General features: G+C 56.8%; 1 pseudogene; it reads left to right on the forward strand.

The window, feature by feature from the left end:
- Positions 1-10,387: 10,387 nt before the first annotated feature.
- LOC125440600 lies at positions 10,388-119,379 on the forward strand (annotated as a pseudogene).
- The last annotated feature ends 22,479 nt before the right edge of the window (positions 119,380-141,858 follow it).

A 141,858-nucleotide genomic window follows, 5' to 3' on the forward strand; every position in this document is an offset into this window, starting at 1 on the left:
CCATTAAAGGTTTTGTATTTGTATTTGTATTGAGTAAACCCAAAATTATCACAGAGAATCAAAGTTTCTTCAAATAACCCACAAAAGGAGGGAAAAAATACCCTCACAACAGCCATGAATAATTTGGAAAAAATGAGTGCAAACGAACTTCGTGGTAAAAGGAGTGGGGAATCGAAAACATTCTGCAAACGTTCATGCAGAAAGGACCTCTACGGTCTAGCGAACAGTAGCAAGGTGATTTGGGTTGCCAATGTCCAGATTAAAAAGAAAGAAGTTTCTCACGCTGAAAATGAAAACAAAAACAAAATATTACCCCTTTCAGGTCAGCCCGAATGCCTCATAAGCCGGACCACATTGCTTTACATCTGAATTGATTATGGAACCATAGGAAGAGTACTGTAATGGTTCATAAAGGAAATAAAATGGGAATCTAATGGTATCTCAAAGCTGACATAATTTATTCCAATAGAAGTACTCACTTCCTCAGATGTGTGAAGTTCTGTCTTATGAAAGTTTACACCGGAACAAATTTTGTTGGTATTCAAGGTGCTACTGGACTCCTGTTTTATTTTGCTGCTACCGACTAATATGGCTACTGGTTTTCTTATGCGGGGCAGAGGGGACTTCGAATGCAGAGATGAAACGGTAACATAGAAAAGCATGAGCTGGCAATTAGGTGGTTAAAATTTCCTCAAATTGAATGCCACCCATTTTGTAATATGGCAATCATGGTATCAAGCTACCTTGAATCATTGAGTCTGTCATCTGCACCTCTATAACTGTGTGGTTTGGTTCTGCAACCCAACAAGATCGACACAGACTTCAGAGAATAATCAGAACTGCAGAAAAAACAATTGCTGCTAACCTGCCTTCCATTGAGGACCTGTATACTGCACGGGTCAAAAAAAGGGCTGTGAAAATATTTACTGACCCCTCGCATCCTGGACATAAACTGTTTCAACTCTTACCCTCTAAACGTCGCTACAGAGCACTGCACACCAAGACAACTAGACATAAGAACAGTTTTTCCCCGAATGCCATCACTCTGTTAAACAAATAATTCCCTCGATAATGTTAAACTATTTATTATATACTTATTATATAATTACTGCACTACTTTTTTCATCATTCCTATTACCCATCTCCTCCCACTTATGACTGTATGACTATAGCCTGTGCTGACATTTTATTTTATTTTATTTTATTTTATTTTATGATTTTACATTTTATGTTTTCATTACTACTGATTGTTTCCTGATTGCTTACTAGACCTATATGACAATCATTAAGTGCTGTACCTTATGATTCTTGACAAATGTATTTTTCTTTTATGTACACTGAGAGCATATGCACCGGAGACAAATTCCTTGTGTGTCCAATCACACTTGGCCAATAAAGATTCTATTCTATTCTATTCTATTCTATTCTATTCTATTCTATTCTATTCTATTCTATTCTATTCTATTCTATTCTATTCCTTGCAAGGGAAGGAAGGCAGCATGGTAAAGCCCAACCTTGCCCGATCTCAGAAGCTAAACAGGGTCCATACTTGGAAGGGAGATCTCCAAGGACAACTCTGCATAAGATGGAAAACCACGGCTGCTTAATCACCTGCACTGAAAGCCCCTTGTGGGGTCACCATAAGTCAGTTGCGATTTGGCAGCACTTTACACACAAGAATTGAAAGAGTTGTTGAGTCTAGGGCCCCTTCTGCACACGCAAAATAATGTGTTTTCAAACCACTTTCACAACTGTTTGCAAGTGGGTTTTGCCATTCTGCACAGCTTCAAAGAGCACTGAAAGCAGTTTGAAAGTGCATTATTCTGCATGTGCGGAATGAGCCTAGGGTTATTAACAATCAGGAGGGAGTTGGAATTCTTTCAGAATTGCAGCTGATACCCACATTACTGGGATCAATTTCTCTAGAGGAAATGGCATCTTCAGCAGGCGGACTGTATAGTTAGCTGGATATGTTTAGTTTGGAAGAGAAGGTTAAGAGGTGACATGATAGCCATGTTTAGATATTTGAAGCGATGTTATGTTGGTGAGGGAGCAAGCGTGTTTTCTGCTGATCCAGAGACTAGGACAAGGAGTAATGGGTCCAAGGTGAAGGAAAATAGATTCCACTGAAACATCAGGAAAAACTTCCTGACAGTAAGGGCTGTTCGACAGTGGAATGCACTGCCTTGGAGTGTGGTAGAGTCTCCTTCTTTGATGGTTTTTAAAGAGAGGCTGGATGGCCATCTGTCAGGAATGCTTTGATTGTGTGTTCCTGTATTGCAGGGAGTTGGCCTTGATGGCCCTTGGGGTCTCTTCCAACTATGATTCTATGACTCAATGACATAACACATTTGCTCTGTTCCCTCTCCTTTCCAAACTCTGCTATTCCCAGGCACGGTCCCAAAATCTCCAGGAATTTCTCAAGCTGAAGTTGGCAACCCTACCTAATTGCCAGCACAATACTAGCCAGAGGTGAGACTATCTGAAGAAGAGTTTGGATTTATACCCTGTCTTTCTCTTCTGTAAGGAGACTCAAGGTGGCTTACAAACTTCCTTCCCTTCCTCTCCCCACAACAAACACCTTGTGAGGTAGGTAAGGCTGAGAGAATTCCAAAGGACTCTGGATTACAACTCCATGATCTCTATGCTATTGAGCAAAGATTGGAGTTTGCCTTGAACCCTGACTGAATCTTAACCTAGCTGCTGAGCCAGGGAAACTCTGCTTTTACTGATATCTGCTCCTTGAATATTTGGTTGTTTTTAAAACCCCATGAGGTCTTGGCCTTGGCAGTCTTTTGGAACAATGAACTTCCTAGCTTTAATTGTGTCTGTGTAAAAGTAACAATGCATATCAGCTTGAAAGTATTTTTTTCCCTTTTTTTCACTGGAAGATATCGCATACTATTGATTTTGGTCAAGTTAATTTTGTGTGGGATGTTCTTGTTGTTCTTGTTTGTTGTTTTTAAATAGAGATAAGGCCAGCAGACCATAATCCGGAGATGGATGAATGTGTCTACAGTTAATTAGGCACAGTATTGATTTTCCTGGATTTTTTTTTAATTAACTGCTGGTCCGGTGGATGTGAACTTGTCATTAGCTGGGACTCAAAGAACAATCTTTGGTACACTTTCAAAAGATACACATTGGAAGCTGAAGAGAGATTAGTTGGCAGATATGGCATCGCAGAAGAAAAAGTCAGAAAGAGAAAAATGAGGTGAAAACTTTGGACCTCCCTGCCCTTGCTAGAATAAAACCAGTTTGAATCTTGATGTTCATATCATTTATAAAGTATGAACAGTGACAAAAGCAGTTTGCATAAATTATAACAGATGCTTGACTCTTATGGATATGTGTGCATACTATATAAAGTAGAGGGCTCTTTTTAATATGAGTAATTTATAGCTGGCTTCCATGCATAATTTATACACATGAGTTATTTTTACCCTCACGGTGCTGGAAATGTACCTGGAAAATCCAGGATGAAACGAAGCCATTTTTAAAAATTTATTAATAGCCAGCTGAAAAATTCAGACAATGTTCCAGATGCTAAATGGAAAAACACTGCCCTTCCCTGAGATTTGAGAACCCTAGAGAGATGTTCCCATCCTTCCTGCTCCTACTATGTTAATGTTACTTACCATTTGACATAGTAAATAAGACTTGGTTCTCCACAGAGACGCTGTTACCCAAACTGAACCCAAAGAAGTGGAGAGTAGCTTTAAAAGGGTTCCGGAAAAGAATCATATGAGATCTTGTAGCCTTTGAATTCCAGGGTGGGTCTCTATAGAGTAGGCTGACCAGACGTCCCGCTTTTAGCGGGACAGTCCTGCCCTAAAACAATTTGTCCCGCATACCGTGGGTTTTTTCAAGTGTCCCGATTTTTGGAAGGCTGCCGCACTGCCTTCTGGGGCGCAAGGCAGTGCGGCAGCCTCCCGTGCACGCGGCCGCAGGAGCGCACGGCCTTCTGGGGCGCTCCCGTTTCCCGCCCTGTCGCGCCCGTCCCGGTTCACAAAGGTGACCTTCTGGTCACCTTACTACAGAGGTACCCCAAAGTAAAATTATGACTCAACAAAATGTGTGTGAGAGAGTAATTGTAACCACAAACAAATAACTTTATACAAAATAAAATAAAAAAGAATAAAAATATTAAGAACCTACACTAAGCACCTGAGAACTGATTCCCTAAACAGTCACACACGTACATGCAAACACCAGCACTGTATAAAAGGGACAATTAAGAAAAAGTTTTAAGGAGTGAGGGAGGCCAATCTTAAAGTTGGGGCTTGAGGCCTGGAAAGGTCTGGGATAGATGCAGTGGAGATCCAAGGAGCACAGTGAGAAGAAAAAAGCCTACAGACTGCAACAGGGGTTCTCAGAAGGAAGCCAAAGTTCTGACCAGCAGAGATTCCATACCAGAGATCTAAGGAACTGACTGCTGGATCTGGGGGTCCTTCTTTCAGGACAGGAGATCTCCAGTTTAAGTGGGGGTTTGACCTTTCTAACTTTGGCTAGTTTAAAGTTAACTGCTGTCAAGCTTTGGCAGGCAAAAATGGGGAAAATACCTTGGTTGGGCGATTGTGAGCCAAATCTGCATAGGCACCATGAGCCTGGATGAGGCAGCAGGATTGTTCTTTAATTAGGTTGAAGCAAGCTAGATTTGCATGGACTCAAATGTCTGGCTAAGGTCACATATCTCCTGAAACAGGAAGGAAGGCAAATTATCGTCTTGAGTTCTCTTCTTGATTAAATGAGAAAAGGAAGAGGAAGTGGCACATGGTTAATGAAACAGCAACATCCTTGAGCTGGGCAGACACCTCTGGAGCACGACAGGATATTGGGTGATGTCTCCCGTATTGAAAAGTCTTGTTAATGATAATGATATGCCACTGAGCTGGGGGAGATGGCACATATTCAGCTTTCCTTGCAGCAACACCTTCTTCATTTCTGGGTATTTCCAATATTATGGCTTGACCCAAGTGCCTTCTTGAGATTTTCCACGTTTCACATCCCTTGACATTTAGGCTATACAAGTGGGTGTCTATTAAAACAACTAAATCCAAAATAAGAGGGAAACCCTACTATCTAAGGGGTCTCAGCTGGAGGAGGGGAAGAGATCCTGATAACATCTCTTGCCCCTTTTTTACTGACATACATTGAATAACAATGAAGTGATTATTTCACCACAATATTCTAGGGCCTTTCCATCAATTTGGCCTTTTGTTTTGACATGTAAGGATTAGTTCCCATTTGCTTCATCTTGCTGCAACACAACTTGTTGTTTTTCTGTTTATGGAGTCATGGACATAGAGGAACCAAATCTATTGAGAAGCTCCACTGTATGCATTCCGCTGAAATGAATGGAAACTACACAAGCGTGCAGCAGCATTCATAAACATGGTCCTACATAGCCTGGAGATTTTCTGAGTCAAACTTGATTGAAAAGACTAGGGGTGTGTGCGTGTGTGTTGTGAGAACATAGCATAAGGTTCCAGAAAACAGCAACATTAAAATGTATGAGGGCTGTATAAGAGCACCACCATAGCCACACGCTGATATAGTTTATATTAAACTCAGGGGAAGTGAAATTCATTGAAAAGAAGACTCAATCTGAGTTGGATTGATTCAATCAAAGGAGCCACAGTCTTCAGCCACAACTTACAAGACCTGAGAAAAGCTGTTAATGATAGGACGCTTTTAGAGTCATTAATTCATAGGGTTGCATAAGTAGGAAGTGACTTGATGACGCTTAACATACATACACAAATTCAGTGGGACATGAAGGAGAATTTTGCAGTAGATTGTGTCCTGCTGTTGTGCAACTACAGTTCATCTAGATAAAATGTGTTTGTGCCCAGCTCCCATTTACCTCAATGGGTTCTGCATAGAAGAACAGGTAGACTATGTCCCACAAGAATACTTAGATTAGCTTGTCTTGTGCTCGGGATTTGCCTCGTCACATCTAATTTAAACCCTGAGAATCAAGAGGTTCTTAATCAAATGTCTTTCCCTATCAACTTTAAAGTGCTTCTTCTAAATGCTACAAAATGCAACCTGACCGATGTTAAACACCCAAACAGAGCATGTCAGATTGAGAACACAGAAAGACTTGATGGAAGCATAATAACAGCATTAAATCTCCATCTTCTCAGAAGCGACTTTCTCTCCTCAATTTTCCATTAGGGTTTGTGTAAAAGATAAGAAAACGTTTAGATCAAAGTTCGTGCTGTGATACGGGTTTCTTGTTTGGGTACACAAAAGCATTACTTCAATGCCATTTTCTTGCTACTCACTGCTTAGCAAACAGTAATTAAATCGAACTTGCTTCCATATCTCTTCTGTGCTGTCCTGTGCTGGAAATTGTAAATAAAATGTTTATAAAATATGGATTGGAAACAAATAGACAGCTATGTTATTTTATCACAGAAACGGACAAAATGATTCAAATAAATAGTGCACCCCTATGGACGTGTATTCAGATGTAAGTCCAGTTTTGGGCAATTCTCTTCAAGTTTCTAGGCAAAAATATTAATAATCTTAACTATATATATACTCAACTGCATCCCAGTCACTGAAACAGCGAATCAGCAAAGACGAATATCCTTGTCCAATGTAGAGTTACTTCAAACTAAGGCCCTTCCCGCACAAGCCATTTACATCATTTCCAGTTCACTAATGGAACATTTTCTCCATGGAGTTGTGTACATTTTTCCTCCTGTTTAGTTTTGAAAATGTTTCCAAACAACTTTTTCTCTTTGTTTCTGAAAACAATTTTAATGCATTATTTTTCCGGAAACATTTCTGACCTAGCTTCAGTCACAGTGCGAACATACTTGGACCGATTTTTCCCCCTGCCAAAATAGCAAGCCATGATCCATGCTCCTATCAATATTTATTATTTTAACGCTCTGCCTAACGCTATGACTCTTGGCAGGTACAATAACACTCCATACGAGAACAGGTTATGCCAATGTAATATGGCCGTTGTAGAGACTGTTCAACATGTACTATTGGAATGTCCAATGTACGAGTCGTTACGCTCTATATACATCTGTCCATTGATAGAGAGCTCAAACGATGTTAGGCTACCATCTGTTATGAATTTTCTACTCAACGGTTCCTGTGATCTTGTTTGTGAGAATGTTGCAAGTTTTTTGAGGAACTACTTGGTCAGGCGCAATCATTGCCTACATAGTAGTAACGGCTAAATTATTTTATGTGTGCGTGAATGTTATTATTATTATTTATAATTTTTTATTCAATTTCTAGACCGCCCGATCCCCAAAGGGCACCGGGCGGTGAACAACATAATATATAAACAATAAAAAGGAGCAAATCCGGTAAAATGCAAACATAGGCTCCGTCAATAAAACATCTTAAAATACATAAAAACAGCGGCTAACAATTAGCAAATTAAACAAGAGGCGTCCAGGCTCAATTTAAAAACCCACCCCAAGAAGGGGGGGACGGCAGGCCCCTCAATATGAGGAGCTCTGTTGTACCAGTGCCAAAGCAGGAGCGGCTGGACACTCCAAAGGCCCGGTGGAACAACACAGTCTTACAGGCCCTGCGGAACTCACCAAGGTCCCGCAGGGCCCGGACAGTTGGTGGGAGGGTGTTCCACCAGGCCGGGGCCAGGGCTGTGAAAGTCCTGGCCCGTGTGGAGGCCAGCCGCATCATTGAGGGGCCGGGGACCACCAGCAAATTGGCCTCTGCTGAACGCAGAGGCCGAGTAGGGACATATGGGGTGATGCGGTCCCGAAGGTACCTTGATGTTGTGAATGTTCAACGCTGTTTTAATGTATTTTAATATTTTAATGTCTCAGTTAGTAGATAAACGCCCCTTTTTACTAACTCTGTAATTTATAATGCCAATAAAGGCTTTGGATTGGATTGGAATATTTATTGTTTATTGAGTTTTCTTTTTTTGGGGGGGTTGGGGAATTGAATCAGTGAAGCTATGGAGGATTGCTGCAGTGCTAGTGTGGAAAAAACAAAAAAAATTATGCCAGCCGGGAAACAAGTTTCTGAGGAAACTTTATAGGAGACTTTGAGGTTAATGATGGGATTAAAAACACTTTCAAAATGGGGTAAGTGTGGTATGCAGAAAAGCCCAAGGTCCATTGAAACCAGTGGTCTAGACTGTAGTAGTTTCATTCAGGGATGCACTGTCTACTGAATCTTATCTTGGCATCCATTTGATGACCATAAAATATAGTGCTACAATATAGCATGATTGTATTGACGATCAGTCAGATTAATTTCATTCAGTTGTCATTTATATGACAACATGGCCTGGAAGAACAAAACACATGCACAATTCTTGGACCCATTATTACTATTTCCGGCCTGTGGTTCAGGGGGTGGGATGGAGTGGAGTTCATAGACAGTAATCAGATATGGATTTATTCTCTTCAAGACTATTCTTGTAGTGGGAACCTGCTCCATATTGGGGGGGAGGGGAAAGAGGGTTAAAATGTTTTATTCGTTTCTGGAACCAGCTTGATGGTTTTTAAATTAGAGGCCTTGGAAAAGTACTCTCTGACTCAGTCACTCAGGGTCCAAATTATATATAATTGCATGTACACTTAGAGAGAAAATCTGAAGTCCAAAGATGCTCAAGGCAATGGATTAAATGAGTGCTTTATCATCTCATTCTCATGTTAGATAGACAGACAGTAATAACAATACTTATAGCTACCTTAGCATACACTTGATGATTCCTTGGGCCTATCAAAAAACAATTGTCCATGTAAGCAGTCATTCTCTCTGTTTCAGTCTCTATGGAGCACAAAATTAGAAAGCGGTGCCCTAAAGTGCAGTGGTGCCCTAAATTGCCTGAGCCCTGCCTCCCGTGATTGGGGAGGGGATGTGTGTGATGTCTAGCATGGGAACCTGGAAACGCTCTGCCAGCAGGCCAAAATCCTTGCCTGCGTTAAGCCCCAAACTGCTGGCCAGAAGGAAGGGGGAATGACCTAAGGAATTTTCCCCACATGCCCCCTGCAGGACAGTAATGAATGTAGGGTAGGAGGGGGGATTGCTAGCCCCCGTGCCCCTATTCCCAGGGACCTCCATTACGGCTCCAAGCAGCCAGTACTGGGTTCAGTTTGCCTCACCCCTCCCGGCAAAGCCCCGCCAAGTCCACAGCTGCTGCCACCAAACTCCACTCCCCCCTACCAATAGACAATCTAGCGACGATCCTCCACGCTGGCTGTCCGGGTGCAGAGTGGGCCCTGGGCTTTATATAAGCCCTGCTGGGCCCACTCTGATGACGTACTCTCCCGCATATCGTGAGAGAACGTCACCCAATCAGGGCCCTGACCCTTGTGCCCGCACAAAACCAGGCCTGAAACTGCCTGGTCTTTTGCACATGCTCGATCAGGGCCCGGGCTGCCCAGAGGCTGGATCACCTCCCCATGCTGCACCATTTTGCTTTCCTGTGCCTTCTGTCAATAAACTCTTTGGCTATGGCCAATTTTCTTATCCACACAAAATGTTGTCTGGTGTCTTTTTTCATCTGATGGGGGTTTATGTGAGTTGAGCAGGAAGGGCTGCACCTCTGCCTGCAATGCATATTTTTTTTATTTGCACCAGTGGGATGCATATGATAGAAATGATATGGTCTTACTGTACCAGTCAGTCTAGCTGGGCCCTCATCAGCTGTATTGGAACAACTCCTCCCCCTCAACGTTATGGACAGACAGTTGGAGGCAGCAAATCTCTGAATACCAGTGCTGGAATGCAAAATCAGGGGAAGACCTCTGCCTCTATGTTTTCTTGCTGGCCCTATGTTTTCTTGCTGGTTACTGTGTGAACAGGATGCTGTACTAGATGGACCATTGGTCTGAACAAGCAGAGCTCTCCTTATGTTCTTGGATCTGTGGAGAACTGGGCAACGAAACTTTTTCCAGTCCTCATGTATTGGAAGATTTTCTATTGAGTACCCAGTAGCCTCCTAATAATCCTAGCCCTCATTCTCCTCCTCCCAGATAGGTATGGAAGAATATCATTATTGCTTTCGTATGACCTGTTAACTTCTCTCTCCTGAAACCTGTATCGATGAATCATACGATTAAAATTGCCTAAGAGGAAGGTATTTATGGTTTATTTACTTAGAAATTGTGTACACTGCCCTTTCAGAACTGGTCTGAGGTAGCTCACAACATAACAATTTTGATAAGTCAATAAAATAATAAAACGGACAAGACAACAAAAACATTAAAATAGGCATGTTAATAAAACCAGGTCAATAACAATCTTACAAAACATAAAAGCAGTATAAACTGAACCCAACAATCTAAAATTGTATCATGACAGTCCTTAGTGAAAGGAATTGGTTCCCCTGAGTTGTAAGCCTGGGTAAATGTAAATGTTTTGGACTGCTGCCTAAATGAAAAGTGGCAAGCATCAAGGAACAGGGCATGCCAAAGATGCCACCAGTGAACAAGCTCTACCGACGGTCACCACCTTCTTCACTATTGGAGGCAGGACAGCAGAGAGCAGGACTTCAGAAAAGACTTTTAACTAGTGGGTTGAACAATGTGGGAATCGGTGACCCTTCAAATGTTTTGCCAAGTGAAATCTGTATTTTTTTATTTATGTATTGATGCTCCAGTACCTCTGAATGCTTTAAAAATCTGCACATAGTATTTCATCATAGCATGGCAATACAGAAGCAGACCTCAAGCTCACGTATCCTTCTCCTTCTATATCCAGCAATTCCTGCCTGCCTTCTCCTCATAACTCCCTATTACTTCTGAAGAAGCAACCAGCAATGTGCTAACGACTGTGTAGTAGTAAGTGAACTAGGTTTACTAACTACTTTCTCCATAATTTCTGGTTGTGACCACCAGAGGAAAGTACCCTGTGGTGGCTGTCTTGAACTATACAGAGAAGGGGAAGTGTAACAGAGTACATTAGAACAGAATCATATTAATAATGCATTGTGAGTTTAAAATTAAAGCTGTCTGCCTGCCTTTGGCTTTTAATACTTTAATTACTATCTTTTCCAAAGTCTAGCCTAGAGTCAGATCAACATAAGGAGTCAGATCAACCAGTACTTTCACATCAAGTACGTTTATTGCATTGACTCAAAGTAGTAGGAAACAACAAACACAAACACTGTAAAATCACAACACAAACAGTTACATTGCCAGTTGTAGTACAAAGTTCACAACCATAATAACAAAGATGAAATTAGTAGCATATTTCATAACAATAAACTACATTAATAGAGGTCAACTTTATCCTAGGCCGTTTCCGCACGGGCATTTAATGGCGGCCTGGAGACGGCAAAAACGCCATCTCCAGGCCACCATTCACACAGGGGGCGCAGCTGCATCGCAGCCGTGCCGCCCTCACGCCGCCTAATGGAGCAGGCGCGCAGGGCCGGGGGGGCGTGTCCCCAGGCCTCGGCAACGTGCCGGAGGCCCGGAGACACGCCGGGTCAGCCGGGCACCAGCGCTCGCGCCGCCGCCGTCCCGGCTCTTTCCAGGACCGTCCATGCGGACGGTCCCAGGGTCGTCGGGTCGGCGCGAAATGCGCCGACCTAGCCGCTTCCGCCTCCGTGCGGAAACGGCCTTAGTCTAAGCAACTGTGGCTACAAACTTTGCCATTTGCAATGTAATCGGTTCATTTCCAATGTTATCCTTTTATTTCTATCCACCAATAATTTCAATGGAAGGGGTTTTCATCTGCAGAGTGTGGTTTCTTCCTGCAGCTCCACTGCAGCCCCAAATGTTGCTCAGGGAGACAGCGGGTCCCCAGGAACAGCATGAAGGGGATCTGGAGAAGGAATCTGCTGAAGGAAGTTGGAGTGAGCCAAACCCCCCTCCCATCTGTCTGTGGAAATCTTCTGTGGGATTGTGCTGGGGATATGACCAATACAGTGTCTTCCATCCAGAGTACTTAAAATCAATAAAAGGGGATTCTATCTTTATGTAGCATTTATGGACCTTTGTACAGCATTTCATTCAGTGCCACAAAAGTGCCTCTGGGCAAAATTGGTTTAACATCAATAGGTAAAAGTCTTCTAGCATTAATTTATAAACTATATGAGAATACAATTGCACAGATCTGTTATGGATCAGAAGGGCAGCTCTCTGACCATATATTTCTTTTGCAAGGTGTCAAACAAGGATATCATTTAGCCCCTCTGCTATCTTTATGTGAACGATATGATGCCTCATCTGCAAAAAACAGTGCTCAGTGCTCCTGCACTGCTAACCATGATATTGTTGTTCTGCTTTATGCAGACGATACTGTGTTATTATCCCAGTCAGAAGTTGGGATATATAAGTTACTGCATACATTTACCAAACCCTATTCCTGGGAAGGACAATCAGTGAATGATGAAAAATCTAAAATTATCATCTTTTTTTAAAAAAAACCCTACATTAAATGGAAACTATGAATGATTAATGAGGAAAAACTTGAACAGGTAGCACATTTTAAATACTTGAGTGTAATGTTTAGTAGCAACCTCACTTGGAAAAGCTATTTTTTATTCTGCTAAAAGAACTGCTGGGGTAAATATAAATGCTGTCATACAGTTCATTTATTCCAAAGGGGGACAGAATGCTCCTGCAGCAATTGAGGTCTTTAATGTTAAGGTTATCCCACAGGTTTTATTTGGGGTAGACATTTAGATTAATAGTGTCAGTGAGTCTATTGACCGTCCACTTCTATTTTTCTCTGGATAGCAGGAACTGTGCTCCAACTGGGGTTCATGAGGACACATTGGAGTCCAGGGCCGGATAAGTGTCTTCAGCTTAAGACTGAAGGTCTTCTTTTCAGTGTTCTATTCCCAAGAGGTCTTTTACATTTACTGAGATTCCTTTAGAAGTGTATGGGAGAAATGTATGGATGATTGGTTAGATTTTTTTGTGGTTTCTCTCCTGTTGAGGTTATGGATAAGGTTATTCTGAAGTTATAAGATTGGTTCGGAAAAGGGTTTTGGAGTTTGATCACACCAGCCCAAAGGCCTATGCAAGGCATGCATGCTCTGTTTTTGCAGTGGGTATTTCCTCCTCTTTGATTCTCACCTGTATCTAAGGCCATTTCCGCATGGCCAAAAAACACCACCCCAGAGACAGGGAAAAAACGGTTCCTGGGGTGCTGTTCGCACAGGAGGCGCTGCTGCATCACAGAAGCGCCGTCCTGGCTCCCCCCAAGCTGTGCAAAGGTGCCATTTTTTTAAAGTGCCATCTTCAAGCTGGCACGGTGCGAAATGCATGGGAAGACATCACTTTTCCCCTCCCTTCCACTCACCTCTTCTTCCAAGGTCGCTCTGGAGGGCTGGAGGGACATGCCCATGCTGCCCTCCAACCCCTGGAGGTCCCTCCAGCCCTCCAGAGTGACGCTGGAAGAAGAGGTGAGTGGAGGAGACTGAAGGAGCTGCCTCTCTGGCTGGGGAGACAGTTGGGGCTGCTCGCATGCTACAGTGCGAACAGTCCCCGAACCTCCACAGGCATAATTTATGACAGTGGAGGTTCATTTCCACCGCTGTGTGGAAACAGCCTAAACCTCCTTACAACACGTGGACATAGGTGTGCTTTAGTGTTAGACAGACTAAATGTCTTGCCAACTGCAGAGCTCAGGGACACTTCACCAAAACTCCATATTCCGACTGCTACTGCTGCAAGGCAACTGGAGTAACAGAGACCATAGATCACTTCATCTTCATCTTATTCTGTGATCAAGGGACACCACTGTGGGCACTTTTGCACATGCAGAATAATGCACTTTCAATCCACTTTCACAATTGTTTGCAAGTGGATTTTGCTATTTTGCACAGTAAAATCCAGCTGCAAAGTGCACTGAAAGTGGATTGAAAGTGCATTATTCACACACACACACACACAAAGCCTTTATTGGCATCATACAGTAAAACAATTTGTAACCAGAAACGTTTTACAACCAGAATAACATAGTTACAACTCAAATAACCATCATTTAATATAAAAATCTCCCTTAGCAGATGTGCCAATTATATCCAACAGAAACTTGGCAACTAATTCAGAAAAATCCTGATTTGATCCATCCAGGAAATACTTTATCCTTTGATCATCTGTCATATCTACATTAAAAGATGTAAACAATGGTCGATACTTATACCTTAAGCATTCCCTATTTGGACAGTGAAACATGATATGCTCTAGTGTTTCTACTTGTATGCTGTTGCAAGGGCATAATCTTTCGGTCTTTGGTATTTTTTGGAATCGACCCTCGAGTAGAGCAGATGGCAAAATATTGAATCTTGCTAAAGAGAATGCACGTCTCAATCTAAAATTAATCATATAAAGTAAATAATGAGACATACAACCCTTTGCTTCAACTAGTGATTGATTTAGAGGTGAGCAAGTTGAATTTGCTGCTATTAAAGATCTTTGATAATCCCATTCAAGGAATTGTTCTTTTAACAATTTTTTTGCCTCTAAATAAGATAACATTGATATTTCATCCATAGATATGCCAATTTCTGTAATCTTATCAACTATTTTATCATGCCAGCTTGAAGTGTTAAGTTCAGAGAGCAGTAAGCATGTGAAACTGCCTGGCTTGGAATGACGGTGGATTTTTAACCAGTATATAGTTGCTCTAATCCAAGCCAAGGTAGTTAAGGAACATAGGCCTAGTTCAATGCGTAAGGCTGCATAAGACACGCAGTTGGGGAAACCCATAATCCTATGCAGAAATTTAGAGTGTAGAGTGTTGAGACTGGTGTTTTGGGCTAAGAAAAGGACTGGAAAGCCATAGAGTAGCTGCGGAACTACTTTTGCATTGAATGCCTTGATTACTAAGTGCATTCTTCTGCATGTGTGAAGGTGCCCTCAGAGACCTCTGGATTGCACCTGTCCTGAGTAAATGTCAACTTCCTATCAAATCCCACGTGAACTCTTTTTCCGCTAGCAGACACCTACCTGGAAATAATAGGTTGCCAAATTTCTATCACTTGTTGTTTCCCTGTGCTGTTGCAGAGATGAGTTTTAATTTGCCACGTTGTCTCTTTATGTTTACTGTTTTGTATTCTGTCTGGTATTTGCTTTTGATATTGCTCAAGGCCTTTGGTCAGAAGAACATGACAATAAAAGGAAAGGAAAAATCAATAAAAGGTCTGGAATGTAGCAAATTAATATCTGTAGTGTTATAATGTTTAGAACAGTGGTTGGAAATAGGCAGATTTTGGTCTTCTGGGTAGATCAATATCCAGAAGCCTACAAGCCAAATGCTGGGGTATCACATAGTGCCAGTCGGTTCCATGGATTCTCACAGATATTTTATCTGCTATAGACTTGGTCTTTCCTAGTAAGACATTTTACCTAATCAGGAGACTATATCAGAATAATTTAACTTAAATTAGTTATGAGTAAACTCCTGAATGTGCTGGAAGGGAAGGGTCTCCTGCTTCAATGACAGAGGAGGTCTTGATAAGTGAGTCAGACAGCTAGAGGGGTCAAAACACTGGACATTCTTTCTCTACTGCTCTGACACTATCCCTTGAATATATAAATTGATACTCTCAGGGAACTTCCTTTCTTCCGGCTTCTCCTCCACCTCTCCACCATTCGTGCACACACACTTCTTCATCACTCATCAAGTGGAGAGAGTTGCAGACAGCATCTCTCTCCATCCAGCTAGTTAGAATAGATAACCCATCTCTTTTCCAGCTCTAGAATGGCATTCTCTAATAAGGACTCCTTATATTACTTTGAAACTACGAACTAGCTCTGACTTGCTTTTGTTCTCAGCTCACATGCATACCTGGGTAAGCTCCGCTGTGTTTGGCCTCTGTGTTCTCTGCTGTAATGAAAAGGTATCTCTAATCAGAAAGAAATACCAGCTGATTGTGCAGTGCTTCTGCTTTGTAAATTTAAAACACATCACTGAATCTCAAGGATTCTGATTTTTAAAAAAGCAAACTGCACATATTTCTAGCATAAAAAGCATTGGAAGGAATGGAATGTGTAATGTTGCTTAAAGGTAGCACAGACTTTGGTGTCTCAGGGGAGGGCAGTAGAGCATTAGTACTGGGATAGAAAAGGTGTTCTCTGAACTTTCCTTTCTTCACTCTTGGTGCTGTCCCTTTATTACCCAGAGTGCTGCTTTCAGATGTTCCTTCCTTCTGGTGACTTCCCTTCTCTCTTTGGTCGAATCCCCACTTGAAAATTGCATGCAGATCAAAACCCGTTCGTTGTGAAACCGTGTCCTCCTCATCGGAGTTTCTCCCTCCCCACCGCAGCAAGCACACCGCAGACACACCTGGTTACCGAACTCTGTCTCTTAGCAATCCCCACTACCAGGCTATCTTGCTTTGCCGGTCTCCCCTGATTGGCTGGCGTGCCTTGATGGGGCGGGACCTTCCCCCCCCCCCACGGAAATGTACCTTGTAGGAGCGTGATCAAAAAACCCAACGTGTAAAAGTTTAACGTTTATTTTTTTACGAACAGTGTGAACAGTTAATTGTTTACCTTTGTAAACCGTTAACGATTCAAAGTTACACATTTGACTGTTTAATGTTTTTCTGCATCCCCTTCTGCTGGCTGATCGCAAAAGCAAAAATGAAACTGAAGACAAGGAAAGGCTGTGTGCGCATAGCAACAGCGCTGGCAGTGCTGATTGGTTGCCTGAATTCCACGTCACACTCCACAGCGGGAAACGAGTCAGGGTTTCAACCCTTGTCCCTCCCCTCAGATCAGCTCTGAACCGTGTCAATGGGGTCCATGCCACTTGCAACCAGGTTCTGCCGAGACACGGGAGAATGGGGAGAACGAGTGCCAGAAACGAAATCTGCTGCAGAAGCAATGGGGAAGTCATCCCCGAAACCTGGTTAGTTTGCGTTCAGAAACCTGGGTAAGAAGATAGTGGGGATTCGACCTTTCTCTCCCTTTGTCCATCAGGAGGGCTGGACATGCCTTCTACAATCTGTCTCCACCCTAGCTAGAAGCCTTTACTCTGCCTTTCCTATCCAGTAAGAAGTTCTCTTACAATCAGGAACTTCTATTTCTTTTCTAAGTAGCAAGCCCAAGTGTGGACTTATTCTTCAAGCAGCCAGTCTATAGAATTGGGCAGTTCAGAGACTCAGCTCTGCTTTCAAAAGGGAGCTAACTTGGAAGAGGGGAAAGGGGAGAGAGGAAGAACATTCTGTGAATTACTACACAATCTTATGCAGAGATACTCTGATCTAAGACTACTGACTTCTGTCAGCTGACTGGAATTATTCTGCCCAGGATTACTCTGTTAAGGGCCTTGAATGTAAATGCCCCCTGTTTCAGAAATTACACAAGAGTGCCAGAGTATACCTTCTAAGGTCGTGGTGGTGAACCTATGGGACTCCAGAAGTTTATGGACTACAATTCCCATCAGCCCCTGTCAGCATGGCCATGGGAATTGTAGTCCATGAACATCTGGAGTGCCATAGGTTCACCACCACTGTTCTAAGATCACTAAAGGCAATTGGCTTCCAAGGTCATACAGTAGATTTATTAAGTTGAAGCCATAGGCCATAACATTGCAAGCATGTACACACAATTAAAACAAATCAATTAATTTTTTTTAATTGCAATACAAAATTATACCTTTACAGTAACACTCAGCCAAAAAAAGAAAATGCATAATATAAATGCTTAGGTATCCTAATAAGGTCTGATGAAAAGATAAACATATATTATTAATGTACTGTTCCCTCTGGGTTAGCACAAATAAATTTCCTCCTTATCCTAGTTGACAGAAATGTAAAAGTAGCAACCATATGGGTAATAGTTGGATTAACATCAGTGATAAGAAAATCAATACAATCTTTATCAGATCCAGAAAAGTTTATTAAGACATGATTCATCTTGATCTGGAAGGCTGCGTATATTGGGCAACATAACAAATAATGAATAAGGTCTTCCATCTTGCCAAGGACACAGGGACAAAGGCATAGGTCCAGAAAGATTTTATCAAAATCTGCCCCAACGAACAGCTGTAGGCATAGAGTGGAAATGTGCCTCAGTAAAAACTTTGCTTAAAGAAAGACTGGAAAAATCTGATAGATACCCGAAGTAAATTTTCTCAACCTTATAGTAAGAGTACCACATACAGTATTTAGAATTTCGAACTAGGCCAATATCACATAATACCTCTTTTTCAGTCAGCTTTTATGGATTCTAAAAGGATTTCAGGATGTAACTGACTTGAAAGTATACAGTATAATTGCTGGATAGAAGACAATAACTCAGTCCACTGCTTCTCCATCATGTAAAAATGAAATCCAGATTAAACCCAATGAGTATCAGGAGCATTAAAGAGTATAATTGCTTTTTGGACTGTATTGTTACAGTGCAATGTGATCCTACAAGTTGCTTCAGTTTAAGCCCATTGATTTCATCTGGTTTAGCATCTGGAGTAACTCTGCATAGATGTGCTATAATAGTTGCTAGGATGAAGATCTGGACCATCCTCAGAATGGAAGCGTCATTTTAACTATATAACCAGCCCAATTTTTCAAAGACATGAAAAGTCATTCCAAGTTAATATGTAAGATGTCCCTGAGCATTTGGAGTAGAAAAAAAAATCTTCACAGACAGCAAGGCCTAAATTCTATTCAGGAGAACTAATTACTAGTAGGAAAATCTAATTAGGACAGAGCATTTAGGGCATAGAAACAAACGACTGAAATGATTGGGTGTATCCTTGCCTAAGGAAAATACTCCACTCAGTAACGTTATAGTTCATGACATTCTCTCCCCTACACTCTGCAGTCCTTCAGTTCACTGCAATATTGCCTAATTACTCTCTTGTCGGCAGCTATTTGCAGTAGCAAATTGTACTAATTTTGAAAAAAAGCCCCACCAAATATAAACTTTGTGTTGTTTTGTTTGGCATGCAGACGCTTATATACTTTTGATTAATGACAGTACTAAAGCATTGTAAAATAAGTTCCCTTGGGCCTTGGAAGTGGACAGTTCCAGGCACTGCACTGCTTTCTGAGCTCTCCTGAGATAAGAAGAAGAAGAAGAAGAGTTTGGATTTATATCCCCCCTTTCTCTCCTGCAGGAGACTCAGAGGGGCTGACAATCTCCTTGCTCTTCCCCTCTCACAACAAAGACCCTGTGAGGTGGTTGGGGCTGAGAGAGCTCCGAGAAGCTGTGACTAGCCCAAGGTCACCCAGTTGGCGTGTGTGGGAGTGTACAGGCTAATCTGAATTCCCCAGATAAACATCCACAGCTCAGGCGGCAGAGTGGAGAATCAAACCTGGTTCCTCCAGATTAGATACACGAGCTCTTAACCTCCTACGCCACTGCTGCTCCTTGTGGAGCCAGCTAGCTAAGTGAGTGAGTACACGGCAACTTTCAGTTTGTTATTAGACATTTGCCATGAACTGCTCTGCTTTTTAGCTGAGGCTGCGGAGAGTCTATAAGTTTGTCCTTTTAGGACTTGCCCACAGATTCCATATTGCGAAGAAAAATTAATAAAAATGTTCAGGTATGCATATGCCACATTGAGCAAATTAGGAGTAAAGCCTGTATATTTTGCAAAAGTGAAAACAAAACTGTATACATTATTTTGGCTAAGTAACTGAAAAACATTTGGACACACAGATTTTGCACATTGAAGTTAAGAGCATGGCCACATTTCCCCAGGTTTCTTGTATAATTACCACTTACTGGTTACCAATTAAGTATAATTGTACCACATAAAGATTATGGGACTATATTCAGTTTTAAAAGATTATCCGTGCATGTTTACACCTCATTTTCTTTGGGTTAGTTAAATCATCCCCATTTTACAAACTGACTTTCAGAATGTGCTTCTTTGCTTGCATAGTACCATATACTAACAGCAACAATACCTATTTTAAGAGTCAATCTGTCACAGTAGCTACAGTGTTGATTTTGTCATTGGTAGCCTCTGGACAAATCATTCCCATCCAGCCTCAGGCCTTTAAAACCAGAATAAGTCCACCTTGCTAGCATTATTTATTAATATTATAACCTGCCTTCCCATTGCTCCATTGGTTAATATTCAAGATAATTAATACAATTATAATAGTTTTATGAAATTGCAGGCCATTATTACAAGATTGTATTGAAAACGCCCTTCCCCTCCAATGCTTGCAATTCAGTGGTTACAGCAGGGTTTTGAGGACTGTTCATTATTTTATATTATCAACAGATGAATCCAAGAATCTTCCTCATTTGGAATCAGATCACTGACTGGCTACAGTTCTCCAGTCATAGCCCCCCCCCCCCCACACACACATGCAGAATAATGCACTTTCAATCCACTTTCAATGCACTTTGCAGCGGGATTTTCCTGTGGAATAGCAAAATCCACTTGCAAACAATTGTGAAAGTGGATTGAAAGTGCATTATTCTGCATGTGCGGAAGGGGCCTTAGGTAGTCTTTCATCTCACTGCTTCCTGACCCTTTTAACTGACGAAGATGAGAACTGAGCTCAGGATTGTGTGCCTGAACAGCTGATCTGTCAGACTTTTTGTGCCTAGTTATTGGTTTGCCAAGGTTGCCCTTATCTACACTGGCTGTCATCATCTCAGGTAGAGAACTTTCACAGCATCATCCTTTGGCTGGAGACACTAGGGACTGAATCAAAGACCTTTTGTATGCAAAACTGGATGCTCTACCACTGAGCCTCCTCCCCCCCCTCTCCGCAACAAATATTAAGTTATTGCCAATGACTAGTAGCTACTAGTATTCATTAGACCAAAGAAAGCAGACAGGCTCCCCTCTATCATAGGGGAGAGCTGCTCCTTCCCGGTTATAAACTAGCATTCCCGAGGCCAGAGACAGAAATAGAAGAAGCTAGGTACCAGTCCTCCATGTACAACTAGGAATTATTTCCCTAATAACTTTTCATTGTAATTGTATTGCCAGTTGAGAGTTGGTGGAGCTCTTTTGTGGTTCTCTGTTGTGAAAGGAAAGAGAAAAGCAAAGGCTTTAATCTAAGAGGGTTGTTTATCTAGAATATTTCTATCCTTCTTCCAAAAAGTTTAATGTAAAAGGCTGCATGGCTCTCCTTCTCCTTTTATCCTCACAACAACACTGTAATGTAGGTTAGGCTGACAGAAAGTGACTGGAACAGGGTAACTCAGGAATATAGTAGAAGTGGTTTGAAATTTGAATCTGGGGCTGCTTCCGCACGGAGGCGGAAGGGCTTGGGTCGGCGTACTTGGGACGCCGACCCGACGCCGTTCGTGCGAACGGTCCCAGAAAGAGCCGGGAAGACGGTGCCGCGGAGCGCCGTTGCCCGGCTGACCAGGCGTGTTCCTGGCCCTCCGGCATGTCGCCGAGGCCTGGAGACACGTCCCCCCGGCCCTGCATGCCTGCTTGAGCGTCGCAGGGCAGGGGGGCATGTCCCCAGGCCTCGGCGACGCGCCGGAGGGCCGGGGACCAGGTAAGTAAAGGGTGGGAGTGGGAGGGGGAGGGCACCTTGGAGCCGCTGCCATTCGCACGGCAGCGGCTCCAAGGCGGCATTTCCCAACAACCTCGCTCCCCGAGCGAGGTTGGGAAATGCCGGCTTCGCGCCGGTCGGGCGGCGCGAGGGCGGCGCAGCTGCCCAACAGCTGCGCCCCCTGTGCGAATGGCTCCCTGGGGATGGTGTTTTTGCTGTCCCCAGGCCGCCTTTTAACGCCCGTGCGGAAAGGGCCTGGGTTTCCTAGATCCTAGTTCAACTTTCTAACTACTGCACTATACTGGCTTTGAGACAGCAAGAAATGTAGGGAATGACAAATAAGTAAACTTACAAAAGTTGTTAAGATGATATAGTAAGAGCTGTAACACAATCTATACACTGAAAAAAATTGATGGCTAGAAAGTTTATTGTTTGTTGGCATTCAATGGCTGTTATTTTGGAGTGGGAGAGGCACACACATTATGCACTAATTTTTTTAAATGAAAAGCTCAATTCTCAAGCGTTTTTGTTTGTATTGGCTCCATTGAGATGACTGAGGGTTATGCTTAAAACTTAAATGACCTTAATAAACATGTAAAAACAGGAGCAGAATTGCAAAACAGCATTGTACAAATAACGCAAAAGGTCATTTTTTTTGCCTTCATTTTTCTTTACAAAGCATAAACTTAGACAGGTTTGTTTGGGTCAGTTCTATATACAGCTTTGCAGAATTTTATTTCCTGGGAAAACATGTTTATGCAAGGCATGTGAGGTAAGACATTTAAAACAGAAGAGGAATAAGGAAAATAAGAGATGTATGATCAATGTGGCCATCCAGTGCTTGACTGTTCAGATCAAATGAATATTTTTGCCTCCACTAGATGTTTCATAGACAGGAAATGTCTAGAAAGCCATTGAGGTCATGGAATAGGAACATTTAGGGGTCAATATGGCTGCCTTTCATGATTAGATATCCTGAGATCAGTACTGCTACTACTGCTAGCACTACAATTTCTACTACTACTGTTAGGAGCCAGTGTGGTGTAGTGGTTAAGAACAGTGGACTCTAATATGGAGAACTGGGTTGGATTCCCCACTCCTCCAAATGAGCAGCAGACTGTTATCTGGTGAACTGGATTTGTTTCCCTGCTCCTACACATGAAGCCTGCTGGGCTAGTCACAGTTCTCTCACAACTGTCTCAGCCCCACTTAACTGCGATGAGGAAAGGAAGGGAAAGGAGTTTGTAAGCTGCCTTGAGATTTCTTACAGGAGAGAAAGATGGGGTACAAATCCAAACTCTCCTTCTTCTTCAACTACTACTAAAAACAACAACCAAAAGTTAGATGCAGCAAGAACTAGAGGCAAGTGGAACTAGCAACAGCAATTCTTGATCTATTACATTTTATCCAAACTTTCTCCCTGGTGATCAGGGTAGTATAAATTAATTTTTCATCCTTCATTTTGTCCTCACCGCAGTCTTACCAGCTCAAGGTGACTAAATGAGCTTCATGGCATAAGGGATTTGAATGGGTATCTTGAATCTTAAAACCCATGAGTAATCTCCAGGCAACCTGGTTCAGGGGGTGGGGGGAATTCCATAATATAGGTGCCATAATAGAAGAATCCACAATAGAAGGAGCCATCCAACCCACCAATAGAATAGGTCTTCTGACATGGATCTCAGGGACTGGGCAGGTTTATATGGAAGTGAGAAGTCCTTAAGAGTTCTTGACCCCAGATTTTTAAGTCTGTGGAAGTAAGAACCCGTAATTTGAATGGTGCCCAGAAAATGAGTTGTAAGGCCATGAAGTTATTTCAAAAAACTGGCAAGTTGTATTCCCAAATTAGGATTGCCAACTCCATTTTGAGAAGTTCTTGGAGATTTGGAAGTGGAGTCTGGAGAACAAAAATTCCAACCCTCAGCTGGTAATCTTTGAGTGCACTTGGAGGGCAGAGAGTTCTTAGAAGTCACTTCCTGTGTTGAAACAAAAACTAATATCATGACACTGTAGGAATTTCAAAAGTTCAGTAGCAAAATTCCTAGCAAATTCCTGGTCTGAGACTTCATGATACTTCATTTTACTGTTTTGGCCATGCTCTATTGCAGGAGATCAGGAATTTTTGTAAGATTGATAAAGACAACAAATATTTCTGTTACATTCCAAGCATTTGTTATCAAACCGGGGGGGGGGGGGGGTTATTACTGTTGGGTTTAGGTTTCCTCGTGGAGGGCTTCAGCAAAAAAATCAACAATATGGTTAACTAATGAGTCAAAGTTGGAAATTGTCTCATGTGGTGAGTCAATATTAACAACAAGAGAAACACGACTACTATGACTATGAGACCTAAGCAAGTCCTGGAGCAAAGCAGCCAAGTTGGAGGACCAAGTCAGTCTGGGTAGATACCCATCTGATGGCATACAGACTCCACAAGCTTCTCTACACTTGGATAGAACCAGACAGAGAGGGAGCTGATCCCCTAACAGGAAATCCCTGATTTGGAAGGTTTGAACCATGGATTTCAAACATGGAGAAACCTAACAGTAGTCAATAACACTACAGCCGGGAGAGGAGATGAATGTAAAGTCCTGGGAATGATCATAACATATTAGGTCATTTAGCCACAGTTTGTTGTGGTTAATAGCCAATTGAATTAGTTTTTTGCCGGTTGCATTGATATGATGGTCCTTAGAATTGTGAACGGAGGGTAGTAGAAGAGAGGGGGAATAGTCATCATCAAGCCCCTCATGTTCGAGAAAAGATAAATCAGCACAGATTCTTGAATTAAAGTCCCCCAGTAGTAGGATTTCACTAGAAGGATAGTTAGATTCAAGTTCCTCCAAAAAGGAGGATAGACTATCCCATAAATCATCTAGGGGTCCTTTAGGTAAACCAGACATACATTGATGAAGATCAATGAATTATTCTCCCATTGAATCAGGATAGCCTGAGCAATCTGAGAATGAGAGGCAAGTACTCTGGAATTGAGAGAGGTAGCAACCAGAGTGTAAAGACCTCCAGAAGGGGGACCAGGTCTACATGTTTCAGTTGCTGGGAGACAAAAGGATTAAAAACCTTTCATCCGTATAGTATGGAAGGACCAGGTCTCCTGAAGAAGGATTAAATCAGCATTTGTAAGGAAATCACAAAAATAAGAGTTCTGTGATTTATTTCTCTATCCTGAGATATTCCAAGAAAGGATGGAGAGCTTTGTCAAATCCTGGCATCACTTGGTTAGATTTGAGGCCATAATTTCAGAAGAATCATATTGGCGGCATCCATTGCCAAGTGTCCTTGCCAACATAGTCAAGGGTGCATGTGACTCTGAGTCCATAATAGAGCACTCGTCTGAAATGATATACGTTGTCTGGTTGAGTTGTTCAAGGGACTGCTAGGTTGGTGTATTTCAACTGGTACTTGAACAGAGGTGCCGGAGGATCGAGTGGTACCAGGAGTGTTGTCAAAATTTGAGGGGGGGCAACATCCGCAAAACCAAGGGTGGTAAAATCCGAAGGGTCACCTGTAAGTATGGGAAGTGCCAGCCCCAATTCTTCGAGCTCCTTGGCCCACGATTTACCCATAGATGTAGAAGAATGACCACTGCTCAATATTTTTTCAGACCTGAGATATACATCCATGTTCAAAGGAATTAAAGGGGGTTTGTGGCAGAATTTTAATATTGGAATTGGAGGCCCTTGAATTGGAATTGGAGTAGAGATTTGAATAGGCTGATATTGAATTTGTGAGCCTATTTTGCCTTCAAAGTTTTACTGTCACTTTTAAAAGTTTGTCAACTATGACAAAGGATCCAAGTCTCTTCAAGAATACTATATGACTCAAAATGGCATCTACCCACAATTTTGAGAATAGAACACAATTAGTATTTCATCAAATGTGTTTTCTCTCCCTGCTTTTTAATTCAGACTCTCTTCCTTTCGCTGCTCTTGTTTCTCCTATTAATGTAGGTATCCTTCCCTATATTTTTTATTAGTTTTATGGCAGTATCTTATATAAGTTAGCTTGTACTCTTCAGAGAATAGTAGGCAGACCTAAAATAGGTAGAATTTAAATCCTGATCCTAAAGACATTCATTCAAAAGTTAATTCTATTGATTTCAATTGCCCTTAATTCCAAGTAACTGTTTAAGAATATAAATGTAAGCTCTTAATTGTGTGCTTAAATCCAAATAATGTGTTTAAATCAAGAGGCTTTCAGTAGGAGGTCTTTGCAATGATCACTAAGCTTCATTGGAAGTGCTTTACTAAAACTCAATTAAATTAATGAGTAATTATTGACTGTGAAGACAAATATCTAAATTGTGGCTTGAAGACTAATATAACTGATACAGAAAGGTAGCAGTGAATGGACAGCCACTCAGTCCAAATAATACATATCATGCAGGTTTCAAAAAATACGTCACAAGGGGAACTTTTTTGTACTTATGCATTATTACAGCTCTCTTGTACTTATGCATTATTACAACACAAATTCATCCAATGAGATTGAAACCCAGTGTTCAGGGGCACTTAGAATTGCCAACTTTGGCTTATTTTTTTAAATGAACTGATAGAAATGTTTTAGTTGCATGGAGCAAACACAGTTTTTTGAAATAAAACTAAAACTAAGGTTATCAAAATATATGAAAGCCTTCGACAATATGAAAGCCTTCGACAACGTGAAAGCCTTCGACAATATATCAAAATATAGTTTGTCACTGAGATTGTCTGGAATATAGTTATCTGGGGAACAGAAAATGATAGAGTACAGAGTTTGCACAAGAAAGCAAAAGGACAATAAATACAAAAAGATTAATGTAATTTCCCCAAAGGATGTTTTGGAGTAACTTCATCGATTCAATTGTGCAAAGTATCTTGCAATATTTCAGTTAGGTGGCCGAAGGCTTCCAGATTATTTGATTCTAGCACAAAAGGCTCATTTATGTGAGCTATTACTTGGGTGCTGGCAATGTGTTTTTCCAGAGCAACTCAGTCATGTGACTGGCTTATCATGTACACATCCAACCAGGTCAGCCTGTATCGACTGAGGTAAAAAGAGGTCATCCCACTGCTGTGTGAATTCAGCTTGACTTTGTGAACACAACATGGGTCATAGGAGATAAAGTCGAACTGTGTCTTTCCTGAGATAGAGCTATTCAAATCCTGCATCATGAACAATCAAGATGTTTGCAGTAGGAAGAAACTATGCAAATACAGGAAATATTTCTACATATTGATGTGTTAACATTTCATGTTTTTGGAATCTTGGAGTGAACAACAGAAGTGTGATGCAGCATTGAGAAACATCAGATTTGACCTCATGACCATTGTGGTATTGTCTGGCATTGTTACATGCCCATAATATTAAAACAATGGACATGATGTGCAATTTGTCTGGTGGATACTGATAAGCGACTGGAGTCAGTTCAGCAAAGGATTGGATTGATTGGCAGTTCATTGAACATAGTCTGGGAAGAATCCTGGCATCACCTCTGCATGAAATTGGCCAGTCAACCTTGTAGCCCTTTTCTTTAGCATGCAGGGTAGTGAGAAAAATAGGATTCAAGGACCCTAAAGACAAGGTCAGACAAGATAGATCTGTGCTAAATAAAACCTTGGCACAAACAGTTTTATTGATTCTTCCATTCTAACAAACAATCTTCATTTACTGTGTGCATACTTTCTTGTTTTAGGCAAAGACTGTAAGTATCCTATTAGGAACTCAATACATGCTTATATTAATTTTATTCAGAAATTATACATAGAAGTCAAAGGTTTTCTTATTCTCATTAAACCTAATGTTGATGTTAAGAATTGACCCATGTGAAAATAAGCCTTTTCAGAGAACTACAAAATGGAATCCAAACCAGGTCTAAACTGAATCCTTTCAATGGGTCTGACCAGGATGGCCCAGGTTATACTGATCTCATCAGCTCCCAGAAGCTAAACAGGATTGCCCTTGGTTAATACTTGGACCACCATGGAATTCTAGGGTGTAGGGAAAGGCAAACCACTTCTTGCCTTGAAAGCTGTATGAGGGGGTTACCATAAGTTGTGACTTGATGGTACTTCCGACCACCACTTAGGATTACTTCCAGGAAAATATTTTTAGGACATCACTGTTAGAAGACCCAGATTTGGGAACACTAGCCAAGCATGAGGAGATGATTAATAGAATGGATTCCGTCCAAACTGAAATGTATGTAAGTGCTGAAATGTTATGCAATATATAGACTCCTTATGGCCAGTGCTCGGCTGACTTAGAACCAGTGTGATATAGTGGTTAGATTTGGACTCAGGTTCAAATCCCTACTGGTTCAGTCATTCTTTCAACCTAACTTACCTCTATAGGGCTGTTATGAAGGGGAAATGGAGGAAGAGAGAATCCTGTGCAGGAACAGTAGAATACTAATATAACATATAAACCTGTAGAATTCTTGGTCCAAAGGAAGCCATGGAATAAAATCCCAATTGCAGCCAGAAATAAGGAAGTTGTATTTGTAGACAATTTCATTAGCGCTTTTAAACAGTAAATGATAATGTCTGGCAGCCACCTTTTGGATTTCAAAGAATTCAGGAATACCGGTTTACATGAAGCAAATTTGCCAATATGTGCTGGGCATCATAAGATCACTGGTGCCATGCCCCCATTCCCCAAATCTGCAAATTTTGTACAGTGCAACAGTTTTGGAGCAAAATGTTTCTTCTGCATTGGAAACTGTACAAAAGTATAGTTTGAAGATTTGGGGAAGGGAATACCTTGGTTTACCGTTGAAGCGGATACATTGTGAATCAAATTGTATGCTTCTATTTTTAACTATATCAGTTTAAAATTAAAGCCAGAGGAAGAGGGGGAAGAGAAGCTACCAAAATTATACCTTTCGGAAAACCTTCTTGTACTTATTAAGCATAATCCACCCCTGACTTGGATGGTCAAAGCTAGCCTCATCAGATCTCAGAAGCTAAGCAAGGTCAGCCTTAGTTAGTACTTGGATGAGAGGTCATCAAAGAATGCCAGAGTTGCTATGCTATTACCTTGAAAACCTTACTAGATTGCTACTAGTCAGCTGTGACTTAACAGCACTTTACACACACACACATAACATATACAAAGGATAACCTACCTGGTAAGGTGCGTTTGTTTTTCTTCAGTGTATTTTTCTCCAGCAGTAAACCAGCAATTACAAAAATACAATTAAAATACACATGAATGGATTTTTTTTTACTTCAGCAGAATTTTTATCTGTTCTATGTACTATTCTACTGTATGGATACAATATGGTTCAATTTGGTTATGAGTGATAGAATGTACAATCTATGGACATTTCCCTGTTTCCAGAGTGTTAGGGGGTCTGTTGACTTGCAGACTTGCCCTAAAATCACACAACTTTTTTGGGGGGGTGGGTGGGAGAAGGCTTAGAAACTGTGGTACAAGATGTTGCTGCTGTCTGTACCAAAGCTGTTTTAACCCATTCCTCATCCTGGTGATCTTATCCATGGACTCAGAAATATTACACTATCTCCTTGGATTTAACACATTCTTTAAAAGGAAAGTGTTCGCCATTTCAGTCTCAGCAGATGCTGTCCGTCAAACTGAGGAACTATACCTTCTGTGTGGAGGCATTGCAGAATACAGTGAAGGATTTCCATTATTTTTCTTTTAGTGGTGGTGGGGAAACAGATTTCTAACCTCATTATAGGTGAATAATGAGGATAGACATCTGTACTTTCTTCCTTCAGCTCCCACACATTTTAACTTTGAATCAGTCAACAGAAAATGGATACTTGTTGGCAAACAAATGTGGGATGACAGATGAAAAAGATAGCTTCATTTGAACATATTAAACTATCTTACACTAAGTCAGTCCGTTGGTTCCTGTAGCATAATATTGGCAGCAGCAACAGAAAGACAAAGGTCTTGCTCAAAACCTACTTGAGATCCTTTAACAGGAGATCCTAGAGACCAAATCTGGTAAATTCTGCAATGGGGGCAGAATTCACTGTCCTCCTGCAGAACCGGTTGTTAAAAGGGTGCTTGTAAACAGCCAGTTGTTAAATTATTTGAATCCCACCATCAGAACCAGTTCTTAAATTATTTGCATCCCACCGCTGGTCTTGAGTTTGTGCATGCTACAATATGTTTAGCTAAAAACAAAATGATGCCTTCAATGAGAATGCAGATTTGCTTCCTTGCCATTTGAATTTTTGCCATTTGACTTCACTTGCCATTTCCTTGCCTTTGACTTCCTTGCTATTCCTTGCCATTTTTTAAAACCAGAGACACCACCAACATGGAGAATTGAAGAGACTGAATGGCTTGAGCCAGCCTCAATAAGAATAGACAGCTTTTCAGCACAATGTGGGTATCTGTAAAAGCAGGAAGACAAAAGAAAAAGACCGAAGGCTGGACTGATTAAACCAATTGAAAAATTAAGTATGATCAAACAAAACATCGAGGTTATAGCATTCACTCCTCTGAATATGCAAGTCTGTTTTCAGCTCGGACTCTTTTTGTTATTCAGCCCGAGCCTATTTTCTCCAGCAGAAGAGCAGAATAACAATCCACCTTTTTATCTTGATTGTTCTTGTCTCTCAAAATAGAAGCCTACCTAGTCACTCCCTAAAGACAGGATGTTATACACCGGATACACTCAGCTCGACAAAAGAGATTACGTAATTTGACTACCTGTGTCTTTGATGACTCTGCAAAGCCAGCTGCTCTCGATTGTGTGTTAAATGGACCAGTGACTCATATCAACGCTAAAGCTCAACTACTGGAAGTGGTGCGGATAGTATTTCACTGCAACTGAAAAGAATATATTTAAAAGGGAAGACTAATGTCTTTTAACCAGGTCGGGAGATCAATATGGGGCTTCATATCTAATGAGTCATGTTTTACCCAATAAAATATTATTCACAAATAAACTAATTTATTGTTAATCTACAGTTGCAAATTATTACAAGCTTAACAGGCTCAATGTCCCTTGTGAAGACTGTCTAGACATCAAGAGAGACACTGTAGGTAACAGCTCTGCTTCAGTAACAGTGTTTACTTTCTCTGAGTGCAATAGAGAAATAGGTTTCTAACCAGATATGCAGTCTTGTAGCCTAAAATGTTATGGTGAGATTAGGCCTATAGATGTACTGGATGTGGGGAACATCACAGATAATGGCAAAAATATAAATCTAAAGAAAGGACAAAGCAGGAATGCAGCTGGCAGGTGTTACTGAGCAGGGGGCACCCCTGGCATCCTGGCCTCTGACAGTGGCTCTCCCATTTTCTTTGTCTCCACGCATAATACCTCTGCACTTTAGCTGTTATGTATGACATGAAGAATTTCCATGGGTGGAGCAGGTAGGAGAAGATTGGAGTGGGTGGAGCCAAGGGAAACAGTGGGAGGAATCTTGGCAAGGTGAATGAAACTCAATTGCCCCAATGGTTTTGCCAGCACTATTGTTCACTTTGCTGTTGTTATTGTTACTGGCATCGGCTAGCATGCATTGTATCTGGGAAGATTTCAGGTTATAGCCAGACTGACATGACACAGCAAGGATGAAATAGTTTCCATTCTGGAAAATGCAGAAGATACTATACTGAAAGGTCAAGGGGTCAGCAAATACCACAGCAGATCTATGCTTTAATGTTGCTTCTTTCCTACTCCCTCTGCCCAAGTTGGCATAATCAAGTGAAGACCTTTGAGCACATTTTATGAGTTGCATACAAATGCTACTGTGATCCTAGCTTTCCAGAAATTGCTACTGTTCTTTCTGAAATTCCCAGGTGGGTGACCATAAAAAAGGAACAAGGCAAATCTGATGGGCTCCGACTGCAAGAAAACTCTCCAGAAGCATTTGGTTAGCTGAAATGTTATCTATTGATCTGATCTATCAAGCCGCTTTTGTGCTTCTAATCTGCAATAAACAGATGTGTAACTTAATGGTAATTTATTGGTGGATATTTTTTGCTCTGCTTTCCCTCACAGTCACTTCAACCTTTTGTCCAGCTGACTCCATATTTTTCCTCTTCTCAGAAAATTAGAGTTAGAGCAATACTAAGCACTTCAAAATAAAACAACAGTATTTTATTTATTTAAAAGATTTATCTGCTGTTGTTCCACCCAGTTCAGGGTCCCCAACTTAATAAATGTTAAAACATTTTTGATATTAGAAAGCATGTAAAACAGGAATATATTCAAATTATTTAAAATAATTAAATAAAACATTATCTAAACACAAAAATATGAACACAGTCAAGTAGGGCAGTTAATCAGTTAGTGAGGGAATGCCAAACAAACAAAAGCCTTCACCTGTTTATATAAGAACATAAGAAATATATATGTTAGAATATGCAGAATTCCTTTAATTCCCACTCTTCATCTGTACATAATTGTTCTTAAATATTTTAGAAAAATATTTTAGAAAATATTTTTTAAATATTTTCTTAAATATTTAAATTTAAACATTTTTATTTTTCTTAAATAGGATGGCTTTAAAAAAAACAAAAATATTGGCAATGGCAGTAGTAAATAGAGCAGTCCCAAAAACCTTTAGAAGAAGTTTTTTAATAAAACGTATAAAACTATCGATGATGAGCCTAGAACTGTGGTGGCAAACCTTTGGCACTCCATGCTGGCAGGGCTGATGGGAATTGTAGTTCACAACATTTGGAGTGCCAAAGGTTCGCCACAACTGGCCTAGAACCTAACACAATTAATTCAAACTCATTTTTCCCCTTTCCAAAATCTGAATACACTTGAAAGCCTGAGGACATCCATCATGCAAGGATCTGTAGAATGGAGCATTCATTCAGGCTGCATCAGGCCTTTCTTGGTTTGTCTTGATGTGACAAGGCCTCAGTTCTTTCTCCGTTCCATGCCTGGCAAACAACAGGAGACCAAGGGTGGGATGATGGGGATAGTTAACAGCAATGGTGTGACACCACACTTCTCTAGGAAAGTAACATCATGCCTCTCTAGGAATCACTGGAACCCCTATGGTAAAACTTTAGAATTTTTGGAGCTCCCTAGAGATGACTGATATAACATCCAGGTTTCCCCCCAAAGTGACATTACACTGTCTGCCTGATGGTCTTTTGAAGACAATTTCTCTCACTGTCATTTGCAAATAATTATAGGGCAATGATAGAGCAATATTCATTGATGTGTGGATCCAGACACAAATAAATAGTCACACGTATAGCCCAAACAAAGATTAACCAGCACTGGCGGAGTACGGTCCTGTTTGGAGACCTTGTCCTTTTTGTTTCAAAGCAGAGGGAAGGAAAGTCTTGATTGGTAGAGCCTTTGAACTGTGAGAAGGAATTGCAGGTTTTATATGTCGCAGTAAAGTTGATTGTCACATAGGGATCCTAAACTTTGCTGAAGCAGAGATTTGGAGGTTGTTCCTGGAGAGGGCAGAATTTGAGGATGATGTGATGTCACTTACAGATAATACTCTAGGCTGCTTCCTGTAGCCTCTCTCACAATGTGGAAGCCATTTTTGTTCCACCCCTCAATTCCTTGGGGGCAGGAAATTGGGGTTGGGGGTGATAATATCCCACCCTGGGTGGGTAAATGGTAAACCTATTTTCACTGTGTTATCTTCAGAAGCAACCAGGTTCACTGGAGCCCAGGAAGCTTTGCAATATGTGTGATATGGCAGCTTACCAGGTATACCTAGATAACACTTTTTGAACTGCAGACTCACTGGCTTTATAGAAAAAAAGTTGGAATGTGGGAGCAGAATCACTTACGGGTATATGTTGTAAAATGAATTGTAAGATGAAACTATATTATCTGCCCCCAGCCTTATTTTTTCCAGAGTGTTAGAGGCAGTGGGGAAATTGCTGTTTCCCTCATAATTAGAATCGTGCAAGAACTGAAGAGATGATTTTGTGAAGAATTTCAAAATTACTTTCTCATGAGAAAGAAACATCCATCAATAAAAGTAAAAACATAATAGCATTCCATCTCATTAAGGCATTGGACAGAAATCACCCCCCTCCATATAAGTAGTGTCATAGGGTTTTCTAATTTTCATCTTTTCCCTGCGTTGGGAATGCCAATTAAATATCTGAAAAATTGAAAGTGGATAAAGTTTTATTAGTGTGCTGAGTTTTTCAAGTGACTGGACTTAATGAAGAATGATTGCATAGTTCACTGTAAGCCTGAATGATTACATTTTAGTACCCTGAATGTGGTTTAAGTTTAGATTACAGTCCTTCTGGAATAATTTGCCTGGTTGTAAATAATGTTTTGTAAAACACATGTCAGACATGTTTTCATTCAAGGTTACTTTGAATTTTGTCCTTGCATCATATTTTTAAACCCTTTTGGGCCATACAGAAAATATAAGTACATCTTCAAACTCAAATGAATGGCCCTTTCCGCATGGGCCAAATACAGTGCCCTGGGGATGGCAAAAACACCGTCCCCAGGGAGCTGTTCGCATGGGGGAAGCAGCTGCTTCGTAGCCGCGCTGCCCTCGCTCCTCCCCACACAGAATTCTGTGTGAAAAGCCGCCATTTTCCCACCTCACTCCCTGAGCAAGGTTTTCAGAAAATGGCTGCTTCTAGCCGCTGCCGTGCTAGTGGCAGCGGCTGGAAGGCACCATCCCTCCCTGCTTTGCCCGATCGACCTACCTTCTCTGTGACCATCCTGCGTGTCACCGAGGCCTGGGGACATGCCCCCCTGCCCTGCGACTCCGGAGCGGTTGCGCAGGGCAGGGGGGGTGTCCCCTGGCCTCGGTGACATGCCAGACAGTCGCAAAAAAGGTAGGTCGATTGGATGACGGCACTCCGCGGCGCCATCTTCTCGTTCGTTACCGCGGAGGGGGGGGGTTGGGGTCGGTGTCATGTACGCCGACCCAACCCCCAGCGTGACCGTGCGGAAACGGCTTTAGTCTCATATGAATATGTGAGATGTCTTGAACCACTGGCACATTAGCAATGTCTGTTCTGACTGACAGAAACTCTCCAGAGTGTCAGACATTTCCCAGCTCCTGCTGTCTTAGAATCTTGGACAAGAGAGGCCAGATTTGATCCTGGGACCTCTGAGTCAACGGGACCTGGGATCTCTCCCACAGAGAAGGGACCAGGAACCTCTGCCACTGACCAGTATCACCTTGACCATGGTGTTTATCTTTTTTTGTACCCCACATATTCAAGGTCTGTGTAACAGGGAGAATTAGAATATATATACATGACCCCCCCACTTTTATTTTAAAAACCTGACAGAAATACAGCATGAGATGGATGGTGTGAGCTCAGAAAATAGCGCCAAATGAAGAAGTCTGGGGACAGCAGAAAGAGATCCACGCAGCAAGTGGAAACGGTTCCACAAAAGAAATGCTTCCAGAAAACTGTTTTCAAAAAAGAATCACTTTGGAACAGCATGCAAAATGTTCAGGCAGGAAATACAACGTTTGGGGCTAAAAACCATGTGGAACTCCATGGAGGAAAATTTCCTACCTCAAAACATTTTATTTGGTTTGTGCGGAAATACCCGTGATCTCCTTTTGGAGAGACTGGCTGGGTTGGAAATGATGCCAACATTCATTGTTGCACTGTGCTCTTGTACATCTTGCACTCACTTCAGTGAGACTTGCATGAATGTTGTGCAAAGAGAACTTATTGGTGAAGTAAATTAAAACTTCTGTTAAATCAGCAGAATTTTTTAACAAATCCCTCATAAAGAGTCATAAATGGTAAGTATTTGACCACATAGGAAGGAAAAAAATACATTTATTTTGCTGCATGGCATTTATGGTGGGAGAAACTTTTTGGAGGTTTACATTTTGAGACCACATTAACCATCAGTTAGAAACTGGCCTCAGAGATTTCCACAAGAAAGGACTAATGAATCATCTTCCAGGAAGCAACAGTGGACTGAAAGCTGTCTCAAACCTTTTGTTCCTTCAATCACAATGTACTTCCTTCTACACAGATAAGTAAGTGCCAGTAAGTGGCAATCTTATGGAAATCTCTGACTTGACTGGCAGTTATTCCTTTCTCTCCCATTTGTCTTTAGGAATTAACACTGCTTCAGAAAAGGACAGATTCCAGGCTCACTTTCCTACCAGTTAGCCACAAATTTTCCTACCAGTTAGCCACTTTCCTACCAGTTAGCCACTTTCCTACCAGTTAGCCACAAACTTCCTCTCATATTACAACACTGGAAAGATAAAAGCCCACCTCTGGTAAGTCAATGGACTGAGGACCTTAGAACTCTAGCAATATTTGAATGAATGGCATACAGAGGGCAATTGTGCCTGGACTTATTTTTAGATATTTGGAAATGGTTTATGGTAACTTATGTGTAGTTTTGCCACCACAATTGTTATATTTTTGTCTTGTTTTATGTATATCTATTTTTAAAAGTTTTTTCCATTTGTTTTTATATTTTTAAAGGAAATTTTAAAAAGCTTAGAAAAAGCCCAAAATACCCCCTCACACATATTCTATATCTAAAAGCATCATCTTAAAAAAAAAGATAGGTGTTTCCTTTAGGTGGGTGGATCAAAAATGGCCTGCTAGAGAAATTTCTGTGAGTCATGGTTCATAACTGAGAACCGGGATGCTGACTTTTAGCCTAGTAATTGCCTAGTTCTCGCTGAGGAGAGACACCTAAATTTGGAATATATAAATTCAGTCTGCAGGTGAGAGTTTATTTAAGTGAATGGTCTTTCATATAAATTTTTTGCACAATTTGGAAAATTAAGTCTTGGTATTCTGTTCTTCTCCTGACACGCCAATTCATGATGGACAATTCAATAATGTGAAATCCTCACCTTCATCTAAAGTACATAGTTTAGACACAGGCTACTTCATTGAGAACTAGTCCAAATCTTTTATGGCTAGTCATTGTTTTTGCTGGATTCCAACCTCAATCCCCGCAACTGTTTTTCTATGGCTGTTTCCTCATGGCCAAGGGAGAGAGCCTGCATTGGCGTTGATCATGCCGATGCAGGCTCTGGGGCCGTTTGGCAACAGGTGGAAGCCAGCGTATTCCCCTCCCCAGCCCCCAAACCCCTCCTTACCTCCTGCTGGCAGCCGTCGCTCTGCTGTCACTCTGAGGAGGCCAGGGGACACGCCCCCATAACCAGAGTGACAGCTGCAGCTACAGAGGCCAGGGGGTGTGTCTCCTGGCCTCCTTGGAGCAACAGCAGAGCGATGGCTGCCAGCAAGTGGTAAGGAGGTGTTTGGGGCTGGGGAGGGGAATATGCCGGCTTCCACCCGCTGCTGTTTGCATGGCAGCGGATGGAAGCCGGCGTTTGCAGGAAAACTCGCTCCCCTAGCGAGTTTTGAAAACACCATTTTGGTGGCACAGAGCGCTGCTGCATCAATTTGGCAGTGGTGCTTGTGCAAAGGGTCCCTGCCAAAACGATGTTTTACCGGGCTGAAGCCGTTGCTTTCAGCCTGTGCAGAAACCGCCTTTGTTTTCTGTGTTCAAGGGGATTATCTGCTCCCCCTCATTGGGGTTAAACTGTAAGTTGCAGGGTAGGTGAAGGTTCTGGGCTGGATGATCCTTGTTATTTTAGAAACAAGTTGGAGTTGTTGTATCACCAAATAAATGTGGTGGATTAGCTCTCACTCCTTTTAGATATGGATGCTCTAGGTGTGGATCGTTGCTTTTGTAACATCACCTTTGATTTGCAGTAAGATGCTTTACGTGGGGTTATCCTTAAAGACAACTCAAAAATTACAATTAGAGCAAAATGTGTTAGCAGGCAGGGGGTTTGTTGGCAGGGGGTTTGTTGGCAGGGGGTTGTGTAAGTGCCATCAAGTCAAAACTGACTTATGGTGATATCACCAATAGAGGTGGTTTGTCACTACTCTCCTCTACAGATTCTGGTCTTCCATCCAAATACGCACCCTGCTTAGCTTAGCTTCTAAGATATGATAAGATGAGGCTATACCATCTCCCTCTCATGCTGACATGGATTAGTCCATACAAATCATTTAAACCTGTGTTGAAATGGCTACACATATTGCTAGTGTTTCTCTGATCTCAATTCAAGATTCTGGTTCTTACCATGAAAGTCCTTCATGACCTCAGATCCCTAATATCTGGACTGTCTTTTCCCATATGAGCTCACGGACCCATGCTCCAGGTTAAGCCATTAAATTAGCTGCTTTTGGATAACCTACCAACCAGGGGGTTGCATTCTTTGACTGTTTGAAGCTGGGCTTTCTTGATCATTACTCCTACTCTATGGAACAGATAATCAGACAAGGGAGGCTTCCTTTATTCAAACTTTTAGAAGCGCGTGCTGTTAATTGACTGTCAGGAACAACTGATCTCAATCAAAAGAACAAAAAGCGCTTCCACAGCTCACCCCTCCCTCTTCCACCTCCAAAACTCCCCCTTCCCTTCCCTACCGCCACTGTCCAACATCCAAAATAAATAATATAAAATAGATAAAATATAAATAAATAACATAAGCGGTGTGCTCACACTGGGGAAGTGCCTGTCTGCATTCTAACCGGAAAACTCAGAAACACATACTCCCAACCAAGAACTTAAAATTGATGTCTAGGTTTACAGTACTTGGACATGTTATTGTTGGACTTGGACATGTTAATCTGAACATGTTTTTTGGAGTTTTATTTGGTTTGGGATGTTATTTTATTTTTGTTCATTTGCCCTCTACAATATAAGCCATCTTAATTCAACTGCTGTGTAAAAAGGGTGGATGTAGAGTTGGTGAATTTAGAAACAGCTTGTTCACAGAGTGGTGTGTGTGTTACAAAATTACAAAAAAATTACCTCTGCTTTAGAGGTGAAATGGCTTTAGAGGTGAAATGGCTATCTGAAGGTTTGGTAAAAGTGAACAGACTGCAGTAAACCCAAGAGGATTAATTTTTTAGCCAGAAGTGGTAAACGTCCTGTGTGAGAGGGGTTGCTGAACCTCCTCAGATGAGCAGCACCATGGCAGAAGAGCTCAGCTATGTCTGATGCAAGTGAAATGAAAGTGCAGGCAGGCTAGTTAGGTGAAGATTTTGTAAGATGTTCTGAACAGTTACTCACAGGTGTCAAATTCGCAGCCCTCCAGATGTTATGGACTACAGTTCATGATGCTGGCAGGGGATGATGGGAACTGTAGTCCATAACATCTGGAGGGCTGCGAGTTTGACACCTATGCGTGACAGTAATACCTCTAAAATTGCCTCTAAAATACCTCCAAAATAATGTGTAAAGGCAATAATTTATAACTGAGGATGTGTATGATGCTCTACTCTTATGAATATCTCTCTGAATTGGCGGGGGTGGGGGTGTTATTCAGTACAGAACATTGGTGTGACTCAGTCTGTCAAAGAGGCCAAAATGTCCAATAAAATGGAAAAATAAGTGGTTGGTACCCCCCACTTCCAAATTTCTATGGGTGGAAATAAAAGGCATGAATGATAACTTTGTTTAGGGAATGAACTATGTCCCACAAAGCCAGAGCTCTTAGAGTTGTCTTAAAACAGAGACATTTTTTTAAAGGCAGCCAGAGGAGAAACTTGTGTGATAATGGTTGACTTCACACACTGATGGTTTAAAATGTCATAGTATATCACACTGGCTAAGGAAACAAAATGTCTCACTGTGGTTCCAAGTAATTCTGTGTGAAAAGTATAACAGAATCACTATGTATTATTGCTAAGTTGATGTGAGAGGAAATTCAGGTTTGCTTTTAGAAGAAGAAGAATTTGGATTTATATCCCTCCTTTCTCTCCTGTAAGGAGACACAAATGCACACACAAATTTTACACACACAAGTGCACCCTCTTGCAGAACTTGTCAGAGTTGCTAACCTTTGGAGAGAGAAAAAATGACATTGTAGTTCTATTTGCAATCATGGTTGGTTTACACTAAGCAGAGCATTCCTTAACAATAGATAATGGCGCTGTTCCACCAAAAGAAGCTATACTCTGTCGAAAAAGTTGTTAGTAAGGTCAGTTGAGGTACAGCGGTCAAGAATATTGTATGCTTCTACACTAGAATATAGTCCCGAATGAATATGAGAATTATCATTCATTTTTATGTCAAATTATCATTCATTTTTATGCCTTTGTCAAAACCATTCTTTTGTGCATTATTGAACTTAGTACTTTAATACAAGAGCATTTATAGTTCATTGAACGACCATCACTAATAACCAAATGGATGGGAAAACAGGGCTATTTAGGCACTAGGACCCAGGTGGGGCATTCTACAACAAAGAAGGTCTGGCGGGGGGAATATACAACTCCACGGGGATAGAATGGGATATAACTCCAATAAAATAAATAAATAAAACGAAAAACCCTACTAGCATCTTTTTCAGAGGCAGAGTATAGTCATATAAACAGTATAGGGCAGTGATGGCGAACCTTTTCGAGACCGAGTGCCCAAATTGCAACCCAAAACCCACTTATTTATCGCAAAGTGCCAACATGGTAATTTACCCTGAATACTGAGGTTTTCGTTTAGAAAAAATGGTTGGCTCCGAGGCGTGCGTTACTCAGGAGTAAGCTTGGTAGTGGTCGGTGGCTTTGCTTTGAAGCAACCGTGCAACTCTACCAACGGGTGAATCACGACCCTAGGAGGGTTTACTCAGAAGCAAGCCCCATTGCCAGCAACCGAGCTTACTCCCGGGTAAAGGATTGCGCTTTAGTTTAACGGCGCTTAACAGGATTACCTATACTGCTTCCCCAAAACTAGGTCTAGTAATCGAGTCCAACAGTCCAGGCCAGCCTAGATGTTGGGGGGGGACTCTGTTTGCGCGTGCCCACAGAGAGGGCTCTGAGTGCCACCTCTGGCACCCGTGCCAAAGGTTTGCCATCACTCGTATAGGGTAATGGCCAAAGTACTGGACTTAGATCTGAGAGGCCTGGGTTCACATCCCCCATTTGCTATGAAGCTTACTTTGGCCAGTTGCATTTTCTCAGCCTACATCCTGGAATTGTTGTAAGGAGAAAGCAGGGAAGAGAGAATTCTGTATGCTGCCCTGAGCTTGCTGGAGGAACGGCAGGATAGAATATACTAGATGGATAAGTGAACAGGTGTTCAAGTCATGACTGAGAAAATCATAATCAAATAGGGTAATTTATTAATTTCCTTCATGGAGGAGGTGGGGCCACGGCCTTATATGTGAACCATCCCATGCCTCTGCTCACCCAAGCGCCAATGGCTTCTCCTGCCCTCCCTTCATCATGGATCTGAGTTTTTGTTGTTGTTGGCATTCTGATGGTGAGTGTTGTTCTCTGCATTTCATCTGTCACAGCCTGGTGGATTGTGCATGGGGACTTATCCTGCATGCCGGCCCTCCCAATTAGGTGGGGGCCTCCATAAAAGGCCTGGGGGGTAATGGTAGTGAGCCTGTGAACTGCCCTGCATTCCCAGGTGGGGGCTGCAGGTGGCTTGTGCCCCCTGGCAGCAAGAGGAGTTCATCCAGAGGCCAGCGTCCAAATAGCTCCCAATATCTTGCTGCTCCAGGCATTGGTATTTTCCCCCATGCATCAGGCTGAGGGAAAGTTATTACTGAGGGACAGCAGACATACTGCCCAGTAGTCACTGGTGGACAGCAGACGTGCTGCCCAGTGCTGGATCCGTCCCCTGTGCTGTGCCTCTACTTCCTATCATCAGCACACCAATAAAACGGCTGTGGCCAATTTTTTCCCACATAATGGGTTTTCTGTGTCTCCTTCTGCACCCTTGGATGGCTTCCTCCCCTTCGCAGGAGGCAAAAGATTCTTGGACCAAAATTTGCTCACACAGTTCAATTTAGGTTGCTCCAAACCTCCTCCAAGATTCCTCATGCTTCCACATTGGTTGTTTTAATATTTAAAATCTTGTTTTCACTAATTGAAACTTGGCTAATGAAGCTTATACTGGTGAGTTAAATGAATCAGGGAATTGTGATCAGATGCTTGAAACGTTCAGTGATACAAAGCAGCTACAGAGGAAGGACAATGCAGATAGACTTGGCGGATCTGGTAGCATGGGGTAGAAATTGTCCCTGAGCTGTTCTTCTCTCAATAGGGAAAAAGACAGGTTCCCATTTTGAAATATGTTTTTAGAAGGTCAAAGCACACCCCAATACAGTCGTTTTCTTCTGCAGAAAATGAAAGATAAGACTTCTTGCATGAAGATGCTACACTTTAAGAGTTATGCCAAATGAAACATCCACTTAGATTTTGCAAGTCTTCAAACACGAGACTTTAAAAACGAAAAGGAAACAGCTTTCTTGTGGCATAAGCTTTTTGTTGATTGGAATCATGATATTTGATAAATTGGTAAAGCTAGAGTATCTTTCACATGGCGTGACTACCTTTCTGGAAACCGTCACTGGAACAAGGCACTCCTGATCTGGTGCCTCCAATGAAAATGCGTACGAAATATTCTAACGCCTGCTTTGCCATATATACTGTATATACCTATATGGCATAAGTCTTGCATCCCTACCTTTGAATACCTAAGCCTTTGTGCTTAGGCAGTTTATAGTGGGTTGGATCAGAGGGATTCAAATTTGTTTGACACTTTTGAAAGCCTGAATGTCCCTGAAAACATTATTTGTTGCAAATTACTCGCTCAGCTGTAATGATGAAGGTAACCTTTCAGAACTTTTCTAATGCAAATACAATTGAGACTGACACCAGCGGTGGTGAGGAGCTTGCGTCCAAAAGGTTAATCTGTTTCCTGGGTAGGAAACCTCATTAGCGAGGAGCTGTCATTCTAAATCTCTCCTCTCCCCCAAAGTTGAGCAAATCACTAAGTGGCACATAGTCTTATAGCCGGTAGTCACTTTTCATTCACTGGCTTGCCTTCCCTTCCACGCTGGAGCTGAGGTCTTGCATAAGCTCCACTAATACCTAATGCTTGTAGCTTATCCAGCTATTTTAAAACTCAATCTCTTAACCGCCCCCCTTTATCGGAGGTCTAATTTACCATCAATATATATCGACTGATCTGTAATCCAGGTTTGGCAGTTTGACTCACCTTTGCAAATATTCATCGCTCTCCTAAAAAAAGAATTCTAATGAGAGGGAGCCTGACTACAAGCTCATGAGAGAGAGCCTGACTACAAGAGAACAAGCTTTGGAATTACGTGTGGATTTTTAGTTGAATGGGCATTCATTATCTGCTAAAATGCTGATGGTTTAATGTGCTGGTACCAAAATATGGTTTTTCGTCTGCAATGGAATGCAGGAAAAGTCCATTAACAAGACCAGGTGAGAATCCAGTTCCATAAGCTTTCAGATGCATGAAGTGTGTCCTCTGCTGGCAAATATATACATAAGCATCCGGACAGATTTCTAAGCCCTAGCATGGCAAAATGTAAGAGTAATAGTGGGTGAGCTGTGCTCAGCTTCACTTGCTGACTTGCTTTGCAGGCTTTATGATCCTGACACATCATAGGAAATGCAGCATGGCAATTTCTGTACTGTTTATTGGTTGTTTCATGCATTTTAAGGATACAGCACATGGTGGCTGCGGGAAAACGTGCTTTTTCTCTTTCTCCTGTTTCTACCTGATGCCAGGGGATTCTGAGCCAATCTGGAGTCACTAAGGGTCTGGATAGGAGCAAGCAAAGTAAACATTAATCCAGACAAGAGTTGTATCAGTAGTAGTAATAGTACTAGTAGTTTATTGTCAGGCATAGGCCATCGAAATCACAAAAAATAGCGTGAACCATAGAGTCCCCTCAATACACTGGGACAATATTTATAACTGTTGGCTAGTAATCATGGAGCAGGTATACAACCTATTTGGGAGTGGGTGGCGGCGGTAGTATTCTAAAATACTAAACCAAGTTAAGATCCTAGGCTTTTTCTTGGACTCTTTTACAAATCAAGGTGAGACTCAAACCCTCCATACTATATAAGGCCGTTTCCGCACGGCCCATTAACGACGGCCTGGGGGCGCTAAAAACGCCGCCCCAGGCCGCCGTTCGCACAGGCGCCGCTGCTGCAACGCAGCAGCGGCGACCTGACTCCGCTTCCCTCCCCCCAGGGCGGCCTCAGGCCGCCCTAAACAACAACCCTTTAAAGGGTTGTTGTTGGGGAGGAAGCCGCCTTCAGCGAAGCGCGCAGCGAACCGCCGCCGGAAGATGCTGTCTAAGTTTGCCCACTCACGATTGCCTCGTCAATTCGTTGGCTGCCGCAGCCCCGCCCACACTGTCCTCCGACCTCCAGGGGTTGGAGGGCAGCGCGGGTGGGGACTTCGACCAGCAGGCGACGACGCAGGACATCGCGAGTGGGCGCAGAGTAGAGAAGAGGCGGCTCCGCACGGAGCCGCCTGCCGTCTGTCGGCCTCTGCTTGGCCCGTTCGCATGCTTGCATGCGAACGGGCTTCCGCCCCCACACCGCCAGAACTCTTGGCGGCGTGGGGGCGAATGGAGGCCGTGCGGAAACGGCCTAACAAAGAATGCTAGACACTGAAAAACAAACCTTGTCTTCTCACACCAACAGACCCTGTTCACCCTTGACCTATGTGATTCTGCAGTCATTTCACTGATCTTTACCAGACTATTTCCTCAGCTTCACATCCCCAACCTTAAGATGTGCCTTCATGCAGGCCTGTTTTAATATACTCCCAACAGAGATAACTCTGAGAAGATATCTCCAAATCCTGTTAAATGAAAGGACTTGCTCATGCTCCTCAACTCTGGCTGAAATGACGGAACACATTTTACTGCATTGTGCCTGCCACTAGGCTTGGTCAATACCCTAGAAATTCAGTAAAATTCTGATTCGGATTTATTCGGGCATAAAATTATCTGTATGCCTGAATAAGACAAATAACATATTCGGATATACCCGAATATTCGGGTATACCAAAAATTCAAGTCCATCAGATTTTTGGGGGGGTATTTTTGGTGGTTTTTTTGTGTTTTGGCCTTCAGGGGGTGCATTTTTAAAGCTAGCGGCACCAAAATTTCAGGGTATCATCTGGAGATCTCATGATTGCCTTTTGCTAAGCTGGATTCTACGACCTTCCTCAGCTAAGTCTTCCTTCAGAGAGAATGATTCCTTCCAATGGACAATGACTTGTTTCCCAGTGAAGCAAGATTTTCCCTATCAGAGGAAGATATGATGGAAGTCAGTTATAGGATCCAATTTATTGAAAGGGAACTCCCCTAAAGGTTCCACTAGTAATAAATTTATTTTGAGTCCATAAGCTTCAGTGACCAAAATCTCAATTCTTCACCTCAGCATGTCAACAGAGCAGGTTAGGTTAGTGGCAAAGATACTGTGCTATAAATCAAAAAGAACCAAACACTGCCTTGGTGCCACCAAGGAGGACAGAAAGGGCTGTGTGTATAATTTTTTTTGGTAAATAAATACATCTCTATGGGGTATAAATCCAAACTTTATCTTTGTGAAGATTCTTGCAGAATCATTGTGAGGAGTACAATAAGATAATGTAGTTTGGATTTATACCCCGTCTCTCTCTCCTGTAAGGAGTATCAAACAGCTTACAAACTCATTCCCTTTCTTTCCCCACAACAGACACCTTTTGATGTAGATGGGACTGAGAGAGTTCTGAAAGTTCAAGATCATGTGAGGGAATGGGAAAACAAATCCAGTTCACCAGATGAGAGTCTGCTGCTTGTGTGGAGGAGTGGGGAGTCAAACCTGGTTCTCCAGATTAGAGTCTGCTGCTCTTCACCACTACACCAGGCTGGCTCTTAGTAGGTGAAACACTTGAACACTTGAAAGTGCCAAAGAAAACCTCTCCAGTCCAGAATTTGCATGTGCCCGCCTTCACTTTGTTTTTCTCTTTCTTCTTCCTGTAGATGCAGCAAGATACTGTACTTGAAACTAGTTCATATCATTTGTCTGTTTCGTTTATGTAATTAGCAATGACAGGACCATTAGTGGTTAACGTTCATGTTTCTTGTTTCATAAGAGGCCACAGAGGCTTAATTGAAAATATGCTAATTTAAAAATGAATGTTATTTTTAGAGAGGCCATGTATTTAGACCAGTCGATTCATTAAAGTGAGTTGTGTGAGTTTTTGAAGATAAGCCTGGTTGGCGGTTGAGTTGGGCTGACCCTATCTCTTGTCAGCTTATCTTGGCAAACAAGCACCTTCCATTCTTATGGTGACAACCTACTGCCAGAATTTGTTCTCAGATATGATCACATTTTAAAATGTAATTTATGTCTGTGTTGTCCTGCTTACATTGTCTGTTCAGGTTGTGTATAGGGAAGAACTCTGCATCTGTTCTCTACATTGATCAGACATTCTGGTAAATCTTTCCAGCGGGTCTCTGAGCTACTCAACAGAGTCCTATTCAGAGATGTTATAATGTGCGATGAACAACACTGAATCAAGTGATGGGCTTTCACACAGATAAAAATAAACAGACAATATTGCCACACATCAATTGAAGCCAAAGACAGTTCAGTGGAGTTCACTTGCCAGTCATCAAAGACCAAGAAATCAAGCGATGTGCCGGATATGAGAGACAGTCTTCAATCAATGGCAGCTAAATGTTGGAGCTGTCACTGTATTCCATTGGAATAGGGATGAGAAACCAAGTTATAGTGTTTTTCTGTGATGGGCCATGCACACGTTTAAACCATTGTTTGATACTGGAGACATCTAATGTTGAGCATGCATATCTGAATAGTTCCTAGATATTACAGAAATGAAATTCATTGACTTTTTATGGTCAATGATGAAGGTAAGATTTATTCATTTGAACAACTCTGGGAGAAGTAGGTGAACAAGGAAGTCTCTAGCAGTACCTTAATTTTTTAAAGAAAATGTATCACAATAATTCATTTTATCATATAAACTGAATTCTTCTTTCTGGATAGTGTTCAAAAAGGTGCTGCATGATGAAAATCCTAACATCCAGCACCTGGTAATTTTGCTTCCACAAAGTAGGTACTATCAAACACCATCAATGCTGTCCATTCAGACTGTGAAGACATATAATAATTACCTCTGAGATGCAAATAAAATAAAACAATAATAACACCACATCAAATAACCTCATCCTATAAAATGATTGTAAAAATACCATAAAACCAACATACAGAATATTATCCACCCACATACCCTCCCCTACCCCAGACTGGAAGTTTCCAGAAGAGACATTGAGGGGGTCAGAGATCAAAGTGATTGAAGAGGAAAGTTTTTGCCAGACATCAGAACCCATAAAGGATTGGTGCCTGGCAAATTTCCATGGGGAGGCTATTCCAAAAACTGGGGCCAGCCATGAAGAAAGCCCTCCTGTGTACTCCTCCCCCCCTGCATCTGTTTGTCTATTAATTTCTAAACTTCCTAATTAACTGATTGTAATACGTACTTAAGTCTCCAGGGCAATGAAATATTGTTAAACATGCATTTGATTACCAATTAATCAAGAGTCTTCTCCTCTTCGATGCATGAAGACCATGTCTGTTACTGTTGGTGGATCACTCACAGCTCATTTCACACATCATCTCCTCTACTCTTCAACCCTCCAAGCAGGTAATCAAGACTCCCTTTGGTGGGAGAGATCCTCAGACATGTGGTGTAGATCAAGTTCCAAGTGTTCATATCACAGACTGATAGTTTTAAACTAATTTTTGAACCAAACCTTTCCAGAAAGTTAGCTCCTTGATTAGGTGGGAGACTGATGGTGAAATCCTGAGAAGTGTTATGCCCTGCCAAGTCCACTGAAGTCTATTGATGTCTATCAGTAAACAGCAGTGTGCTTTGATAAGGAATTGAAATGAAGACTGGCCAACCATTTGACTGATTTCATGCTTTTGGTGCAGAGTGGGGAAAAGTGACTTATTATTTGTAAATAGGTGGGGAAAAGCCTGTAAGTGGCGGCATCCCTCCTTATCTTCCTGGGATGCCATTAACTTCACTGCCTGAAAGCAAAGCTGTACTTTTATGCCATCAAATTGGCAGACTATGCTTCTGGAAACAAATGCACGGTGAGAAATATCCAAGAAGCAGAATGTTCCTATTTTAGAGCTATGGCTATTGATTAGCATAGGATAGGTAAACACTCCTGTGTCAGAAGTAATAAAATGGTATAATGCTGCTGTCAGCAGACATCAAATGGTGTAATGCTATTGTCGGCAGGGGGAGGGGTCAGGGAGTAGTAGGGAGTGTAGGGAGCTCAGCTTTGGGTGTAGGGAGCTCAGCTTTGTATTGTCATTCTTTTGTTGTTCGTATTAGCCAACAAAAAAGTAAAAAGATTTCCAGTGGTGTCAACGGATCAACTAAAATGTTATCTCTCCACATTATCCCAACTTTCAAGACATATTTGGTGGACACAGAATTACAAGTAACTGTAGCTAATTGCAAAGCATCTGCCAGTTGGGATTGTGTTCTGCTCATTGGATGCAAGCAGAGAGTCAATCTTTCAACAGCTGTTTGGCTGTGAGCAGCTCAGGCTGTTTAGTGTACTCCTTTTTCAACACGCTCGAACAGAACTGTACAGTGCAATCAGCAATGTTTTGCCCACAGATGTTTTGGTAAAGTATAATGGAAGTTGTAGTTCTCTACTTCTATACACTCAATGTATTCTGCAGTCAACTGCTGAAATGAAGAGTGAGCCCAGTAATAATTAAAATTATAAATATGAACTTTAAAAAAATTCTTAATGCTTGGTGTTTGTCTTAGTTCATATATTTAGCAATGTTGATGGCTGCTAATCTGTTTGGATTGGCAGTGTTTGATGCACGCATCTTTTTTCAGGGCCTGATAGGAGTTGTGGTTTTTAGTGCTCCTTTGTGTCTGTAAAATTATTTCCCAAATTGCTATGTAATTGATTGATTGCATGATGAAAAACAGGAAAAAGTACAGTTATGGGACAAAATCTGCCATGTAATTAAATCAGATTAAATCAGAAAAAGTAAAATTAGATAGTGTGGTGCCAGCACAGCTGCACAGCTGTTCATCAGCTGCTCAAGTCAGATCTGAAGGCGAGGAGAACGAATGTTTGACTCACATCCCACAGTCAAAAATGCTATGTTCACCTCCTAAACATGGTTGGAGCAAAATTTTTAGCATCTTTAATAGAACCAAGGTAGTGGAATACAACTTATATGTTAAACACTGGTATGGGGTGACTTAACTTCATCCCCACATCTGTTGAATTGGGAGGACTTGCATGATGGGGAAAAGGGGTGTGCAAATAAAATTCAGATTTAGGAATATTAGACCTGAAAATGTTTCCCCAAATATTCCCAAATTCCCACATCAGTATTTTTTTCCAGAGTGCCCCTTCATCTCCCCTGACCCAATATTTACCAAAATTGGAGGTGCCTGTACTTTAAAAAACAGTCCCCCCCCCCCCCCAGCCCCAGAAAGATTCCCCTTGGGCTATAATGGAGTTGAAGGGGGAGGGGAATTAAACTTTAAAGCCCTGCAACCTGGCTCAAATGTGCCAAAGCATTTCTTTTCTCTATTCCCCTTCTTCCAGGTTGTAGCAAGGAATCCTGAAAAGGTCCTTTAAAAGGCTGATTTTTGGGGTGGGGATTGCTGACTAGTAAGGCATCTTTCAGCTTTTCTTTTGGCTTGGCTTTACTGAATGCACATTCTTAACTGTTATATTTATTACTTTGCTATACAGGTCGATTCCCCACGGTCAATTTGTTGAAAAAAACATAGTTTAAGCAAGAACTCCCCATCGCTTAAATGCTGAACACGGATTCATCACTGTTCTGGCACGCGCTACCCCCTATTCCGCGTTTTTTCCGAACCTTCATTGAAGTGCACCTTTTTTCCCAATCCGAAAAGTTCCCACCCCAACACAACAGCCAATCAGGACGAGGAAGAACAGACCTCCTGAGCAGATTGCGTGTTCGTGGGGAGTGTTACATTGCTTGAATCTGCGAAAGACATCACCAGACACACGCTGCAGTGGGGAGGGAGAAGTCGTGATGAAAAGGTGCTGTTTCTTTTAAAACCTGGTGGTATCCAGCTTTAATTTCTCAGAGGGGAGATGGCCACAGATTAGTCTAAGCCACTTCCTGGGGGAGGGGGCATGAGCATATAGGTACTAAATAAATAAAACCAATTGTATTATTTGTGACCAGCTGTTTTCTTGGGTTTCTGGAATCCGTCTACGCCTGATGAACAAGTGTGAATAGTAATTGCTTTTATGAAAGCCATCCTTGTCTCTTATTGGCCTGAAATTTGTCTGAGAGGGTATCTTGGTCTAGGAGTATGATCCCAGAACATTTAATCTCAATTAAAAAGTCAGTACTGGAAATGTGTTTCTTATAGACCTCCCCCCGCCCTCAAACCAAACCATAGAATAGAAGAAATAAAACTGTTGTGCTTAATCATTATAATGAAAACTATAATGAACCACAAGATGCAAATGGAAAAATGTGACCGCCTGACTACCAATTAGAATTTTGCCCTTTAAAGATCTGTTGTAACAAATATACATTCTGGGAGAGTTAGAACAGTTGCCCTATTTAAAAGGGCTAAAACAGCAGAGACTTGGAATAATTAGTGCCACCCATAGGATTATCATAACCTGATTAATCTTGATTAATGTCAAAAAGAGAGAGAGGAGAAATGTCAAGGCATTTGCAGGAACCTGTTCTTGAGGGTGATTAAAAGAATTGGTCGAACATAGGAAATCTTTCCCTGAGTGGATTGTGATAACTATAGTTTTGCTAACATGTTCCTTCCTCATCTTGATCTGTCAGCTCCTCCTCCTGGTAATTCCGGTAATTCTACAGCCACAATTTTGGAAGTCATTGCTGTTTAACATAAAACCTGGGTTGACTCTGGTCGGCTTCCTGGCAATTAATCCCATCTGTAGGAGGCTGTTTTAGGAGCAATTACAAAGTCTTTACTTAAAGAGATTGATAGGAAAGGAAGGAGTATTCTGGCAGCAACAGGACAATTACCTCTGTGTTTGTGCTGAGAACAGAATGCAACCAAGTCAGAAGAGGGTTTTATAAATATGTCTTTCCTGGTTCCCATTTGAATTGATCACCAGAACATGCAGTGGGAATGCTAAATGAAAAGGATAAGGCCAGGAGGGGCAAAGCTGCAAAGGTTCTAATTAGGCAATAGGCCAATGAGGTTCTGAATGGAGCCTGCTCAGACCTTAATGGCAATTAGTTTCTCATCTCATACAATGGCAGATGAGATCGTCCTGATTATACTGGGAAATGCTGAACGGGTTGGACACCCGTGACATATCCTCATCCATTCTTGTCTCACTCCTTTCCTGCACTGACCGCACAGGTCTTATCTAGTCAGAAAATGTATATGCTGGTTCTCCAGAGAGCTCACCCAAGGTAGCTCTCAAAGAAAAACATGATAAAATCATAAAACAGCATTTAGTTGTTTAATCAAATTGCATGTGTAGTATAAAAACATATTTTTGATGATCCATGCACATTTCAGCTTTTGGTAATCCTAGTCCTAGTACATTACTCATTTTATGTCTCCTCACAGACATTGTATTGACCTTTACTGTGCTCGTAGATGTATCTTTGTATGGGCTGTTATTGATTTACACTGTATAATCCACTTTGAAAAGTGGATAACTACGATAATTTTTTTTAATTTCTGGGAAATTTTTGCTTGAGTTGATGTGCACACAATATGCAGCTCGATATAGACTTCATATGCATTTTTTCAGAACTCTCTCAGCCCCTCCTTCCTCACAAGTGATCTGTTGTGGGGAAAAGAGGGGAAAGGAGTTTGTAGGCTGCTTTGAGACTCCTTACAGGACAGAAAGGCAGGGTGTAAATTCAAAGTCTTCTTTTTCTACTCATCAGCCAGCCATATATTACCAGTCTGTACCACAGAGGTGCTTCTTTGGCCTGCTCCACAGGGTAGAGCGCAGTCAAAATGGAAACCCTGACAGCTTCCCTCACAATTCTGTTTGCCTCAGCAGTAGCAGTTAATCGCTAGAATAAATAGTTGCCAGTTCAGACTCAATCCTACAATGGTGGAGTGTAAAAAATTTCCTAATATTATTGATTTTATGGTATTTTAACATAACATTGTTTTAAACAAATAAGGGGTGGATTACACAAAAGTGTAAACACTCTCCTTCCAAACCTGGATTCTGTAGTTCTGTTTCATGGCATGAACAACTCTAATCAGAACACAGTGTTCTGAAGAGAATTTCTGTAGGGAAGGAATGAGCCATAGATTTCAGCTGTAATCAAACAAATGCAAAACAAGGACAAATAAGGGGAGAATAGTGTGAAAAGCCACTTTGAGTCTTAATCAATGAGTAAAGTAGGGCGATATATAAACAATATATAAATAAGCCTGAGTATCCAAATCGGGTAGTCATTATAGAAAGTCATGCAATCTGGTCAGTAGTGGGATTCAAATAATTTAACAACTGGTTCCGGTGGTGGGGTTCAAATAATTTAACAACCAGTTCCGGTGGTGGGATTCAAATAATTTAACAACTGGTTGTTTACAAGCACCATTTCAACAACTGGTTCTGCTGAAGTTGTGTGAATCTGCTGAATCCTACCACTGAATCTGGTCTATCTGATGAAAATGTAGACACCTTGAATTCATTTGGTCTTCAACAAAGCCTTGAGTTAGGGGCCACCCATGATCCATTCTCCAAAGAAAACAGTGCACAACTTAGGAAGAGTTCACTTGCTTAGCATTAATAAGAACTGGTCTTTTAAAAGTTTTTGTGTTGATTTTATGAATCTGCCCTTCCAGTTCAATACATGTGTGTCAAATACCATATATTTTAAGTGATTTCCTCTGAGGCAATAATGTTAAATAGTTAAAGCATAGAAACTCATTGAATGTGCTGCACAGAGAAGGATTTCCATTGGCTGTTTCTCTATATCTATGACTGGCCACATCTAAAAATTTGCAGTTTGAAACTATTGGAAGGCAGGTTGAGGGTATTATTTGCATACCAAGAGTTTGGCTCTAAAAAGAAGAAAGGGAGTTTGGCTCTTTGATTCTATTCCACCATCATGAAAGTCCAAAAGTATAGAGTTGTGGTCTTTCTCTCCTTTCATCTATCTCTCCTTTCTTTTTCATCTCTCCTTTTTCTCTTTTTATCTTTCCTTTCTCCTCAACTTTCTCCTGTTCTTTTCAATTTATCTCTCCATCTAGCTCCATCTTTCTTTCTTTCTTTCTTTCTTTCTTTCTTTCTTTCTTTCTTTCTTTCTTTCTTTCTTTCTTTCTTTCTTTCTTTCTTTCTTTCTTTCTTTCTTTCTTTCTTTCTTTCTTTCTTTCTTTCTTTCTTTCTTTCTTTCTTTCTTTCTTTCTTTCCCTTCCCAGAACTGCAGATCTGATTGTTCCCAAAACATCAAATCTTTATTACCAACATCATTAGTTCTCAAGAGTTCAAAAGAAAGTTCCTCCTTCATAAAGAATTGTAGTCTTCACAAGTTTTTCTTTACCAATATTGGAGATAATTATGACAACTATTTTATTTTTGAGGCAGTGGGGAAGAATTATGACAGGGAGATCATCAATAATTGAAAAAAATCCTTGGAGTAGAGATGTCTACTGTAGAGATGGCCTTTATTTTATACCCATGCTGCATATGAATGGAGACACATGTGTGTGTGGAAGTATTTCAGCAAATGGGGAGTGTTGCTTTGATAGGGTTATCTAAAAAACAGTTGTCTAATGTGGGGGGGGGTGGCGTCACAATTTTAGTTCTTTCCCTGGGCACCATTTTATGTAGCTATACCCCTACATGGGGCTGGGCCAACTGTGTGAATACGACATCTTCTGGAGCATAGGAGAGGCACCCTTAGTGACAGAATATGAGGGGTGTCCCCTAAGAATTTCTCTATAGAACCTTGCTCTTCTTGATAACTCCCCCATACATGGAATGAGAGGACCTACAGTGAGATAAACCTTTGGACAGGGAAGATACCTTGCTTATGAAGGTCTCTGGAAGGCCCAAGACTTGAGGCCTGTGCTGAACCTTTGGAGGCTCTCTTTCTGTCATCAGTGTCATGTTTTTGTGATGCACACTGAGGATACAGTGGGAAGGACGGAAGAGAGACACCCAAAGATTGAAGTCCTAAAACGATACCTATGTCAAGACTGATTTGCCTTCTTTTTAAAAAAGACTAGAAGTTCAAAAACTTCTTAGCCACTATTATTCTTTTTTCAAATACTGCTATACTGAAGAAAACTTTTTACTGCATCGTTAAGCATTTCTCATTATAAAATATAGACCTATTCAAAAGTAGATGTAACTTCTAAAACATTTATGAAGCAATGCATTTTGTTTAAAACGATTAGACACTGGGTGCTATGCTCTGGATTAATAAAACATATGATGTTGAGAGAAATTAAGACTTCTCTGCTTCTCTTTAAGTATATACCTTCCCCCAAGGAGAAGGCTGGGATCATCAGCGACTTCAAAGCAATTTACAGTTATTGTTGGTAGAGGTTTATGATTTGATTCATATCCGTTTCTTTTCTTATATTTAATCCTGCTTTATGTTGGCCTCTTCTGCCCAACATAAATGCTATTTACAAAGCAATGACTATCCACAGGATAGTCAATGTTTGCTGAATTTACTTTTGTTGCTTGAATGAGATCCACATAAAAAATAAACTTGGACAGAATCATCTACTCCAGAAATGTATGCTAAGGCTTCTTTGGTGGAATACATGTTTTGCAAGCAGAAAATTCCAGGTTCAATCCCAGTTGGACAAGATTCCAAGGTGCAAGAGAAAGCATTTTGACTTCATAAAATGGGTGGTGCATGTCAGATTGGAGGTTCCCTAAATCAACTTTCAGCTACATGTGTAATTGAGACTGACCTTCAAAAGTGCAGTGGGGACCAGTTTTGTTCTGAAGCATGGCATGAAGGATCAGAAACAACCAGGATAATACCGTTTGCCCTGCCGTCAGCCCCACATGTTGTGAGCTCATGTAATTAATGTAATTCAGGGGCATGTAGACATGACAGTGGGGCAAATAGTGGCACTGTGATCTTTTGCTTGCATTTTTTTTTGCATTTTTGCCTCCCCTCATCTTGTGCTGAGCTTTGGTACAGAATTTAGCCCCAAAGTGTTTTTGCGTGCAGATGGTGAGACCCTTCTCCGCCAAAATAAAGACACAACTACGACAGGCTTGGAAAAATGGATTGGGCTGCAGCCCAATTTATTAATATAAACATGAATATATATCATAACTATATACAAAGAAGCTAGGGCAGCAAACGGGTCGCAACATCAATCGTTCCCCAATCTCCATTGGGGCCACCAGCGGGAAGGGGAGCCCCAGAGGTAACACTCCGGCTTCCACCCTTCCTGCTCCTGCTGAGGAGCCGGGCACCGGCTAAGCCCATGGCCGCCTATCGGCCCGCCATCCTTCCCAAGCTTGCTGGGGTGTCGGGCACCGGCTAAGCCTACTGGCCGCCTACCGGCCCGCCCTGCCCCACTCCCTGGGGTGTCGGGCAACGGCCAAGCCTACCGGCCTGCCAGCCGGCCTGCCACACACCCCTGGCCCTTCCGCAGGGCACAAGCCTGCCAGATGGCTCATTTTCTCCCCAGATGTTGCGACTCCCGTTGCCAACACTGTGGTAAGATAACTGAGATGAAGTGAGCCACCTAGGGCTTAGGGCCTAGCTGAACAGAGATCACCCACAGTATCAGTATCATGGATAGTTATTTCAATGAATCTCACCCAATTCTCCTACCTCCTACAGATCCTGTCACCCATGTGATTAATCAGCATTATTACTGGTGCCAGCTACGGCTATAAATAAAAATTAACAAATAACTAAGCAAAGTTTATACAAATGAACTTAAGCAAAAGAAGATTTTTAAAAATCTTAATTTCTTTTTTAAAAAAAGAATGGCATATAGAAATACAAAGTAATGTAATTGTACTGTTAGCAGGCATCAGCTACGGCATAGTCCAGTGTCAGGGCAGGCGGCAGGTACAGGTATAATCACACAGTCCAAGGTCAAAACAGATGAGGAGTTCAAGCAGACAGGCAGGCTAGGAATCAAGGTTCAGAGGAAACCTGTGAAACATACTCATTGCACCCAGACAAAGCCAAGCCCAAGACAAGGCGTATATAAGATGCCCTTGCTAGTGAGGCCAGAATCCTGCAAAAACTCCTCTGATGCTGATGTGTTCAGCTCACAAAGCCTTCTGCCATATTGAGTTGCAATGTGGGCATTTCATTATTTACTACTTAGCTGTTGTCTCAGTCTTTGCCTTCTCCATGCAGTTGGCTCATTACTTAGCTCATCTGGGGCTGCTGATGGCTCTCCCAGCTGTACAGCATCTGGCTCTGTTGCTAGTTCTGCCTTAGCTGGCAGGGAGGGGCTTGGAGTCGGTTCTGTTGCTTGCATTTCCTCTCAAGGAGCCAATTCCTGATCCTTGGCATCTTCAAGATCTGCGTCTTGTTCCTTGTCTCCTGGGGGCTAACTAACTAAAAATAATGAAAATACAAACTAGCATCAACTCTCACAGGTTGCGTTTGGTTAGATGGCCCAATATTTTGGTGTAGAACTGATCACCCAACATCAGTCCAAAACAGAAATAAAATGATTTGGAAAAGCTTTCAACCATAGATTTGGAGCATCAGCACTCTGGACAGTTCCACCATTCCAAGCTTGGCAGAGGTATAAAGAAATGAATTTAACCAGAAAAAATGGTTTGGGAAGGAAATTCCAAGCAGAGAGCAGTATGTTTACCTGTCTTTTTAATCCCATGCAGAGATGGGGAATGCATCTTGGGAACAATTTGGGACACAGAAGCTGCAGGTTATCACACACACACCCCATGCCACATCTCTGATTTACATCAAGCTAATTTTTGCTTTATGCTAAGCAGAATGGCTATTGGGGCTTTTGCTAGCCCTAGGCAGAGGGAAAAAAACATGTTAACATCTTTTAAGCAGTAACCTGTAATTATAAACCATCACTTGCTTGACAATTAATCCCAACCATAGTCCCACAGGTTCAGAGGCTTAATTACTTAAGGAGATTTTGATCCCAGTCAATTAGTCTCTTAAATTCTACATTCTCAGAGGTGCTGCACTTAGTAAAAGTCTAGGAAATTGGAAAGCTATTCATGTTGGACCTCACCTGGAGTCAGGAATTTACAGGAAGCCTTGCTTCCTGACACATAATTTTTTTTTTACCATAATTTGTCCTGGATAGCAGGATATTTAGTGATGGTATCTGGTTTAGTCAAAGAGGAAATATATTCCACTAATACCAGTCATATAGGCGGGGGTCGTTTTGAGCATCAAGATACCAGTACATTCCAGATACTGTCATGGCCTTTGCTCCAAACTGGAATTCTGCCGGTGCAGGGGCGGGGGCCATTCGCACAGAAGCATGCGAGCAGCCCCCGCAGAGGCCGGCGCAGGAGATGAGGCTCTGCACTGAGCCACCTCTTCCCTGTCCCTCTCCCACTCACCTCGTTGCCGTCGTCGCCCTGCTGGTCTCCGTAGACCCGCCCACGCTCCGTAAACCCGCCCACAGCGAGGGAGGGTCTTCGGAGGCCAGCAGGGTGACGAAGGCGATGAGGTGAGTGGGAGAGGGCCGGGGAAAACAGTGCGTTCCCGGCGGTGCCATTCGCCTGAGGCCGCCCTGGGGGAGGGGAGCCAGGTCGGCGCTGCTGTGTTTTCGCAGCGCCGCCTGTGCGGACGGCTCCCTGGGGATGGCGTTTTTGCCGTCTTCAGGGCGCCGTTTATGGCCAGTGCGGAAAGGGCCTCAGCTCCACCGACCTCAAAAGATGTCTGTTGTGGGGAGAGGAGGGGAAAGAGGTTTTTAAGCCATCTTGAGTCTCCTTATAGCAGAGAAAAGCAGGAAATAAATCCAAACTCTTCTTCTCCCAATGTAAAAACACTTCAAGAAGATAAGTTAAAACCATGTAATAATGTTCAATAATAAAAACAAGACACAAGAAAAGCTGGGAAGGGGTAGAGCATGATGACATTCGGCAAATTAAAGTGGTATTCATAAAACAGCCTTTGGGCATAAAGACAACTTTAAAATAGTCCATTTTGAACCTCTCAGTTAAAAGCTTGGGTTAAAATAAGAGTTTAAGCTTGGCTCCCAAAAGACAGTAAGTTTGGCACTAGGTGAGCTTCAAATGTTGCCTTGGCAAAGTGTCACCACTGAAAAAGCCCTGTTTCTATTTGCTACCTGTCTTTTTTCTGCAACCCTGGGGACTGTGCAGGACTTGTGGCAGGAAGAAGAGATATTTTTCTGATGTGCTGCCAGCAAGCCAGCAGCAATTGAGTGCCATTTTGATTCAGTTTGCCTTCCTCCTCTAGCAAGTAATATTCAGTTTGGGCATGGCCATATGGCTGTCCTTGTTCATTTGGATCTGGGCTCATTTATATTGTAGTAGTACCTGTAAGTTGCTTTGGTTCCCTGCTGGGAGAATAGCTGGATACAAATGCCTAAACAAATAATTGCTTATGTGAGAGAGAACTGTTCAAGTACTGTTAGTTTTGTATTGTAATACCTACCTGGTTGCTTTCCTTGTGCATGTGCTTGGTTTGTAGGCTATGGCCAATGTAGTGATTAGTAGAGTAGCTGGGGGCTTGACCTTGTCTCTGTGTTTATGGCAAGCCATAATTGTTGCATTTATCACTATTTGGAATTATACAGTCTGAGTAGTCTGGGTAACTTGAATAGCCCACTTTACCCTGAACTCATCAGAGCTTGAAAGCAAAGTGTGGTTGGTCATGATTAGTATTTGAATTGGAGATCACACAAAACAAAGACTGGGGACGCTGCATGGAGGAAGGTAATGGCAAACTGGTTCTGCTTCTCTGTTGCTTGTGGATGGCTTTGCCATGAGTTGGTTGTGATTGGATGGTGTGTTTTTCTTCATATGTTGCCAAGCTAGAAGGGCAGCTCCATCTAATGGGTCAGGTGGCCAGCTGTGGCACCATGGCGCACTGACTCACTGCCCCCCCCAAGCGGCTTCCTGGTGGCTTGGGAAGGCTTAACATGAAAAAAGTCTCTCTGCCACTGGAAAACCCCCATTGGGCTTAATGGACTCATACCACCTTTTTGGTGACATAGGTCAGAAGTCCTGAGTGTGTCCATTGGCACAAGGGGGGCAATGGACAGGAGGAAGCCAACTAACATTGGCGTAGGAGCAGCAGTGGCGTAGGAGGTTAAGAGCAGGTACACTCTGATTTGGAGGAACCAGGTTTGATTCCCAGCTCTGCCGCTTGAGTTGTGGAGGCTTATCTGGGGAATTCAGATTAGCCTGTGCACTCCCGCACATGCCAGCTCGGTGTCCTTGGGCTAGTCACAGCTTTTCGGAGCTCTCTCAGCCCCACCCACCTCACAGGGTGTTTGTTTTGAGGGGGGAAGGGCAAGGAGGTTGTAAGCCCCTTTGAGTCTCCTATAGGAGAGAAAGGGGGGATATAAATCTAAACTCTTCTTCATCTTCTTCTTCCTCCCCTGGCTATGCTCCTAGACCACCCCTGCTACAGTGGCAGGAACACAGAGATGCTGATGCAGCATCCCACACTGAGTCCCACTGCCAGGGAGGGCTGCAGTGGCTGGGCACCAGTGGAGTCACCCATCTGCCAAGGCAAATGGCCTGGGGAGGGCAAATCCACCAGCGCAGCCCCTCACCACTCCCTCTGGCAGATTCGGCCCCTTCCCACCCCTGGTCTGAATGGGGCTGTAAGACATTAAGAATGCAATTCTTAGAACTTACGTTGCAGTAGACCTATTTAGTATTTCTCTCTGACTTCTCACAGAAAGACAAGCTGTACAGTGTACAGTAATGAGGCCATGTTAGCAAATGCATGGAACTGCCTACATAGTAAACCCCACCATTGGAGGCTATATTTCAAGGTGTTCGTAACACTGCAGCAGAGTAGATCAGACCTACTCTTTGATATGGCTGAGAATAATTCAATATATTGAGTTTAGACGAAAGAATTAAAGAAGATGGAAAGTCAAGGCAACATAAAAGAGCAAATCTAACATCCCATTTTAACGGCTTCATTTTCTGGGTTCTGCTTTTCTGCTTAAATAAGTGCAGACAATCATTTAGAAAAGCAGCTGCTGGATCATAATAGAAAGTCATGAATGGAAAACTGGCAGAGTTATTGTTCAGTATGGGATTAATTTAATTACCACTATGGTGAGTAATGATTGCCCAGACACCCAATTTGCATGCTTAAATCCACACAAGTACACATTGCAGATCTACAGATTTTATGTTGCAACCTGTTCAATCCATTAATTTTTGCCCTACCGCTTTACAGTTGTGGCATTTTAAAGAAGGCTCTTAATTACAAGACGTCACTTCCTTATGACTCAAAACAATTCGTTTTACTAGTGTGTTAGAAATGCATCCCCAACTTCCTGAAAAAAAATAACCTAAAGTTGGTAATATCAGGAACTCAACTTGAGGGGGGCTTGCTTTCACCAACCACTAGGGTTTGGCATGTTCCAAAGTTACATTATAAGGAATTTTATTTTGGATGGTGACCAGACTCCAATGTTTGGATCCAATCCATAATTTGTACTTCAAGCTCAACCATGAAGAAGTACTTTTGCATGGACCAGTGCTCACTAGGGGTCAACTCTAAGTTATGCTTTCCCAATGCATTCTCAGTTTTTTTAAAAAAACAAATACTGTCTTGGGGACAAGTTGACCCCTTCTCCCCACACCAGGATGGCCAGTTTCATCAGATCTTGGATGCTAAGCAGGGATGAGAGACCACCATGCAAGCCCAGTGTTGGTATGAAAAAGCAGCCAATGGCAAACACTTCTTTTCTTCTCTTGTCTTGAAAGTCCTCAGGGGGTTGCACTAAGTCAACTGCAACTTGATAGCACTTTCCACCAATTCTTCCTCGTTCAATTTCCTGAAAAATTAAGATCCGTTTAGTAAATACAGAAGGAGATACACAGCTGCATGCCATGTCAAACAGCTGGATAGGTAAGTATCCCTATCATTGGGATGTTCCAACATAGAAAACTAAGCCACAAGCTTTTGCCCCTTATCAAGGATTTTCAGAACTGTAGTTATTTTCATTAGCTGCATTCGATTTAGGAGAACATTCAAACTATGGGGATATTTGTGTTACATGGAAATGTGGCAAAAATGGAAATCAAATGAACAAACCATGTCCAGCCCAACAGGGACATATTTTTGCATGAGTTGATCAATGGATCTGACCTCCAAAATCTTGTAGCTTCACAATTACTACCTGGTTGCAAACCACACAGTTCTGGAGTCATAATGCCACTCAAGTCTTTGGAGGTGGAAGTTAATTCCACTGATTCCTCCTTCCTAATGCAGATCCCATTTTGTTCTGATACTGTTCATGGGGTTTCTCGGCCTCCAGGAGCTCAGTGGACTGACGGCAGGAACAGGAGGAAATGGGAAAGCCTCACGCTGCAAATTTGTGGTTGGTTGTGTACAAACCCTCCAGGTTAGATCCAAACAGATTTTCTGCTGGCAAAAAAAAGGAAACATCCATTTTGACCATCCCAACAAGCTATGCTGAAAATTATGGGGGTTGTGAGATGGAGGCGGTCATATGGAGCAAATTTGAGTTAAATTGAGTAAAAAAAGTTGGGTGGATCCAACCCACCATATTTACATTTTCCTATAAATGTGAGCACATCCTTTATGATTGTAAACGGGCATACATTATTCATACTAGTCCTTTGTCGTAACCATGTTCCAAAACATAGTAAATAATCATTCTACAAATCTGCACACATGCATGGCTTAGGTCATATGGCAGGTCAATATAATCCTCTATGGTGAAAAAACAAAAATGTGTAAAGACTGAATCTGGCTCTCTAAAGGATGGCTTTCTAAAGGATGGCTTTCTGAAAAAGTGGCAATTCGTTCTGTTTACCTCTCTGGTACTGAGCCATGAGTGTGGTAAGCTTCGAGTGGTTGAGAAACTTACAAATTAGAAGCTGCGGTGAAGCGACATTTCCATTGAGAAGTCATGCACAGCTTAGGGTTGTCGATTTAGCGAAAAATATAGGCAACAGTAACAACAAACTGCATGGGCTGGAGACCACAGAGGATTCTCAGTGGGAAGAAAAGGCAGGAAAAGGTAAAAAATAATGAGTGTGTCTCATTGGGAGAAAAGTTTAAAATTAAGAAGATAAAGTGGACATCACAAAGTGGCCTTATAAGAAAACAGTGCAGTTGAGTGTACTGGCAATGCACTTCCAATATGCTGCTGTTGATATTTAGATAAGAAGACTGTGCATAAAATACTGTCAAGTTGCAGTTGACTTATGGTGACCCAAGCAAGGGGCTTTCAAGGCGAATGAGAAGCAGAGGTAGTTTGCAATTGCCTTCCTGTGCAGAGTCTTCCTTTTCTCTAACGGAGAGAAAAAAATAGCCAAAGATCACCCAGCATGCTTTCATGGCAGAATGGGATTTGAACACAAGTCTTCTAGGTCCTAGTCTAACAATATACCTGTTACACCATGTGATCTCTTCAGCTGTATAAGAAGGATGGCATACACCAGTGGTGGCGAACCTTTGGCACTCCAGATGTTATGGACTACAATTCCCATCAGCCCCTTGGGGGGGGGGTGGGGGGGGGGGGGGGTGGGGGGGGGGGGGGGTGGGGGGGGGGGGGGGTGGGGGGGGGGGGGGGTGGGGGGGGGGGGGGGTGGGGGGGGGGGGGGGTGGGGGGGGGGGGGGGTGGGGGGGGGGGGGGGTGGGGGGGGGGGGGGGTGGGGGGGGGGGGGGGTGGGGGGGGGGGGGGGTGGGGGGGGGGGGGGGTGGGGGGGGGGGGGGGTGGGGGGGGGGGGGGGTGGGGGGGGGGGGGGGTGGGGGGGGGGGGGGGTGGGGGGGGGGGGGGGTGGGGGGGGGGGGGGGTGGGGGGGGGGGGGGGTGGGGGGGGGGGGGGGTGGGGGGGGGGGGGGGTGGGGGGGGGGGGGGGTGGGGGGGGGGGGGGGTGGGGGGGGGGGGGGGTGGGGGGGGGGGGGGGTGGGGGGGGGGGGGGGTGGGGGGGGGGGGGGGTGGGGGGGGGGGGGGGTGGGGGGGGGGGGGGGTGGGGGGGGGGGGGGGTGGGGGGGGGGGGGGGTGGGGGGGGGGGGGGGTGGGGGGGGGGGGGGGTGGGGGGGGGGGGGGGTGGGGGGGGGGGGGGGTGGGGGGGGGGGGGGGTGGGGGGGGGGGGGGGTGGGGGGGGGGGGGGGTGGGGGGGGGGGGGGGTGGGGGGGGGGGGGGGTGGGGGGGGGGGGGGGTGGGGGGGGGGGGGGGTGGGGGGGGGGGGGGGTGGGGGGGGGGGGGGGTGGGGGGGGGGGGGGGTGGGGGGGGGGGGGGGTGGGGGGGGGGGGGGGTGGGGGGGGGGGGGGGTGGGGGGGGGGGGGGGTGGGGGGGGGGGGGGGTGGGGGGGGGGGGGGGTGGGGGGGGGGGGGGGTGGGGGGGGGGGGGGGTGGGGGGGGGGGGGGGTGGGGGGGGGGGGGGGTGGGGGGGGGGGGGGGTGGGGGGGGGGGGGGGTGGGGGGGGGGGGGGGTGGGGGGGGGGGGGGGTGGGGGGGGGGGGGGGTGGGGGGGGGGGGGGGTGGGGGGGGGGGGGGGTGGGGGGGGGGGGGGGTGGGGGGGGGGGGGGGTGGGGGGGGGGGGGGGTGGGGGGGGGGGGGGGTGGGGGGGGGGGGGGGTGGGGGGGGGGGGGGGTGGGGGGGGGGGGGGGTGGGGGGGGGGGGGGGTGGGGGGGGGGGGGGGTGGGGGGGGGGGGGGGTGGGGGGGGGGGGGGGTGGGGGGGGGGGGGGGTGGGGGGGGGGGGGGGTGGGGGGGGGGGGGGGTGGGGGGGGGGGGGGGTGGGGGGGGGGGGGGGTGGGGGGGGGGGGGGGTGGGGGGGGGGGGGGGTGGGGGGGGGGGGGGGTGGGGGGGGGGGGGGGTGGGGGGGGGGGGGGGTGGGGGGGGGGGGGGGTGGGGGGGGGGGGGGGTGGGGGGGGGGGGGGGTGGGGGGGGGGGGGGGTGGGGGGGGGGGGGGGTGGGGGGGGGGGGGGGTGGGGGGGGGGGGGGGTGGGGGGGGGGGGGGGTGGGGGGGGGGGGGGGTGGGGGGGGGGGGGGGTGGGGGGGGGGGGGGGTGGGGGGGGGGGGGGGTGGGGGGGGGGGGGGGTGGGGGGGGGGGGGGGTGGGGGGGGGGGGGGGTGGGGGGGGGGGGGGGTGGGGGGGGGGGGGGGTGGGGGGGGGGGGGGGTGGGGGGGGGGGGGGGTGGGGGGGGGGGGGGGTGGGGGGGGGGGGGGGTGGGGGGGGGGGGGGGTGGGGGGGGGGGGGGGTGGGGGGGGGGGGGGGTGGGGGGGGGGGGGGGTGGGGGGGGGGGGGGGTGGGGGGGGGGGGGGGTGGGGGGGGGGGGGGGTGGGGGGGGGGGGGGGTGGGGGGGGGGGGGGGTGGGGGGGGGGGGGGGTGGGGGGGGGGGGGGGTGGGGGGGGGGGGGGGTGGGGGGGGGGGGGGGTGGGGGGGGGGGGGGGTGGGGGGGGGGGGGGGTGGGGGGGGGGGGGGGTGGGGGGGGGGGGGGGTGGGGGGGGGGGGGGGTGGGGGGGGGGGGGGGTGGGGGGGGGGGGGGGTGGGGGGGGGGGGGGGTGGGGGGGGGGGGGGGTGGGGGGGGGGGGGGGTGGGGGGGGGGGGGGGTGGGGGGGGGGGGGGGTGGGGGGGGGGGGGGGTGGGGGGGGGGGGGGGTGGGGGGGGGGGGGGGTGGGGGGGGGGGGGGGTGGGGGGGGGGGGGGGTGGGGGGGGGGGGGGGTGGGGGGGGGGGGGGGTGGGGGGGGGGGGGGGTGGGGGGGGGGGGGGGTGGGGGGGGGGGGGGGTGGGGGGGGGGGGGGGTGGGGGGGGGGGGGGGTGGGGGGGGGGGGGGGTGGGGGGGGGGGGGGGTGGGGGGGGGGGGGGGTGGGGGGGGGGGGGGGTGGGGGGGGGGGGGGGTGGGGGGGGGGGGGGGTGGGGGGGGGGGGGGGTGGGGGGGGGGGGGGGTGGGGGGGGGGGGGGGTGGGGGGGGGGGGGGGTGGGGGGGGGGGGGGGTGGGGGGGGGGGGGGGTGGGGGGGGGGGGGGGTGGGGGGGGGGGGGGGTGGGGGGGGGGGGGGGTGGGGGGGGGGGGGGGTGGGGGGGGGGGGGGGTGGGGGGGGGGGGGGGTGGGGGGGGGGGGGGGTGGGGGGGGGGGGGGGTGGGGGGGGGGGGGGGTGGGGGGGGGGGGGGGTGGGGGGGGGGGGGGGTGGGGGGGGGGGGGGGTGGGGGGGGGGGGGGGTGGGGGGGGGGGGGGGTGGGGGGGGGGGGGGGTGGGGGGGGGGGGGGGTGGGGGGGGGGGGGGGTGGGGGGGGGGGGGGGTGGGGGGGGGGGGGGGTGGGGGGGGGGGGGGGTGGGGGGGGGGGGGGGTGGGGGGGGGGGGGGGTGGGGGGGGGGGGGGGTGGGGGGGGGGGGGGGTGGGGGGGGGGGGGGGTGGGGGGGGGGGGGGGTGGGGGGGGGGGGGGGTGGGGGGGGGGGGGGGTGGGGGGGGGGGGGGGTGGGGGGGGGGGGGGGTGGGGGGGGGGGGGGGTGGGGGGGGGGGGGGGTGGGGGGGGGGGGGGGTGGGGGGGGGGGGGGGTGGGGGGGGGGGGGGGTGGGGGGGGGGGGGGGTGGGGGGGGGGGGGGGTGGGGGGGGGGGGGGGTGGGGGGGGGGGGGGGTGGGGGGGGGGGGGGGTGGGGGGGGGGGGGGGTGGGGGGGGGGGGGGGTGGGGGGGGGGGGGGGTGGGGGGGGGGGGGGGTGGGGGGGGGGGGGGGTGGGGGGGGGGGGGGGTGGGGGGGGGGGGGGGTGGGGGGGGGGGGGGGTGGGGGGGGGGGGGGGTGGGGGGGGGGGGGGGTGGGGGGGGGGGGGGGTGGGGGGGGGGGGGGGTGGGGGGGGGGGGGGGTGGGGGGGGGGGGGGGTGGGGGGGGGGGGGGGTGGGGGGGGGGGGGGGTGGGGGGGGGGGGGGGTGGGGGGGGGGGGGGGTGGGGGGGGGGGGGGGTGGGGGGGGGGGGGGGTGGGGGGGGGGGGGGGTGGGGGGGGGGGGGGGTGGGGGGGGGGGGGGGTGGGGGGGGGGGGGGGTGGGGGGGGGGGGGGGTGGGGGGGGGGGGGGGTGGGGGGGGGGGGGGGTGGGGGGGGGGGGGGGTGGGGGGGGGGGGGGGTGGGGGGGGGGGGGGGTGGGGGGGGGGGGGGGTGGGGGGGGGGGGGGGTGGGGGGGGGGGGGGGTGGGGGGGGGGGGGGGTGGGGGGGGGGGGGGGTGGGGGGGGGGGGGGGTGGGGGGGGGGGGGGGTGGGGGGGGGGGGGGGTGGGGGGGGGGGGGGGTGGGGGGGGGGGGGGGTGGGGGGGGGGGGGGGTGGGGGGGGGGGGGGGTGGGGGGGGGGGGGGGTGGGGGGGGGGGGGGGTGGGGGGGGGGGGGGGTGGGGGGGGGGGGGGGTGGGGGGGGGGGGGGGTGGGGGGGGGGGGGGGTGGGGGGGGGGGGGGGTGGGGGGGGGGGGGGGTGGGGGGGGGGGGGGGTGGGGGGGGGGGGGGGTGGGGGGGGGGGGGGGTGGGGGGGGGGGGGGGTGGGGGGGGGGGGGGGTGGGGGGGGGGGGGGGTGGGGGGGGGGGGGGGTGGGGGGGGGGGGGGGTGGGGGGGGGGGGGGGTGGGGGGGGGGGGGGGTGGGGGGGGGGGGGGGTGGGGGGGGGGGGGGGTGGGGGGGGGGGGGGGTGGGGGGGGGGGGGGGTGGGGGGGGGGGGGGGTGGGGGGGGGGGGGGGTGGGGGGGGGGGGGGGTGGGGGGGGGGGGGGGTGGGGGGGGGGGGGGGTGGGGGGGGGGGGGGGTGGGGGGGGGGGGGGGTGGGGGGGGGGGGGGGTGGGGGGGGGGGGGGGTGGGGGGGGGGGGGGGTGGGGGGGGGGGGGGGTGGGGGGGGGGGGGGGTGGGGGGGGGGGGGGGTGGGGGGGGGGGGGGGTGGGGGGGGGGGGGGGTGGGGGGGGGGGGGGGTGGGGGGGGGGGGGGGTGGGGGGGGGGGGGGGTGGGGGGGGGGGGGGGTGGGGGGGGGGGGGGGTGGGGGGGGGGGGGGGTGGGGGGGGGGGGGGGTGGGGGGGGGGGGGGGTGGGGGGGGGGGGGGGTGGGGGGGGGGGGGGGTGGGGGGGGGGGGGGGTGGGGGGGGGGGGGGGTGGGGGGGGGGGGGGGTGGGGGGGGGGGGGGGTGGGGGGGGGGGGGGGTGGGGGGGGGGGGGGGTGGGGGGGGGGGGGGGTGGGGGGGGGGGGGGGTGGGGGGGGGGGGGGGTGGGGGGGGGGGGGGGTGGGGGGGGGGGGGGGTGGGGGGGGGGGGGGGTGGGGGGGGGGGGGGGTGGGGGGGGGGGGGGGTGGGGGGGGGGGGGGGTGGGGGGGGGGGGGGGTGGGGGGGGGGGGGGGTGGGGGGGGGGGGGGGTGGGGGGGGGGGGGGGTGGGGGGGGGGGGGGGTGGGGGGGGGGGGGGGTGGGGGGGGGGGGGGGTGGGGGGGGGGGGGGGTGGGGGGGGGGGGGGGTGGGGGGGGGGGGGGGTGGGGGGGGGGGGGGGTGGGGGGGGGGGGGGGTGGGGGGGGGGGGGGGTGGGGGGGGGGGGGGGTGGGGGGGGGGGGGGGTGGGGGGGGGGGGGGGTGGGGGGGGGGGGGGGTGGGGGGGGGGGGGGGTGGGGGGGGGGGGGGGTGGGGGGGGGGGGGGGTGGGGGGGGGGGGGGGTGGGGGGGGGGGGGGGTGGGGGGGGGGGGGGGTGGGGGGGGGGGGGGGTGGGGGGGGGGGGGGGTGGGGGGGGGGGGGGGTGGGGGGGGGGGGGGGTGGGGGGGGGGGGGGGTGGGGGGGGGGGGGGGTGGGGGGGGGGGGGGGTGGGGGGGGGGGGGGGTGGGGGGGGGGGGGGGTGGGGGGGGGGGGGGGTGGGGGGGGGGGGGGGTGGGGGGGGGGGGGGGTGGGGGGGGGGGGGGGTGGGGGGGGGGGGGGGTGGGGGGGGGGGGGGGTGGGGGGGGGGGGGGGTGGGGGGGGGGGGGGGTGGGGGGGGGGGGGGGTGGGGGGGGGGGGGGGTGGGGGGGGGGGGGGGTGGGGGGGGGGGGGGGTGGGGGGGGGGGGGGGTGGGGGGGGGGGGGGGTGGGGGGGGGGGGGGGTGGGGGGGGGGGGGGGTGGGGGGGGGGGGGGGTGGGGGGGGGGGGGGGTGGGGGGGGGGGGGGGTGGGGGGGGGGGGGGGTGGGGGGGGGGGGGGGTGGGGGGGGGGGGGGGTGGGGGGGGGGGGGGGTGGGGGGGGGGGGGGGTGGGGGGGGGGGGGGGTGGGGGGGGGGGGGGGTGGGGGGGGGGGGGGGTGGGGGGGGGGGGGGGTGGGGGGGGGGGGGGGTGGGGGGGGGGGGGGGTGGGGGGGGGGGGGGGTGGGGGGGGGGGGGGGTGGGGGGGGGGGGGGGTGGGGGGGGGGGGGGGTGGGGGGGGGGGGGGGTGGGGGGGGGGGGGGGTGGGGGGGGGGGGGGGTGGGGGGGGGGGGGGGTGGGGGGGGGGGGGGGTGGGGGGGGGGGGGGGTGGGGGGGGGGGGGGGTGGGGGGGGGGGGGGGTGGGGGGGGGGGGGGGTGGGGGGGGGGGGGGGTGGGGGGGGGGGGGGGTGGGGGGGGGGGGGGGTGGGGGGGGGGGGGGGTGGGGGGGGGGGGGGGTGGGGGGGGGGGGGGGTGGGGGGGGGGGGGGGTGGGGGGGGGGGGGGGTGGGGGGGGGGGGGGGTGGGGGGGGGGGGGGGTGGGGGGGGGGGGGGGTGGGGGGGGGGGGGGGTGGGGGGGGGGGGGGGTGGGGGGGGGGGGGGGTGGGGGGGGGGGGGGGTGGGGGGGGGGGGGGGTGGGGGGGGGGGGGGGTGGGGGGGGGGGGGGGTGGGGGGGGGGGGGGGTGGGGGGGGGGGGGGGTGGGGGGGGGGGGGGGTGGGGGGGGGGGGGGGTGGGGGGGGGGGGGGGTGGGGGGGGGGGGGGGTGGGGGGGGGGGGGGGTGGGGGGGGGGGGGGGTGGGGGGGGGGGGGGGTGGGGGGGGGGGGGGGTGGGGGGGGGGGGGGGTGGGGGGGGGGGGGGGTGGGGGGGGGGGGGGGTGGGGGGGGGGGGGGGTGGGGGGGGGGGGGGGTGGGGGGGGGGGGGGGTGGGGGGGGGGGGGGGTGGGGGGGGGGGGGGGTGGGGGGGGGGGGGGGTGGGGGGGGGGGGGGGTGGGGGGGGGGGGGGGTGGGGGGGGGGGGGGGTGGGGGGGGGGGGGGGTGGGGGGGGGGGGGGGTGGGGGGGGGGGGGGGTGGGGGGGGGGGGGGGTGGGGGGGGGGGGGGGTGGGGGGGGGGGGGGGTGGGGGGGGGGGGGGGTGGGGGGGGGGGGGGGTGGGGGGGGGGGGGGGTGGGGGGGGGGGGGGGTGGGGGGGGGGGGGGGTGGGGGGGGGGGGGGGTGGGGGGGGGGGGGGGTGGGGGGGGGGGGGGGTGGGGGGGGGGGGGGGTGGGGGGGGGGGGGGGTGGGGGGGGGGGGGGGTGGGGGGGGGGGGGGGTGGGGGGGGGGGGGGGTGGGGGGGGGGGGGGGTGGGGGGGGGGGGGGGTGGGGGGGGGGGGGGGTGGGGGGGGGGGGGGGTGGGGGGGGGGGGGGGTGGGGGGGGGGGGGGGTGGGGGGGGGGGGGGGTGGGGGGGGGGGGGGGTGGGGGGGGGGGGGGGTGGGGGGGGGGGGGGGTGGGGGGGGGGGGGGGTGGGGGGGGGGGGGGGTGGGGGGGGGGGGGGGTGGGGGGGGGGGGGGGTGGGGGGGGGGGGGGGTGGGGGGGGGGGGGGGTGGGGGGGGGGGGGGGTGGGGGGGGGGGGGGGTGGGGGGGGGGGGGGGTGGGGGGGGGGGGGGGTGGGGGGGGGGGGGGGTGGGGGGGGGGGGGGGTGGGGGGGGGGGGGGGTGGGGGGGGGGGGGGGTGGGGGGGGGGGGGGGTGGGGGGGGGGGGGGGTGGGGGGGGGGGGGGGTGGGGGGGGGGGGGGGTGGGGGGGGGGGGGGGTGGGGGGGGGGGGGGGTGGGGGGGGGGGGGGGTGGGGGGGGGGGGGGGTGGGGGGGGGGGGGGGTGGGGGGGGGGGGGGGTGGGGGGGGGGGGGGGTGGGGGGGGGGGGGGGTGGGGGGGGGGGGGGGTGGGGGGGGGGGGGGGTGGGGGGGGGGGGGGGTGGGGGGGGGGGGGGGTGGGGGGGGGGGGGGGTGGGGGGGGGGGGGGGTGGGGGGGGGGGGGGGTGGGGGGGGGGGGGGGTGGGGGGGGGGGGGGGTGGGGGGGGGGGGGGGTGGGGGGGGGGGGGGGTGGGGGGGGGGGGGGGTGGGGGGGGGGGGGGGTGGGGGGGGGGGGGGGTGGGGGGGGGGGGGGGTGGGGGGGGGGGGGGGTGGGGGGGGGGGGGGGTGGGGGGGGGGGGGGGTGGGGGGGGGGGGGGGTGGGGGGGGGGGGGGGTGGGGGGGGGGGGGGGTGGGGGGGGGGGGGGGTGGGGGGGGGGGGGGGTGGGGGGGGGGGGGGGTGGGGGGGGGGGGGGGTGGGGGGGGGGGGGGGTGGGGGGGGGGGGGGGTGGGGGGGGGGGGGGGTGGGGGGGGGGGGGGGTGGGGGGGGGGGGGGGTGGGGGGGGGGGGGGGTGGGGGGGGGGGGGGGTGGGGGGGGGGGGGGGTGGGGGGGGGGGGGGGTGGGGGGGGGGGGGGGTGGGGGGGGGGGGGGGTGGGGGGGGGGGGGGGTGGGGGGGGGGGGGGGTGGGGGGGGGGGGGGGTGGGGGGGGGGGGGGGTGGGGGGGGGGGGGGGTGGGGGGGGGGGGGGGTGGGGGGGGGGGGGGGTGGGGGGGGGGGGGGGTGGGGGGGGGGGGGGGTGGGGGGGGGGGGGGGTGGGGGGGGGGGGGGGTGGGGGGGGGGGGGGGTGGGGGGGGGGGGGGGTGGGGGGGGGGGGGGGTGGGGGGGGGGGGGGGTGGGGGGGGGGGGGGGTGGGGGGGGGGGGGGGTGGGGGGGGGGGGGGGTGGGGGGGGGGGGGGGTGGGGGGGGGGGGGGGTGGGGGGGGGGGGGGGTGGGGGGGGGGGGGGGTGGGGGGGGGGGGGGGTGGGGGGGGGGGGGGGTGGGGGGGGGGGGGGGTGGGGGGGGGGGGGGGTGGGGGGGGGGGGGGGTGGGGGGGGGGGGGGGTGGGGGGGGGGGGGGGTGGGGGGGGGGGGGGGTGGGGGGGGGGGGGGGTGGGGGGGGGGGGGGGTGGGGGGGGGGGGGGGTGGGGGGGGGGGGGGGTGGGGGGGGGGGGGGGTGGGGGGGGGGGGGGGTGGGGGGGGGGGGGGGTGGGGGGGGGGGGGGGTGGGGGGGGGGGGGGGTGGGGGGGGGGGGGGGTGGGGGGGGGGGGGGGTGGGGGGGGGGGGGGGTGGGGGGGGGGGGGGGTGGGGGGGGGGGGGGGTGGGGGGGGGGGGGGGTGGGGGGGGGGGGGGGTGGGGGGGGGGGGGGGTGGGGGGGGGGGGGGGTGGGGGGGGGGGGGGGTGGGGGGGGGGGGGGGTGGGGGGGGGGGGGGGTGGGGGGGGGGGGGGGTGGGGGGGGGGGGGGGTGGGGGGGGGGGGGGGTGGGGGGGGGGGGGGGTGGGGGGGGGGGGGGGTGGGGGGGGGGGGGGGTGGGGGGGGGGGGGGGTGGGGGGGGGGGGGGGTGGGGGGGGGGGGGGGTGGGGGGGGGGGGGGGTGGGGGGGGGGGGGGGTGGGGGGGGGGGGGGGTGGGGGGGGGGGGGGGTGGGGGGGGGGGGGGGTGGGGGGGGGGGGGGGTGGGGGGGGGGGGGGGTGGGGGGGGGGGGGGGTGGGGGGGGGGGGGGGTGGGGGGGGGGGGGGGTGGGGGGGGGGGGGGGTGGGGGGGGGGGGGGGTGGGGGGGGGGGGGGGTGGGGGGGGGGGGGGGTGGGGGGGGGGGGGGGTGGGGGGGGGGGGGGGTGGGGGGGGGGGGGGGTGGGGGGGGGGGGGGGTGGGGGGGGGGGGGGGTGGGGGGGGGGGGGGGTGGGGGGGGGGGGGGGTGGGGGGGGGGGGGGGTGGGGGGGGGGGGGGGTGGGGGGGGGGGGGGGTGGGGGGGGGGGGGGGTGGGGGGGGGGGGGGGTGGGGGGGGGGGGGGGTGGGGGGGGGGGGGGGTGGGGGGGGGGGGGGGTGGGGGGGGGGGGGGGTGGGGGGGGGGGGGGGTGGGGGGGGGGGGGGGTGGGGGGGGGGGGGGGTGGGGGGGGGGGGGGGTGGGGGGGGGGGGGGGTGGGGGGGGGGGGGGGTGGGGGGGGGGGGGGGTGGGGGGGGGGGGGGGTGGGGGGGGGGGGGGGTGGGGGGGGGGGGGGGTGGGGGGGGGGGGGGGTGGGGGGGGGGGGGGGTGGGGGGGGGGGGGGGTGGGGGGGGGGGGGGGTGGGGGGGGGGGGGGGTGGGGGGGGGGGGGGGTGGGGGGGGGGGGGGGTGGGGGGGGGGGGGGGTGGGGGGGGGGGGGGGTGGGGGGGGGGGGGGGTGGGGGGGGGGGGGGGTGGGGGGGGGGGGGGGTGGGGGGGGGGGGGGGTGGGGGGGGGGGGGGGTGGGGGGGGGGGGGGGTGGGGGGGGGGGGGGGTGGGGGGGGGGGGGGGTGGGGGGGGGGGGGGGTGGGGGGGGGGGGGGGTGGGGGGGGGGGGGGGTGGGGGGGGGGGGGGGTGGGGGGGGGGGGGGGTGGGGGGGGGGGGGGGTGGGGGGGGGGGGGGGTGGGGGGGGGGGGGGGTGGGGGGGGGGGGGGGTGGGGGGGGGGGGGGGTGGGGGGGGGGGGGGGTGGGGGGGGGGGGGGGTGGGGGGGGGGGGGGGTGGGGGGGGGGGGGGGTGGGGGGGGGGGGGGGTGGGGGGGGGGGGGGGTGGGGGGGGGGGGGGGTGGGGGGGGGGGGGGGTGGGGGGGGGGGGGGGTGGGGGGGGGGGGGGGTGGGGGGGGGGGGGGGTGGGGGGGGGGGGGGGTGGGGGGGGGGGGGGGTGGGGGGGGGGGGGGGTGGGGGGGGGGGGGGGTGGGGGGGGGGGGGGGTGGGGGGGGGGGGGGGTGGGGGGGGGGGGGGGTGGGGGGGGGGGGGGGTGGGGGGGGGGGGGGGTGGGGGGGGGGGGGGGTGGGGGGGGGGGGGGGTGGGGGGGGGGGGGGGTGGGGGGGGGGGGGGGTGGGGGGGGGGGGGGGTGGGGGGGGGGGGGGGTGGGGGGGGGGGGGGGTGGGGGGGGGGGGGGGTGGGGGGGGGGGGGGGTGGGGGGGGGGGGGGGTGGGGGGGGGGGGGGGTGGGGGGGGGGGGGGGTGGGGGGGGGGGGGGGTGGGGGGGGGGGGGGGTGGGGGGGGGGGGGGGTGGGGGGGGGGGGGGGTGGGGGGGGGGGGGGGTGGGGGGGGGGGGGGGTGGGGGGGGGGGGGGGTGGGGGGGGGGGGGGGTGGGGGGGGGGGGGGGTGGGGGGGGGGGGGGGTGGGGGGGGGGGGGGGTGGGGGGGGGGGGGGGTGGGGGGGGGGGGGGGTGGGGGGGGGGGGGGGTGGGGGGGGGGGGGGGTGGGGGGGGGGGGGGGTGGGGGGGGGGGGGGGTGGGGGGGGGGGGGGGTGGGGGGGGGGGGGGGTGGGGGGGGGGGGGGGTGGGGGGGGGGGGGGGTGGGGGGGGGGGGGGGTGGGGGGGGGGGGGGGTGGGGGGGGGGGGGGGTGGGGGGGGGGGGGGGTGGGGGGGGGGGGGGGTGGGGGGGGGGGGGGGTGGGGGGGGGGGGGGGTGGGGGGGGGGGGGGGTGGGGGGGGGGGGGGGTGGGGGGGGGGGGGGGTGGGGGGGGGGGGGGGTGGGGGGGGGGGGGGGTGGGGGGGGGGGGGGGTGGGGGGGGGGGGGGGTGGGGGGGGGGGGGGGTGGGGGGGGGGGGGGGTGGGGGGGGGGGGGGGTGGGGGGGGGGGGGGGTGGGGGGGGGGGGGGGTGGGGGGGGGGGGGGGTGGGGGGGGGGGGGGGTGGGGGGGGGGGGGGGTGGGGGGGGGGGGGGGTGGGGGGGGGGGGGGGTGGGGGGGGGGGGGGGTGGGGGGGGGGGGGGGTGGGGGGGGGGGGGGGTGGGGGGGGGGGGGGGTGGGGGGGGGGGGGGGTGGGGGGGGGGGGGGGTGGGGGGGGGGGGGGGTGGGGGGGGGGGGGGGTGGGGGGGGGGGGGGGTGGGGGGGGGGGGGGGTGGGGGGGGGGGGGGGTGGGGGGGGGGGGGGGTGGGGGGGGGGGGGGGTGGGGGGGGGGGGGGGTGGGGGGGGGGGGGGGTGGGGGGGGGGGGGGGTGGGGGGGGGGGGGGGTGGGGGGGGGGGGGGGTGGGGGGGGGGGGGGGTGGGGGGGGGGGGGGGTGGGGGGGGGGGGGGGTGGGGGGGGGGGGGGGTGGGGGGGGGGGGGGGTGGGGGGGGGGGGGGGTGGGGGGGGGGGGGGGTGGGGGGGGGGGGGGGTGGGGGGGGGGGGGGGTGGGGGGGGGGGGGGGTGGGGGGGGGGGGGGGTGGGGGGGGGGGGGGGTGGGGGGGGGGGGGGGTGGGGGGGGGGGGGGGTGGGGGGGGGGGGGGGTGGGGGGGGGGGGGGGTGGGGGGGGGGGGGGGTGGGGGGGGGGGGGGGTGGGGGGGGGGGGGGGTGGGGGGGGGGGGGGGTGGGGGGGGGGGGGGGTGGGGGGGGGGGGGGGTGGGGGGGGGGGGGGGTGGGGGGGGGGGGGGGTGGGGGGGGGGGGGGGTGGGGGGGGGGGGGGGTGGGGGGGGGGGGGGGTGGGGGGGGGGGGGGGTGGGGGGGGGGGGGGGTGGGGGGGGGGGGGGGTGGGGGGGGGGGGGGGTGGGGGGGGGGGGGGGTGGGGGGGGGGGGGGGTGGGGGGGGGGGGGGGTGGGGGGGGGGGGGGGTGGGGGGGGGGGGGGGTGGGGGGGGGGGGGGGTGGGGGGGGGGGGGGGTGGGGGGGGGGGGGGGTGGGGGGGGGGGGGGGTGGGGGGGGGGGGGGGTGGGGGGGGGGGGGGGTGGGGGGGGGGGGGGGTGGGGGGGGGGGGGGGTGGGGGGGGGGGGGGGTGGGGGGGGGGGGGGGTGGGGGGGGGGGGGGGTGGGGGGGGGGGGGGGTGGGGGGGGGGGGGGGTGGGGGGGGGGGGGGGTGGGGGGGGGGGGGGGTGGGGGGGGGGGGGGGTGGGGGGGGGGGGGGGTGGGGGGGGGGGGGGGTGGGGGGGGGGGGGGGTGGGGGGGGGGGGGGGTGGGGGGGGGGGGGGGTGGGGGGGGGGGGGGGTGGGGGGGGGGGGGGGTGGGGGGGGGGGGGGGTGGGGGGGGGGGGGGGTGGGGGGGGGGGGGGGTGGGGGGGGGGGGGGGTGGGGGGGGGGGGGGGTGGGGGGGGGGGGGGGTGGGGGGGGGGGGGGGTGGGGGGGGGGGGGGGTGGGGGGGGGGGGGGGTGGGGGGGGGGGGGGGTGGGGGGGGGGGGGGGTGGGGGGGGGGGGGGGTGGGGGGGGGGGGGGGTGGGGGGGGGGGGGGGTGGGGGGGGGGGGGGGTGGGGGGGGGGGGGGGTGGGGGGGGGGGGGGGTGGGGGGGGGGGGGGGTGGGGGGGGGGGGGGGTGGGGGGGGGGGGGGGTGGGGGGGGGGGGGGGTGGGGGGGGGGGGGGGTGGGGGGGGGGGGGGGTGGGGGGGGGGGGGGGTGGGGGGGGGGGGGGGTGGGGGGGGGGGGGGGTGGGGGGGGGGGGGGGTGGGGGGGGGGGGGGGTGGGGGGGGGGGGGGGTGGGGGGGGGGGGGGGTGGGGGGGGGGGGGGGTGGGGGGGGGGGGGGGTGGGGGGGGGGGGGGGTGGGGGGGGGGGGGGGTGGGGGGGGGGGGGGGTGGGGGGGGGGGGGGGTGGGGGGGGGGGGGGGTGGGGGGGGGGGGGGGTGGGGGGGGGGGGGGGTGGGGGGGGGGGGGGGTGGGGGGGGGGGGGGGTGGGGGGGGGGGGGGGTGGGGGGGGGGGGGGGTGGGGGGGGGGGGGGGTGGGGGGGGGGGGGGGTGGGGGGGGGGGGGGGTGGGGGGGGGGGGGGGTGGGGGGGGGGGGGGGTGGGGGGGGGGGGGGGTGGGGGGGGGGGGGGGTGGGGGGGGGGGGGGGTGGGGGGGGGGGGGGGTGGGGGGGGGGGGGGGTGGGGGGGGGGGGGGGTGGGGGGGGGGGGGGGTGGGGGGGGGGGGGGGTGGGGGGGGGGGGGGGTGGGGGGGGGGGGGGGTGGGGGGGGGGGGGGGTGGGGGGGGGGGGGGGTGGGGGGGGGGGGGGGTGGGGGGGGGGGGGGGTGGGGGGGGGGGGGGGTGGGGGGGGGGGGGGGTGGGGGGGGGGGGGGGTGGGGGGGGGGGGGGGTGGGGGGGGGGGGGGGTGGGGGGGGGGGGGGGTGGGGGGGGGGGGGGGTGGGGGGGGGGGGGGGTGGGGGGGGGGGGGGGTGGGGGGGGGGGGGGGTGGGGGGGGGGGGGGGTGGGGGGGGGGGGGGGTGGGGGGGGGGGGGGGTGGGGGGGGGGGGGGGTGGGGGGGGGGGGGGGTGGGGGGGGGGGGGGGTGGGGGGGGGGGGGGGTGGGGGGGGGGGGGGGTGGGGGGGGGGGGGGGTGGGGGGGGGGGGGGGTGGGGGGGGGGGGGGGTGGGGGGGGGGGGGGGTGGGGGGGGGGGGGGGTGGGGGGGGGGGGGGGTGGGGGGGGGGGGGGGTGGGGGGGGGGGGGGGTGGGGGGGGGGGGGGGTGGGGGGGGGGGGGGGTGGGGGGGGGGGGGGGTGGGGGGGGGGGGGGGTGGGGGGGGGGGGGGGTGGGGGGGGGGGGGGGTGGGGGGGGGGGGGGGTGGGGGGGGGGGGGGGTGGGGGGGGGGGGGGGTGGGGGGGGGGGGGGGTGGGGGGGGGGGGGGGTGGGGGGGGGGGGGGGTGGGGGGGGGGGGGGGTGGGGGGGGGGGGGGGTGGGGGGGGGGGGGGGTGGGGGGGGGGGGGGGTGGGGGGGGGGGGGGGTGGGGGGGGGGGGGGGTGGGGGGGGGGGGGGGTGGGGGGGGGGGGGGGTGGGGGGGGGGGGGGGTGGGGGGGGGGGGGGGTGGGGGGGGGGGGGGGTGGGGGGGGGGGGGGGTGGGGGGGGGGGGGGGTGGGGGGGGGGGGGGGTGGGGGGGGGGGGGGGTGGGGGGGGGGGGGGGTGGGGGGGGGGGGGGGTGGGGGGGGGGGGGGGTGGGGGGGGGGGGGGGTGGGGGGGGGGGGGGGTGGGGGGGGGGGGGGGTGGGGGGGGGGGGGGGTGGGGGGGGGGGGGGGTGGGGGGGGGGGGGGGTGGGGGGGGGGGGGGGTGGGGGGGGGGGGGGGTGGGGGGGGGGGGGGGTGGGGGGGGGGGGGGGTGGGGGGGGGGGGGGGTGGGGGGGGGGGGGGGTGGGGGGGGGGGGGGGTGGGGGGGGGGGGGGGTGGGGGGGGGGGGGGGTGGGGGGGGGGGGGGGTGGGGGGGGGGGGGGGTGGGGGGGGGGGGGGGTGGGGGGGGGGGGGGGTGGGGGGGGGGGGGGGTGGGGGGGGGGGGGGGTGGGGGGGGGGGGGGGTGGGGGGGGGGGGGGGTGGGGGGGGGGGGGGGTGGGGGGGGGGGGGGGTGGGGGGGGGGGGGGGTGGGGGGGGGGGGGGGTGGGGGGGGGGGGGGGTGGGGGGGGGGGGGGGTGGGGGGGGGGGGGGGTGGGGGGGGGGGGGGGTGGGGGGGGGGGGGGGTGGGGGGGGGGGGGGGTGGGGGGGGGGGGGGGTGGGGGGGGGGGGGGGTGGGGGGGGGGGGGGGTGGGGGGGGGGGGGGGTGGGGGGGGGGGGGGGTGGGGGGGGGGGGGGGTGGGGGGGGGGGGGGGTGGGGGGGGGGGGGGGTGGGGGGGGGGGGGGGTGGGGGGGGGGGGGGGTGGGGGGGGGGGGGGGTGGGGGGGGGGGGGGGTGGGGGGGGGGGGGGGTGGGGGGGGGGGGGGGTGGGGGGGGGGGGGGGTGGGGGGGGGGGGGGGTGGGGGGGGGGGGGGGTGGGGGGGGGGGGGGGTGGGGGGGGGGGGGGGTGGGGGGGGGGGGGGGTGGGGGGGGGGGGGGGTGGGGGGGGGGGGGGGTGGGGGGGGGGGGGGGTGGGGGGGGGGGGGGGTGGGGGGGGGGGGGGGTGGGGGGGGGGGGGGGTGGGGGGGGGGGGGGGTGGGGGGGGGGGGGGGTGGGGGGGGGGGGGGGTGGGGGGGGGGGGGGGTGGGGGGGGGGGGGGGTGGGGGGGGGGGGGGGTGGGGGGGGGGGGGGGTGGGGGGGGGGGGGGGTGGGGGGGGGGGGGGGTGGGGGGGGGGGGGGGTGGGGGGGGGGGGGGGTGGGGGGGGGGGGGGGTGGGGGGGGGGGGGGGTGGGGGGGGGGGGGGGTGGGGGGGGGGGGGGGTGGGGGGGGGGGGGGGTGGGGGGGGGGGGGGGTGGGGGGGGGGGGGGGTGGGGGGGGGGGGGGGTGGGGGGGGGGGGGGGTGGGGGGGGGGGGGGGTGGGGGGGGGGGGGGGTGGGGGGGGGGGGGGGTGGGGGGGGGGGGGGGTGGGGGGGGGGGGGGGTGGGGGGGGGGGGGGGTGGGGGGGGGGGGGGGTGGGGGGGGGGGGGGGTGGGGGGGGGGGGGGGTGGGGGGGGGGGGGGGTGGGGGGGGGGGGGGGTGGGGGGGGGGGGGGGTGGGGGGGGGGGGGGGTGGGGGGGGGGGGGGGTGGGGGGGGGGGGGGGTGGGGGGGGGGGGGGGTGGGGGGGGGGGGGGGTGGGGGGGGGGGGGGGTGGGGGGGGGGGGGGGTGGGGGGGGGGGGGGGTGGGGGGGGGGGGGGGTGGGGGGGGGGGGGGGTGGGGGGGGGGGGGGGTGGGGGGGGGGGGGGGTGGGGGGGGGGGGGGGTGGGGGGGGGGGGGGGTGGGGGGGGGGGGGGGTGGGGGGGGGGGGGGGTGGGGGGGGGGGGGGGTGGGGGGGGGGGGGGGTGGGGGGGGGGGGGGGTGGGGGGGGGGGGGGGTGGGGGGGGGGGGGGGTGGGGGGGGGGGGGGGTGGGGGGGGGGGGGGGTGGGGGGGGGGGGGGGTGGGGGGGGGGGGGGGTGGGGGGGGGGGGGGGTGGGGGGGGGGGGGGGTGGGGGGGGGGGGGGGTGGGGGGGGGGGGGGGTGGGGGGGGGGGGGGGTGGGGGGGGGGGGGGGTGGGGGGGGGGGGGGGTGGGGGGGGGGGGGGGTGGGGGGGGGGGGGGGTGGGGGGGGGGGGGGGTGGGGGGGGGGGGGGGTGGGGGGGGGGGGGGGTGGGGGGGGGGGGGGGTGGGGGGGGGGGGGGGTGGGGGGGGGGGGGGGTGGGGGGGGGGGGGGGTGGGGGGGGGGGGGGGTGGGGGGGGGGGGGGGTGGGGGGGGGGGGGGGTGGGGGGGGGGGGGGGTGGGGGGGGGGGGGGGTGGGGGGGGGGGGGGGTGGGGGGGGGGGGGGGTGGGGGGGGGGGGGGGTGGGGGGGGGGGGGGGTGGGGGGGGGGGGGGGTGGGGGGGGGGGGGGGTGGGGGGGGGGGGGGGTGGGGGGGGGGGGGGGTGGGGGGGGGGGGGGGTGGGGGGGGGGGGGGGTGGGGGGGGGGGGGGGTGGGGGGGGGGGGGGGTGGGGGGGGGGGGGGGTGGGGGGGGGGGGGGGTGGGGGGGGGGGGGGGTGGGGGGGGGGGGGGGTGGGGGGGGGGGGGGGTGGGGGGGGGGGGGGGTGGGGGGGGGGGGGGGTGGGGGGGGGGGGGGGTGGGGGGGGGGGGGGGTGGGGGGGGGGGGGGGTGGGGGGGGGGGGGGGTGGGGGGGGGGGGGGGTGGGGGGGGGGGGGGGTGGGGGGGGGGGGGGGTGGGGGGGGGGGGGGGTGGGGGGGGGGGGGGGTGGGGGGGGGGGGGGGTGGGGGGGGGGGGGGGTGGGGGGGGGGGGGGGTGGGGGGGGGGGGGGGTGGGGGGGGGGGGGGGTGGGGGGGGGGGGGGGTGGGGGGGGGGGGGGGTGGGGGGGGGGGGGGGTGGGGGGGGGGGGGGGTGGGGGGGGGGGGGGGTGGGGGGGGGGGGGGGTGGGGGGGGGGGGGGGTGGGGGGGGGGGGGGGTGGGGGGGGGGGGGGGTGGGGGGGGGGGGGGGTGGGGGGGGGGGGGGGTGGGGGGGGGGGGGGGTGGGGGGGGGGGGGGGTGGGGGGGGGGGGGGGTGGGGGGGGGGGGGGGTGGGGGGGGGGGGGGGTGGGGGGGGGGGGGGGTGGGGGGGGGGGGGGGTGGGGGGGGGGGGGGGTGGGGGGGGGGGGGGGTGGGGGGGGGGGGGGGTGGGGGGGGGGGGGGGTGGGGGGGGGGGGGGGTGGGGGGGGGGGGGGGTGGGGGGGGGGGGGGGTGGGGGGGGGGGGGGGTGGGGGGGGGGGGGGGTGGGGGGGGGGGGGGGTGGGGGGGGGGGGGGGTGGGGGGGGGGGGGGGTGGGGGGGGGGGGGGGTGGGGGGGGGGGGGGGTGGGGGGGGGGGGGGGTGGGGGGGGGGGGGGGTGGGGGGGGGGGGGGGTGGGGGGGGGGGGGGGTGGGGGGGGGGGGGGGTGGGGGGGGGGGGGGGTGGGGGGGGGGGGGGGTGGGGGGGGGGGGGGGTGGGGGGGGGGGGGGGTGGGGGGGGGGGGGGGTGGGGGGGGGGGGGGGTGGGGGGGGGGGGGGGTGGGGGGGGGGGGGGGTGGGGGGGGGGGGGGGTGGGGGGGGGGGGGGGTGGGGGGGGGGGGGGGTGGGGGGGGGGGGGGGTGGGGGGGGGGGGGGGTGGGGGGGGGGGGGGGTGGGGGGGGGGGGGGGTGGGGGGGGGGGGGGGTGGGGGGGGGGGGGGGTGGGGGGGGGGGGGGGTGGGGGGGGGGGGGGGTGGGGGGGGGGGGGGGTGGGGGGGGGGGGGGGTGGGGGGGGGGGGGGGTGGGGGGGGGGGGGGGTGGGGGGGGGGGGGGGTGGGGGGGGGGGGGGGTGGGGGGGGGGGGGGGTGGGGGGGGGGGGGGGTGGGGGGGGGGGGGGGTGGGGGGGGGGGGGGGTGGGGGGGGGGGGGGGTGGGGGGGGGGGGGGGTGGGGGGGGGGGGGGGTGGGGGGGGGGGGGGGTGGGGGGGGGGGGGGGTGGGGGGGGGGGGGGGTGGGGGGGGGGGGGGGTGGGGGGGGGGGGGGGTGGGGGGGGGGGGGGGTGGGGGGGGGGGGGGGTGGGGGGGGGGGGGGGTGGGGGGGGGGGGGGGTGGGGGGGGGGGGGGGTGGGGGGGGGGGGGGGTGGGGGGGGGGGGGGGTGGGGGGGGGGGGGGGTGGGGGGGGGGGGGGGTGGGGGGGGGGGGGGGTGGGGGGGGGGGGGGGTGGGGGGGGGGGGGGGTGGGGGGGGGGGGGGGTGGGGGGGGGGGGGGGTGGGGGGGGGGGGGGGTGGGGGGGGGGGGGGGTGGGGGGGGGGGGGGGTGGGGGGGGGGGGGGGTGGGGGGGGGGGGGGGTGGGGGGGGGGGGGGGTGGGGGGGGGGGGGGGTGGGGGGGGGGGGGGGTGGGGGGGGGGGGGGGTGGGGGGGGGGGGGGGTGGGGGGGGGGGGGGGTGGGGGGGGGGGGGGGTGGGGGGGGGGGGGGGTGGGGGGGGGGGGGGGTGGGGGGGGGGGGGGGTGGGGGGGGGGGGGGGTGGGGGGGGGGGGGGGTGGGGGGGGGGGGGGGTGGGGGGGGGGGGGGGTGGGGGGGGGGGGGGGTGGGGGGGGGGGGGGGTGGGGGGGGGGGGGGGTGGGGGGGGGGGGGGGTGGGGGGGGGGGGGGGTGGGGGGGGGGGGGGGTGGGGGGGGGGGGGGGTGGGGGGGGGGGGGGGTGGGGGGGGGGGGGGGTGGGGGGGGGGGGGGGTGGGGGGGGGGGGGGGTGGGGGGGGGGGGGGGTGGGGGGGGGGGGGGGTGGGGGGGGGGGGGGGTGGGGGGGGGGGGGGGTGGGGGGGGGGGGGGGTGGGGGGGGGGGGGGGTGGGGGGGGGGGGGGGTGGGGGGGGGGGGGGGTGGGGGGGGGGGGGGGTGGGGGGGGGGGGGGGTGGGGGGGGGGGGGGGTGGGGGGGGGGGGGGGTGGGGGGGGGGGGGGGTGGGGGGGGGGGGGGGTGGGGGGGGGGGGGGGTGGGGGGGGGGGGGGGTGGGGGGGGGGGGGGGTGGGGGGGGGGGGGGGTGGGGGGGGGGGGGGGTGGGGGGGGGGGGGGGTGGGGGGGGGGGGGGGTGGGGGGGGGGGGGGGTGGGGGGGGGGGGGGGTGGGGGGGGGGGGGGGTGGGGGGGGGGGGGGGTGGGGGGGGGGGGGGGTGGGGGGGGGGGGGGGTGGGGGGGGGGGGGGGTGGGGGGGGGGGGGGGTGGGGGGGGGGGGGGGTGGGGGGGGGGGGGGGTGGGGGGGGGGGGGGGTGGGGGGGGGGGGGGGTGGGGGGGGGGGGGGGTGGGGGGGGGGGGGGGTGGGGGGGGGGGGGGGTGGGGGGGGGGGGGGGTGGGGGGGGGGGGGGGTGGGGGGGGGGGGGGGTGGGGGGGGGGGGGGGTGGGGGGGGGGGGGGGTGGGGGGGGGGGGGGGTGGGGGGGGGGGGGGGTGGGGGGGGGGGGGGGTGGGGGGGGGGGGGGGTGGGGGGGGGGGGGGGTGGGGGGGGGGGGGGGTGGGGGGGGGGGGGGGTGGGGGGGGGGGGGGGTGGGGGGGGGGGGGGGTGGGGGGGGGGGGGGGTGGGGGGGGGGGGGGGTGGGGGGGGGGGGGGGTGGGGGGGGGGGGGGGTGGGGGGGGGGGGGGGTGGGGGGGGGGGGGGGTGGGGGGGGGGGGGGGTGGGGGGGGGGGGGGGTGGGGGGGGGGGGGGGTGGGGGGGGGGGGGGGTGGGGGGGGGGGGGGGTGGGGGGGGGGGGGGGTGGGGGGGGGGGGGGGTGGGGGGGGGGGGGGGTGGGGGGGGGGGGGGGTGGGGGGGGGGGGGGGTGGGGGGGGGGGGGGGTGGGGGGGGGGGGGGGTGGGGGGGGGGGGGGGTGGGGGGGGGGGGGGGTGGGGGGGGGGGGGGGTGGGGGGGGGGGGGGGTGGGGGGGGGGGGGGGTGGGGGGGGGGGGGGGTGGGGGGGGGGGGGGGTGGGGGGGGGGGGGGGTGGGGGGGGGGGGGGGTGGGGGGGGGGGGGGGTGGGGGGGGGGGGGGGTGGGGGGGGGGGGGGGTGGGGGGGGGGGGGGGTGGGGGGGGGGGGGGGTGGGGGGGGGGGGGGGTGGGGGGGGGGGGGGGTGGGGGGGGGGGGGGGTGGGGGGGGGGGGGGGTGGGGGGGGGGGGGGGTGGGGGGGGGGGGGGGTGGGGGGGGGGGGGGGTGGGGGGGGGGGGGGGTGGGGGGGGGGGGGGGTGGGGGGGGGGGGGGGTGGGGGGGGGGGGGGGTGGGGGGGGGGGGGGGTGGGGGGGGGGGGGGGTGGGGGGGGGGGGGGGTGGGGGGGGGGGGGGGTGGGGGGGGGGGGGGGTGGGGGGGGGGGGGGGTGGGGGGGGGGGGGGGTGGGGGGGGGGGGGGGTGGGGGGGGGGGGGGGTGGGGGGGGGGGGGGGTGGGGGGGGGGGGGGGTGGGGGGGGGGGGGGGTGGGGGGGGGGGGGGGTGGGGGGGGGGGGGGGTGGGGGGGGGGGGGGGTGGGGGGGGGGGGGGGTGGGGGGGGGGGGGGGTGGGGGGGGGGGGGGGTGGGGGGGGGGGGGGGTGGGGGGGGGGGGGGGTGGGGGGGGGGGGGGGTGGGGGGGGGGGGGGGTGGGGGGGGGGGGGGGTGGGGGGGGGGGGGGGTGGGGGGGGGGGGGGGTGGGGGGGGGGGGGGGTGGGGGGGGGGGGGGGTGGGGGGGGGGGGGGGTGGGGGGGGGGGGGGGTGGGGGGGGGGGGGGGTGGGGGGGGGGGGGGGTGGGGGGGGGGGGGGGTGGGGGGGGGGGGGGGTGGGGGGGGGGGGGGGTGGGGGGGGGGGGGGGTGGGGGGGGGGGGGGGTGGGGGGGGGGGGGGGTGGGGGGGGGGGGGGGTGGGGGGGGGGGGGGGTGGGGGGGGGGGGGGGTGGGGGGGGGGGGGGGTGGGGGGGGGGGGGGGTGGGGGGGGGGGGGGGTGGGGGGGGGGGGGGGTGGGGGGGGGGGGGGGTGGGGGGGGGGGGGGGTGGGGGGGGGGGGGGGTGGGGGGGGGGGGGGGTGGGGGGGGGGGGGGGTGGGGGGGGGGGGGGGTGGGGGGGGGGGGGGGTGGGGGGGGGGGGGGGTGGGGGGGGGGGGGGGTGGGGGGGGGGGGGGGTGGGGGGGGGGGGGGGTGGGGGGGGGGGGGGGTGGGGGGGGGGGGGGGTGGGGGGGGGGGGGGGTGGGGGGGGGGGGGGGTGGGGGGGGGGGGGGGTGGGGGGGGGGGGGGGTGGGGGGGGGGGGGGGTGGGGGGGGGGGGGGGTGGGGGGGGGGGGGGGTGGGGGGGGGGGGGGGTGGGGGGGGGGGGGGGTGGGGGGGGGGGGGGGTGGGGGGGGGGGGGGGTGGGGGGGGGGGGGGGTGGGGGGGGGGGGGGGTGGGGGGGGGGGGGGGTGGGGGGGGGGGGGGGTGGGGGGGGGGGGGGGTGGGGGGGGGGGGGGGTGGGGGGGGGGGGGGGTGGGGGGGGGGGGGGGTGGGGGGGGGGGGGGGTGGGGGGGGGGGGGGGTGGGGGGGGGGGGGGGTGGGGGGGGGGGGGGGTGGGGGGGGGGGGGGGTGGGGGGGGGGGGGGGTGGGGGGGGGGGGGGGTGGGGGGGGGGGGGGGTGGGGGGGGGGGGGGGTGGGGGGGGGGGGGGGTGGGGGGGGGGGGGGGTGGGGGGGGGGGGGGGTGGGGGGGGGGGGGGGTGGGGGGGGGGGGGGGTGGGGGGGGGGGGGGGTGGGGGGGGGGGGGGGTGGGGGGGGGGGGGGGTGGGGGGGGGGGGGGGTGGGGGGGGGGGGGGGTGGGGGGGGGGGGGGGTGGGGGGGGGGGGGGGTGGGGGGGGGGGGGGGTGGGGGGGGGGGGGGGTGGGGGGGGGGGGGGGTGGGGGGGGGGGGGGGTGGGGGGGGGGGGGGGTGGGGGGGGGGGGGGGTGGGGGGGGGGGGGGGTGGGGGGGGGGGGGGGTGGGGGGGGGGGGGGGTGGGGGGGGGGGGGGGTGGGGGGGGGGGGGGGTGGGGGGGGGGGGGGGTGGGGGGGGGGGGGGGTGGGGGGGGGGGGGGGTGGGGGGGGGGGGGGGTGGGGGGGGGGGGGGGTGGGGGGGGGGGGGGGTGGGGGGGGGGGGGGGTGGGGGGGGGGGGGGGTGGGGGGGGGGGGGGGTGGGGGGGGGGGGGGGTGGGGGGGGGGGGGGGTGGGGGGGGGGGGGGGTGGGGGGGGGGGGGGGTGGGGGGGGGGGGGGGTGGGGGGGGGGGGGGGTGGGGGGGGGGGGGGGTGGGGGGGGGGGGGGGTGGGGGGGGGGGGGGGTGGGGGGGGGGGGGGGTGGGGGGGGGGGGGGGTGGGGGGGGGGGGGGGTGGGGGGGGGGGGGGGTGGGGGGGGGGGGGGGTGGGGGGGGGGGGGGGTGGGGGGGGGGGGGGGTGGGGGGGGGGGGGGGTGGGGGGGGGGGGGGGTGGGGGGGGGGGGGGGTGGGGGGGGGGGGGGGTGGGGGGGGGGGGGGGTGGGGGGGGGGGGGGGTGGGGGGGGGGGGGGGTGGGGGGGGGGGGGGGTGGGGGGGGGGGGGGGTGGGGGGGGGGGGGGGTGGGGGGGGGGGGGGGTGGGGGGGGGGGGGGGTGGGGGGGGGGGGGGGTGGGGGGGGGGGGGGGTGGGGGGGGGGGGGGGTGGGGGGGGGGGGGGGTGGGGGGGGGGGGGGGTGGGGGGGGGGGGGGGTGGGGGGGGGGGGGGGTGGGGGGGGGGGGGGGTGGGGGGGGGGGGGGGTGGGGGGGGGGGGGGGTGGGGGGGGGGGGGGGTGGGGGGGGGGGGGGGTGGGGGGGGGGGGGGGTGGGGGGGGGGGGGGGTGGGGGGGGGGGGGGGTGGGGGGGGGGGGGGGTGGGGGGGGGGGGGGGTGGGGGGGGGGGGGGGTGGGGGGGGGGGGGGGTGGGGGGGGGGGGGGGTGGGGGGGGGGGGGGGTGGGGGGGGGGGGGGGTGGGGGGGGGGGGGGGTGGGGGGGGGGGGGGGTGGGGGGGGGGGGGGGTGGGGGGGGGGGGGGGTGGGGGGGGGGGGGGGTGGGGGGGGGGGGGGGTGGGGGGGGGGGGGGGTGGGGGGGGGGGGGGGTGGGGGGGGGGGGGGGTGGGGGGGGGGGGGGGTGGGGGGGGGGGGGGGTGGGGGGGGGGGGGGGTGGGGGGGGGGGGGGGTGGGGGGGGGGGGGGGTGGGGGGGGGGGGGGGTGGGGGGGGGGGGGGGTGGGGGGGGGGGGGGGTGGGGGGGGGGGGGGGTGGGGGGGGGGGGGGGTGGGGGGGGGGGGGGGTGGGGGGGGGGGGGGGTGGGGGGGGGGGGGGGTGGGGGGGGGGGGGGGTGGGGGGGGGGGGGGGTGGGGGGGGGGGGGGGTGGGGGGGGGGGGGGGTGGGGGGGGGGGGGGGTGGGGGGGGGGGGGGGTGGGGGGGGGGGGGGGTGGGGGGGGGGGGGGGTGGGGGGGGGGGGGGGTGGGGGGGGGGGGGGGTGGGGGGGGGGGGGGGTGGGGGGGGGGGGGGGTGGGGGGGGGGGGGGGTGGGGGGGGGGGGGGGTGGGGGGGGGGGGGGGTGGGGGGGGGGGGGGGTGGGGGGGGGGGGGGGTGGGGGGGGGGGGGGGTGGGGGGGGGGGGGGGTGGGGGGGGGGGGGGGTGGGGGGGGGGGGGGGTGGGGGGGGGGGGGGGTGGGGGGGGGGGGGGGTGGGGGGGGGGGGGGGTGGGGGGGGGGGGGGGTGGGGGGGGGGGGGGGTGGGGGGGGGGGGGGGTGGGGGGGGGGGGGGGTGGGGGGGGGGGGGGGTGGGGGGGGGGGGGGGTGGGGGGGGGGGGGGGTGGGGGGGGGGGGGGGTGGGGGGGGGGGGGGGTGGGGGGGGGGGGGGGTGGGGGGGGGGGGGGGTGGGGGGGGGGGGGGGTGGGGGGGGGGGGGGGTGGGGGGGGGGGGGGGTGGGGGGGGGGGGGGGTGGGGGGGGGGGGGGGTGGGGGGGGGGGGGGGTGGGGGGGGGGGGGGGTGGGGGGGGGGGGGGGTGGGGGGGGGGGGGGGTGGGGGGGGGGGGGGGTGGGGGGGGGGGGGGGTGGGGGGGGGGGGGGGTGGGGGGGGGGGGGGGTGGGGGGGGGGGGGGGTGGGGGGGGGGGGGGGTGGGGGGGGGGGGGGGTGGGGGGGGGGGGGGGTGGGGGGGGGGGGGGGTGGGGGGGGGGGGGGGTGGGGGGGGGGGGGGGTGGGGGGGGGGGGGGGTGGGGGGGGGGGGGGGTGGGGGGGGGGGGGGGTGGGGGGGGGGGGGGGTGGGGGGGGGGGGGGGTGGGGGGGGGGGGGGGTGGGGGGGGGGGGGGGTGGGGGGGGGGGGGGGTGGGGGGGGGGGGGGGTGGGGGGGGGGGGGGGTGGGGGGGGGGGGGGGTGGGGGGGGGGGGGGGTGGGGGGGGGGGGGGGTGGGGGGGGGGGGGGGTGGGGGGGGGGGGGGGTGGGGGGGGGGGGGGGTGGGGGGGGGGGGGGGTGGGGGGGGGGGGGGGTGGGGGGGGGGGGGGGTGGGGGGGGGGGGGGGTGGGGGGGGGGGGGGGTGGGGGGGGGGGGGGGTGGGGGGGGGGGGGGGTGGGGGGGGGGGGGGGTGGGGGGGGGGGGGGGTGGGGGGGGGGGGGGGTGGGGGGGGGGGGGGGTGGGGGGGGGGGGGGGTGGGGGGGGGGGGGGGTGGGGGGGGGGGGGGGTGGGGGGGGGGGGGGGTGGGGGGGGGGGGGGGTGGGGGGGGGGGGGGGTGGGGGGGGGGGGGGGTGGGGGGGGGGGGGGGTGGGGGGGGGGGGGGGTGGGGGGGGGGGGGGGTGGGGGGGGGGGGGGGTGGGGGGGGGGGGGGGTGGGGGGGGGGGGGGGTGGGGGGGGGGGGGGGTGGGGGGGGGGGGGGGTGGGGGGGGGGGGGGGTGGGGGGGGGGGGGGGTGGGGGGGGGGGGGGGTGGGGGGGGGGGGGGGTGGGGGGGGGGGGGGGTGGGGGGGGGGGGGGGTGGGGGGGGGGGGGGGTGGGGGGGGGGGGGGGTGGGGGGGGGGGGGGGTGGGGGGGGGGGGGGGTGGGGGGGGGGGGGGGTGGGGGGGGGGGGGGGTGGGGGGGGGGGGGGGTGGGGGGGGGGGGGGGTGGGGGGGGGGGGGGGTGGGGGGGGGGGGGGGTGGGGGGGGGGGGGGGTGGGGGGGGGGGGGGGTGGGGGGGGGGGGGGGTGGGGGGGGGGGGGGGTGGGGGGGGGGGGGGGTGGGGGGGGGGGGGGGTGGGGGGGGGGGGGGGTGGGGGGGGGGGGGGGTGGGGGGGGGGGGGGGTGGGGGGGGGGGGGGGTGGGGGGGGGGGGGGGTGGGGGGGGGGGGGGGTGGGGGGGGGGGGGGGTGGGGGGGGGGGGGGGTGGGGGGGGGGGGGGGTGGGGGGGGGGGGGGGTGGGGGGGGGGGGGGGTGGGGGGGGGGGGGGGTGGGGGGGGGGGGGGGTGGGGGGGGGGGGGGGTGGGGGGGGGGGGGGGTGGGGGGGGGGGGGGGTGGGGGGGGGGGGGGGTGGGGGGGGGGGGGGGTGGGGGGGGGGGGGGGTGGGGGGGGGGGGGGGTGGGGGGGGGGGGGGGTGGGGGGGGGGGGGGGTGGGGGGGGGGGGGGGTGGGGGGGGGGGGGGGTGGGGGGGGGGGGGGGTGGGGGGGGGGGGGGGTGGGGGGGGGGGGGGGTGGGGGGGGGGGGGGGTGGGGGGGGGGGGGGGTGGGGGGGGGGGGGGGTGGGGGGGGGGGGGGGTGGGGGGGGGGGGGGGTGGGGGGGGGGGGGGGTGGGGGGGGGGGGGGGTGGGGGGGGGGGGGGGTGGGGGGGGGGGGGGGTGGGGGGGGGGGGGGGTGGGGGGGGGGGGGGGTGGGGGGGGGGGGGGGTGGGGGGGGGGGGGGGTGGGGGGGGGGGGGGGTGGGGGGGGGGGGGGGTGGGGGGGGGGGGGGGTGGGGGGGGGGGGGGGTGGGGGGGGGGGGGGGTGGGGGGGGGGGGGGGTGGGGGGGGGGGGGGGTGGGGGGGGGGGGGGGTGGGGGGGGGGGGGGGTGGGGGGGGGGGGGGGTGGGGGGGGGGGGGGGTGGGGGGGGGGGGGGGTGGGGGGGGGGGGGGGTGGGGGGGGGGGGGGGTGGGGGGGGGGGGGGGTGGGGGGGGGGGGGGGTGGGGGGGGGGGGGGGTGGGGGGGGGGGGGGGTGGGGGGGGGGGGGGGTGGGGGGGGGGGGGGGTGGGGGGGGGGGGGGGTGGGGGGGGGGGGGGGTGGGGGGGGGGGGGGGTGGGGGGGGGGGGGGGTGGGGGGGGGGGGGGGTGGGGGGGGGGGGGGGTGGGGGGGGGGGGGGGTGGGGGGGGGGGGGGGTGGGGGGGGGGGGGGGTGGGGGGGGGGGGGGGTGGGGGGGGGGGGGGGTGGGGGGGGGGGGGGGTGGGGGGGGGGGGGGGTGGGGGGGGGGGGGGGTGGGGGGGGGGGGGGGTGGGGGGGGGGGGGGGTGGGGGGGGGGGGGGGTGGGGGGGGGGGGGGGTGGGGGGGGGGGGGGGTGGGGGGGGGGGGGGGTGGGGGGGGGGGGGGGTGGGGGGGGGGGGGGGTGGGGGGGGGGGGGGGTGGGGGGGGGGGGGGGTGGGGGGGGGGGGGGGTGGGGGGGGGGGGGGGTGGGGGGGGGGGGGGGTGGGGGGGGGGGGGGGTGGGGGGGGGGGGGGGTGGGGGGGGGGGGGGGTGGGGGGGGGGGGGGGTGGGGGGGGGGGGGGGTGGGGGGGGGGGGGGGTGGGGGGGGGGGGGGGTGGGGGGGGGGGGGGGTGGGGGGGGGGGGGGGTGGGGGGGGGGGGGGGTGGGGGGGGGGGGGGGTGGGGGGGGGGGGGGGTGGGGGGGGGGGGGGGTGGGGGGGGGGGGGGGTGGGGGGGGGGGGGGGTGGGGGGGGGGGGGGGTGGGGGGGGGGGGGGGTGGGGGGGGGGGGGGGTGGGGGGGGGGGGGGGTGGGGGGGGGGGGGGGTGGGGGGGGGGGGGGGTGGGGGGGGGGGGGGGTGGGGGGGGGGGGGGGTGGGGGGGGGGGGGGGTGGGGGGGGGGGGGGGTGGGGGGGGGGGGGGGTGGGGGGGGGGGGGGGTGGGGGGGGGGGGGGGTGGGGGGGGGGGGGGGTGGGGGGGGGGGGGGGTGGGGGGGGGGGGGGGTGGGGGGGGGGGGGGGTGGGGGGGGGGGGGGGTGGGGGGGGGGGGGGGTGGGGGGGGGGGGGGGTGGGGGGGGGGGGGGGTGGGGGGGGGGGGGGGTGGGGGGGGGGGGGGGTGGGGGGGGGGGGGGGTGGGGGGGGGGGGGGGTGGGGGGGGGGGGGGGTGGGGGGGGGGGGGGGTGGGGGGGGGGGGGGGTGGGGGGGGGGGGGGGTGGGGGGGGGGGGGGGTGGGGGGGGGGGGGGGTGGGGGGGGGGGGGGGTGGGGGGGGGGGGGGGTGGGGGGGGGGGGGGGTGGGGGGGGGGGGGGGTGGGGGGGGGGGGGGGTGGGGGGGGGGGGGGGTGGGGGGGGGGGGGGGTGGGGGGGGGGGGGGGTGGGGGGGGGGGGGGGTGGGGGGGGGGGGGGGTGGGGGGGGGGGGGGGTGGGGGGGGGGGGGGGTGGGGGGGGGGGGGGGTGGGGGGGGGGGGGGGTGGGGGGGGGGGGGGGTGGGGGGGGGGGGGGGTGGGGGGGGGGGGGGGTGGGGGGGGGGGGGGGTGGGGGGGGGGGGGGGTGGGGGGGGGGGGGGGTGGGGGGGGGGGGGGGTGGGGGGGGGGGGGGGTGGGGGGGGGGGGGGGTGGGGGGGGGGGGGGGTGGGGGGGGGGGGGGGTGGGGGGGGGGGGGGGTGGGGGGGGGGGGGGGTGGGGGGGGGGGGGGGTGGGGGGGGGGGGGGGTGGGGGGGGGGGGGGGTGGGGGGGGGGGGGGGTGGGGGGGGGGGGGGGTGGGGGGGGGGGGGGGTGGGGGGGGGGGGGGGTGGGGGGGGGGGGGGGTGGGGGGGGGGGGGGGTGGGGGGGGGGGGGGGTGGGGGGGGGGGGGGGTGGGGGGGGGGGGGGGTGGGGGGGGGGGGGGGTGGGGGGGGGGGGGGGTGGGGGGGGGGGGGGGTGGGGGGGGGGGGGGGTGGGGGGGGGGGGGGGTGGGGGGGGGGGGGGGTGGGGGGGGGGGGGGGTGGGGGGGGGGGGGGGTGGGGGGGGGGGGGGGTGGGGGGGGGGGGGGGTGGGGGGGGGGGGGGGTGGGGGGGGGGGGGGGTGGGGGGGGGGGGGGGTGGGGGGGGGGGGGGGTGGGGGGGGGGGGGGGTGGGGGGGGGGGGGGGTGGGGGGGGGGGGGGGTGGGGGGGGGGGGGGGTGGGGGGGGGGGGGGGTGGGGGGGGGGGGGGGTGGGGGGGGGGGGGGGTGGGGGGGGGGGGGGGTGGGGGGGGGGGGGGGTGGGGGGGGGGGGGGGTGGGGGGGGGGGGGGGTGGGGGGGGGGGGGGGTGGGGGGGGGGGGGGGTGGGGGGGGGGGGGGGTGGGGGGGGGGGGGGGTGGGGGGGGGGGGGGGTGGGGGGGGGGGGGGGTGGGGGGGGGGGGGGGTGGGGGGGGGGGGGGGTGGGGGGGGGGGGGGGTGGGGGGGGGGGGGGGTGGGGGGGGGGGGGGGTGGGGGGGGGGGGGGGTGGGGGGGGGGGGGGGTGGGGGGGGGGGGGGGTGGGGGGGGGGGGGGGTGGGGGGGGGGGGGGGTGGGGGGGGGGGGGGGTGGGGGGGGGGGGGGGTGGGGGGGGGGGGGGGTGGGGGGGGGGGGGGGTGGGGGGGGGGGGGGGTGGGGGGGGGGGGGGGTGGGGGGGGGGGGGGGTGGGGGGGGGGGGGGGTGGGGGGGGGGGGGGGTGGGGGGGGGGGGGGGTGGGGGGGGGGGGGGGTGGGGGGGGGGGGGGGTGGGGGGGGGGGGGGGTGGGGGGGGGGGGGGGTGGGGGGGGGGGGGGGTGGGGGGGGGGGGGGGTGGGGGGGGGGGGGGGTGGGGGGGGGGGGGGGTGGGGGGGGGGGGGGGTGGGGGGGGGGGGGGGTGGGGGGGGGGGGGGGTGGGGGGGGGGGGGGGTGGGGGGGGGGGGGGGTGGGGGGGGGGGGGGGTGGGGGGGGGGGGGGGTGGGGGGGGGGGGGGGTGGGGGGGGGGGGGGGTGGGGGGGGGGGGGGGTGGGGGGGGGGGGGGGTGGGGGGGGGGGGGGGTGGGGGGGGGGGGGGGTGGGGGGGGGGGGGGGTGGGGGGGGGGGGGGGTGGGGGGGGGGGGGGGTGGGGGGGGGGGGGGGTGGGGGGGGGGGGGGGTGGGGGGGGGGGGGGGTGGGGGGGGGGGGGGGTGGGGGGGGGGGGGGGTGGGGGGGGGGGGGGGTGGGGGGGGGGGGGGGTGGGGGGGGGGGGGGGTGGGGGGGGGGGGGGGTGGGGGGGGGGGGGGGTGGGGGGGGGGGGGGGTGGGGGGGGGGGGGGGTGGGGGGGGGGGGGGGTGGGGGGGGGGGGGGGTGGGGGGGGGGGGGGGTGGGGGGGGGGGGGGGTGGGGGGGGGGGGGGGTGGGGGGGGGGGGGGGTGGGGGGGGGGGGGGGTGGGGGGGGGGGGGGGTGGGGGGGGGGGGGGGTGGGGGGGGGGGGGGGTGGGGGGGGGGGGGGGTGGGGGGGGGGGGGGGTGGGGGGGGGGGGGGGTGGGGGGGGGGGGGGGTGGGGGGGGGGGGGGGTGGGGGGGGGGGGGGGTGGGGGGGGGGGGGGGTGGGGGGGGGGGGGGGTGGGGGGGGGGGGGGGTGGGGGGGGGGGGGGGTGGGGGGGGGGGGGGGTGGGGGGGGGGGGGGGTGGGGGGGGGGGGGGGTGGGGGGGGGGGGGGGTGGGGGGGGGGGGGGGTGGGGGGGGGGGGGGGTGGGGGGGGGGGGGGGTGGGGGGGGGGGGGGGTGGGGGGGGGGGGGGGTGGGGGGGGGGGGGGGTGGGGGGGGGGGGGGGTGGGGGGGGGGGGGGGTGGGGGGGGGGGGGGGTGGGGGGGGGGGGGGGTGGGGGGGGGGGGGGGTGGGGGGGGGGGGGGGTGGGGGGGGGGGGGGGTGGGGGGGGGGGGGGGTGGGGGGGGGGGGGGGTGGGGGGGGGGGGGGGTGGGGGGGGGGGGGGGTGGGGGGGGGGGGGGGTGGGGGGGGGGGGGGGTGGGGGGGGGGGGGGGTGGGGGGGGGGGGGGGTGGGGGGGGGGGGGGGTGGGGGGGGGGGGGGGTGGGGGGGGGGGGGGGTGGGGGGGGGGGGGGGTGGGGGGGGGGGGGGGTGGGGGGGGGGGGGGGTGGGGGGGGGGGGGGGTGGGGGGGGGGGGGGGTGGGGGGGGGGGGGGGTGGGGGGGGGGGGGGGTGGGGGGGGGGGGGGGTGGGGGGGGGGGGGGGTGGGGGGGGGGGGGGGTGGGGGGGGGGGGGGGTGGGGGGGGGGGGGGGTGGGGGGGGGGGGGGGTGGGGGGGGGGGGGGGTGGGGGGGGGGGGGGGTGGGGGGGGGGGGGGGTGGGGGGGGGGGGGGGTGGGGGGGGGGGGGGGTGGGGGGGGGGGGGGGTGGGGGGGGGGGGGGGTGGGGGGGGGGGGGGGTGGGGGGGGGGGGGGGTGGGGGGGGGGGGGGGTGGGGGGGGGGGGGGGTGGGGGGGGGGGGGGGTGGGGGGGGGGGGGGGTGGGGGGGGGGGGGGGTGGGGGGGGGGGGGGGTGGGGGGGGGGGGGGGTGGGGGGGGGGGGGGGTGGGGGGGGGGGGGGGTGGGGGGGGGGGGGGGTGGGGGGGGGGGGGGGTGGGGGGGGGGGGGGGTGGGGGGGGGGGGGGGTGGGGGGGGGGGGGGGTGGGGGGGGGGGGGGGTGGGGGGGGGGGGGGGTGGGGGGGGGGGGGGGTGGGGGGGGGGGGGGGTGGGGGGGGGGGGGGGTGGGGGGGGGGGGGGGTGGGGGGGGGGGGGGGTGGGGGGGGGGGGGGGTGGGGGGGGGGGGGGGTGGGGGGGGGGGGGGGTGGGGGGGGGGGGGGGTGGGGGGGGGGGGGGGTGGGGGGGGGGGGGGGTGGGGGGGGGGGGGGGTGGGGGGGGGGGGGGGTGGGGGGGGGGGGGGGTGGGGGGGGGGGGGGGTGGGGGGGGGGGGGGGTGGGGGGGGGGGGGGGTGGGGGGGGGGGGGGGTGGGGGGGGGGGGGGGTGGGGGGGGGGGGGGGTGGGGGGGGGGGGGGGTGGGGGGGGGGGGGGGTGGGGGGGGGGGGGGGTGGGGGGGGGGGGGGGTGGGGGGGGGGGGGGGTGGGGGGGGGGGGGGGTGGGGGGGGGGGGGGGTGGGGGGGGGGGGGGGTGGGGGGGGGGGGGGGTGGGGGGGGGGGGGGGTGGGGGGGGGGGGGGGTGGGGGGGGGGGGGGGTGGGGGGGGGGGGGGGTGGGGGGGGGGGGGGGTGGGGGGGGGGGGGGGTGGGGGGGGGGGGGGGTGGGGGGGGGGGGGGGTGGGGGGGGGGGGGGGTGGGGGGGGGGGGGGGTGGGGGGGGGGGGGGGTGGGGGGGGGGGGGGGTGGGGGGGGGGGGGGGTGGGGGGGGGGGGGGGTGGGGGGGGGGGGGGGTGGGGGGGGGGGGGGGTGGGGGGGGGGGGGGGTGGGGGGGGGGGGGGGTGGGGGGGGGGGGGGGTGGGGGGGGGGGGGGGTGGGGGGGGGGGGGGGTGGGGGGGGGGGGGGGTGGGGGGGGGGGGGGGTGGGGGGGGGGGGGGGTGGGGGGGGGGGGGGGTGGGGGGGGGGGGGGGTGGGGGGGGGGGGGGGTGGGGGGGGGGGGGGGTGGGGGGGGGGGGGGGTGGGGGGGGGGGGGGGTGGGGGGGGGGGGGGGTGGGGGGGGGGGGGGGTGGGGGGGGGGGGGGGTGGGGGGGGGGGGGGGTGGGGGGGGGGGGGGGTGGGGGGGGGGGGGGGTGGGGGGGGGGGGGGGTGGGGGGGGGGGGGGGTGGGGGGGGGGGGGGGTGGGGGGGGGGGGGGGTGGGGGGGGGGGGGGGTGGGGGGGGGGGGGGGTGGGGGGGGGGGGGGGTGGGGGGGGGGGGGGGTGGGGGGGGGGGGGGGTGGGGGGGGGGGGGGGTGGGGGGGGGGGGGGGTGGGGGGGGGGGGGGGTGGGGGGGGGGGGGGGTGGGGGGGGGGGGGGGTGGGGGGGGGGGGGGGTGGGGGGGGGGGGGGGTGGGGGGGGGGGGGGGTGGGGGGGGGGGGGGGTGGGGGGGGGGGGGGGTGGGGGGGGGGGGGGGTGGGGGGGGGGGGGGGTGGGGGGGGGGGGGGGTGGGGGGGGGGGGGGGTGGGGGGGGGGGGGGGTGGGGGGGGGGGGGGGTGGGGGGGGGGGGGGGTGGGGGGGGGGGGGGGTGGGGGGGGGGGGGGGTGGGGGGGGGGGGGGGTGGGGGGGGGGGGGGGTGGGGGGGGGGGGGGGTGGGGGGGGGGGGGGGTGGGGGGGGGGGGGGGTGGGGGGGGGGGGGGGTGGGGGGGGGGGGGGGTGGGGGGGGGGGGGGGTGGGGGGGGGGGGGGGTGGGGGGGGGGGGGGGTGGGGGGGGGGGGGGGTGGGGGGGGGGGGGGGTGGGGGGGGGGGGGGGTGGGGGGGGGGGGGGGTGGGGGGGGGGGGGGGTGGGGGGGGGGGGGGGTGGGGGGGGGGGGGGGTGGGGGGGGGGGGGGGTGGGGGGGGGGGGGGGTGGGGGGGGGGGGGGGTGGGGGGGGGGGGGGGTGGGGGGGGGGGGGGGTGGGGGGGGGGGGGGGTGGGGGGGGGGGGGGGTGGGGGGGGGGGGGGGTGGGGGGGGGGGGGGGTGGGGGGGGGGGGGGGTGGGGGGGGGGGGGGGTGGGGGGGGGGGGGGGTGGGGGGGGGGGGGGGTGGGGGGGGGGGGGGGTGGGGGGGGGGGGGGGTGGGGGGGGGGGGGGGTGGGGGGGGGGGGGGGTGGGGGGGGGGGGGGGTGGGGGGGGGGGGGGGTGGGGGGGGGGGGGGGTGGGGGGGGGGGGGGGTGGGGGGGGGGGGGGGTGGGGGGGGGGGGGGGTGGGGGGGGGGGGGGGTGGGGGGGGGGGGGGGTGGGGGGGGGGGGGGGTGGGGGGGGGGGGGGGTGGGGGGGGGGGGGGGTGGGGGGGGGGGGGGGTGGGGGGGGGGGGGGGTGGGGGGGGGGGGGGGTGGGGGGGGGGGGGGGTGGGGGGGGGGGGGGGTGGGGGGGGGGGGGGGTGGGGGGGGGGGGGGGTGGGGGGGGGGGGGGGTGGGGGGGGGGGGGGGTGGGGGGGGGGGGGGGTGGGGGGGGGGGGGGGTGGGGGGGGGGGGGGGTGGGGGGGGGGGGGGGTGGGGGGGGGGGGGGGTGGGGGGGGGGGGGGGTGGGGGGGGGGGGGGGTGGGGGGGGGGGGGGGTGGGGGGGGGGGGGGGTGGGGGGGGGGGGGGGTGGGGGGGGGGGGGGGTGGGGGGGGGGGGGGGTGGGGGGGGGGGGGGGTGGGGGGGGGGGGGGGTGGGGGGGGGGGGGGGTGGGGGGGGGGGGGGGTGGGGGGGGGGGGGGGTGGGGGGGGGGGGGGGTGGGGGGGGGGGGGGGTGGGGGGGGGGGGGGGTGGGGGGGGGGGGGGGTGGGGGGGGGGGGGGGTGGGGGGGGGGGGGGGTGGGGGGGGGGGGGGGTGGGGGGGGGGGGGGGTGGGGGGGGGGGGGGGTGGGGGGGGGGGGGGGTGGGGGGGGGGGGGGGTGGGGGGGGGGGGGGGTGGGGGGGGGGGGGGGTGGGGGGGGGGGGGGGTGGGGGGGGGGGGGGGTGGGGGGGGGGGGGGGTGGGGGGGGGGGGGGGTGGGGGGGGGGGGGGGTGGGGGGGGGGGGGGGTGGGGGGGGGGGGGGGTGGGGGGGGGGGGGGGTGGGGGGGGGGGGGGGTGGGGGGGGGGGGGGGTGGGGGGGGGGGGGGGTGGGGGGGGGGGGGGGTGGGGGGGGGGGGGGGTGGGGGGGGGGGGGGGTGGGGGGGGGGGGGGGTGGGGGGGGGGGGGGGTGGGGGGGGGGGGGGGTGGGGGGGGGGGGGGGTGGGGGGGGGGGGGGGTGGGGGGGGGGGGGGGTGGGGGGGGGGGGGGGTGGGGGGGGGGGGGGGTGGGGGGGGGGGGGGGTGGGGGGGGGGGGGGGTGGGGGGGGGGGGGGGTGGGGGGGGGGGGGGGTGGGGGGGGGGGGGGGTGGGGGGGGGGGGGGGTGGGGGGGGGGGGGGGTGGGGGGGGGGGGGGGTGGGGGGGGGGGGGGGTGGGGGGGGGGGGGGGTGGGGGGGGGGGGGGGTGGGGGGGGGGGGGGGTGGGGGGGGGGGGGGGTGGGGGGGGGGGGGGGTGGGGGGGGGGGGGGGTGGGGGGGGGGGGGGGTGGGGGGGGGGGGGGGTGGGGGGGGGGGGGGGTGGGGGGGGGGGGGGGTGGGGGGGGGGGGGGGTGGGGGGGGGGGGGGGTGGGGGGGGGGGGGGGTGGGGGGGGGGGGGGGTGGGGGGGGGGGGGGGTGGGGGGGGGGGGGGGTGGGGGGGGGGGGGGGTGGGGGGGGGGGGGGGTGGGGGGGGGGGGGGGTGGGGGGGGGGGGGGGTGGGGGGGGGGGGGGGTGGGGGGGGGGGGGGGTGGGGGGGGGGGGGGGTGGGGGGGGGGGGGGGTGGGGGGGGGGGGGGGTGGGGGGGGGGGGGGGTGGGGGGGGGGGGGGGTGGGGGGGGGGGGGGGTGGGGGGGGGGGGGGGTGGGGGGGGGGGGGGGTGGGGGGGGGGGGGGGTGGGGGGGGGGGGGGGTGGGGGGGGGGGGGGGTGGGGGGGGGGGGGGGTGGGGGGGGGGGGGGGTGGGGGGGGGGGGGGGTGGGGGGGGGGGGGGGTGGGGGGGGGGGGGGGTGGGGGGGGGGGGGGGTGGGGGGGGGGGGGGGTGGGGGGGGGGGGGGGTGGGGGGGGGGGGGGGTGGGGGGGGGGGGGGGTGGGGGGGGGGGGGGGTGGGGGGGGGGGGGGGTGGGGGGGGGGGGGGGTGGGGGGGGGGGGGGGTGGGGGGGGGGGGGGGTGGGGGGGGGGGGGGGTGGGGGGGGGGGGGGGTGGGGGGGGGGGGGGGTGGGGGGGGGGGGGGGTGGGGGGGGGGGGGGGTGGGGGGGGGGGGGGGTGGGGGGGGGGGGGGGTGGGGGGGGGGGGGGGTGGGGGGGGGGGGGGGTGGGGGGGGGGGGGGGTGGGGGGGGGGGGGGGTGGGGGGGGGGGGGGGTGGGGGGGGGGGGGGGTGGGGGGGGGGGGGGGTGGGGGGGGGGGGGGGTGGGGGGGGGGGGGGGTGGGGGGGGGGGGGGGTGGGGGGGGGGGGGGGTGGGGGGGGGGGGGGGTGGGGGGGGGGGGGGGTGGGGGGGGGGGGGGGTGGGGGGGGGGGGGGGTGGGGGGGGGGGGGGGTGGGGGGGGGGGGGGGTGGGGGGGGGGGGGGGTGGGGGGGGGGGGGGGTGGGGGGGGGGGGGGGTGGGGGGGGGGGGGGGTGGGGGGGGGGGGGGGTGGGGGGGGGGGGGGGTGGGGGGGGGGGGGGGTGGGGGGGGGGGGGGGTGGGGGGGGGGGGGGGTGGGGGGGGGGGGGGGTGGGGGGGGGGGGGGGTGGGGGGGGGGGGGGGTGGGGGGGGGGGGGGGTGGGGGGGGGGGGGGGTGGGGGGGGGGGGGGGTGGGGGGGGGGGGGGGTGGGGGGGGGGGGGGGTGGGGGGGGGGGGGGGTGGGGGGGGGGGGGGGTGGGGGGGGGGGGGGGTGGGGGGGGGGGGGGGTGGGGGGGGGGGGGGGTGGGGGGGGGGGGGGGTGGGGGGGGGGGGGGGTGGGGGGGGGGGGGGGTGGGGGGGGGGGGGGGTGGGGGGGGGGGGGGGTGGGGGGGGGGGGGGGTGGGGGGGGGGGGGGGTGGGGGGGGGGGGGGGTGGGGGGGGGGGGGGGTGGGGGGGGGGGGGGGTGGGGGGGGGGGGGGGTGGGGGGGGGGGGGGGTGGGGGGGGGGGGGGGTGGGGGGGGGGGGGGGTGGGGGGGGGGGGGGGTGGGGGGGGGGGGGGGTGGGGGGGGGGGGGGGTGGGGGGGGGGGGGGGTGGGGGGGGGGGGGGGTGGGGGGGGGGGGGGGTGGGGGGGGGGGGGGGTGGGGGGGGGGGGGGGTGGGGGGGGGGGGGGGTGGGGGGGGGGGGGGGTGGGGGGGGGGGGGGGTGGGGGGGGGGGGGGGTGGGGGGGGGGGGGGGTGGGGGGGGGGGGGGGTGGGGGGGGGGGGGGGTGGGGGGGGGGGGGGGTGGGGGGGGGGGGGGGTGGGGGGGGGGGGGGGTGGGGGGGGGGGGGGGTGGGGGGGGGGGGGGGTGGGGGGGGGGGGGGGTGGGGGGGGGGGGGGGTGGGGGGGGGGGGGGGTGGGGGGGGGGGGGGGTGGGGGGGGGGGGGGGTGGGGGGGGGGGGGGGTGGGGGGGGGGGGGGGTGGGGGGGGGGGGGGGTGGGGGGGGGGGGGGGTGGGGGGGGGGGGGGGTGGGGGGGGGGGGGGGTGGGGGGGGGGGGGGGTGGGGGGGGGGGGGGGTGGGGGGGGGGGGGGGTGGGGGGGGGGGGGGGTGGGGGGGGGGGGGGGTGGGGGGGGGGGGGGGTGGGGGGGGGGGGGGGTGGGGGGGGGGGGGGGTGGGGGGGGGGGGGGGTGGGGGGGGGGGGGGGTGGGGGGGGGGGGGGGTGGGGGGGGGGGGGGGTGGGGGGGGGGGGGGGTGGGGGGGGGGGGGGGTGGGGGGGGGGGGGGGTGGGGGGGGGGGGGGGTGGGGGGGGGGGGGGGTGGGGGGGGGGGGGGGTGGGGGGGGGGGGGGGTGGGGGGGGGGGGGGGTGGGGGGGGGGGGGGGTGGGGGGGGGGGGGGGTGGGGGGGGGGGGGGGTGGGGGGGGGGGGGGGTGGGGGGGGGGGGGGGTGGGGGGGGGGGGGGGTGGGGGGGGGGGGGGGTGGGGGGGGGGGGGGGTGGGGGGGGGGGGGGGTGGGGGGGGGGGGGGGTGGGGGGGGGGGGGGGTGGGGGGGGGGGGGGGTGGGGGGGGGGGGGGGTGGGGGGGGGGGGGGGTGGGGGGGGGGGGGGGTGGGGGGGGGGGGGGGTGGGGGGGGGGGGGGGTGGGGGGGGGGGGGGGTGGGGGGGGGGGGGGGTGGGGGGGGGGGGGGGTGGGGGGGGGGGGGGGTGGGGGGGGGGGGGGGTGGGGGGGGGGGGGGGTGGGGGGGGGGGGGGGTGGGGGGGGGGGGGGGTGGGGGGGGGGGGGGGTGGGGGGGGGGGGGGGTGGGGGGGGGGGGGGGTGGGGGGGGGGGGGGGTGGGGGGGGGGGGGGGTGGGGGGGGGGGGGGGTGGGGGGGGGGGGGGGTGGGGGGGGGGGGGGGTGGGGGGGGGGGGGGGTGGGGGGGGGGGGGGGTGGGGGGGGGGGGGGGTGGGGGGGGGGGGGGGTGGGGGGGGGGGGGGGTGGGGGGGGGGGGGGGTGGGGGGGGGGGGGGGTGGGGGGGGGGGGGGGTGGGGGGGGGGGGGGGTGGGGGGGGGGGGGGGTGGGGGGGGGGGGGGGTGGGGGGGGGGGGGGGTGGGGGGGGGGGGGGGTGGGGGGGGGGGGGGGTGGGGGGGGGGGGGGGTGGGGGGGGGGGGGGGTGGGGGGGGGGGGGGGTGGGGGGGGGGGGGGGTGGGGGGGGGGGGGGGTGGGGGGGGGGGGGGGTGGGGGGGGGGGGGGGTGGGGGGGGGGGGGGGTGGGGGGGGGGGGGGGTGGGGGGGGGGGGGGGTGGGGGGGGGGGGGGGTGGGGGGGGGGGGGGGTGGGGGGGGGGGGGGGTGGGGGGGGGGGGGGGTGGGGGGGGGGGGGGGTGGGGGGGGGGGGGGGTGGGGGGGGGGGGGGGTGGGGGGGGGGGGGGGTGGGGGGGGGGGGGGGTGGGGGGGGGGGGGGGTGGGGGGGGGGGGGGGTGGGGGGGGGGGGGGGTGGGGGGGGGGGGGGGTGGGGGGGGGGGGGGGTGGGGGGGGGGGGGGGTGGGGGGGGGGGGGGGTGGGGGGGGGGGGGGGTGGGGGGGGGGGGGGGTGGGGGGGGGGGGGGGTGGGGGGGGGGGGGGGTGGGGGGGGGGGGGGGTGGGGGGGGGGGGGGGTGGGGGGGGGGGGGGGTGGGGGGGGGGGGGGGTGGGGGGGGGGGGGGGTGGGGGGGGGGGGGGGTGGGGGGGGGGGGGGGTGGGGGGGGGGGGGGGTGGGGGGGGGGGGGGGTGGGGGGGGGGGGGGGTGGGGGGGGGGGGGGGTGGGGGGGGGGGGGGGTGGGGGGGGGGGGGGGTGGGGGGGGGGGGGGGTGGGGGGGGGGGGGGGTGGGGGGGGGGGGGGGTGGGGGGGGGGGGGGGTGGGGGGGGGGGGGGGTGGGGGGGGGGGGGGGTGGGGGGGGGGGGGGGTGGGGGGGGGGGGGGGTGGGGGGGGGGGGGGGTGGGGGGGGGGGGGGGTGGGGGGGGGGGGGGGTGGGGGGGGGGGGGGGTGGGGGGGGGGGGGGGTGGGGGGGGGGGGGGGTGGGGGGGGGGGGGGGTGGGGGGGGGGGGGGGTGGGGGGGGGGGGGGGTGGGGGGGGGGGGGGGTGGGGGGGGGGGGGGGTGGGGGGGGGGGGGGGTGGGGGGGGGGGGGGGTGGGGGGGGGGGGGGGTGGGGGGGGGGGGGGGTGGGGGGGGGGGGGGGTGGGGGGGGGGGGGGGTGGGGGGGGGGGGGGGTGGGGGGGGGGGGGGGTGGGGGGGGGGGGGGGTGGGGGGGGGGGGGGGTGGGGGGGGGGGGGGGTGGGGGGGGGGGGGGGTGGGGGGGGGGGGGGGTGGGGGGGGGGGGGGGTGGGGGGGGGGGGGGGTGGGGGGGGGGGGGGGTGGGGGGGGGGGGGGGTGGGGGGGGGGGGGGGTGGGGGGGGGGGGGGGTGGGGGGGGGGGGGGGTGGGGGGGGGGGGGGGTGGGGGGGGGGGGGGGTGGGGGGGGGGGGGGGTGGGGGGGGGGGGGGGTGGGGGGGGGGGGGGGTGGGGGGGGGGGGGGGTGGGGGGGGGGGGGGGTGGGGGGGGGGGGGGGTGGGGGGGGGGGGGGGTGGGGGGGGGGGGGGGTGGGGGGGGGGGGGGGTGGGGGGGGGGGGGGGTGGGGGGGGGGGGGGGTGGGGGGGGGGGGGGGTGGGGGGGGGGGGGGGTGGGGGGGGGGGGGGGTGGGGGGGGGGGGGGGTGGGGGGGGGGGGGGGTGGGGGGGGGGGGGGGTGGGGGGGGGGGGGGGTGGGGGGGGGGGGGGGTGGGGGGGGGGGGGGGTGGGGGGGGGGGGGGGTGGGGGGGGGGGGGGGTGGGGGGGGGGGGGGGTGGGGGGGGGGGGGGGTGGGGGGGGGGGGGGGTGGGGGGGGGGGGGGGTGGGGGGGGGGGGGGGTGGGGGGGGGGGGGGGTGGGGGGGGGGGGGGGTGGGGGGGGGGGGGGGTGGGGGGGGGGGGGGGTGGGGGGGGGGGGGGGTGGGGGGGGGGGGGGGTGGGGGGGGGGGGGGGTGGGGGGGGGGGGGGGTGGGGGGGGGGGGGGGTGGGGGGGGGGGGGGGTGGGGGGGGGGGGGGGTGGGGGGGGGGGGGGGTGGGGGGGGGGGGGGGTGGGGGGGGGGGGGGGTGGGGGGGGGGGGGGGTGGGGGGGGGGGGGGGTGGGGGGGGGGGGGGGTGGGGGGGGGGGGGGGTGGGGGGGGGGGGGGGTGGGGGGGGGGGGGGGTGGGGGGGGGGGGGGGTGGGGGGGGGGGGGGGTGGGGGGGGGGGGGGGTGGGGGGGGGGGGGGGTGGGGGGGGGGGGGGGTGGGGGGGGGGGGGGGTGGGGGGGGGGGGGGGTGGGGGGGGGGGGGGGTGGGGGGGGGGGGGGGTGGGGGGGGGGGGGGGTGGGGGGGGGGGGGGGTGGGGGGGGGGGGGGGTGGGGGGGGGGGGGGGGGGGGGGGGGGGGGGGGGGGGGGGGGGGGGGGCGGGGGGGGAGTGGGATGGGGGGGGGGGGGGGCGAGGCGTGGGGGCGGGGGGGGGGGTGGGGTACAATTCCCATCAGCCCCTACCAGCATGGCCAATTGGCCATGCTGACAGAGGCTGATGGGAATTGTAGTTCCTGAACATCTGGAGAGCCGCAGGTTCCCTACCCCTGTCTTAGACTGTGCTCAAAGATATCACCCAGGAAGTCTGGCTGCTTATACATGCATAGGCTAGGCTAAGACCTGTTAGCAGAGAGTGGAACAAGGGTACACAACAGCTCTCACACACACCTAGTCCATATTCTAGTCTTAAACTGTGGATAGTGAAAGAAAAAGCAGAGTTTGAGTGGTAGCAGGCAGCTGCCCAAATACTGGAGGGCAAGTGGGAAATCCACACTGTCACAGACACATACACACTTATACAAAGTTTCCCCATTGTTCTTGGTTAAGGAGAACAAGCAAGAGTGTGGGAAGGTTGTGACATCAAGTATATAGGATTAGAAAAGCATGCAAATGTGCCTTGCTTGGATCTTTGGTTTGCTAAACATAATTTGCTGTTCCTAAACTGACCCATTTCCCATTGCTTTGAGGTCTCTTGTCAAGCGCTCCTGATCTTCACTAGGTATCAACATATAACTTCTTAATTCTTCTCATCTTGAAAATATCTTGAATATATTTTAAAACGCTGAGGTTCCCTTCCCAGGGGAGATTATTATATTTTTTCTCCTCTTCCTGCTGGTATTTTGCCAGAGGTTGAGGCCTGTGGACGTGTGCAGAAAGGCCATGGTTTACAGCTTGGGATCTGTGAGGCTCAGTTTCCCAGACTCGGATCATCCCCAGCTTGGCTTCTGCTTGTTCGTGCATTTTTTAAATTTTTGGATTCCCCTCCCCCTTCTGTAAGACACTTTGAGTCCCTCTGGGGAGAAAAGCGACCTAAAACTTTTAATAAAACTGAATAAATATTTTTGTTCAAATGCCTTTTGGTGTACCTTTGAACAAATGACATCAGCTAGCTCCATATGAAACAATTTCTTTTAAATGACCAGAAACCTTCCTGAAGTACAAAAGGCCACATTTACTCATCTGAAAATCAGGTCTGAAGGCCTCCGTCTAGTTTCTCAAAGGAGCCAGTAGACCTATACCATTTGCCCTTCAAAATGTTATCTGAAGTATATTAAGGGCCCTGAAGATATTTATTTTTTGTATGGCATGCTATTAATGCCTGCGGAGAAAAATCATATTTATTCTGTAAGACTTTTGTTATTCAGTAGTATTCAGGCCAGATGACTTCAAAACGTGTTTTCAAACCTAATTGCCTCTGGAGAAGAACAGGGTGCAATTTATAAGATTCAGACAGTTACAAATGTCACTTAAAGGAAACTCTGTTTACAACATGCTGTTAAAGGAAGCACTCGATGACCATTCGAACATTTCTTTGGTAAGAACCAACCCTATTATAAATATATGTTCCTTTTTGCCTTTTTCCCATCATGTAACTCAAGATGGCATGTGGGAGGGGGGGTTCCCCAGAATCTTGCCCATTCAGGTGCTGACCTAGTCCAAATCTTGACTCCCATTCTGAGCGCTGATTACAGCCGTCACAGAAACAGACAAGCCAGAGGGGGTTGACCTATTAGCGTAAGGCTAGTAGCTTCCCTGACTAACAGGCCACACTACCCAAACCTTGGAGTTTGTTTCTGGGGTGAAATGATATAAAAAATCAATTTCCATACTTCTATTTAATAAAATGGAATAAGTTTACCAATCAGAGAGAGCGAAGGGCAAATTCTCAAGCAAACAGGAATATCAAAAATAAACTTCTAGTTGCTTAATAACTATCCTGATTATACCCTTTCCCGCCAAAAGATCTAAGATCTAGGAGCAGCAGTGGTGTAGGAGGTTAAGAGCTTGTGTATCTAATCTGGAGGAACCGGGTTTGATTCCCAGCTCTGCCACCTGAGCTGTGGAGGCTTATCTGGGGAATTCAGATTAGCCTGTGCACTCCCACACACGCCAGCTGGGTGACCTTGGGCTAGTCACAGCTTCTCAGAGCTCTCTCAGCCCCATTCACCTCACAGGGTGTTTGTTGTGAGGGGGGAAGGGCAAGGAGATTGTCAGCCCCTTTGAGTCTCCTGCAGGAGAGAAAGGCGGGATATAAATCCAAACTCTTCTTCTTCTAAGTGGAATTGTAAATTAATCCGCTGCCACTTCTTCCACTTCCAACCATTCCCCTGCCCCAGAATCTAACTGGGCCTAGCAGGGTAGCAGAGGCTAACTGCCTGCTGTCCCACCGGGCCTGGCACTACCCCCCCAAAGCCCCCCCAACCCTCCCCTGATCCAATCACCATGCTAGGCCTGGAAGGGTGGCGGTGACAAACCGCTGTTACCCTGCTGGGTCCAGAACCAACTCTCCAAGTGCCCTCCAACCTTCCCGTGCCCTAAGAAGTAAGCCAGGTCTGGCAGGGCAGCAATGACAAGCCGCTGCTGTCCTGCTAGGTCTGACACCAGCCCTCCAAACTCCATTCCAACCCTTCCCCACCCCAAGCACCAAGATGGGACTTTCCAATCCTCCCTCTGCTCCAAACAGCAAGTCAGGCCCAGCAAACCGCACACTGCCTCATTGGGCCTCGCACCAGCCCTCCAAAGGTCCTTCAACCCTCCTCCTGCCCTAAACATCAAAGGACTGTTTTCAACAATGGAAGAATGATACTCTCTCTTCCTTCAAAGCACTACTGACTGCACTTTCAGTGGAGAAGGGTAGAGACTGCCAGCCAATTCGGTAAACAGGACCAACTTACACCCACAGTCGACTCCCACTCTTCTCTATGTTTTGTAGTGCATCAGTTCTACCAAAATGGCTGTGGAATCATTGTGATACTGTAATCCGCCAGATTGTCGAAGGGAACGGTTATATCAAGGGCCACCAATATGTTTTCTCTATAGAACTCCTGTTCCTTGTGCACAGGTTTTCTTCTCAGAGTAGAAAAAGGAGAAGAGTTTGGATTTATACCCGACCTTTCTCTCCTGTAGGAAGACTCAAGGAGGCTTACAAACTCCTTTCCCTTCATCTCCCAAAAACACACGCCTTGTGAGGTAGGTGGGGCTGAGAGAGTTCTGAAGAACTGTGACTAGCCCAAGGTCACCCAGCAGGAATGTAAGAGTGCAGAAACACATCTGGTTCACCAGATAAGCCTCTGCCACTCAGATGGAGGAGTGGAGAATCAAACCCGGTTCTCCAGATTAGAATCCACCTGCTCTTAACCACTACACCATGCTGGCTCTCTACTCTGTCCCTACTCTATTCTCTGCTTTGTGGGATTCTATTAAATTGTTAGTTGTTTTTTAAGTGTTCTGTGAGGTCTCCAGGTAGGATCACCAGCCTATCATGGAGATGAGGAAACAGACTTTTGTCTTTTTTTGTTGTCTGAAAAGCAAATGGTAAATAATTCCCCTCCTCCCACATATACTGCACACAAATATACTTATCTTTCCTTGAATATGCATTCAATTGGTAGAAATAAAGTGTTAGTTATATGACCTGGCAGAGTTTACCAACCTTCCCAAATACTCCTGTCTCAAATTCGTAGGAAACCTAACAAACAAATCAATTTATTACGCCATGAAGAATAAAGTGAACCCTACTACCAAGGAGACAAATAGGATATGAATGTAGCTAATATTTATATACTGCACATTAATTTAATTTGACAGACGTTTATTGGCTAGGAGAAGAATAGATTCTTGTTAAATTGCAAGAGACATGGGCTATTTGCAGTGTGTGGCAACAGGTGCGCAGTACCTCCAACCAGCATAAATTGCTGGTGGGAAATATCTTTCTACATGACAGTTTGGAGCCAGAATGTGAATAGGGACCAGCTGGTTTGTCTGATATATTGTAAATGACTCTGTTAGTGCAGAAGATGCAAGATGGGTCTGCAAGGAGATTTTCTATTACATGATCCTCGTCTAGACTGTATTGCCAGGATGCATAGAGGAAAATGGTGGTTTAGGCTGTGTACAATGTGATTTTCCCTTCTGCTTGCAAGTTGGGTGTTCTTTCAAGTTCCTGCTTTTCGAGTCACACATTAGAGATGGGTGTGTTCAAATGAGCTGTGACTTTTGTCCATGGCCTTAGACTGTTGCTTGGAAGATAGGTCCCTCCGGGGATTCTCCTTGGCCTTACCACTCACCAGGTAGAAAACACAATAATACAGCCAGCACTATACGTCTCTGTGCATCCTTTCTATCCCATTTCCTTGCACCTTCAAGATATCCTGACAGGTATTGTCGAAGGCTTTCACGGCCGGAATCACTTGATAGAAAACCAGGCATTCCTGGAAAAACTGAAATTTGGTATTGGAGATGTCAGCTTCCAGTATTTTATGTACAACTGGAGTTATCCTGGAATAGAGATGGTCTAGTATGAGAAGGAAAGACATTTGTATGTGAAAGTACTCCTGGAAGCTATGTGGAATGGAAGCTTTTTGATCAATGTTTTTCAAGGGGAGCACAATAGCAAACTCAAACAATGCATTGAACCCTGGGGGTGTCTTTTTGAGTAAGAAGAAAGCCATACACAACTAATTTTGCGCACCTTCAGCTCTGACCAGGAAAACACACACACCTTTTATTGTCTGTCAATGAAAAGAAATAACACATATTTATTTTCAGTGCTCAGCTTGGGTCTTGCTCTTTTTCACACACACCCTCCTCCCTCAGGTAAGACTGCTGGTGATATACAAAAACTCAACTGCAGTAAATGGCAGAGTGTAAAAACATCTTTACTGTAACCATGTTTCCCCAAAAATAAGACAGTGTCTTATATTAATTTTTGCTCCCAAAGATGCGCTATGTCTTATTTTCAGGGGATGTCTTGTTTTTCTGTGTTCTGTTCATCGGGCATGCTTCCAAACAAAAACGTTGCTACGTCTTACTTTCGGGGGATGCCTTATATTTTGCACTTCAGCAAAACCTCTACTACGTCTTATTTTCAGGGGATGTCTTATATTCGGGGAAACAGAGTAATGTGATGGAACTGAAGCATTACTTAATTTCACTCAGACATCTGAATGTGAATTCTTGGTGGAAAGTAGATTCTGCTAGGGTGAACATGGGCAGAAACCACTTGTATCAAAACAATGATACACACACACACACACACATACCCCAGGCAAACTAATAACAATGCATCAGAAATCATCACAAGAACATACAAAACAGTGACTTTAGCAGACTGATGGTGCAATCCATTGACTTCAGTGGACTTGAAAGGATATATTTCTGCTTAGGATGACACTGTGCCAGTGCACAGAATTAACAGACAGAACTCTAGTAGAACTAAACTGCACAAGACCTATGTTAGCATTGGGTGCCCTGGAACTGATTTCCAAGTACATATGCTTGCAATGGCAGCCTTACACATGAGACCGATGATGGGTCAAATTGAGAGTCGCACCCATAAGAAATGAAAGATGTAAATGAAGCTGTTCATTGGCCATGCCAATTGCAAGCAACTCCACTTTAAGCCACCATCATCCGACCCATCTATAAACTCTACCTGGACCGCAGCTTCAGATTTTAAGGAATGAGCCTTTCAAACTCTCCCACAACTAACAATGAATTAAGAAGGAATCTGGTGGGATGACAGAAGGAAATCAAATCACTTCCACTCTGAAGTGTTATAGACTCAACAAAAGGCATTGATGGATGGCAGTGCACTCCTATGCATACTTGCTCCAGTCTAAGCACGTTGGCACAGGATTGCACTATTGTCGAGGTTTATAGCAGACCTTTTAAGTTTAGTGTTAGCAAATAGCTCCATCTTCTGTTCTTCGTGTGGAAATACTTGTACAGCTTTACAAGGAAAATCTCCTTGCAGGTTGGCTGAAGTAGCTGGGTTAAACAAGGCAATTAGCTTAAACCTAACACTTTTGGGCATGAAAAGGATAATCTAGCTAAAGAGAGAAGACTGGGGTAGTTTTTCCTGTGGTGTCCTTTTGTTCAGTTTTCCTACAGCCAAGCCTGTCAGTGGCTGGATCCACATATAATGGGTTACTGCTCTGTTGTTGCACAGCCGTCATCATTCACCTCTTGACCACCTTATCCACACAGGAAAATCCAGGAGATGAATTATTGCAGTAGTGCAATATACACTGGTGGGTGGACACAGCCAGGGTTTGCTTTGGTTACATCCAGCTGCTACTTTAGACTGATTTTATAATTCTTCTCATCACGAGACAGTTCTTGCAAGCTGGTACCAGGATGGAGTTCATCAAGGCGAAGTCTCCTGTGGATTGTGCTCTCGGCAGTGAAGTGATTGAACAGAACAGAAACCTTTATTAGGCATCCAAAAAAAAATTCAACAGGATAGAAACAAACAAAGAACCAAGTAGCTGGAAAAAAAATCCAACATTCCTAAGGGTAGTATAAACAGAAAAAAGAACCCAAGGGATTAATTCAAAGTATTAATCAGAAAATTGACCACCATTTCCAATATCTTGGGATCCTGGTTGTCAAAGGGATAGTTCAGTTTAAAATTAAGAGAGCAAGGGCCTGCCAAGGTAGCGGCCATAAATGAGGTTATTTCCTAGACTAGAAGGATTTGTGCTTCATTCCAAAAAGTTAATATCATGGCTTATAACTCTGTTGTATTATTTTGTATTACAATGTACAATCAAATTCTACTATTTTTTTCTATATATATCCCATGCAACCTAGAAACTGGACTTTTTCAGTGTTGGTACCTTGGCTGTGGAATACCCTCCCAATATACCACAGTAAAAGTCCTCTGACACAGTGGGTTCTATCTCGGAATATGCCACAGAAAAGGTGTTGCAGTGCCATTCTAATGAAGTGATCCATAGGCGATGTGTTTTCAAGCATGTAGGCATTTTGGGTGGAATTTTAGTTGGATACCATGAGATCAGAGGAATGAATTAACTTCTTCCGCAGGCTTCTTTAGTTATCATCGTAGTACAGGGGTTAATCTGCAGGACCAGATTTACTCCCCACTCCTCCACATGCATGGGGGAGGGGGGACTCTAGTCTGATGATCCGGGTTTGTTTCCCCATCCTGTTCATGAAACCTGCTGGGTGACCTGAGGCCAGTTCTCTCAGAACTCTCTCAGCCCCACTACCTCACAAGGTGGCTGTTGTGGGGAGAGGAAGGGAAGGTGATTGTAAGCTGCTTTGAGACTCCTTACAGGAGAGAAAGGGGGTATAAAAACCTTTCTCTTCATCATTGTCCATCAAAGCTATAAAAATAGACTTTTAACTGTTGTATCATAGGCAGAGCTAATGGTTGTCAGGATTAGACAAATAATGGAGCACAGAGATTTGTAAGGGAACCCCAAGGTCTCAGTATGCTGCCATTTCCTTCCTTCAGAGTCCACTGTGATAAAGGGTACCACTGGAAAGCATCTTGACAGAAGTCCAAGCTCATACTGTTTGAATATGAGCATATGAAGCTACTCCATCATCTCCTAAAGTCCCTCCTCAGTTGTGCTGTACAATTTTTAGGCTGTATTTCATTCAGAGAGTAAAGTTTTGAAGTTGGCCAGATCCAAATACTTAATTCTTCAAATGAAATTCATTCTTCTTAGAGAGAGAATGGGCATTCTCAGACTTTCTGGGGCCCGTTTGCAAAGAAATTCCAAGTTGCTTTCCCCCTTCCCACCATAAAACTCTCACATCACTCAGCACAGACCAAGTTTCTCTTTTATGTTTAGATAACTATAGTATGATTAACGGATTGGATTTCATGTGCACACTATGCTGAGGCAAACCCACATTTGCCATTACATCTTCCAGGGCCACTTATTCCAGCTCACATTGTTCTAGCTCAGTGGTTCTCAACCTTCCTAATGCCACGACCCTTTAATACAGTTCCTCATGTTGTGGTGATCCCCAACCCTAACATTTACCAATTTTACAGATGGAGAACACTGATGCAGAGAGTCTTAGGTGACCTCTGTGGAAAGGTCGTTCGACCCCCAAAGGGGTCCCAACCCCCAGTTCTAGCTCATCTCTCCCAACCTTTTAATCCACCTGCAAGAGAGCTGTGACCCAGTTGGGGTCTAGAACCACAGCTTGAGTACAACCAGGGTAGATACTGTGCCCCCTTTGAAACAGGCCTAAACCCAGAAGCTGGTGTGTGAATGTCAAAATCCCAAAGACTGAGACAAACTATTGTATAAAACAGCAGTTTAATCAACAGCTTGTGGATCTTCCCTGGACAAAGCCAGAACTGATGTACGCGCGCAAAGATCCAGTAATTAAAACGGCTTGCACCCCCCATCCTGGGAAAGCGCGCCTAAAACAACGGCAAAGGAGATAACAGTGAAGATGCCCAGCCACTGACCTTGGGCAGCACCTGGGGAATGAAATCATTCTCGAGAAACAGTGCAGAGACAGACAGTATTGCAATTAACCCATTCCACCCCCGCCCCCCATTATACAGAAAGCAGCAAAAGCAACCCCAATATGAGCAGAACTCCTGATAGTGAATCAGAGTTAGACAGAGGTATATTCTGAATGAAAATAACATGTAGGATGCTCAATGGTACTGCAAATGGTACTGCATAGCAAGAACAGAACAAATAATGGAGAATGACAGTTTGAATCTCAATGTATCAAGGTGGTGTACTAAAAATGAACTGGTCTGAAGAATGCCAATCATCGCAGAGCTTTGCCTTTGAGGAAATGTTTTTTTCTGACTAGAGACTGGTAGGCAGATCCAATGAACCCATCTTGAACAGACAGCAGTGGCAATGAGAGATTTCCTCATTTTCCATGAGCTTAAAGTGATGAGGGGAATGATCAATTATGCATCAAGCAATTCATGGTGGCCTGGCTCACTTCCCCTCAACAACCATTTGATAGTCAGGGATGTGTCGTTCAGAATAATGATAATCAACTGCATGATTTCTGTGTGCAAGGGGCACCAATTCAGAAGGCATTTTCCTTTCAAGTTGCAATACCCCTCCCCTAAGAGCAGAAAACAGAGACAGACAAGAAAACAGAATAAAAACTATTAAAGGCAATAAGAAGCAAGTATTGGGACCAAGGGGTAGCCATGGACGACCCCTTTTATTTTTGTATGGAGAGTAATCAGTTATTACATCTAGATCCTCAGTTCACCTCATTTTCCTTCCTAGATTTCTCAACAGGACTTTGGACGATGTATGCTTCAAAAAAGGGACTCCACCATAGCAACCATCAATTGGGGGTCAGTGTAACTCAGAATAAGCCGAAAGCACAATTAGACTGTGCGGCTCGCAGCCCAAACAGCTAAATCACTTATAAACATTTAAGAGGAACATCATGTACCCCTGTATGCAAACAAAAAACCAAACATCTTGAAAATAGACATTATGTACAAAATAAACACTGCATAAACAAACATGAATCTAAGTGCAGGTGGAAAAGCAATGCGGCCCCTGAGAGATCTGCAAGCAGTCTGCAGTCCAGGAGGAGATCATGAGGCTTTGTCCCTTTGGGGCTCTGGGAAAGACAAGGGACTGGTTAAAACCTTGCTACACATTCGGAGAACTATACGTATGCCATGAACTCTGGAAGTACCATTGGGGTCAGGCTATTATATTACCTGGATGCTGACTAGCTCAGTGATTTTAGGAGTGATTTGTATCCTGATAAACTACACAACATCTGGACTTAGATTCAAGTTTATTTAAGTGGCATTTATTTCATACATAGTGTATAGGACAACTGTCTTCACATATGTTTTGAATGTTTGTAGTGTGAGGAATTACTGCAATATAAGGCCAGATAGTCTATTTTCAAGCTGCTCTACTTTTTTTGTGTATAGGGACACTTGGTCTTTCTCATAGACGTTTATAAGCAATTCAACTGTTGGGCTGCGAGCCACAGAGTGTAATTGAGCTTTTGGCTTATTCAAAAAAGGGATTAGCATATAGTACAGGGTGCTGCAGAATGTACCTGATTGGCACTGTTAGAAAAGAAAGCACTGACTTCTGGTTTTGGGCTACAAGGGCAGTTCTTGATTCTATGGTAGGAACATTTTGCCTGCAGGCTGAGCAAATACATAACCTTTGTGGTATTCTCAGTTTAACTGGAATCATGCATTTGGCAGTCTGTGTCGTTCTAGCTTAATGAAAGCAAGAGAACAAGCTTTTTATAGCATTCAAAAAATATTACCAAAAGTACATTCGTTACTCCAGCCTTTTGTTCTGATTTTGAAGAGGTTAATCTTGTCTAATCTTAGCATCCTCTAGCAGAGAAAAAGGTTGGGAACATCTTTCTTCCCACTTGAATGGCAGCTGGCTGGGCTTCTGTTCCTCCTCTGCTACCAAATGCTTAGATATAGCACTTCTGACTGGATATAGTCAGAAGGTCTCCCTAGCTTGGGAGTAAGACTAAGAATATCCCTTGGCTAGATGAATGAGATCGCACCTGAAATTCCATTGCTTTTCTACTGGATGGGCATGGAGGCATAAGCTCTTGGCTTGTAGTCTGTGGCCCCAAGTGAGCAGATTAGTAGAACCAGCACCAGTCCAGGATGTTGGAGCATCACGTTAGAGTACATGCCTTTGATTGTCTGTTTCAATTGCATTCATCTTGCAAGCTGTTCTGAATGCCCAGATGTAGGAGAGCACAGCAAAGTACAAATGCTTCGATTAAGAAAATCACCCCATTAAAAGGTGACATTTGCTTTACGCATTACACCACACGTCAGTAACACCCCTTGTATGCTCATGTTTTCTCCTTGACTAAACTGGAACATGATGCCATCAGGACAGCCATCAACACATTTCTTCAAACTCAACAGAGGGGCCCATGTTTAGCCATGTCATGTTATTTCCCAGCTTCTTCTGCTAGGGTCTGCCCTTTCCTTTCATTTGGCTTTAAAGCCTTGAACCATGCCGTTGGCTGCGAAGGCTGCGAAGGGAGAATGCACACTGAAGCTCTTGGTTTAGTGACACCGCACATCTGTGTTTCTGCTGTCAGTTTTATTCAAGTTGAGAAGCATCTTCTGTCACTCTGATGCTGTAGCTACCCTGTACAGGTAACTTGTATTGATGAAGATTTGCTAAGAAAAGGAAAACACTGTTCCTCATGCAACATAAATGGCCAGCATTCTAAAATGTTCTACCTGTGGTTTAATGAGCAGGTGGGTATACTGCTTTTTCCTGGGCCACAGGGTCACAGAAGCCATGCCTGGCCCATCTGGATTTCCAGCCACATGTGGCCACTCAGAAAAGGAAACCCAGGCAAACAGATTCACATGCCTTTGTATTTGCAGCTTTGCTTGAGGGGGTTTAGGCAGCTGCAATACCGCTCTGCTATCATCGTGACAAAAATTTTCTTGGCAGCTTAATGAAGTAGCAGTGAGATGAAGTATGCTATTTGTTACATGCAAAGCTGCACTTAGTGCCTCTGAAGAAAAAAGGGGAAAAAAAATCAGAATCAAAAAGGTTAAAATAAGAAATTATCCCCTTTAAAAGGTTACGGGAAAGGAGGTGATCTTTCCCAGGCTGTTTTCAACAATAGGGGGCGTTGATCATCTATAAAGCCTACTGCAGATAAGAAGTCGGTGAACAATGTTGTAACGGCTGGGTGATTTTTTAATCATTTGGGAGGGGGATGTGCCGAGCTTTTTTTTTCCTACTGAGGGGATGCACACAGCTTCTTAAGATTTTTGGGTTTGTTTTGAACTACAAACCTTCCCCTCAGTTACCAGGTGTTTTACAAGTAATGAGTGGATAGGCTTTAGGTCGGCTGCTATGAGGTAAGTTTTGTGGTGCACAAAGGACGAATCCCCACTGAAAATAAAATGCAGAAACAACCAGGTTTCAAAAGAAACAGAGCCTTTTCATCCAGGTTTCATCGAGGTTTCTCCCTCCCCACAGCAGCCTATGTCTATTGAAGACCTGGATGTCAATCATGGATTCAAACAATTGGCCCCTTCCGCACACGCAAAATAATGCATTTTCAAACCACTTTCACAACTGTTTGAAATTGGATTTTGCTATTCCACACAGCTTCAAAGAGCACTGAAAGCAGTTTGAAAGTGCATTATTCTGCATGTGCGGAATGAGCCAATGTTACACTCCCCACGCACACGCGTTCTGCTCAGCAGGTCTGTTCTGATTGGCTGTCGTGTTGTGTTGGGGTGGGAACTTTTTTTCAATTTGGTATGAAGCCATGTCGTTACATAAGCAAGTAGACGCATACGTATGATCTCCCCTTTCTTCTGATTGGCTATCGTGTTCTGCCGGGAACCATACTCCGCCCTTGTCTTGTTTTTAGCTCACATCATTACTGCATGGTTTTGCCATTCGTGGCTGCATGGTTTTGCCATTTTAAATCTTTCTCTGCGTGGCTGCATGGCCGTGTTGGCGCAGAGGCTTCTAATCTCATACAGTTTGCAGTTGGCACAGAGGGGTCATCTCAATTTGCACAGTTTACAGTCAAGACAGAAGGCAAATCTCATCACTTCCAATGCTGTTTAAACTGGGGAGCCCAGATTCTCCCTTTAAATCCACCTTAAAGGGAGAATCTGGACTCCCCAGTTTAAACAACACTGGAAATGATGCTGGAATCCACCCCCAAACAGCATTACTTCCAATGCTGTTTCAGCTGGGGAGCCCAGATTCTCCCTTTAAATCCACCTCCAACAGAGTTGGCAGATGCATTTATTCCAGCCATTGAAAAAGCAGCTGGTGCTTTGGAGGCTTGCATGTTTGTAGTTTCTCTCATGGCCACGTTTCTAAGGAGCGAAAGAAAAACCAGCCACTGCCTTGCACGTTTGCTCGGTCGCTGCTCTGCTCCTCAGTGCCACGTCTCCACGTAGCCTCTACCAGTGGGAAACAAAAAAAAAAGGCTGCGCGCACGCTGCACTGTGATTGGGTGGAAGGTTCCACATCACTCCCTACAGCGGAAAAAAAAATACAGTTCCAAACCCCAAACCTCCCCACTGATCTGGCTTCATGGCGTGTTTTTTAAAAAGCTGCACATACATGCAGGTTCTGAAAAAACACGCGATTAGGGGGGGAAGGAACGCCAGAACCGGGATGAAACCCTGTTTGGCAATCAGGCAGGGGGGAGTTCTTCATGAAACCCTGGATATTTCACATGAGTATCATGTGTTATATTGACCATGGGGATTCCCCCAAAGAGATTATTGAGATCACTGAGGCGGGATTAATATATAAACAACTAAGAAGATTTATTTATTTACAGGTTGGTTTTAAAGGAACAAGCCAGCAGCACAGGACTCAGTTGACAAAGCAGAAACCTGACTGAGGTACAAAAATCTAAACTGGTTATGACTTCAGAGAGAAGTTGGACGTTTCTACAATGCTTTCAGATAACGGCGAGTTGTATTGACTGGCCACTAGACTGGATCCTCTCTCACACACAGGATTCCATCCACACCAGCCCACCCTTTCCCCAGAGTAAAACTAACAGCACAATCCTGATCTGGAAGGCATTCAGTGATGGTTCTGCTGCTGAACCACCTCACCGTCTCCTGGGGGTGTACCTGCCAGAGAGACATGGGGCAACCCATGTCCCCGGGCGCTACCTATCTGTTCATGTGGGGGCGGAAAATGGTCCCCCAAAGACTGAAGCTGTCTGCGGGCCTGCTGGGTGCCTCTCGGCCTGGCTTTGCAAGAAGTCAAAGACGAGGTAGCAGGCCCAGTGACGATGGAGGTTGAGTGGGGAGGGGGCAGCGGCAGTGGCCCCTTCACTCAACCTCCATCAGCAGTGGCCCTGCTACCTCCAAAGATGGAAAGCTATTCATCCCATGTGCCTATAAGTCAGTGGTGGCGAACCTATGGCACTCCAGATGTTTATGGACTACAATTCCCATCAGCCCCTGCCAGCATGGCCAATTGGGAATTGTAGTCCATGACCATCTGGAGTTCCATAGGTTCGCCACCATGGTTCTAGGGTATGTCTTCTGGAACTTGAATGAGAACACATGAGAGTATCTTTGTATACCTTGTATATCTTGGCAAAGACAGCAACTTGAGATGGGAGGAAAATCAATGTATATTTCTTGGCTAGTCAGTAGCATATGAGGGATAAATTAACAAGTTATATTCAGTGTCCATAGGCATAATAGTAGGATAAGCACCAGTTTAGGATTGCTCAACAAAATCATATCACATCAGCAACATCCCTTCCTGTCACCTGAGAAATTTCAAGCATGGGAAAGTGAATAATAATTTAAAAGATCTCCTAAGTTGCATCTTGGGGGACCCTAGCTGCCCTGACTTGCAACACCTGGGCATGAAGAAATCCCTCAGCTATAATGTGCTCAGCTTCTTCAAGAGGAAACAATCAAACACAAAGCTTCTTGTATAATATTTTCTTCCATGTCATTACCATGATGCAACAGGCACAGTTTCTGACAGAATCCAGTTAACCTTCCATTGTCCTTAAGAGATGCGTGAAATCTTTTCATACTGATCAGCCACAGACATCCCGACATAAAAATAATCAGAGGTGAATGAAATTGATTTTGATTTACTATGTTACCCAATCTAACTGGAAAACACAACACATAAAACATCCTTGTACCGAGATTGCCGGCTCCTACATGTATAATTTACAACACATGTCACTCGTATACCAAATTGTCGATATTAGTTATTCATGAATACATAGAAAAGCTTGTCATGGAGAAATAAAACCAAATGTTAGTCAGTCATCCTTTGCACTAGTAACTAATACTGCTGTGATGACAATGTTTCGTACTAGGTTCACTGGGTGCTGAAATTTAGTTTAAATCTACGGTTGAAATATTTACTTTCCACTTTTTAGCAATCAATATTACATTAAAAAAAACAAGCTGGGCCTGGCAGGATGGGGGGAGCCTTTACTCTTTCACCCCCCGATGGGGGGCAAGGGAAGCTCCTCCAAGGCAGCCTTGCTCCAACTCTATAAGAACATAAGAACATAAGAACTAGCCTGCTGGATCAGACCAGAGTCCATCTAGTCCAGGACTCTGCTACTCGCAGTGGCCCACCAGGTGCCTTTGGGAGCTCACGTGCAGGATGTGAAAGCAATGACCTTCTGCTGCTGCTGCTCCTGAGCACCTGGTCTGCTAAGGCATTTGCAATCTGAGATCAAGATTCTATGGGGAAAGCCCCCCCCCCAATCTGTGCAAAGCACCCTCACTCACACTAGAAACAGCTGTTGGCTCCCTTCCCTTCTTCTCATGGTGCCTCTCTGGTTGCCAGACAGGGGAGGCAAGAGAGCAGCCAACACTCACAGCCCTGATCTGGAGGGGAACAACCTGGTCAGAGCTCAGAAGCTAGGGGTGGGTGGGCGGTTGCATGCAATTGGCGACTGGTAAATGGGGCTTGCACACCCTTTGCCAAATGAGGCCACCTGGAATCCAATGCCCAAGCCACCCACTGCCCCAACAGGCCAAGCAACAGCCCTCTCAAGCCCCCTCCAAACTGGGCCTGCCTGGCTCCCCCCCCCCAACTCACCACTTGCCCTCATACTTTTATCTTTTTGTGAGGCAGAGTAAAGTTCTTTTCAATGTATTTTTAGAAATTGAGCAAGGCCAGGTGGGATTTTTGACTAGCAGGGCTTCTGATTGGCCACTGGAAATATGATTGATGGCACAGGTTTAAATGCTTTGGGAGCTGTTGCTACCACAGCACGAGCATCTTCACTGCATAACTGAAGCTAAACTGTGTGTATGCAAGCACACATTTTTAAATGTTATGTTTCTTTTAAAAGGCGTCTTATTCAGCAGAGCTTCTGCCTGAAGCTGTGAAGAGTTACTATTAAGAGTTATTCACAGCTCTACTCCCTGACATTTTGTGGTTGGCTCTGCCTCTGGCAGCAGAAATGTTCTGCTTGTACCCACCATCCTGTAAGGTGCCCACAGACTCAGAAGGTTGAGAAGTCCACATTAGAGAGTCTGTTGCTGGGCAAACTATGAACCCTCCATATTGATAGAGGAAAGGGCAAGGGAAAGAATGACAGAAGAAAAAACCAGAGCAGGGTCTGGAAGGGAGACGGAGAAAGAGAAGCGCATGTTCCACATCCTACCTTGTGTTGACTTCCTGCCCATATCAAAATTTCCCACCCCCAAAATCAAACAGTGCAATGAAAAGATACTATTTGGATAAGACAGGAGGAAAACCACTTCTTATCTGGCTTCACACAGGGCTAAGGGAGATAATCCATGTCAACACGAAGACAGGTTGTGTCAGGTTCCACACCTCAAGTGTGGATTTGATCCTCATAATGGGTGTGAATATAGTCACTGCCAATTTGTTGGATGTGCTAATGGTTGACTGGGCCATCTTTCTGAAGCCATCAACGGGATTCCTCCATGATGTCCCCCCTTCCCAGTTAGCTCCCTGGGATACCACAGGGCTAAGGGAGAAAACAGAAAAGCAGGAGTTTAGATGACTACAGTGAGCTTGGCGGACTACTTGTGATGAAGCTATGAGAACCTTGCATAGGCTGTTTATGAAATCCGATGAGGTGGCAGTGAAAGCTGCTCAGAAAACTTATTATGCTGCCTCCATTGCTTGCCACTGACCATGCAGAGAGGAAATGAAACATTTCCCATTTCCATAGCTAAGCAATGGAATAACCCCATCAGTTGGGGCCAATGGAGCTAAAAAATTGAGAGGTTGCAAGTAACATGGGGGAGATGAAGGCAAAAAAACAACAGCCAACTTGTCGAAATGTTTTGTGTTTTGTTTCTAAAAAATACAGATGTGGCTAGATGAGACATTGCTTGGAGTGGCCAGCCAACCAGGCTCCTTTCCCTTCATTCTTCAACTGTCACTTCCTTACCTCTAATGATGAGTGAGGTGTTCTGGATGCCGCTTGTAGCTGCCTGCTGCCACAGTCTCTTGCTATGACTCCCAACATTGCCGCTCCCAGTTTAACTGGACACCTCAGCAGCCACAGCACAGACAGATTTTGGTGGAGATCCAGAACCCCATCCTCATTGAGCCTTTGCAGGAATGCTACAACCTGAGCCATGGCTGCAAACTCGACAGGGGGGAAATTGCAGTGGTAAAAGTGTAAAAGTGTAAAGAAAGACCAACAAAAAAAAGTCTGCAGCAAAATTCATTGAAAAAAGGTGAAAGGGTTGAGATTGGTGGATGGAGATAATTCATGAGATAGCAGTTCTGGAACTGGCATAACATACCCATCAGGTTATTAGCTTGCATGAAGTTTTTGGGGCACTAATAGAAATCATTCTGGTTTTGGAATATGCTTCTGGCGGGATACAGCTGAAAGAGAAAATTCCTTCAAGGAGAAATATGTCAAGTGTCTCTTGAGGCAGATCTTGGAAGGAGTTTCATTTTTACACCATAATAATGCAGTTCATCTTGACCTGAAACCCCAAATTACTAACCAGCAATTTGACTTTAGTCTTTCTAAAGTAATGAACAGCAGAGTAATGAAGAACTAAAATAAATTATGGGGATGCTTGAATATGTTGCTCCAGACATCCTGAGCCCATCAGCACTGCAACAGATATGTGGAGCATTGGAGTGTTAGCCTATGCCATGCGAACAGGAGTATTTCCGTTCTTGGGATATGGCTAGACACTGCTAAGACATTCCTATTCAGAACTGGATCTCTGTTTGCCAGGGTAGCAGAGGAAGACGCAATTTATCAATTACAAATACTCAGCAACAAACTATTGTCAGAAAGCATGAATTTTGAGACTCCATTTGTAGTGGACATGATTCAGCCAAAGTTAAACCCTATAAATTTCTGTACTGAGCTACATGGAACTGTACTGTACTGATTTCTCATGGAACACTTAAGTCGAGTCTGTTCTCTGCACAGTGGGATTGTAGTGGGCTCTCCTCGCATTTCTCAGTTTACATGTAAGGAGACAGCCTGCAGCACAGTTTGTCTGCTGAACTCTGCTGGATCTCTGCTTCTCCTGGTTCTCTTAACTCTGCCCATCAACAGTCTTAAAGGCACAGAGTTGATATTCTCTCTCCCACTCCCTTCCCCTCCACAGACGCACACTTTCTGATGCCCTTGCAAGAGAAGAGACAGACTTATTTTAAAACAGAGTGTTGCCCGAAAAAGAAGTCCTCTCAGCCATTAGGGAGGGCAGAAGCAGATGGGGAGAGGTTGGTGGAGCCAAAAAGATGCCTGCTTTTACTGTTCCTTGCAAAAGCCTTCTTTGTTGTTACTTTGTATCAAAAGATCAATCTCTAGATCTCTAAATATGTGCATTTTAGAGAAGCAAGAAGTAGCTGGCAACATGGAGAGGGGGGCAAGGGAGAAGGTTCCCAGGCACCTAGCAACTGAGGCTGTTCTGAGGCTGTGCTGGTGAAGGAGAGACTGAACACAGATCTTAGACAGAAATGGGTGGGGGGTTCTCCCATCCTTCATTATACATATGTGAGATCTGTTGATCAGTGCACTTAGGGAAGTAGGAAGGAGCTGACAGCAATGTAGGAGGGTGAGAGGGAAGGCATGCAAAGCTCTGCAAGGGTATAGGAAGATTGGCCGTGGGCGGAGTGAAGATGTCCAGAGCAAAGCTGTGCCTACTGGTAAATCTGTCCCACTCTGGCGGCCAAGCAAGATATAAATAGTGCTATAAGTGGTTTCATTTGCCATGAAGTGAGTGGAAAGTGAAAGTGGAGCTCCAGAAAATACAAGAAATCTTGCGTTGGCAAACACTGTCCTCCACTACGCAGCAAAGACTTTGTGAGGAATTGTCTACAATTTATGCTTGAGCTTTTATTAGCTCTGCTCTCTCTCTCTCAAATACAGGTACCCTGTTTGTTGTATTTGTACTTTTTGGTGAGATTACTAATAGCAGCTGAGAGACAGGGGATTGAATTACAATCCAACATACTAACTGTTACACCATTCTGGCTCTTGGAAGGGTTTTGGAAAGAGCTTATGGAGCCAAGGTTTTGATGGCTCCCATTAGCATGTCAATTTTTGCAGTAATTTTGCATGTCACACTGCAGCAAATTGGATAAATATTTGTTCAAAAAAATACAGCCTGTTCTAGATTTCTGATGAGAACATGCATGACTTTGTGTCCTTTGAAACCCTCATTTCTTGCTTTCACAGTTCACATATTAGTTGGTGTCCACTTAGATGCAATCTGTGAAATGGCCCATAGATGTTAAGTGTTGCTGGGAGAGAGAGCTATTTCTAATGGCTAAGTGGAAAATGCTTGGTGCTTGCAAATAACAAGTGGGCCAATAAACTTGTGAACATTAGTCGACAAGAGGGGAAACACACACACACACACACACACACACACACACACACACACACACACACACACACACACACACACACTTCAGCCTGATCTTCTATCACATCTTGGTCTGCAGAGATTTACAAGTTTTCCAACTGTTTCTTTTTCTAAATTCCAGTACTAACCACAGGAGGGATATTTTTAAGGTTACAGATGCTTGGGTTCCTAGCTATTTTTAGCCGCCTGTTTGGACCTGTTCACAGAGTTCTGCTATGCATTATTCATAGCAGCAAGGAAATGGCTCTCCAGTTTTCTTCTGAGATGAAGAAACAATCACTGCTTCTGGCATTTTTGCTGTGCTGCTGCACATTTTCTGCTGCATATCCCCTCCCCTCCCCATCTCTCAAGTGGAGAGGAGGCAAGAAAAGCCAGCTTTTCTGCTGCAGACAAATTGGCTGCAACTCAAGCACACTGGAAAAACAGTTAATGGCTTGTTATATATGCTACGACCTCTGTGTTTTTCAAGCATGGCCCCAGAACTAAAGTTGTACATGACTGGCCGATCAATTTCACGTCAACTCTCGTCTCCCTCTGTTCAGACATAAGAATAAAACCATGTAAAATCTAACGATGGAACTGTATCAAATAAGAAAACCAAGGATATCAAGCATGGATCACACTCATACAATTTCCAGAAGGGGGGGATGATGTTCTCATGTTTCAGGCCTTGTGTCTCAGCATAAGGTAGGAATGAGGTGGTTTTTGTCAGAGAGCCCAGTCACTCAGGAATATTTGAGAATCTTCTTGGGTGACGAGAACATGAATTTATTTGGAAGAAACAAATAAAGAACACAAGGCCTACCAAAGTCCTTCACAGAAGCTTGTCTACCAGTGTTTCCCAGAGCCATAAATAAAACCCGGGCAGGAACTGCTTCCATTTATGGCACCGTGGAACTATAATAAACCTTAAAATGAACTTCTAAATATTACACCGGTTTTCTGAAGAGGAAGAATGAATTGCGCTGCTGCTATGTACAGCTTGGGGGAGTTACATCTCTGAATATAAACTGTGCCACATAAGCAGAACACTGGCTAGTACGCAGTGGTGTCTAAAAGTTTTGTTGAAAGTTGTGTTGCTGCTGCTGTTTTTAGGAGTGGTTCTTCTCATGTGGAATTGGAAGTGGTAGCTAGAGTTGCTTACCTCTAGATAGGGCGTAGCATTCTCCCAGAATTACAACTGATCTTCATTGATCCATTTCCCTGGAAAAATCTCCAGGAATCTGAAAGACTAGTGTAGCAGAGGCAACACTAGAAAGGTCTTCTTACCATCTCCAGATTCTAGCATGTCATTTTGCTGCAAATGTAGAGCTAGAATTGGAACATTTGAAGTCCCAGACTTTCTTTCCAGAGCAAGGAAGACCAGTAGAAGGAAATCACTCTGGCTTGCTTGTTCATCCAACTAATTACACACTCCATCGGCTGCCTGTAATTATGATTTGAAAAGAAGATCTATACCCTCGCAGTTTAGTGGGTGCTTTTTTTAAAAAAAGTCAGCCAATTCTACTCTAATGAATCTTAGTACAAGACAGAAAAGTGCTGTCATGTTGGTGTGATGAAACCTGAACATGATAGATTCCATCTGGTCAGTATTTCTTCATTCCTTCTCATCAGATTCCTTGTATCTATAAATCTGTGGCACATTATATAGCAAGAAAAGGGTAATAGGAAATCGTACCAAGGTTCAGTATCAGTACAATTTCTATTGTCAGTCTAAAGACCAAAATAGGACTTCAGTGACTGTTGTATGCCTGGGAACCTGGGATTCTGGGACCCTGGGAAAAAGTCCCCATATAGGCCCCCAAGATCAGTTGCCCCAAAAGGGGGGGAGGAGGGGGGAGCAAGGAATGGTTTTCACTGGTGCCAGCATGAAAGATGGAGCTTCAGATGCCTACTCTTCATTGGGAAGTTGTGAAAGATGTGAAAGAGGTTTAAATAACAGTATCTCTGTAAAAGATTGGCCTTATATATGTAAAAATGGTATCAGTATGATATGTTAGTTTAAGGGAACTTTAAAAAACATTTTATAAGTGTGAGGTTGTAACAAAATGTCCAGCTCTTTTTAAAAAATCTAATAATGTAGTTACTTATAAAAATACATGTTTTTTAAAAGTGAACCCTCAGCTACAAAAAAATCCTCATTGAGGTCCTCATTCTTTAATGATAGGTCACACTTCATTCATTCTGAATTTAGGTTTTATCAGATTTTCTGACAAAATCCACAGATTCTCACTGACATAAAACTTTCCTTTCTTCCTTAAATTACAAACATAAATCTGTACATCAGCAAATATCATTATTACTACTTTTTGGTAAATGAGTCTTATTGCATTTTCCTTCAGTATTACATAATCTCATTTCCATGCCGTAGCAAATTGTCTACCATCATCAATTATATGTCATGGACTTTGATGTTCTATCATTAACCTGGCCCTATGGCTTTCAGGAACATGCATGATGGATGGCCAAATCTGAAGTGTGTCTACTGGGCAGTCTTCCCATCTCTCTCTCTCTCTCTCTCTCTCTCTCTCTCTCTCTCTCACACACACACACACACACACACACACAGAGGAAAGTGGATGTTCAAAATGGCCCGTAAAGAGTAGTTAGTTTCCCATTGGATGCTCTTTCTCTTGCTGAGTTTAAGTAAGTGCTTTGCTATAAACAAGGAGGAGCAATAATAAATTCTTGGAGTACCCAAGGCATAGCAGCAAAAATTGGGGGGAAGACTCAAAATTATAGAAACAGCTGAAGATAGTCAATATGGTGCAGTGATTAAAGTACTAGACCAGGAACTGGGACACCTGGATTGAAATTCCCACTGGTGCCATGAAAGCTTGCTGGGCTACCTTGGGCCAATCACACAGTCAGCCCAACCTACCTCACAAAGTAGCTGTGAGGATAAAAATGGACAAGGGGAAATATTGTAAGCTACTCTGAGTCTGAATTGGTGACAAAAGTGTGATATACATGTGATAAGTAAATAAATAACAGAGTTTGGATTTGGATTTATATCCCCCCTTTCTCTCCTGTACGAGACTCAAAGGGGCTTACAATCTCCTTGCCCTTCCCCCCTCACAACAAACACCCTGTGAGGTAGGTGGGGCTGAGAGAGTTCCGAGAAGCTGTGACTAGCCCAAGGTCACCCAGCTGGCGTGTGTGGGAGTGTACAGGCTAATCTGAATTCCTCAGATAAGCCTCCACAGCTCAGGCGGCAGAGCGGAGAATCAAACCCGGTTCCTCCAGATTAGATACACGAGCTCTTAACCTCCTACGCCACTGCTGCTCCTACAGGTAAAACGTAGTGGCACAGTCCAACAGATAGTTATTGGTCACAATTATACTGATTTTATGGGTGCAGAACTGAACAATGTTGACCTTTCCTTAACTATCTCCATAGGAGGCATGGGTCTTAAACAAACCCTGATTTGAACCTAGAGATGGGACTTGAACCCAGGTCCCTGATGTAAAATTGACCTTTCAAGCTACCATATTGTAGTAAGTCACTGAATTGGGCAATCTCCATCTTAACTCTCTCCATAACAGGGACCTGCAATTCTCATCTCCTCCATTTTATCCACACAACAACCTGGTAATTAGGTTAGGCTGAGAACTTGTGACCCAGCTTCCATGGCAGAGTGGGGATTTGATTCTGGGTCACCCAGAGCTCTGTCCAACACTTTAAACACTTCACAATGCTGACTCCTGGGGCCTTTTGGGGAAATAAGGGTACTGACTGGGTCCAAGATTTTAATTCTAATGCTTTTGTAATACGTTAGATTGAAGTAGGTTTTCAGTTCTGTCATTCAAATTCCAAGAAGGTGAGAATTTCCTGAACTGAGAGACAGAATGTTTAAAATCCATCTCCCTGCCAAATTTGGCCATGTTCTGTCAGCATGATTTGGTCTTCCCTCAAAATTCTTTAGATGCTTGACCACACTCCAAATTAACAACAGATTTAGGTGGCATTCATCTCCTCTAATTTGTGCTGGAAAAACATTAGAAATTAAGGCAAAATAAACGCTGTTTATTATGTGTGTTGTGTTAAGTGCCATCAAGTTGTTTCTGTCTTGCAGGGACCCTTTGAATCACAGTCTTCCAAAACATCTTATTGTCTTGCAAACTAAGGCCCCTTCCGCACACACAAAATAATGCGTTTTCAAACCACTTTCACAACTGTTTCCAAGTGGATTTTGCTATTCCGCACAGCTTCAAAGAGCACTGAAAGCAGTTTGAAAGTGCATTATTCTGCATGTGCGGAATGAGCCTAAGGGCTAAGGGCTGTGGGTCTTCCTCACTCCTGCTGTCTTCAACCTTTCCAAGCATTATTGTCTTTTCAAGTGACTCTTATCTTCTTATAATGTGACCACAGGCTCAGTTTAGTCATTTCAGCTTCTAGTAACAGTTCATGTTTGATTTGATCTAGAATTATTTGTTTATTTGGGTGGTATTTGTAACCATCTCTTTCAACACCAAATCCAGAGATATGGCAGAAATAAATGTGGCAAGAAACAGGGATCTGGCACTGAAAATGGCAGCAATTTGTTCTGTGTCTAGAACCACAACCAATGTGTTCTGTGTCTAGATTTCACTGTTGTATTTTTCACCCTTTTCTCCATATCATGGCTGCTAAGGTTATGGATGAGGTGACTTCTTGAGGTCAAGCAAGACATGGTTTATAAGTTGCACTAGACTAGACATTACATATATAGATAAGAAACTAAGCACAGGGTGGCTGTTTTAGGGAATGGCTCCTGTTTTTCATATCTTTTGTTTGACTCCAAGTTCAGCAGTCTGGCACACTGTTTTTTCAACAGGAGACATATAAGGGAGCATTTAAATCAATGAACTGAATACTGCTTAACCTCCACTGGGCACAATCTAACCAATTCAGGTTTTAAGTCTATGCCAAATAATATATGTCCAAATACATAATGCTTGTGGAGTTTTGTATGCAGGCAAAATCAGAAAAGCTTGGATGGAATTCTTCCTGGGAATCTTATCTATACTGACAAGCTAAAGGCAAGCTAGAAATGCAATAAAAGAAGTTGAAAGAAGTTATAAACTCATCATGGACTATTTTATTAATTGGTAGGATTCATCTGCCTGTGTAGATGATTTATGAAATGGTAACATTTGAAGCTTCCTATTAGAACTGTTGGCAAAGCATTAAGCAATTTTCCAACGTTTAAAATGTCCAATCGTGTCCTATCCTCTGAAGTATTTTAGAATTAATTTTGTTAATCTTTGTTGTTCATCTTTTTTTTTAATGGAACGTGTAAATTAATGTGATGATCCAGCAGAGAAGTGGACCCAGATTTTCTGCTAAGACAATCAACTTAATGAACGGGTAATTAGTGTTAAGAGCATTAGTAACATTAAAGTTTAATGAGTTGAATCTTCAGCATATCACATCCCTGACTTTCCGCAGTTTACCAACTAAAACTTTATCCTCTTGAATTGAAAAACACTTTCAGATATGAGATTTAAGTTTTAAAAAAGGACACGGGGGTGAGACGCATAATTAAAATGTCACAACTTGGAAAATAATTCACTTTAACCAGCAGTTGTAGTTTACTTAAACAAACAGTTTTGAAAACATTAGTAATCCCACAATTGCTTTACATTTATTGCATAAGAACACATTACTGTAAAAAAAGTCTATCAAAGAGAAAATATTATTGTTAGGCACAGGGCAGAGCCCTGTGTTCAGAGCTAAAACTCTGTCCGGTTACTCACAAATAACCATCCATAAGCTTCTTCAGTGTTCAGAGTTTATTGTTTCAATTCTGCGCAGAAGAGGGAACTCTCCTCTGTTAGCAACAGGGAGGAGGTTCAAAGGGGCTGTTGCTTGTGTAACATAATTTATACCTTCTTACAAACATCCCTCCTTGTCTTCTGACTATTGGTTTGAGTCAAGAAGACGTACAGACCCTGTCATTTCATCCCACCTTTCACCACACCTTTTCATCCCATATTTGGTGCAACTTAAGTTAAAAACATCTTACGCAAAGGTTTTTATAACAACTAAGTTTCTATTTTACTGTTATCTGTATTTGTAAGCTTCTGCTAATTCCTTATCTCCTTGGTGGGGCCCTGTTCTCTTTCAACTCAAGGCCAGTGTCAGGCTGCTCTGAGTTTTGTTTTTCTTAACAAAAATAAGTTTCTGAAGTGCTCAGTGCCCAGTGAATTACACTCATATAACTTATATGATTAAATACAATGGCTTAAAACATTACAAACTATTTGTTCATATCATTACAATACACAATTTAGCATGGACTGCTTTAATATAGCTTTGTATGTAGACAGTGTGGTGTAGGTCTTAGAGTGTTCGACTAGGATCTGGGAGGCCTCAGTTTGAATCCTTACTCTGCCATAGAAACTTGTTGGGAAAGCTTGAACTAGTCACACACTCTGGCTCATTCCGCACATGTAGAATAGTGCACTTTCAAACTGTTTTCAGTGCTCTTTGAAGCTGTGCGGAATGGCAAAATCCACTTGCAAACAATTGTGAAAGTGGTTTGAAAACGCATTATTTTGCGTGTGCGGAAGGGGCCCCTCAGTCTAACCTACCTCGCATGGGTTGTTGTGAAAATAAAATGGAGAAGAATGATGTAAACTATTGGAGAGAAAGGTGGGGATATAAATCTTCCAGTGAGTGAAGACTTTTTTTGTTTTGCTTAGCATACTCCCAGTGATGGTTACTGACCCTTCTCCTTGGTTCTGGTGCATGCTGTTTGTGTATTTGACAGCCCAGTCGAGAGTAGGAAAGCTGAAGGAACTGGTGGAGGTGGTGCAACTCTATGCTGGATGAAATGCCCTTCTGGGGCACTTACCTCAGTGGAGGGGACAAATCCACAGGCAGGTGGGCACCATGGCCTCTGGGAATGCCCTGATGCGGCACTGTGCATGGTGTCTGTGCCCCAGCACAACCATCACCAGCAGCTTTGCCACTCCCGGTGCGTCGTGGCTCCAACCTACTCTTCTCAAAAGTCCTCTGGAAATGGCAGGGAACCCGGGCCTTTGTATTGGGCTGTTGTTGAATTATGTTATAATTTAAGTGTTTTGTTTTTCACTGCTCAAATGTTGTTTATCTTTTTATGCTTACTGCATAGGAGATCAGGATTGGGTAGAAAGGTAGCCTTAAAATGTTTTAAATGTAGCAAGTAAAATAAAATGAATGCTGGTTAGACTAAAGTGTGTGTGTGTGTGTGTGTGTGTGTGTGAGAGAGAGAGAGAGAGAGAGAGAGAGAACAATTTGCCCCCTGGAAAAGACTTCCCCTTTCAGTGATTTTTCATGCTCCTGTGAGAATGCATGAGGACAATTTGCAAAGGGTTTCGTGCTGGGTGAGTGGGAATAAGGAATGGTGTTAGTGTTGACAATTCTGGGCTAGGAAATATCTGCAGATTCTCAAAATGGAGCCTAGGGAGGGGAACCGGCTGGTGCCTTCTAATGTTGTAGATCAGACAGTCATCTGTTACCCACAAAGCTGGCAAGGATGCTGAGAAGAATGGACTGGCCTTCAGGAAGCATCCTGTGTCACGCAGTAGCAGGTAGGTATGAATTGCCTGACAAAGGTTTGTTTATGCACCAGCCATTTATCTCTCTCTCAGCTCACAAATGAGACATTTCTTCCATGGAGTTCCACGTTATTTTTTCCATTTGGTTCTGGAAGCATTTCCAGCTACCTTTTTCCTGCTGTTTCTGAAAACATTTTACAGTGATGCTTCTCACTAAAACATTTTGAGCTGGCTTCCCACACAGTACAATCATATTGAAATGTTTTTTCTTTTCTGCCAAAATGGCGGCCCGTTTCCCAGGCTGCTTGTGTGGTCACCAAGCCTCCCCTCTGATGTTTGCTTTGCCATTTTTTGGGTCCCCAGCCTCACTCCTCTCCCCCTTTCCTCTTAATTTTTCTTATTGTCATGCATTTTGGCCTTCCCCCCATTTTTATGGACTATCGAATCAGCAAACCTATGTAGCACTATTGTAGTGCATGTGTGGAAAAAAAGAAAAAAATATGGTGGCCAGAAAACAACATTTTGAGGAGAGCAGTGTGGACAAACATTGAGGTAGGATCTAAAACACCTTCAAAATGGGGGAAGTGCTGTGGGCAGAAAAGATCAAAGCCAGAGAGTCAGCAGAGAAGAGATGTTTAGACCACAGCTGTGTGAATGAGTTTAGTGTCATGGTTGCCCATCTACAAAATGCAATCCCATTTTGTACTTTATAGGAGCCTGCAGCTGGTGATCTGCTTAGTTATCCCATTTACATAGGCCACACTCACACAGTTAAGCAAAATGGCCTTGCTGTGGATGTTTTTCAGCCAAAGTATTACTGTGGGATTTGTGTTCAGGAAAGATTGGCAAAATTGGACTCAGAGGGAGGGGAGGGGGTCAGTTTTTGTCAAGTTACACAAAGCATAACTTTTTAGGATGCAAGTGCCTATTGGTCAAATTATGTCTTAGATCACATTTACTGCAGCTGCTTGCTAGCAGAGATAACAAGATTATTAGACACATGAGAAACCTCAAACAAAGAGGGTCATTTCCAGTGGTGCTCTGCTCTGCACTAGTATGGGTTTAATTTAGCACTGTCATGAAATGTAAACAGGCCCAGACACAACGCACATTTTATTTGCCAACGCTCCTGGGCCTGACAGAAAGAATGAAATAAATTAATGATATTTTATTCACCTGTCAAAAGGAAATTGCTCGGCCCAGCTGGGTGAGCAAGCGGAGGTTTGTTAACGCCACTTTCACAGATGAGTTGCAGACCCTCAATATGGTGTGACATTCTTCCAATGTTGCCATCAACAGAGTGGCCAGAATCAGCAGCCTGCCTCGCTTGTTCTCCTTGTCTTAATGCCTATCATGGATCCAAAATTGTGTGCAGTTTTCATGTAAGGTAGGAATGCTGCACTGATCAAACAGCACTTGGAATTAGATTTATCAATCTGAAAATGAATTTATGCTTGTCCGTTTCCTTTGAGCAGTAGAGACTAAGATACATGTGGACAGGTGGGTAGATGGGTAGATCACACAATGGATTTGGGTTTTATTAAAGAACTCTCTGAAATGTGGTTTGCTAGTTTTGAGTAGCCTGGATGTCACTTTTAAGCAGTGCACTTCTATATAGAGATACACCCTGCTAATTTATTTCTTTTGATTTAGATATTTATTATCGACTTTTCTCCCCACTGGGGACTCAAAGTCTCTCAAGGCATCATTTTCCACTCCTCCATTTTATCATCACAACCCCCTATGATAGGGGATTGTTGTGATGATAAAATGTATGATATAGGGTTAGGTTAAGGGGGATTGGCCCAGGCCAACCAGTGATCTTCCACTGCAGAACCAGAATTCGAATTGGTGTCTCCCACATTCTGACTATTGTGCCAGGTTGGCTTGACTTCAATGGAGGAGTGATACTCTGCTGAAGATTGCACTGTAAAATCCCCAGCTCTTATAACAACTTTTTCAAAATTTGACTGCACTGCAAAGTAAACTTTAAAACCTAGGGAAAACAACAGTCTTGTGACAGCATACACTTATTGAGGCATAAGCTGTCTTGAGCCAAAGTGCATTTAATCAGATGAATGAATAATAAAGGATCTGTGAATGCTGAAGAATGTGTATTTCAAGATCCCATCTTCTCCACCAACGATCCTTATGGCCCTGCCTCCCATGTAGTTTAAATTAGTCCCCCAAACTTGATTTTATAATGCCCTTCTATTTCCCAGTGCTGCTGCCCTAGATATGTCACCACTATCAATTATTGAGTTTTTGACGTCCAATCATCCTTTATCTATTCCCAGACCATTTGCATGCTTGAAGTCAATTGGGCAGAAAGATTAATCAGGAGTCTTCAGAATAGTTATATAATGATTTTTAACAACTGCGGTGGAGGAATATTCAGCAGCTGTCATGGTAACCATTCATTAAAATTAAGGAAGCTGATCAGTAACAGATAATCAATGCTGATTAGGAGCTGCCACCAAGAATCAGAAGACATTTGCTTGTTATTTCTGAGCATTATCTAGTCCTTTGTCTCATCAACATTCAGCCACACTGCCTGAAACGGAGAAACTCTGAAAACATAAGAATGAGACAGGAAAGAAACATTACTCTTATCTAAATGGGAACTGCTACATTCATATACTAGTTCCATTTGGTACTGAGGAATTTGTTACTGACTGAGCAACCTGTTAATATGTAAAATAATTATTCGGCAGTCATCTACTGTTCAGTGAAAGTAAAGATAAAAATCTTGATGATAATGATACTGATTTAATAATATTTAGTTATAATGATAATGATATATTTATGTACAAGGAAATTAATAATGAGCAGGGGCCAAACACAAACCATAAGTTTTTGGTGGACAGACTTGGAGGAATCTGTCTTTTTCAGCAACATTTTGTGATTTTTGGCAAAAATGTTATTTGTTTCTGCTGTCCTTACTGTCAGTCTCCATGGGTCTTTAGATGAGTACTGGATGCCGAAAGAATGTGACGCTGTCTGATTCCTGATTGGGAAGGGTTCTATTAATCTCAAAGGCAGACACCAATGAAAAAAAGGAAATTCACCCAATCTGAATATTTTTAAACAAAAAAGAAAATATTCCATCTAAATTTCTAGCTTCCCACCCCAAATAAAAGTCTGTAAATGCTCAACACAGCTCTATCAACACATTCTATAATATGTGCCATCTGTTGATGGGGAAAGCATATTTCATTTTATTAAAAGCAACATGGTAGAGTTATTGCCCTGTTCCTTGTTCTAGAGGCCTTGGACCCAGCTGCAGCTGAATAAAGCCCTTCCCAGCACCTCCAACTTGAATTGTCACCAGAGAGACACACAACAGCTTCGAGGTCTCCCCCAATGGTGTGAAGCCCCAAGCATCCCTGACACTGAGTCTGGGAAAGCTGGGACTCAAGATAGACTCGAAACTTTCTTTCTGTGTGGGTTGCCAGGTTCCTCCTCTCCATCAGTGGGTGATGGGGAGTAGGAGTGCTATACCAAAGTTGGGAAACTCCTGGAGATATGAAGGGGGGGGGGTAGAACCTGTGGAGGACAGGGACCTCAGTGAGCTGTAATTTTGAAGGACCTCCAGATCTCCCCTAGAGGCTGGTATGCATATGAACTTGCCTGGAGACTTACTGAAACCTATACTGTATTGGTCCAGTAAGTATTCAATAGATAATGTGCTTTTGTCAGTGTTTGGGTAACTAGTAACCTATGCTGTTACATGGGAACATTTCTAGGTGTTTACAGTAGTGCCTGAAGGTAAGTTTGCTGCCTGAGGCTGTAGCAGTAGCAACCACAGCTGCCACACTCTTTGCCTTGGTGTTACCCACACTGTGATAGGGAGTAGCCAATATTCTTTACCTCTTTCATGCCCAGTCCTCTGTTAAAACAGTGCTGGTGGAAAGTGCTATCAAGTTATAGCTAACTTATGATGACCTCCTTATTGGGTTTTCAAGACAAAAGACGTTCAGTGGTGGTGTGCCATTCCCTGCCATTCCCTGCCAGCCATATAGGGTTTCCTAAACTCTTGCTAGATTCCTTCTTCTTGTAAGAGTTTGCATACGATTGTGGTTGCTCTGACAACAGGCAACCAGAAGTGATGGCAAAACTCTTGTGAGAAGAAGGAATCTTATGAGGGTTCAGGAACTGGCCAGTGTTGCCTCGCTGGACTGATATTAAAGTAGCCCAGGAGAACAATTAAGTGAGGCAAATTATTTCCTCCAGCTCTTGTGTGGCGGCAGCAAATGAGTGGCTGGTGATGTGGGTGGATAAGAAGTTGCTTCCCTCTCCCCAAATCCTCTCCCTGAGGTTGTCCTCATTATAGGCCCATGAGGCCAACCTTTAGCACTCCAGATGTTATGGACTACAATTCCCATCAGCCCCTGCCAGCATGGCCAATTGGCCGTGCTGGCAGGGGCTGATGAAAATTGTAGTCCATAACATCTGGAGTGCCAAAGGTTCGCCACCACTGTAATATAGGCCTTTACTGTATATAGTTTTTAAACTAGAAAAAGTATGATGCAGTGAAACGATGACAACAATTATAATGTGTTACATGAGAATTACAGTAGCACAAAAAGAACAGAAAGGAATCCAACAAACCAACTGGATTTTCCACAGAAACCTATTTTCTATGTAAAGATTTAAACACAGAATTCTTAGGAGGGATTGAACATTCAGAACCTTTACATTGATTTTAAAATTGTGAAGCATATTCAAATAATATTATATTACATTAGAATGTTGAAATCTGGATTTAGGTATTTAACACTGGTTATGTACATACCTCAGTATTTCAGCTTCCTAAGGCAAGTGTGTTGTCTTGTTATTTACTTCCTAACGGGAAAAAAAAACAGTTCCGAAAGCTAAATTCAGCATTTCTTCATAGATGTCAATACAACTAAAGCTGGGAAATCTGAATCAATGTCTAAAATATTTAATAGTCTGTAAATCCTCTGAAATGAAGAACTCCTAAAGAGTTTTCTCACGCAGGTATATATAACATATATGAGTCATATTAAAGCCAGATATAGCACCTAAGACACTGAAGTAATATACAGAAATACCATGTGGAAAAATCCTTCTAATTCAGTTATGATGGTTGATTGGGTAGAAGTAAAATTATATAAGCTTACAAGATCAATATTCATAGAATACAGAAAAAAAGAGTAGGCTTCAGAAAACTCGCTATTATGGTGCTGCAATAATTCTATTTTTAATCAACAAAATTGTTTTAGCTCATACTCTGAAAATCTTGTGGGCACTAAGGTGCTCCTGAACTCAGATCTAGTACAACTGTGGCCGTTTCCGCATGGCCAGAGGCAGCGGCTTCCCACCAGCTTTGATGAAGCCCGTGGAGTGTCGGGACCACTCGCATGGTCCCATGCGGGCAGTCCCGATGATGCTGCTGCCCGCAGGGGCGGCTCCACACAGAGCCGCCCAGGGTGCCTGCAAGGGACTTACCTTGTGTCCCTCTTCAGCTCCAGACAGCTGGAAAGACATGCCCACACTGCCCTCCGACCCTTGGGGATCACAGGCGAGCATGGGTATGTCTTTCCAGGGGTGAAAAGCGGCGCCCTCACGCCAGTGCAGTTCACACTGCGCCGGTGGGAAGACACCACTTTTAAAAAACCTCGCTCAGGGAGTGAGGTTTCAAAGTGACGTCTTTGCACTGCTTGCGGGGAGCCAGGTCGGCGTTGCTGCAGTGCAGCAGTGCCTCCTGTGCAAACAGCACCACAGGGACCGTTTTTTTCCATCCCTGTGGTGCTATTTCCCCCCGTGCGGAAACAGCCTGTGCTTCAGATCCATCAGCACCACTGGATGGACCTTGCTTTCTTCTGCTCCATCGTTTGAATAGCTAGAATAATCATTATAAAAGCCTCAGTTCTGGTGCAATTTGAAAATTGCTTATCGGCCATATGTTGTAGTCTGCTGGTGTTTGGCAATCCCCCACCATTTGCAGTCTCAAACAAACATCAAAATTCAGAGGTTTATTGAAGTTCTGGTGGGCCATCGACCATGACTGATGCTCTATTTGACTCAGTTGGTCACAGGTTGGACAGGTCTAGTGTGCAGGATATTTACACAATACCCATTATAGGAACAGAAGCATATCATTTCACTTTAGTGGAAAATGTAGCAAAAACAAATCTCAATTTTTCTCTTGGTAGTTTGTGTGCCAAGGAACTTGCCAGAATAAGTATCATAGAGTAGTGGTGCTCCAGCTAAGGTTCAAGCAAGGGCCATAGTTTTCCCGGGTAGTGGGTGCCTGGGGTAGGAAAGGGCAGAAAACTGAAGATGAGGAGAAGATAGTAAAGGGTTGGTTGGTGGATGAGGAGAGAAGGAGCAGGAAAGTAGGAGAGGCTAGGGGGCTTTTACAGGGAAAGAAGAAATAGGAGAGAAGTAAATAAGTACTACCTTGTAAATCCTTGTGGGTTCCTGCTTTTATATTTTAACAGCCAAGTCAGCTAAATTCCTGGGTTCTTAAATTCAGAGACTGGATCTGTGAATAGATGAAACTGATCTCTCTACAAACCTAAAATACACCCTAGGTTTGCAGAAAAATCTGAACTCTAAAAAAAATAAAAATAAAAGGAGCACTTGTAGCTTTAAGAAACAGATTCCCTCACAACTGTAGCTAGGCAACCACAACGGGGATCCGACCTTTGTACAACCTATCATACTGTAGTTTTACCATGTAACCATGTAATTGCTTTTGCTTAATTTAAATAGACAGATTAAATACTATTCCTACCAAAGAAATGCTAGGTCGAGTCTCCTGTTAATTACTTTGCCACATTGTCAATAAACCAGTTGCCAGGTTAAAAAGAAAATTAATTTGGTGAAGTAAGCATTCACGTTCTCATGAGTGAACAGCATTTCCACAGAAGTTCTGCATGGCCTTCATCTCTTCAGTGAAAGATTTTAAGACTCCAGCTCATAGAAATAGTACAGCACAATGGTTATAAGTGCTAAATTATCAGCTAAGTCCCCTAATTTAAAACCGTTCTCAGAGTTTGCGTTTCTGATTGCTCTTAGTTTTTTTTAATAACCATTCAAATGAAGTTTTGTTGTAGTTCATATTATTTCTTGTGAGAAGCTGGAGAATAAAACTCTTCTGTGTTACTGCTGTGGAGTTCTCACCAAGGACATTATCACTCTTTGTAGCCTTCTAACTGTGAGGGACTGTGATTTTAACTGTGACTTTAAGCAGCAGAGCATGTGTACACACAGAAGGAAAATGCACATATCTCCCTTTTAAAAAGCCATGGATTGGATGCATTTATGATCAAATGCACCTACAAACAGAAAATAAGGATTAATTTTTTGAATCTCATCTGAACTTCTGGTAACTGACAACCACCACCAGCCACTATTGTCTACAAACAAACACATAAAGATGCCATATACTGGATCAGTCCCTTGGTCAGTACTGTCCACTTGGATCGGCAATGGTTCCCCAGAGCCTTATGCAGGGGCCTTTCACATCACCTACTGCCTATTCTTGAAACTGGAGATGCCAAAGATTGTACTTGGAACTTTCTGTATGCCATACAAATACTCTACCACTGGCCATGGCCTCTCCTCCCTTGGACACAAGGGACGATGATGACAAAAACAGAGTGATTGTACCTCTTTCTCTCTAGGCATTTTCTTTACTGGAAAATAAAACAATGACTGCATTAGGGGTACATTAGGACTTTACCTCCTGTGTGCCCGTCAGACAATTACTGCTCCCAGCACTAAGCTATTTGTCCCCAACAACCAATTGTTAGACAGTTTTATGAGGTGATCTGTGTTGAAATAGGCAATGTCTGGTATACAAATAAGAAAAGAAGAAGACCCTGCAGGGGAGAGCGAGAAGACATTTAGATGGGATAGTGAGTTCAGCACCTGCTATCTTGTTAAGCGTCATTCCTTGTCTGCTCCACATTGCTACTCTTTCACAATATCCTGCTTCTTCTTGGAATGGCCACACAGTCTCTGTCTCTCAGCTAGTGATGTAGTTAGGACACTATCTCTGTCTTTCCTCTTCACTATCAAGTACGTTAGTTTCCTTGCTGTATGTTGTGCACCTTTGCTGTTATAATTACTCTGTCAACAATCTGAGAACAAGACAACTACAGACACTTGCAGCTCTAGGAACATCTTGTTTTTAAGTGAGGGAGAAACTGATTTTGTCCCCTTCCTGTCAGGCAGTCCCTGTCCCCAGTCTCTTTTTCATGCCAGCCAAATGGCATGAGACAATCCCACCATCTCTCCTCTTAAAGGATGTTGGGGTGAGCCAGCCTTACCCAGCAGAGCCTCAGACAGAGCACAGGAATGCCTGCACCATCTGTTGCCCTCTGGGCAGGTGAGCTCACCTGTCACAAGACCCCCATGACTCACGGTCATGAGATGCCCTGGACAAAGGGACAAAAGGTGCATACCCCAAGGTATGGATTAGGCCCGGACAGGAACTCTTCCTCCTGCACATACGCAGTCCCTATGACTCATGTATTGCCCAGTATTCTCCCACTCTCCCGCCTCCGAACCCGCCTCCCGAAAACTCTAATAAAAGATGCCAGGGGCTGCTAGCTTGGCAGATTAGCCGCTGGCTTCTCTCCACTGGATGATATCGCTGCGTCATGCCTCTTCCTTGCGACCTTCGTGGGCCAACTTCAAAGGACTCATGGACCCTCAGAAGTACCAAAGCAGATCACAGCGGTCCCTGAACCGTTGTCAGAAACAGCGAACTGGCCCAGAAATTGCCTGATTTAACCTACCATTTTAGAGAAGTGGATATTTGAAACTAAAACCCAAAAAGGTTAGCATGTGGTTGGATTAAGAGGATTCTGTTCACTTTAACTAAGCTCCAGCAATGGGACACCCACCCAGGCATTTTCCACAGAACTCATTTAAATTAGTTTTCCTGCTTTTCATCATAAAGTATTTTCCTCTGGAAGTATTCTGTGGCAGGCCTGCTGCCTTCATTCACTGTCTCTGACAGAAACATTTCACAATGAGGATATTAAATGAAGCACATCAAAATGCATTCAAGTCTCTGAAGAAATGGGTGTTTTTTTAAACAAAAAAGTATATGTTACCAACTAAAAGTTTGAATTTTCTTCCTTTTACATCTCTCCTTATTCACCTTCCCAAAACCTACTAAGTTGCTACCTGGGAAAAATAAATAGTAGTAAGAGACAAGCAAATATTTTATTTGGGTTTTATAAATTTTCATGTACAGAAATCAGTAATAAGCAATTTACAAGGTGACAGTGGGTGGCAGTTAGCTGGTAACCTAATAGGAAGCTGAGTAAGAGTGTGATGGGATTACTGATGTAACAGGAGGGAATAGAAGTGGACCTCTGCTGAAGATAAGCAATCTTGTGTTAGAAGCAAAACAAGTGTTTATAGGGGCTTGCTGAGAAGAAACATGTTGGAATCTTGTAAATCTCAAAGAAGAAAGAATCCTGTTATCTTTCCTGAGACTGAACTGAGGGCATGAAAGGGTCTTATCAGCTAAGAAGAAACTCAGGATGGTTGTGAGGCATGCTTTGAGCAGAATGATTGTGAAGAAACACTGACAGAAATGGGAGGAATATTCTGAGGAAATGTACCTATTTATTATTCCCACTGTCCCTTTCTCCATTTTTCTCACCATTATTGGCCCTTTGATTTGTGTCAGTGATATCAATTGTTATCAACTGCTCTGTCATTGAGTGTGTGGGTGGGAGAAGGGTGAACAGGTTGGCAGTGGGACAGGTTGGCAGGGGTGAGGGTGAGTGGGTACAAAGGAGATGACAGGTGGGTGAGGAAGGAGATAACAGGAGGCAGCTGGAGTGGACAGTGCCAGTAGGCCCTGCCAGAAGCTCTTAGCCTCAGCTACTGCGACCCTCTCATGATATCCTGCTGCTAGCCATGATAAAGCTGTAGCAATGTCAAACTGCAAACACAGTACTGAAATCCATCCCTATGGAAATCCAGAAATTAGTGTTAAATATGCTTACTAGCCAGAACACAGTGTACTTCAGAATCCTGTTAGTGCTGCCTCCGAGATGACCTACCTGGATGATTACACTAAATAACCAAATTGAGCTTGGACTAAATCCCTCCTTTTCTTAGCCAATAAGGCCTATTACACCCATTTTAGTCAAGCCTGCTGAACCTCTGCCAATTCTGCTTGATTAGCTTGACACTTCCCACAGTTGTTCATCAACCTTCAGGGGTCAGTTCCCTTAATTAATGGGCTGGAGAAGCTGTTTCACCAATTTGTTTACAACTGACAGCAACACAAAGAAAAACTCTTTGCGAATTCAGCCCGTTTTCTTTCATTCTCAGCACCAACTATGAAAGAGCTCATTTAGACCAGCGGTTTTGGATTGCGCATCTGTTTAGCTAACTGATCCTGCAATGAAATACCTCACCATGGAGGTGTAGAAAGGGAACCAAGGTCCATTTCCAGGTCTCCGTCTGAATGTGGCTTCCTCTCCTTTAAACTGCAATTAGCCTGGAACAGTATTCACTTGCAACCCCTTGTAGAAAAGCAATCCTGCCTTACAAAAATATATGCCCCTGTAAGCGCTGGCCTATTGTAATAATCTTTAATGGCCTTGAATCTTCCTGATTCAATTCCCCCTCATAATAGGACATGGAGGGTTCTATACAAAGCTCAACAAAGTGACAAGCATTAAAAATGACTTTGGCAAAACTGACGATGGTCGCATTCCAGCATTACTGTGAATGGATTTTTCTCCCCGGCTGTTGTGCTTTCAATTGGGCAGGTATCCTCTTGGAACTGGTGATCTTCATTTCCTGACAAATAAATGAGAACAATGACACTGTGAAGGCTTTTTTTGTGTTCCCGCTGCACTTGTGTCGGGCAAGATTTCTACAAAGCAGGCCTCCTTAATGGGCCACAATTAGACAAGATGGCTGTCTTATATTTGTATTATCTCTTGAATGTCAACAGGGGATAGTGTTGATGGCCCAAAGCCTGCTTTCCTTCCAAGGTTTGAAAATTGTTCTATTGTCCACAATACCCCATTCCATCCTTTTGAAACTCAAGGACTTGTGCAGCATCTCCCTGTAATTAGAATTTTGTTGAGATCGAAATGCTTTGGTCCTTTATCAGAAGCTCGTCAACAATTTGCTTTTTAAATAAGCATGCCTACAGTATTGTAGACGTCAAGACCGCGTATTCTCAACGAAGACCTGTTTTGCATTATCAGTTTTTCATTTGTTGATATTCATCTCTAGCCTTATTCTACCACTGGTAATTCACATCTATTAAAAAAGAGATTGGAATTGCAGTCAAATTAATAGCCCAGAAGGACACCTTAATAATGGAATAGATCACTGCGATTATTATTGTAGAGAGCCAGTATGGTGTACTGGTTAAGAGCAATGGATTCCCCACTCTTTTGCATGAAGCCTGCTGGGTGATCTTCGGCTAGTCACAGTTTTCTCAGAACTATCGCAGCCCATGTGGAGGCAGGCAATGGCAATCCACCTCCAAATGTCTCTTGCCTTGAAAACTCTAAGGGGTTATCATAAGGCAGCTTTGACTTGGCACTATCACCTGTTTTTACTGCATTTTCTTTATCTTGTAATTTACTTTCTGTGTTATTTACAGTTGAGTTGATTTAAATAGTTTGTTGTTTGCACTGTTTCCTAATTCTGTAAATCTAGCCCCATTGCATTATTCATTGGTTGTCATATGTTGATTGGTTGCACTGTTTATATTTTGTATACCACTTGAGACTCAGCAAGGAAGGCAGGCTATAAAGTACTTTAAACCTTTCTTAGCTGCCTTTCTTCCTTGATGTACTCAAGGTGGCTTACAATATAAGTAAGTGTAAATAATACAGGTCTCTAGAACCTAAAAACAATTAAACTGAGACTATCATACATAGGTCACATGAAAAGACAAGTCACTGAGAATGACAATAACACAAGAAGTCGAAGACAGCAGGAAAACCCCAACTAAGATGGGTTGACTCTACAAAGGAAGCCAAGCCTGCAATTTAAAAGCAAGGCTATTAATGATAGGACATTTTGGAGGTCGTAATACCCACATATTTTTGTGTCACGAGCTATAAGCAGAAATGTTTCACTAAATGACCCTCTATTAGGGTTTACGCTAAAAATCATGTTTACGCTAATACAGAAAGCAAACGAAGCCAGCACTATAAAGCTGGGTGGTATAGCAACAAATCCTCAGAGCCTGGACTTACCAGAACCTACTGGTGCTTAGAATTTAGAAATGAGCAGAAGTGGTATAGCTATGAGCCATGGTTCAAATGTCAGTTTGTCCATAATCTTCCAAGATGGTTCAAAACAAGTGAGCTTTATTCATCTGTAAAATGGGGGAAATGATACTGTTCTGCTGTACATAGCTTTTGCAAGGATTACTGACATAGTAGAGTTGGGGCCATAGGGCCATGACTCATCGTGGCATGCAGAAGGTTCCATTCCTGGCATCTCCAGTTTAAAATATTGGGGAATAAAAGACCTGTAGCATTGATATTGATAGACTAAGGGTCAGTAACAGGCATGAAGACAATGATGTGAAAACAAAAGGCACTACAGAAAATGATCAGACCTAGACCTAGAATTTGTGTGACCTGTTATTGTGTGTGTTAAAACTGTTTGTGTGTTAAAACTGTTTTAGTATGTGCATGCTAACTCAAAATAGGCATTATCTCTAAGGTGCTTTCTGCACGGGCCAGGGACACAATATCAAACCAGGATACATGATCCTGGTGCAGCCGCAGGGGCCATTCACATGTGAGCGGCCCCACAGCATTGCAGCTTTCAGATGCACCTCCACACAGAGGTACTTTTTTTAACAATAACCTTATTCCCTAGGCAGCTGTGCAGGGATGAGGTGGGGGCGTGGCCATGGCTGACACCTTGGGGGCCAGAGGGCCGGTCACTTTCTCCTGCAGAGCTGCGCAGGAGAGAAGGTAAGATTTTTTTAAAAAAACAAACACGGTCAAAAGCAGCGCCTGCTATCTGGGTCCCTTCGCAAGGGCGTGGCAGCAACCTGGGATATTTAAAAAGAATTGTGCATGACATGATTGTCGAATATCCCAGGTTCTGCCATTTAACCCAGGGCAGGGCCGATTTAGGGTCGGGAGCCGTGCGAAGTTCCTGCCCCAAATGGTTTTAATCCCAGGCGTGACCCGGGTTAAATGGCCTGTGCAGAAAGGGCCTAAGCATAGGTTATCATTTTCTGTAGTGCCTTTTGTTTATATATACACTTACCTAC

Source organism: Sphaerodactylus townsendi, linkage group LG11 (genome assembly GCF_021028975.2).
Source record: "Sphaerodactylus townsendi isolate TG3544 linkage group LG11, MPM_Stown_v2.3, whole genome shotgun sequence".
Lineage (NCBI taxonomy): Eukaryota > Metazoa > Chordata > Lepidosauria > Squamata > Sphaerodactylidae > Sphaerodactylus > Sphaerodactylus townsendi.